The sequence below is a fragment of the Hyperoodon ampullatus genome, assembly GCF_949752795.1.
Source record: "Hyperoodon ampullatus genome assembly, chromosome: 13".
Taxonomy (NCBI): domain Eukaryota; kingdom Metazoa; phylum Chordata; class Mammalia; order Artiodactyla; family Ziphiidae; genus Hyperoodon; species Hyperoodon ampullatus.
Window position 1 is genome coordinate 47354526 of NC_136926.1, and position 121233 is coordinate 47475758.

The following is a 121233-nucleotide window of genomic DNA, read 5'->3' on the forward strand; positions in this document are numbered from 1 at the left end:
AAAACAAAGTCAAAGAATAATTCCTTTGGTGAGCAGCATCACTGAATAAGCAGTTTTCACTTGGTGTGTGTGTATTTTTTAATGAAAATCTGTTTGTAGATTAAGTCAACAAAGTAGTTTTCACATAGAAGAATATGCAATTCTGTTGTTGCTTTTTCTTTAGAAATTAAATTCTGAAATGTACAACCTTTATTGCCAAGTTTTTAAAATCCCAAATGACATGTGTTGTATCCTGTATGAAACAGTTTCCTTAAAGAGCAAATTATAATTCTTTTCTTAGTCTTTTTTTAAGTCTTTCATCTCTACCCTTCCAAAATAACATCTTCTTTTGATATTATCAAATTTTATGCTGTTCTAAATGAGCATGTCTTTGAGTTAGCTCCTTTTTAGAAGGTAAATATATTCGTGCCATGGTTTTAAAAACAAAAACAAAAAAACCCTGACAGTATTAGGGCACAGAACAGTTTCTTACCCTCTGAATATAAAAGTCCAGGATTAATTACTGTCTGGTTTGACCTGGGAAAAGTATCCAAGGCTTCCAGAGAGTCCTGGTCCAAGTATCCTCTATCGGGGATTGCTTTGCTTTAGGAGAACAGCATAGAATGTGTGCTCAGAAAAAAAAAAGAGAAAAATCCCTACGAGCTGAACTGATATTCCAGAGAAAGACGGAGATGCCAATGACTACCAAATTTATATCTACAGCCCAAACCTCTTTCCTGAACTCCAAATGTATTTCTCCAAATGCTTATTCAACAGCTCTTCTTAATATCCAGCAGACATCTCAAACTTAACGTCTTCAAACGGATTCCCTCTTTGGCCCCTTCACTCTGCCCCAAACCTACTATAGCCATAGTTTATCCCCATCACAGTAAATTGAAACTCCACACTTCAAGTCATTTGGACCAAAATTTTTGATATCTTTTACTCCTCTCTTTCTTTCATACCCCATATCCAAACTGTCTACAAATCCCTACTCTACTTTCAAAATTTATCCAGGACAACTTCCTGCCACCTCCATTGCTACAATACTAATACTGGCAACCAAGATCTTTTACCTGGGTTACTGTAATAGCCTTCTAGCTGGCATGACTGTTGCTCTTCTCCCTCTCTAAAGTCTATTTTCCACATTACAATGAGAGGAGTCCTTTGAAAATGGAAGTCAAATCACATCAATGCTCTCTTTAAAACCCTGTAGTATACAATATTATTAACTACAGTCACCAAGCTGTACATTACGTCCCCAGGACTTTAATAACTGGAAGTTTGTACTTGTACTTTTTGACCCCCTTCACTCATTTCAGAGCTACTATTTTTTACTTGGTATACGTTTTATTGTTTGAATTTTTGTAATAAAAACTAAAAAAGATATTTACAAAAAAAAAACCCCCAACCCAGCAGTATTTTTTCATATAACAGAGTAAAAGTTAAATTCCTTATGATGCTTTTAAGATGGCCCTACGTCATCTGTCCCACTCATTATCTCCTCCCCTTCAACTCTGTGTAAGGTATTTCTGCTTTAAGATATTTGCCTTGCATATTTCCTCCACCTGAGTTGTTCATCCTCCAGAAATCTGCATGGATAACTCCCTTTCCACCTTGAATTATGTGCTCAAAAATCATGTGCTCAGTAGGCTTATCCTCATCACCTGTGTAACAGTGGCAAATCCCCACTCTTAAATTTCTCTTCCCCGGTCTAATTTTTCCACAGCACTTAACACTTTCTTATGTGCCACATAATTTACTTATTATTTTGTTATACTTATCTTCTCCACCCACAAGACTGGAAGCTCCGATAACTCAGGGATTTTTTTGGACTATTTATTTATTTACTCCTGTATCCCAAATGCCTAAAATAGTGCCTAGCAGATGATAGGAAATGACAACTGTTTGCTGAATGAATAGACATGAAAATAACTACCCTTCCTCAAGCTCTAGCTTTCTAGACTGAATAAATACAGTTCATTACATTAAGCCTACTTTCCAACATGAATGATTTTTTATGATTCTCCTCCAGATTTTCTCCATGTTCTTAGAAGCTTACATGTTATGTATCCAAATGAAACTCAGCACTTCAATAAAGTCTGTACAGTCTGAGAGTAGAAGAATAATCACAATGAAATTCTCCAAGTACTCTTCCATATTTATCATGGAATTGCTACTTGATTTCTGATATTATTTTAAGAACTAGAAACAAATATTTCCTAGAGGAAGTAACAATAAACCTGAGCTCTTTATTCAATGACAAATATACCTGGCCTCTGATAACCATATGATTTTAATGGTAGATTATTTGTTCACTAGTATAATCTCTCCCTGACCTCCCTATACATTATTTCTACTGTATATGAAACCCTATGGCTCTATATACAATAAAACCTAGAGTAGTTATCTACCAGCTTCATATACCATTCCACAGTAGTGCCATTTGTGCTTCAAAAAGACATGTGACCCTTTCCTGTGTCCTTTTCTTGTCATCAACAAGAAACAGCTAGATTATTCTGGAAGATATACAAGGATCTTATTTGCTACTTGAGTGTAACTATGATCCAGTTGTGTCAGAGAACTGAATATGTCCAAGTTTCAGAGCTAATAAGAGCTAAGAAAATGCAGCCTTGAATCTAGCATGATTTTTACCTTGATACCACATTAATATCATTATCTATCAAAGTGGCAGGGTGATAGAGTTTTTGTTTTGATATTTTTGGTCTATTCATGTATTGTAGAGTATGATGTCTTGGCAGCAGGATTTGATGATAAATTTCTGTTTACTTGGCTAAAGGTACATACTAGTTTTCCCTGTTAAAATTTTACAAGAGATCCTCTCAGAGACAGCAGCTGGAGCCCAACTTCTTTTGCCCCATAGTCAGTTAACTCTCTTCACACTAGAGCCTGGGAGTCAATAGGGCATCCTGGAATCAACAAGGGCTTTATAGCCGCTTGGAATTTGGCTTGAATACCAGATGCGTCACTTCAGCAAACATTTATTGAGTATCCATTTTATGCCAATTCTGGTTTGGTTGCTGCGTATAAAATAGTTCAAAAAGAACACAAGTTTCCTGTTCTCGTGAAGCTTAAATCCTGCAATTTAAATCTCTTTGGTTAAACCTAGTGGTGTTACTCAGAGTTCAACTGAGATAACTTACCAAAATAACTTATGTCAAGTGCTTGGATGATATATGTCACCTTCTGGGGAGAATGGTATCCTCATATCTTACATAGTGATGTCTAATGACTGTTCAAAGCATTGCCAGTCTAGTGTTCACTCTTTGGGAATGTTATAAAAGGCCATGTTGATAGAATAAAGTATTGATCTTTATGACATCAGCTTCAAAGATTAGGGGCTTACAGACAGAGGTGGTTTGCCTGCAAAAAAAAAAAAACCTCATTATTAAATTGTTATTAATGAATTTGTTTAAACATTTTTTTAACAAGTTCAGTGTCTAGCCACACTTCATCTCCTGGGGGTAACTTTCTTCTGAATCGTTCTTTTGTATAATGTATAGAGCACTTGAAAGAGAGGAAACCTGGTATTCTCTCAAATTTTAGGGAGAAAATGAGTCAGTTATTTCACTTCTCTGGGTCTGCTTCTTCTAGAAGATGAGAGAGTAGGACTTGATCTAATGACATCAAAGGTCCTTACAGTTGCAAGATTTCCTGGCTCTAGTTTAATTGTCCAAACTTTATGCTTTTCATTTTATTTTTTTAACATCTTTATTGGAGTATATTGCTTTACAGTGGTGTGTTAGCTTCTGCTGCATAACAAAGTGAATCAGCTATACATATACATATATCCCCATATCCCCTCCCTCTTGCATCTCCCTCCCACCTTCCCTATCCCACCCCTCTAGGTGGTCACAGAGCACTGAGCTGATCTCCCTGTGCTTTGCAGCTGCTTCCCACTAGCTATTTATTTTACGTTTGGTAGTGTATATATGTCAATGTTACTCTCTCACTTCGTCCCAGCTTACCCTTCCCCCTCCCAGTGTCCTCAAGTCCATTCTCTGTGTCTGCATCTTTATTCCTGTCCTGCCCCTAGGTTCTTCAGAACCATTTCCTTTTCTTTTTCTTTTTTTTTTTTTTTCAGTACACGGGCCTCTCACTGTTGTGGCCTCTCCCATTGTGGAGCACAGGCTCCAGATGCGCAGGCTCAGCAGCCATGGCTCACGGGCCCAGCTGCTCCGCGGCATGTGGGATCTTCCCGGACCGGGGCACGAACCCGTGTCCTCTGCATCAGTGGACTCTCAACTACTGCGCCACCAGGGAAGCCCTCTTTTTTTTTTTTTTTTTTAGATTCCATATATATGTGTTAGCATACGATATTTGTTTTTCTCTTTCTGACTTACTTCACTCTGTATGACAGGCTCTAGGTCCATCCACCTCACTACAAATAACTCAATTTCATTTCTTTTTATGGCTGAGTAATATTCCATTGTACATATGTGCCACATCTTCTTTATCCATTCATCTGTTGATGGACACTTAGGTTGCTTCCATGTCCTGGCTATTGTAAATAGAGCTGCAGTGAACATTGTGGTACATGACTCTTTTTGAATTATGGCAAAACTTATGCTTTTTAAGCTGCAAAAGATAGTCTATATTTGAAATGCTATGTTCTTCATAAACAATGTTCATCCACATATTTTATAATCTTCCAGATTGAGATTATGTTTTTAAACTTTACCACTTCTAAATAAGTAAACAAAATTTTAAAGGGTTCCTAGTTTCCTCTTGTCTTAATTTCTTCTATCCTGTGTGTCTATGTACATACATGTGAGTGTGTATATATGTGTATGGCAGCAAGTGTAGGGTCAGTTGGAGCATTTTAAGGGAAATTTGTATAGCAAAAGCACAAGTCCTGAAAGCAAACTTTTTTCCTGTTCAAGCTGTGATCACAAGGAAAATTTCTGTCTCCTCATTACTGGCTGTCAATCTACAGTCTATCAGATTTCTGACTGTAATCTCCACCTTGAATTCCTAAACTTAATAGGTAGGAAAACTTTGGTTATGATACTCAAATTAGCTTAATGCAAATTTATTGGCTCATATAATACTAAAAGATCTAGGGGTTGATTTTACTTGGATCCAGGGACTCCAGTGACACCATCAATACTTGGTCAACGCCTTCTCTTCAGACCCTGCTCTTATGAGTTAACAGTCTAGTATGGAAGCAGACAGATTAACAGGAAATTACATAGCAGAATGTGATAGGTACAGGCATGCCTCATTTTATTGCACTTCACTATTATACTTCGCAGATACTGCATTTTCTACACAGTTGCAGTTTTTGGCAACCCCGAGTCAAACAAGCATATGGGCGCCATTTTTCCAACAGCATTTTCTCATTCCATGTCTCTGTGTCACATCTGGTAATTTTCACAATATTTCAAGCTTTTTCATTACTATTATTTTATTTGTTACTCTGATCTGTGTTGAGTGATCTTTGATGTTACTATTGTAATTGTTTTGGGGCACCATGAACCACGCCCATATAAGATGACAAACTTAATTGATAAAAGTTTTGTGTGGTTTGACTGCTCCACCAACTGCCGTTTTCTGTTTCTGTCCCTCTCCTAAGGCCTCCCTATTCCCTGAGACAAAACCAGTTAGACCAGTTAGACCAGTTAATAACCCTACAATGGCCTCTAACTCTTCAAGTTAAAGGAAGAGTGTCATGTCTCTCACTTTAAATCAAAAGCTAGAAATAAGCTTAGTGAGGAAGGCATGTCAAATCAAAAGCTGAGATAGGCCAAAAGCTAAGGCTTCTTGCCCCAAACAGTTAGCCAAGCTGTGAATGCAAAGGAAAAGTTCTTGAAGGAAATTAAAAGTGCCAGTCCAGTGAACACACAAATGATAAGAAAGCAAAACAGCCTTGCTGCTAATATGAAGAAAATTTAAGTGGTTTGGCTAGAAGATCAAACCAGTCATAACATTCCCTTAAGTTGAAGCCTGATCCAGAGCAAGGCCCTAACTCTCCTCACTTCTATGAAGGCTGAGAAAGGTGAGGAAGCTGCAGAAGAAAAATATGAAGCTAACAGAAGTTGGTTCTTGAAGTTTAAGGAAAGAAACCTTCTCCATAACATCAAAATACAAGGTGAAGAAGCAAGTGCTCATGTAGAACCTGCAGCAAGTTATCCAGAAGATCTAGCTAAGATAATGAATGAAGGTGGCTACACTAAACAACAGATTTTTAATGTAGATGAAACAGGCTTACATTGGAAGAAGATGCCATTTAGGACTTTCAAAGCTAGAGAGGAGATGTCAATGCCTGGCTTCCAAGCTTCAAAGGTCAGGATGACTGTCTTGTTAGGAGCTAAAGCAGTTGGTGACTTGAACTTGAAGCCAATGCTCATTTACCGTTCTGAAAATCTTAGGACCTTGAAAAATTATGCTAAATTCTCTCTGCCTGTGCTCTATAATACAACAACAAAGCCTGAATGAAAGCACACCTGTTTACAACACTTTACTGAATATGATAAGCCCACTCTTGAGACCTACTGCTCAGAAAAAAGGATTCCTTTCAACATATTACTGCTCATTGACGATGCACCTGATCACTTAAGAGCTCAGATGGAGATGTGACATGAGATTAATGTTGTTCTCATGCCTACTAAAACAACATTCATTCTACAGCCCATGGATAAAGGAGTAATTTCAACTTTCAAGTCTTATTATTGAAGAAATACATTTCATAAGGCTGCCATAGATAGTGGTTCCTCTAATGGATCCGGAAAAAGTCAATGGAAAACATTCTGAAAAGGATTCATTATTCTAGATGTCATTAAGAACATTCATGATTCATGGGAAGGGGTCAAAATATTAGCATTAACAGGAGATTGGAAGAAGTTGATTCCAACTCTCATGAATGACTTTGAGAGGTTCAAGACTTCATTGCAGGAAGTAACTGCAGATGTTGTGAGAATTAGAAGTGGAGCCTGAAAGTGTGGCTGAATTGTTGTAATCTCATGACAAAACTTTAATGGACAAAAAGTTGCTTTTTATGGATGAGCAAAGAAATTTGTACCCTGAAATGGAATCTACTCTTTGTGAAGATGCTATGAAGATTGCTGAAATGCCAACAAAGGATTTAGAATATTCCATACACTTAGTTGTTAAAGCAGTGACAGGGTTTGAGAAGATTGACTGCAATTTTGAAAGAAGTTCTACTGTGGGTAAAATGCCTTCAAATAGCATTGCATGCTACAGAGAAATCGTTCATGAAAGGAAGAGTCAGTGGATGAGGCAAACTTCATTTGTTGTCTTATTTTAAGAAATTGCCACGGCCACCCCAACTTTCAGCAACTACCACCCTGAGCAATCACCCTGAGCATCAACACTGAGGCAAGACCCTCCACCAGAAAAAAGATTATGACTCAATGAAGGCTCAGATGACAGTTAGTAAATTTTAGTATTTTTTCATTAAGGTAGGTACATTGTTTTTTTAGACATAATGCTATTGCACACTTAATAGACTATAGTATCACTATAGTGATAACCCTTTTATGCACCAAGAAACAAAAAAAGTTCCTTGAATCGCTTTATTGTATTTGCTTTATTGCTGTAGTCTGTAACCGAACCCCGGGATACACCTGTATTATAATAGAAATGATATTAGAACACACTAGTTCTTCCTAGGGAGTCAAGGAAGGTTGCAAAGAGGAGAAGCCATTTGAGATGCATTTTAAAAAATAAGAAATAATTTGTCAGACTGAGAAATGAGGCGAGGGCTGGGGGAAAGACATCCCAACAGGATGAAACTACATGAGCACAGTCATAGAGGAATGAAAGGGCTCAGCATTTGGAGAAAGGATATGTAGTTCAGTGGAGAACATGCTGGAAGCTGGAAGTGATGAGGGAAGAGAAGAAGATTTGGGTCAGATATGAAGACTTGAGATACCAAGTAAAGAATAATACTCTTCTAGCCAGTGACCTTCCCTGTTCACTGGTTTATAGAAATGCAACCTCGTAGAAGCACATGTACAGGGGCTGTCTAGGCAGCTCATTGGGTATTATACTAATGGTTAAGATTCCCAGTTGTCATTTTCCTCAGGATGGGACTGCAGACAACCCAGAAGAATTTTGGTGCAGTTTCCAGCACTAGCTCTGTTACATCGGGACCCTATGACTGTTTGCATAAAGAGCTGTCTTTCTCAGACAACCTATGTATTCTTCCTTATAGGAGATGTATGTGTTGGTATTTATTGACCTACAGAAGCTATATGAACTCCATTCAACTAACTTACCCCTTTAAATGACTGATCTAACAGGCTAAAGGACCTGAATACCCATACAGAAAGTACCTTTGCTGCACCTGTTTTGTTGGTTCTTCTTTCTAGCTGTTAGGAGAGGACCTCCTTTCCCTACAAAATCTATCCTGCACCCCAGCTATGTCTAGAACCCCCAGAATTCCCAAGATGTCTCATGCATGTTCATGAACGTGTCCACCTGAACATTCCATGACATCTACCATTTTCTTCCTCTGCTCGCTGGCCTCTTCCAGTGACATTTGCTCCAGGGGGCTACAGTGCTCAGAGATAAGCCACTTTTACATTATTATCATCACCTTCTGTGATATATCATTGTCTCCTCCTGGAATCCTCAAAATGTAGAAGCTACAATGGGTTCTGCAAAGAAGAGTTATTAGACTTTTCTTTCCTATTGGGAGCCATGTTTTAGTGTTGCCAGTAATTAGTGTTTATAGGTTTTACTGAAGATATCATTTCAGTTTTACATTCAAACCCTCCTTTTCCAATGGAATCAGGTATGCACTGAGGCCAAGAGACAGATTGATACATGAACAACATGGTATATTCATGATTGTTTCTACTTCTCAGACAACCAATGCTTTGTTTCCTAGACCAAACTTGTCTTCCTGACTCTCTTCACAGGTGAGAGTCTCTCCCAAGTAGTTCATCAGTCCCTCATGCATGCCTAAATTTCTGATGAGCCCGTCCATACATAATGAACCCAGAGGCACACAACTGGGTGGCAGGAAGGGAGCTTTCCTTGTACTTCAGTCCATGTCTCCCACATGTCAGCAGCCTTTGCCTTTGAGGAAGAGCCACAAAAGGGGAGAACACAGTTAATGTAGTTATATATTTATTCACTGAAATTACCAAATTCTAAAAGATCTTTCTATGAAAAAATGCTTTAAAAGCTCTAAAATGAAAAAAATGTATCATTTTATTTATCTCCCTTTAGCATCCTTTGAAACGTTTAAAAAATAATCAAGTGGAGTCATTTACAAAAGATACAGTGATAATCAACATGAGGTCAGGAGGAGAGACAGAGACTTCATGTACTGGAAGCAGACAAGCATAGTGTGGCCCAGGAGCAAAGCCTTGTCCTGGGAGAGTGAAGCACACTTGAGAACAGGACAGTGTGTGTCACTCAGAGTTCTTCCTGCCCTGCCCATGCCTGAGATTTAGGGAGACAGCGGTACAGAAACTTTCACTTTGAAAGATGCTACAATGCATCATTAATTAGATGTCCTTCCATAATAAAAGAGGGCGACATTCTCTTTTCCTCTCCCCAGACCATTGCATCATGGGATCCAAATCTTTTCAGTGGGAGAGGAGGCACTGTCTGGGCAAGGGCAGTGGTGCACTTGGCATCACCAGATCTGTTCATGAAGACTTTGATGAAATCCTCCAAGAAATCTTGGAAATGTTTGAGGGTTCAGAGGGGGGTCTATTTGTGATCGAGGGGCATGTATTAGTAGATAGGGACCCTGTCTGACAAAAGATCAATTACAATGAAAAGAACCAGAACTACTTATCTACACCTTTTCCCCACAGTCTGTTCTTTATTGCCTCTCTATCATTCATTTATCAGTTTTAGTATAACTATAACCTTTGGCATGTTTCTTGGGTGGTTCATTATCTCCTCAGAAAAGTCCCTGAACAGATTGTACTGAAAAGCACATCATTGCCTTTTGTGCTTCTTCAATTCACTACGAACGTTACAGTTGGACGAAGTTCCTTGTCAGCTACAGAAACCCAATTTTGGACTTTATGAATGCAGCAACAGCTTTTTGTTCTTATATATTGCCTCCAGTCCAAATTAGTTCAATTATCTCTTAACTGGCTTACAAGCATTGCCTAAAACACATCACCTTGAGTCATAAGGATTCTATCGACAGGATTCTTAACTCAACTGACTCCAACCTTTCCATCTCTTCCCTCAACTCCTTTCACCACTTCACCCCTTCCACATCTATCCCTCTATCATCTCCCATAAAGTGTGCAAGAGTGCCAGTCCCTCAGAACCACATCTCACGCCATGCAAGCGTTAGCTTACTTAAACGTTTTTTTTTTCTCCCTTCTCTCAACCTGCCTCCTTTCAAGAACCGAACATGTTTAATCTCAGCAGAGCCTCTCCACCCTTCCTACAGCCCAACCCAGAGTCTGAGCACAGGTTGCTGCATGCTCTGGGCTTCCCTTCCTCCACCCAGTTATACCTCTCCACCCACCGCCTCTGTCCCCCGCCCAGTCTATACCTGGATGAGATCCCTGCTCTCCCAAGCTACTTACGCCATTATCTTCACCACTCCCCATCCCAAGAGCCAATTTTACTGCTCGTTGTTCACTAGACAGGAAAAAAAAAGACTTAAACAGCACCCAAGTAACCTTTAGCAGTTGAGGAGGAATTCGGATGCTCTAGACAGCCACTTTCAATCCTTCAAGCATAACCCATCACAAAAAATATTTTATATACTGATCCAGTACATACACATATATACTGAAGAATATATAAATTAATACAATACACCAGAGGAAATAGCAGGATATACCAAGTCTATAATCATGCACAGAATTAACTTACATCGATTCAATCACACCTTTTAAAAAACTGGAAACTTACATGGCAGGTGTGTACTCTTTATTATATTCTGTACATTTCTGTGTTATAATGATGATAATTGACACTTATTCAGTATTTACTCTGTGCTTGGCATGTATATTAAATCATGAAATTCTTCTAACACTATGAGGTAGACCCTGGTATTAGCCCTACTTTACCAATAAGGAAACTGAGACACAGAGAAGTGAACTAACTTTCCCAGGGTCACAGGGATTGGAAATGACCAGACTAGGATTTGAAACCAGCCTGCCATACTCTGGGACAAGTGCCCTGCCCTCCTACATTAGACATGTGTAACTTTAAGTCACTACATAGGGTTATGTTCACAAAACAAAGTATATTGTTGTTGATGGATAATTTAAAGTTTTTTATAGTTTAACATTAATGTGATTCTGGTTCCATTCACTTACTTTACAATAATCTTACTCCCTGCAGGGTGAAATTCATAATGTAATAAATTGATGTTAATAATTAATATAATGTTTCTAGTTAAATATAAAGCACTTTTAATAAATTCCATTTCTAGATCTCGGGATTGATTGATATTATGAATAGAATGCAAAAGACTTTAAACAGTAATTTACTAGTGCATCTTTCTATTATTCTTTTAAACAAAAAGGGGAAAATACTTACATTAATGCCATCATTCTCAATTGAAAAACAACTAAAAAAACCCACCTCTACAAAGCCATAACTATGTGCTAGTGTCCAGGCAATCTTAAAATCATCAGCCTTGGAAAACTTAACAAAGACTAACTTCTTTCATTTAACAGAAAAAAAACCAATAACAAAGTTTTGTTATTTTATCAATAACAATTTTATCAATTATTAGCTAAAATTTTCATTCTTTTTATAATTGTGAAGATAACATAACTCTTTTGGTTCCTTTAATTCTAGGAATGCCTGAGTAGTATCTTTATCCATCATCCTGATTGTCATGATAGGTTGTAATAGTTTCAATCTTATAACTCAGTGGTATTTTTTTCTGTCTTAATAAAAATGGTTAAATTTATGATATCTTACATTGAGAGTCTACACCAGTGTAGAAAGAAAAGCACTAAAGGCGTCAAAGACATGAGCTGACCTTGGACAAGTCTGTTTTCCCATCTCAGGCCCTCACGTGTCTTTTGTGAACTGAAGTGGTAGACCAGGCAATAATTATGGTTGTTTGCAAAAATTTGATTATTCCAAAAATATATTGAGTTCATATTGTATGCTAAACACTCGGGTATAAAAAAGTAATAATTTATAATCACATAAGATAGAAAAGTTTACCACACAAAAAATTATCAGAGAATTATACATTATGATGAGAATTAACCTTGCAGTTTCACCTAATGCAATTCTAAAGTTCCCTTTCTCTTAAATTTACAAGAAAATGTAATTATAAAAATATTTATTTCCTAGAATCACAAACTGATAGAACTAGAAGGAGCCTCATTTCGTTTAATGTAACATAACATTTCCACTTCGTGGAAAAGAACTCTGCCAACCAGAAATATGTCACCCTTGCTCAAGGTATGATTTACTTTAAAATGAGTGGTAGGAGGGCTTAAAAAATAACAATTTTCCTCGAATATTGCCAAGGAAAACTCATGCTTAATATCACAAAATTTTAAATAGGACTTTTAAAATTCAGTTTGTCTTCTGTATGTTTCCATGCCTTTGAGGTATTTGAAATACTTTGTCTTCAAAACTAAGTTCTATGTGAGTAATTTAAGTTGGTACCGAGAATAACGAGTATGTCTGTGAAGTTATATTAATTGGTCACACCCACCAGAAAAAAAAGTTTAACATGTTCTTGCTGAGAACATAAATTTATTAGACTTATTATTTATTTATTTTTTTTGCGGTACACGGGCCTCTCACTGTTGTGGCCTCTCCTGTTGCGGAGCACAGGCTCCGGACGCACAGGCTCAGCGGCCATGGCTCACGGGCCCAGCCGCTCCACGGCATGTGGGATCTTCCCGGACCGGGGCACGAACCCACGTCCCCTGCATCGGCAGGCAGACTCTCAACCACTGCCCCACCAGGGAAGCCCTAGACTTATTAATTTAGCAAAATAATAATATTAATACAAAGCACCTGTGGCAGGTGGTAAGCTAAAAGACAGCAATGGACATGGGATAATGGTCAAATCCACAAGTGTGATTCCAGTTCAACATGTGTATCCACACAGGCTGAGTGTGAGATCACATTTACGGTTACGGTCAGAGCTGGGAGGTATCTCTGAAGGGACAAATATAGAGTTAGGCAGTAAAAGAAAGTCCATTCAGGTTCTAGTAGTGTCTCTAATTTCAAAATCATTTTGAAATCAAAGTACTATTTAAATCAAATATTCACCCCAACTTAGAGAATTCGATGACCATACACCACCACTTTGTCCCAATACTACTTTCAGGTGGGGGTCTGGGAAACTCTAGTGTGTATCTACCTCACAATTTATCAACTGTCAAAGTACAGGAAGGTCATTACCTGGCTAGATTCTGCAAATACTGTCTTGATGTATTAATAGCCCCTAGTAAGCAACAGGCTCTTAATTCAGTATCTACACAGTTAAGTTGCAAAGATGGATAAACTGTCACAATCTACTCATTTGCTCATTGCTATCAAGTATTGGCTGGTTGTAGACATAACCCAGACTACTGAAGCATCCACTTATCTTTCAGCAAGTTTTGATAATCTTTAATTTTAAGTGCCACAACATCCTGAAATTCAAAGACAATTAAATAAACTAAAAAAAAAACCCTCAAAAAACAAAAAAAAACTTGTATACAACTATTCATAGAAACATTATTCATAATAGTCAAAAAAGTTGAAGCAACCCACTGTTCATCAACTGATGAATAGATAAACACAATGTAGTATACCATATAATGGAATATTATTCAGCAATAAAAAAAGAATGATGGATGTTAACTAAACTTACTGTGGTGACCACTTCTTGATATATACAAATATTGAATCATGTTGTACACCTGAAACTAACAATATTATATGTCAATTATATCTCAATAAAAAATAGATAAATAAAGGAATGAAGTATAAATAAATAAAATAAAACACAAAGACAGTTAAATAAACTATATGTAAGATCCCTAAAAAGAAAGATGTCTTAAAAGATGGTGAACGGGGCCTCCCTGGTGGCGCAGTGGTTGAGAGTCCGCCTGCTGATGCAGGGGATACGAGTTCGTGCCCCGGTCTGGGAGGATCCCATATGCCGCGGAGCGGCTGGGCCCGTGAGCCATGGCCGCTGAGCCTGCGCATCCAGAGCCTGTGCTCCGCAACGGGAGAGGCCACAACAGTGAGAGGCCCGCGTACCGCAAAAAAAAAAAAAAAAAAAAAAGATGGTGAACGATTCATTTCATAATGTGTGCAAAAATAGTGAATGTTTCATTTAAAATACACTTTAAATTTAGGAGTTAAGGAGGTTTTCAAGTACTTTCATTAACTTTGAAAGTCTTTTGGTCTGCTACCTCTATTGCAGTAAAATGCATATGGCAGATAATCACACTACCAGAATTGGTTTTATATTCAGTTTTTATTTTCAGTGCTTATATTCTATTACTAATTGTAAATATAAAACAATATTTTTTTTTCTCTTGGCTGCATTGGGTCTTTGTTACTGCACACAGGCTTTATCTGGTTGTGGTGAGCAGGGCTACTCTTCCTTGCAGTGCGCGGCCTTCTCATTGCTGTGGCTTCTCTTGTTGCGGAGCACGAGCTCTAGACACATGGGCTCGGTAGTTGTGGCTCGCGGGCTCAGTAGTTGTGGCGTGTGGGCTTAGTTGCTCCTTGGCATGTGGGATCTTCCTGGACCAGGGCTTGAACCCATGTCTCCTGCACTGGCAGGAGGATTCTTAACCAATGCACCACCAGAGAAGTCCTAAAACAATATTACTAGTGATTATTTCAATAAATTTATTAATTTTTGAACTTTGGAAAGTTTAAAACTATTTAACATTTTTGCATCAAACATGTGGTTTAAGAGGGTAATTCAAGTATCAGGTCAAAAAGCAACTTCGAGGAAATCTAAGCATCTTTCCAGTTTTGCAATAAAGAAAAAAATTTTGCTGCATCCATTTTTTCCTGCATTCATACTTCAAGACCATATTATTTATCAGGGTCAATAACATTTTATTTGAAACATTAACAACTTTATGTAAATTAATGAGAAAAGTAAATTCATTGCAAAAAAGTAATTTATCAGTATATCTTCCTAAACGGTTAATCGCCCCAATATTTGTCAGGGTTTTATGCAATATTCTGTGCTAGATACAACATTGAGTACCTGGTTGTAGGCACTCAATAAATACTAGTGGAATAAATGAAAGAATAATATTAAATTCTCAAAGACTCTTGGAAAATTCCTTGCAGCTGAAAAAAAGAATATTAAGGAATTACTCATTATTTGTTTTAAAACAAACATGGCTTAGGCTTATGTTAACAGTTTAGTGGTCAGTGTTTCTTAGCAGTTTCTGTTTTTAAGGTATACAGCTCTCCTTTTAAATATTTATATATTTTGCATTTATATAAAAGCTTTTTACTGGAAAGTAATATTATTAATTAAATCTGTCAAGAAAATACTCAATTACTATAGTTACAGTTAATTAATTTTATTTGTATTTTATTAATTTTACAAATAGGATAATTTTCATAAATATGTGAACTATTTGATACATATTTGAAAATTCAAACTAATTTTTGGAATTATCACTGTTTAAATAATAAATGGGGCCTCCCTGGTGGCGCAGTGGTTGAGAGTCCGCCTGCCGATGCAGGGGATACGGGTTCGTGCCCCGGTCTGGCAGGATCCCATATGCCGCGGAGCGGCTGGGCCCGTGAGCCATGGCCGCTGAGCCTGCGCATCCGGAGCCTGTGCTCCGCAACGGGAGAGACCACAACAGTGAGAGGCCCGCGTACCGCAAAAAAAAAAAAAAAAAAAAAAAAAAAAAAAAATAATAATAATAATAATAATAATAATAAATGGATAATATATAAATTTGGATCTATCTATTTAGTCTACAGACAATGATGGGAAACTGTAAGATATCAGAGGCTCCTTGCAATAATTTCAGTCTGCCAAGTTCCTGGCTTACAGATTAGGCTAACTGACCTAAGGAAAATAGATAATATAAATATATTAATAAAACAATATTGTCATTTTCTCCACAAGGGCATCATGCTCTTTGAACTGTGACCTTCTTATGGATATGTTGGATCTCCAACACCTAGCATAGCATCTGATACATAATCAAAACACAATCCCAGTTTATTGCATGAATAAATAAATTATTGAATTTCATTAATTGGTGTCTATAAATTCATTATCCATCACTTTCCCAAAATATTCCACTGACAGAAATTTTTTTTGTTTGAATAGTTGATGGGTGTTCTTATACCAAGTATTTGTTAGGACCTGAGCATAGGTGGAAGAGGGGCATTTTGAGCCAGCAGGTGGAATGCCTGCTGGCTCATGGACCACACCACGCTGGGGATGTGGTCCTATTTGTACCCCCTGCCTCACAAAAAATAAGGCCTCTGAGAAATGCTCTCTTTAAAGAAGAACTAACTGCTGAAGTCAAACTGCTTTTTATGAAACATCTTGTCATGGAGGAACCCCAGCCCTAGCAGGCTTTATAAGTAAGGTCATATTCAGTGCCCAAAAGCCCCTGTTTCCGAAGAAAAGCCTGTGGAGATTTCACAATGGAATATCTAGCCCCATGAGACTTTTTCTAAATCTAAAAGTCTTCACAATAAACAAAAGACAATGAGAGAAGGAGAATCTTTAGTGTAGTGTGAGGAGTTTACAGCAAAGACATACACACCAACACACACACACACAGAGGCTGAGATCATCCATCCTCCAGAAGGAAGATACAAAACAGATAAACAACAGTAATAAATTGTTAAACACATATTTGGAGAGGAATATCCAGCATTTAAGAGAGTTGTTTTAGATTCTGGTTGTATAAATAAAATGGGCATGAAACTTTCCCATCCAGAGTCTCATCCTCGACTTGTGTTGAGGAGAAGCAACTTATCACAGCGCATCTTAAGATGCTTCACAGATTAGTAACTTAAACCAACTGTTGAACAAACACCAGAAAAGTAGTGCTTGGCCTTCAGAAAAATAATTCTGATGTGGGCTGATGTGAACAAGCAAGTGATGGTTGCAAAGACACCTGCCTTGGTGTGTCCCGATGAGGCAATGGTTGAGGGAAGGCCACGCCTGTGGGGACCTTTGCAACCCACTCTATAGCAGAAAAAGGAAGTTCACCCTTGTTTCCTCTTGGAGTAAAACAAAGCACAGCCAGTTACAGTAGAGCTATTCTGTCTCTTTCAACTCTCCAGGCTTTGGCTCATTGTGACTTTAGCATAATCTGTTCCCTCTAGGATGCTGCACTTCCCCCAACCCCACATCCCATCCCTCTCCATCTACAGACATCCTCCACATCCCATCAGGATTCATCTCAAATGCTGACTCCTTTATTAAGACCCCTTTCACTCTTTAAAGCAGATTAGTGTTTGCTCTTTACTCTTCTCCTAGAGAATTTTGTACAAACCTCTATTATAGAAGTTGTCATGTGACATTGTAATTCATTTTTACCTGCATATATTCTCCCAATAGACTGTGTTAGTTAACAGCACACAGACCTCACTTATCTTCGTATCTTCAGATCCTTGCCCAATGTGTGCTCAGTGAATACTGGTTGATGCTTCGGTGCCAGTGAGTATAACTCTCCCTGATCCCTGGCAGCCTCCACTGAGACTGCTCAAGTTATCACCAGCAACCCCTCCTGCTGGCGACCAGGTTAGCACTACCTCTTTTCCCTCCTGTGTTCTCAAGGCTTCTTGAAGCCGCGTCCTTATCACCTTCTTCAGAATTTTTAGATAGTGAGGCTTGGGTTAAATGGGGCCGAGATTATTCAAGGAGAGGGAAGAACTACCTGGGTATAATTAACAAAATAAAGACCAGGAAGCAACGTTCTGGAATTTGGAAAACTATCCATCGTCAGGTTCAAATGACTTCTTACAAGACCATTCATCACCTGGCTCCTGCTTATATTTCTGGTTTTATCCCTCACCAAGTCCCTTCACAGGCTTTGTTTCACCTCTATGGAACTGCTTAATTCACCATGATTTCTCATGCCTTCATTTAATTCCCATAAACTCTTGCCTATTTTACAAACATCATTATCTCCATTTTTCAAATGAGAACATTGAGACTCTTGGAAAGTGATTGATTTGGCCAAAGTCACACAGTGGAAGATCCAGGGTTTGATCTCAATTTGTCTGACTTCAAAGTTTGTCTTCTTTGCCTCTATGTCAAGCAATTTCTCTTTATTAACAGAAACCCTCAGATTGTTCTCCATTGCTGAAAATGTCAGAAACTGGCAATAACAACTTAAATCATAGAATACCCCCAGGATCATTGTGTCTGTACTCATTTGTGTAACAGTTGTGATATATGCACCAAGACAGTTTAGGAATATAATCTTGTTAGCTAATTTTCTATGTCAGAGGTTCTTGAACTTTAAGGTACATCTAATCCACTTTGGACACTAACTAAAAATATAATTGTCTGGCTCGCACTCTCTAGAAATATGGATTTAGTAAATATAAAATAAGGCCTGAGAATCAACATTTTAAGAACATTTTGAGACAGTTTTCTATATACTCTTTATTTAATTTGCAAGGAATCAAACTTAACACCTCTGAATGGACGTAAATATGTTTGATGGTAAAAACTTTCATAAGATCTTGTAGTTACTCCTTGATGTGATTAGTCCAAGATAAGAGTTCGTGATATAATATTGACACATGATTTCTGATAGAACTGGGCATTTCTCTTATTCTTAGTTCACAATCAATGCAGATTTTTCTGGGTGTTCTTCTCACTGACTCTTAAGTCCACAGTTCTGTGACTCATACTAGTTTCACTGCTTGGATGTGCAGTTCCAGGGGTTAGTCATCAGCATTTCATAGTAACTAGTTGATTATATAATGGAATTTTGATGATGTTTGCAGTTGCTTGAGTTGAAAAACCCTCCCAAGAACAAGACACATGTTTTAAAAACCTGTTCCCAGGTTTCTTGTTGTTAATTTTGTCATAATTGCCAAAAAATATGCACTGCTCAGAGACTGCAACAGCAAATTTATTCTGGAACTCCCCAACGGCATGAAAATGAAAAAAAAAATCACTGCTTGAGATCAAGTGATGAGAAAATGGATACAACAGATACTAATTTCTTTTCAAGATGTTGTGATGGAAGTAACTGTGAGATGAGTTTAGAAAAATGCTGTAAGAACTAGGGTGGCAGAATTTATTTAAAATAGGGCTTTAATTCAATTTAACTTAAAATGTTTATTGGGTATTTATGGGACCCCAGGCAACACTAAGGAAGCAGAGGGAAGAAGATATGCTCCCCAACTTTAAGAGATTTTAATTTCTTAAGAAACATGTACATAGTATCTAGAGTACAATTCATATCATCATAAACACCAGTTCTTATGCATGCCACACCCTAAGCCTTGTGAAATTGTTCCACTTCTAACATTTAAATTCTAGGAAAGTTTTAGGACCACAACTTATTATTCTTCCATAAATCTCATTCATTTGCTCCTAATACATATTTCTTTGATCTCATGAGACCTCCATACCCTTATATCCTGCATTTCTCCAAAATTAATCACTCATGTGATCTGTTCCTCATTCCCTTCTTCCCTTTCCAGAACATACTCCATAGTCTTTTTGGATTCTCTTGTCAATACCTGCCTTCACCTCTTGAATTCACCAATAATCATCTATTTTCAAATTTGCTGGCTGCTTCTTAGAATTTACCATTATCCTCGTAGATCTTTCAACAAAGTTTGAAACACACATTCTTTCTTCTTGAAAGTACCTTTTGCTTTCATTCATGTATTTATTAATTCAAAAATATTTATTGAGTACTTTTATGTGCTAGGTTCCAGGAATACAATTTTGACCAAAAAAAAAAAAAAAAAAAGGTTCCTAGTGGTGAGGACAGAGAGTAACAATCACACAAATACATGTAAACTTGCAACTATGAGACCTGTAAGAGAGAAGCTGTATAACAGCCCTGCAAACTCCTTGCGAATAGAATGTGGTAAAAGGTGAAACTGAAAAGTGGACAAGTGTCAGATAATCCAGGACCTTCTAGACTAAACTAAAAATTTGTGTTCCCTTTTATGCTAAAAGCCATTGAATGGTTTAAAAACATATTTATAGGCTTGGGTTTCTGCTCTTGAAAATGTCTTTTCCAGCACTCATGTATCAGTAGTAAACAGATTGGAGGCTGGCCGGAATAGACGCAGATCTGTTAGGAAGTTACAACAATAATAATCCAGGTGAGGGACCATAATAACTTGCCTAAGAAAGACAGTGATGGTCAAGATGGAGAGAAGGGAATGAATTTGAGAGATGTTTTAGATGTAAAATCAAAAGAATTTGGTGACAGATTGGAAATGGAAGGTTAAAAAGAAAAAGGTGTCAATAACATCTCTTGGGCTTCAGTCTTGAACAACTAGATAGAGATAGATGGTGGTCTTATTGCCTGGGAAGTGGACACTGGTCAATGTGAGAAAGAGAACATGAGTTTTCAACACGATGAGTTTGAGCTGCATTTGAAATTTCCAAGAGGAGACGTCAAGTAGGCTTTTGGATGTATAGGTCTGGAGTTCAGAGTAAAACAGGCCTGGACTCTGTAGATCTACCTGTAGGTTTTTATTGCATGAGGCCAATCTAGAGGCTCCAGATAGGGAAAAGGAATGTAGGACCAAGCCTCACAAAATAATGCATCGAATGGGCTGAATTCAGAGAATAGAAATTGTTGCATCAAAGTGCATGTATATTTAAATTTCTGTTAGCTATGGTCAAATCATCTTCCCAAAACATTTTACCAACTGGAACTTCCACTTTCAGTCAAGGAGATGATTTCCCATTTTCCTACTTCCTTCCCAGCAACGGGTATTATCTAATGTTTTTGTTATCAAATGTTTAATCTGATTGGTGACATATTTTTAATTGTTTTTGTTGTTGTTGCTATTATTTATATATCTAATAATGACTAAGATTGAGCAACTTCTGCCTATGAATCATTTTATGTCCTTTTAAGTGAAAGATCTACTTATGTCCTTTGCTGGTTTTTCTTTTGGGTTGTCAACTTTTTCTTACAGATTTGCAAGAGCTCACTACTTATTATGGGAACTGAACTTTGTTACACATGTAAACAAATTTTTTCTAGCTTATCCCTCTTTTTTTCTTTGCTTATGCTTATTTGCTATATTCATGTTTTAGTTTTTATGTTGCTAAAATTCATCAATCCTTAACTCTATGGGATTTAGATCAATATCCCCTACTTCAAGGTATATAAATTTTTACTCAGTTCTTTTCTTCTATGACTGGCTTCCTTTACATTTAAATCTTTTCTCCATCTGGAATTTTTTCTGGTATAAGGTGTAGGTTAATTTTGTTCTAAGTGGCTGGCCACCTGCCTCAATACCATCTTTTGAATGATGTACATTTTCTTAGTGGTCTGAGAAGCCATCTGTATTTCAGACCAGAGATCTTTCTTTAATTATACATTAAATCTATACCTGAAATTCTTAATCTATTTCATTGATCTTTTTATTCATTTTCCAGTTCCAAAATGTGTTAATTATTGTAGCATCATATTTAATACTTTGTAAGGCTTGACTTCTCTCATTACTATACTTTTCATATACTAGAATTTAAATTTCTATTCTTAATTATTTGTTACTTGATATGAATATGAAATCATTTTGTCAAATTCCACAAAAAAGAATTTTGGGGAGTCTTTTTCTCATATTGCTTTTCTGTACAAAAACAAGTATGTCTTTCTATTGGTTCATGTCCTCTCTATGTCCCTCAGGAAAACTTTAACATTTTCATCATGCAGATTCTACACATTTCTTCTCTGCTTCATTATGAGATAGTGCATTTATAGTTGCTACTATAAATTAGTGTATTTCGAAATAATTGTTTAGATTATTGAATTTTGTTATTAATTAGGTACTCAGCCACCTTAATAAATTTTTGTATTGTTTGCATTAATTTTTAATTGATTCCCTTGGAATTCCCATGTAGAAAAATGTATGTTTTATGAATAATCATAATTTTAACTCCCTTCCAATATTTATATTTGTCTATTACTTCCAGAAAATATTATATAATAGTGGGATCATTTTCCTGATTTAAAAATATGTGTTTACCATTTAACACTAAGCATAATGGCAGATTTTTGTATGATACATCATTTTTATAAAGTTAATGATCATTCCATTTCTTTATATTTCATTCCTTCATTTAAAAACAGCTGATGAATTACATCAAGCTTTATTAAGCACCTATGGAAGTTATTTTTTTTGAGTTGTTATGATGGTTAAATATTGTAATAGATGCTTCTAACTTTGAATCACCTTACTGTACTAGATAGAATTTCAATTGGTTGTGACTTATTTTTTTAATGTGCTCCCCAAATTCATATGTCAATATATTATTTCAAACTTCAGCAACTTTATCAGGGAATAATATTGTTCCATTTGGTGTCTCTATTTCTGCCTTGCATACCAGTTCATCAAGACAGAAACTTCTATTACCCATTTTTACCTCTCCAAAAAACTAGTACAGTCCCTAGTAGGGCTCAAGAATGTTGGTGGAACTGAATTTTTTAAACTGCAGTCAAATAACAGTTTCTGAAAATGATGAAGTAAATTTTTACCATCTCATAGGCTATATGGTCACCCCTAAATGGAAAATATTCTAGACAGCTATCAATGAATATATTACCCTGAAACATGACAGTATCATCATCATCATCATCAAAAGCAGAGTCTTCAAAAATGAAAGGCAATGGTGGAAAATCTTGAAATGTTAGAGGGTGATTGCATTTTGTTTGCACCAGATACAGTAAATAAGTTGGAGACATAAATTTGCCTCTGAGAGGTTGCAATATTAAGACGTTTTGATTTGGAAGGAAATATGATTACTGTAGTTACCCAAGAAGAGGCATGACATAAGGAAAGCAATGTTTCAGAAACAATATTCTGGAAGAGGAATACAAAACTAAAGAGAAGAACGCAGAGGCACAATTAGAGGTGTGGCCTGGCAATGTCAGGTGAAGAGGGCCAGGAGGGGATCTGTGACAGCAAAAATGAAGACAGAAAGGCACAGATACAAATTTAAAGTATATCAAGAGTTGATTTAGGTAAGCTACAAAGAAAAGAAGAAATCAAGCATTTTAGGGATCAATTCTATTGTATCATAAATGTGTAGGATTCCCAAAGCACCTTGTGCATGTTTCTATTCAGCAAGTTGGAAAAAAGTGTGTTTTCTTTCTCATCCCAGCTAGCTTGGAGCCACTTAAGGGCAAGGATCATGTTGCATCCATCTTTGTAACTCCCGTGCCTAGTATAGGCACAGAGAAGGCCACAGAAAAAAATATTGTAGAACTGAATTGATGACAATTTATTATAGGTAAAAGGGAGGACTGAACTTGCACATGAAATTCAAAGAGTACCCTGGGGTGGTAGCTGATACACATATGTATGTGAGTTGGACAGTCTTCCAGAAAGGAGTAGTAATACTTTTGTTTCAGGATGTTTGCAACTATGGTGTAATCTTTTTAAGAATAGGGTTCAAAATTATTTTGAACATTACATAGCACCAAGCATAGTACTGAGCATGCAGTGGATGTTCAATTAGAAATATTTTAAAATATTTTTTTAAACTGACAATAAAAACAAATCTCTTTCACCATCTTCATTTAATCATAAAATATTTAAGTAAGTCCAGTGCTTTCAAAATCACATAAGATTTTCCCCTGCTAATGAATATTCTTTCTATATAGAGAAAAACACATAAAGATGTGATGATATTGGACTCTCATTCTATAACTGACTAGAGAAAAATGAAAAAGTTTTCCTTATATCCGATTTAAAGGAAAGGAAGAAGAGTTAGACTATATATTATTCTAGTCAATTAAATAAAGTTTTTCTGAAAATATAAAACTAAAAATATAATTTGATTATCAAGATGTGTCTTTTCTTCAATAATTATTTGCTTCCTGATTTCTGTGCATGCTCTCTAGATCAATCTTCTGAATTCCCCTAAAATCAGCTAATGTACTAATGAATCATATTTTGTATTACAAACTATTCATTTGGTGCAGGAGTTAGCAAACTTTTTCTGTAAAGGGCAAGATAAGTAATTATTTTAGTCTTGGCAGGCTACTTGGTCTCTGTCATAACTACTCAGCTCTGCTGTTGTAAAGGGAAAGTAGCCACAGGCAATACATAAGCCAATGAGTATGGTTGTGTTCCAATAAAATAACAAAGAAGGCAGTGAGCCAGATTTGGCCCATGGCTATAATTTGCTAAAACCTACTTTAGTCCATTATTTTTAATTTTATTATGAAAATTCTCAAATATACAGAAAACAAAGAGAAAAACATATGCTATCATTTAGCTTTAACAGTTAACGTTTTGCCATATTTACTTCAGCTATTTTATTGCTGAATTACCATTAAAAATATTTCTGTCATCATGAGATTTTGTTCCTACATAATTTAGCATGTATCTTTAAAAATAAAGACATATCAATAAATATATTAATAAATAGAAATATAATTATAATTAGCTAATCATAATCAATTGTATAAGTTTATATAATTAAAAATAAATAAATATCATAAATATAAATTAATTGATACAATAAATGATATTAAGAAATTATTAATAAATAAATAGGACATAGTACTAATAAAATTTATAATAATTCCCCAACAGTCTATATTTAAATGTTCTCAAACACCTCCAAAGTTATTTCTACAGGTGTTTTGTTCAAGTCAGGTTAGTACTAATAAAAGTTATAATAATTTCCCAACAGTCTATATTTAAATTTTCCCAAACAGCCCCAAAGTTATTTTTCTCTTTTTTTTTAACATCTTTATTGGAGTATAATTGCTTTACAATGGTGTGTTAGTTTCTGCTTTATAACAAAGTGAATCAGATATACATATACATATATCCCCATATCTCTTCCCTCTTGTGTCTCCCACCCTCCCTATCCCACCCCTCTAGGTGGTGACAAAACACCGAGCTGATCTCCCTGTGTTATGTGGCTGCTTCCCACTAGCTATCTATTTTACCTTTGGTAGTGTATATATGTCCATGCCACTCTCTCACTTCGCCCCAGCTTACCCTTGCCCTCCCCATGTCCTCAAGTCCATTCTCTACGTTTGCGTCTTTATTCCTATCCTGCCCCTAGGTTCTTCAGAACCTTTTTTTTTTTTTTTAGATTCCATATATGTGTGTTAGCATACGGTATTTGTTTTTCTCTTTCTGACTTACTTCACTGTGTGTGACAGACTCTAGGTCCATCCACCTCACTACAAATAACTCAATTTCGTTTATTTATATGGCTAAGTAATATTCCATTTTATATATGTGCCACATCTTCTTTATCCAATCACCTGTCAATGGACACTTAGGTTGCTTCCATGTCCTGGCTATTGTAAATAGTGCTGCAGTGAACACTGTGGTACATGACCCTTTTTGAATTATGGTTTTCTCAGGGTATATGCCCAGTAGTGGGATTGCTGGGTCATATGGTAGTTCTATTTTTAGTTCCCAAAGTTATTTCTGTAGCTGTTTTGTTCAAATCAGGAATCCCATTAAGTATCAGACATTGCATTTGATTGTTATACATGAAGTCTCATTTAATCTAAAGCAGCCTCCATCCCCCAGACTTTTTTATGTGACTCATTGAGGAATAGTCTGACTTTAAACAATGTGAGCAAGACCTAGAATCAAGGGACTTCCTTGGTGGCACAGTGGTTAAGAATCCCTGCCAATGCAGGGGACGTGGGTTTGAACCCTGGTCCAGGAAGATCCCACATACTGCGGAGCAACTAAGCCCGTGTGCCACAACTACTGAGCTTGTGCTCTAGAGCCCGCAAGCCACAACTACTGAGCCCACATGCCACAACTACTGAAGCCCACACACCTACAGCCCACACTCAGCACAAAGAGAAGCCACCGCAATGAGAAGCCCACGCACCGCAATGAAGAGTAGCCCCTGCTCACTGCAACTAGAGAAAGCCCGTGTGCAGCAGCAAAGACCAAACACAGCCAAAAATTAAAAAAAAAAAATAAGTAAATTTATTTTTAAAAAAGACCTGGAATCAATACATCTCATAGGAACATTAATATAGAGGGAAATACAAAAGTTTCTGTTCCTATTATCCTTAACATTTATCTCAATTCTCCACTTTTAACATTTTTAAAAAATCTTTCACCTATTTTTTAAACAATTTCTAGAGCTGATTAAGGTAATTTAGATACATATACGACACCAGAGGCTCACATATAACATAAAAATATATTCTAAAGTTTTTCTTTGGAATATATGAGTCCATGCTATGGGTGCTGTGTAAATGAAGGGAGATAGAATAGTCACTTTAATAAAGCTTAAGAAATTCTAGATCAGTAGAATCCATCACCTCTTGTGAAAGATGCTGATTATTTTATCTTTCAAGAGGGTATTACAGTATTCCAAGCTGTGAAAAAATATAGAAATGTAGACACTTGTGTTGACATTCTAGGGTGTGCAGTGCCTTATGAGAGAGCAAAATATCTCCCAGGAGAATGTTGATCCTTGTGAGAAAATCTGTCAGCTTACCAGAAAACACCAGAAAAAAAAAAAAAGAAAACCAGAAAAATCACCCCAAATTTCATAAAATTCCCATAGAGTGAGAACTGTTGGTATGTAAGTGGAGGTGCACATAATGAACATTGTTCATACTAGAAATAGGGTACAGTGAGACCAGAGAGAAGAAGCAACCTTATACAGCACTTATGCCACAGTGGGGTATGAGGTTACAGATAAGGGGCCTGGAAGAAATACCTGAGAAAACATGACCATAGAAATGAGAGAGGTGTGTGCTGTTGCCTACCTATGTTTGTTTTTTTTTTTTTTTTTTTTTTTTTTTTTGCGGTACGCGGGCCTCTCACTGTTGTGGTCTCTCCCGTTGCGGAGCACAGGCTCCGGACGCGCAGGCTCAGCGGCCATGGCTCACGGGCCCAGCCGCTCCACGGCATGTGGGATCTTCCCGGACCGGGGCACGAACGCGTGTCCCCTGCATCGGGAGGCGGACTCTCAACCACTGCGCCACCAGGGAAGCCCGCCTACCTATCTTTTAAAGTTTCTCAATTCATTGGCATTAAGAAATAGGATCAGCAAGGAGTCAAAAATAAGAGACTTGGCAACTGAGATAACAAAAATGCATAAAGGAAAAGGAATCAAATGTGCTGACTGGAAAAGCAGAAAGCTAGAGTTCCCTCAACTGAGACAAAGAATACGGTAGTTTTAATTAGAAGGAGCTGACTTTATAAAGAACAGGAATTAAGGCTTAGAATAAGACAGAAGATAATAAAAGCAGAGATGCTCTAACCTCTCTGCACTGGGCAATATGGTAACCACTGGCCACATGTGGCTATTTAAATTTAATTTAAAGTTAAAAATTCAGTTCCTTAGTCCTATTAGTTACATTTCCAATGTTCAATAGCCACATATGGTTAGTGGCTACCATACTGGATGCACAGATAGAGAACATTTCCACATTTCAGGAAGTTGTCTATTGGACAATACTGTTCTAAGGACATTAAGATGAATAGGAAAGAAAAAGGCAGAGAAAGAGATGAAGGAGGAGGGATGGTGATTTATAAACTCCCTTCCCCACTTCTTGCTTAATGTCACTAGTTCTCATGTGACAATTAACATAGCCACTGCTCTGCAACATCGGAGTTCTGCCACACCTCCTCTCCAGAAAGCTGCTGGAGACTTTGCTGCCTTAGGATGCTCTAGTTAGTTGGTACCATGGAACAAGGCTTTGAGTTAAGGGTGGAGTCAGAATTGGGTGTGGGGAAGAGTCATTCCATGGATGAAGAGGCCCTGTGTACATCTTAGCACCATGCCCAGAATTCAAGGTGGATAAAACATTCACTGGCCAATGGGAAGCTTGCAGGAGTAAGTCCTTTCACCTCCAGTGCCCAGTGAGTCTTCAGTCATTCATGGTCAGATGGTCCTACTACTAATACATTACTCAGACTAAGTCATAGGTCGATACTTATGTTCTTACTTGATGAATAAGAAATTTGGCCTGATCATCTCCTTTTATTTTATTTTTTCACATCAACCAATCCCTATCATAGCATTCTTATGCACCGCAAGTAAATACAGGGAGCCTATCTCCTTCCTTCTAAACTCCATGATGAATAGCATGAAATTTCAAGTCAGTGTGGAGTAACCTTCTTTGCCACATACCTGCAGTGAAATGACAGCATTCTAGAGAACCTCGGACCCTCAGAGATGTCCTTCCTTTCTGGGACAATTTTTAACACCTTTTGACCATAATCAACATCTTATCAGATACATCTCTTTTTCCAGACTGCCATTTTGAGCTCCATAGACTTCCTGCCACTCACAATATTTATACGAGACATTGCCAGGTGAAGAGGAGGTTACCCCCAGAACACTTCCAAAGGCTTCCCTGTGAGAGTCATTATTTATTTTCACAGACTTCAGGGCTGCATTCAGTTTCCCATTTGCATGTGTGGGCAGCCTTTTCTCCAGTGTATTCCCTGTGCTCTAATTGGCTCACTATATAGATTCTTGGCTCTGGGCTTGGGAATCCTCATTGACTTTTAACCCACCTCACCTGAAGAACAGCTTTCTGTGTTTCCATTAGTATTTCAGGCTCTGATCCTCATCTTAAAAATTATCAACAGGATTTTAATTGGTGGTTTTGATTGTTTACTTTTAAGCTGACTTAGTGATATTTTAAATTTTGTTTTACTGCATTTGAAGGGGACAGAAACTTAAAAAGAGAAAAATAATTGGGGAAGGAAGATATTCATTTAGAGAGAAAACAGAGACTTCCCTGGACTTAGGCTGGTCACTTAAAAGGAATTGTGATTTATGCAAGGAACATTATAAGTATCTCAGTTTTGCTTGTATGAACTAATGCTTTAAAAAAAATCCTCACTTTTACATTAGCAAATTTTCTGTCTCTTAAAAAACAGCTTAGAGGGCTTCCCTGGTGGCGCGGTGGTTGGGAGTCCGCCTGCCGATGCAGGGGATACGGGTTCGTGCCCCGGTCCGGGAGGATCCCATATGCCGCGGAGCAACTGGGCCCGTGGGCTATGGCCGCTGGGCCTGCGCGTCCGGAGCCTGTGCTCCGCGATGGGAGAGGCCGCAACGGTGAGAGGCCCGCGTACCGCAAAAAAAAAAAAAAAAACCAGCTTAGAAAATGACTGTTTCCTAACGACCACTGAAATGGAAAGTTTATAATTTTCTACTGTGATCTGAAGATCTGGCAAGGAGCGTGGGCCAGATAATCCTCTTCCAGACTCCACTTGCCTTTTTAGCATGGGAAGAAGCTAAACAACCTGTAAATAAAGCATAGGGTGAAAAGCCCCTATCAGTTGTACAACTCTCCACACTTCTGATCATTTTAAATGCCTACCACTGGAAACCTTCAGTAAAGGAATGAATCTTCCATGCCTCACAAAGAGCTGCCTTTCAGCTAGAAGAGGGTGTGTCCCCAAGCTTTTACCTGCAGCAATGATGATTTTGTTAAGCACTGCAATGAGACCAGCCCAAGTTTTTAGGGTGGGGATCTTGACAGGTTATACGCACCTTCAGACCTGCTTCCAGAGAAGAAAGAAACACCTCAAAGCCTGCACATAAGAACATCTACTGAGAAATTATTTTAAGCAGACACCAGCTGAGTGGGGGTAGGAAAAAGAACAGAGAAGAACAAACAAAACTCCCTTGGCCTTGGATGTAAGAGAACACAGCAGCAATGAACGGGGCCTTCTTCAGAACAGCTGCAGTGCTGTTCATTTTCCTGGTAAGTGGATCCTGTTAAAAACTTTCCATCATCATTTCATTGTAAACAAGTGAGGACTTTAAATGTTTTTTTATGTTACTTCCAACCTAAACCCATTAAAGGTTTATGTTAATGATAAGGTGATTTTATGAACTAGCTTTTTTTTTTTTTTTTTTTATTATTATTATTATTTTGCGGTATGCGGGCCTCTCACTGTTGTGGCCTCTCCCGTTGTGGAGCACAGGCTCCGGACGCGCAGGCTCAGCGGCCATGGCTCACGGGCCCAACCACTCTGCGGCATGTGGGATCTTCCTGGACCGGGGCACGAACCCGTGTCCCCTGCATCGGCAGGCGGACTCTCAACCACTGCGCCACCAGGGAAGCCCTGAACTAGCTTTTTAAATAGTGTTTCTCTCCTTAATTGAAGACTCAAGATCATATTAATGCATCAGTGTCGACTCATCATATCACATCTCTGACATCGAAGTCGTTGCTAAGTCATGCCAGGAAAACACTGAATTTGGGAAAGTCATATCACTACTTAATAGCATTTTGTTGTTCAAATTCTCTTTTGCAGTTAGGCTTTGAAAACTAATCTCACAGGTGTATCTTGATTTTTAACCTAGACATTTTCCCATACTTTTGGTATCTTTGCTAGTAGATGCACTCTAATTTTTAAAACATAAAATTAGGATCCATACAAATTAAAATCATAGCTGTTTGTGACTGGCTTCACCATCCAAACAATCTCAACGATTCCATATGTGGTTGGGGGTCCATATCACTAATATCAGAAGCCCCACAGTGCTAAACTGTAACTTTATTTAAAACAACATTTTTTAATTTCAAAAAGAATGGCAGTACAGGAGATTTATAAATGATGTAGTAGGTGAAGGAATGGCTATAATAAAGGAGTAAGTATAATTATTATGATACTGGTTCTTACTACTGGAAAGTCAGTAATGACTGTGACATAAAAGTTGTACATTTTATGATCAGAGAAATGTAACAGAATGCTTTATCATTGCCCCCCTACATGTTACTAGTCTTCTCTTTAGAGATAATTCTAAGGGCAACACCAGTGTGTTGCCTCAATTTCACTTATGTTGAAAAATTGAAAATCGTAGTCTTTCTCACAATAAGGTTAATATAATCCAAAGAGGCGAGTGCCAGGTAAATTGTCCTCCAGTTTGGCAAAATGTAGTGCTGTGGTGCATATGCGTCTCTACTTGCTTAACTTTTGAAATGGATTGTTGGGTTTCTATAATAACAAGGTAGATCTTTGATTCAACATATGCTGGTTAACTTGAATTCACTTTTAATTGAGAGGCCATAGCCAGTGAATTTAGTTATAAATGAGCATCAGTGAGCTGTAGCTGTAGTTCCAAACTGCCCTTCAAACATTAGCCTTATTCCATGGACGTGATCCTGAGGATGAGACGATATCATAATTTGGGACACAGCAGGGATTAATGAGCACCACAGAGTACGTCATTTGAACATAGGAGCGCTTGTTAATTATGCAATAATAAAATACTTTTATTTTTAATTTCATATAAACTTGATCCAATTAAGGCCTATTATAGTGTCAGTTGATTAAAGTTTATTCAGTTGCTTATGTACTTTCATTGAATCTATAAGATGCCTTCTTTTACTATTTTTATGATTATTTCTAACTAATTACATCCTATAAAATTCCTTTAAACAGCCAATTGTAACTAGTTGTTCTGCAGTACAACATATCATTTTATCAAAATCATGTACCCTCACTGAACTTTCTTTGTAGAGAGATTTCTGGGCATTTGTACTTTATTTTCTGAGTCTGGATAGTTTTTGTTTGTTTATATGTACGTTGTTTGTTGCCATATTTTGCTTTGGATTCAATCATAAGTTTCTCATACACCTTACGAAAATTATTTCTCAAAGAACTTATTTTATAAAGAATTGAGATGTTTCATTTCATGTTATCATAACATTTTTTGTAAAACATTTCACTGTCTGAGGTTTAGAAATTCACAATTTATTTTTACTACTGATTTTACCAGATGATTTGGATAAATGTCCTTTGGAGTTATCCAATCTATTTTTGCTTTAAAATAATTTTTTTCTGAAAATTAACCATCACTATAGCAAACTCTTCCTCTTACTTTTCTGCTAGGCTTATTCTGAATGTTTGCTTTTACCAATTTAAAAAAAAAGAAAGAAATCTATGTAAAGTCTTTATATTCTTGTCTGCTCAAAGTTGGTAAGTGAAAATCGACATTAGGGAGCATATTTGGACAATTTTGAAGACCTTTAAGACATTTAAACTGGTAGTATCTTTAATGCAAACCCACTGAGAGCTGGGCAACCATGTATTTACAAGTATGTTGTGTAGTCTGCTCAATGTACCTTTAAGTTTTAGACCTTGTTCAAATTAATGGGTTAGATCAGGGAGAATAAAGCTGAAGAAACTGCTTTACAGAGACCAAGACTGTCATATGACTATTCCATTATTTAGACAAGTTGGCTGGACAGACAATACTCTGCAGCTGTTATAACACTGCAAGCCAAATAAATGTTGTTGATGCTACATTTATTTTTCTTTCTTTTTCGTTTCCATGAGATTAGTGTGTGTGGCTGGCAGGGGGCTGATGGGTGGTTAGAATGAATTCTAGACCAGAAAACAATGTTACCTTTGCATCAAATATAAGAAATCTCTGTGAATTGTTGTAACAGTGGTATAAGATATGGCATGGTGACTGTGGGAAAGCAAAGTAGAACCAGTAGAATTTTTGGTTTTTGTGGTACGCGGGCCTCTGACCTCTCCCGTTGCGGAGCACAGGCTCCGGACGCGCAGGCTCAGTGGCCATGGCTCACGGGCCCAGCCGCTGTGTGGCATGTGGGATCTTCCCGCCCGGGGTACGAACCCGTGTCCCCCACATCGGCAGGCGGACTCCCAACCACTGCACCACCAGGGAAGCCCCCAATAGAATTTTTATAGTTCTATTGATTTCTAAAACTTACTTGCAACTTTACCAGGTCCCATCAGTCACCTCAAATCAATACAAATCTCAAGGTGTCTTTTTCTATAAAAGCCAACTTCTGCAGCTTACACTCAAAGAACAAATAAACCTATCTTTATCTATTACCAGGATTGATCGGTTTTTCAGTTCATCATACCAGCCTAGTTTCTCTTCTTTCCAAGGTTAATACTTCCTTTAAAAAAAAAACCCTTCTGACCACCTGATAAACTAACTCCACAATTTGAACTTAGCTGAAATTATAACGATAAAGCAGGTGTTTTTAGAGTATTTCTCAGGACCAGGGCTAAAATACACAGAATGTAATATATACTTTATTACATAATTCATCAACTTAATGTGAACCAGTCATCTTAAATTTCCATAATTGTGTTAATTGATGCCTAAAGCAAGACAAGGACTAACAAACTAGCACAGACCAAACAGAAGAGAAGCAAAAGAAAGGATTCTTTATGCTTTCTTGTGCACATATTACAGTGATACATATTATAGACATTAGAACTTCAGTAAAATATTTTATAGAAAATGGAAGCAGCATTTCAGTTCACCTGTTAAGTTTATAAATTGTATTTAAGCATAATGATGATGCTCCTAAAAGCTTTGGAATTTCACAGCAGATTTAGGATCAGCATGTTCTTTCACTTTTATGAAAATAGAGAGTACAAATTTATCATCATTTAATTGGTTTGAGTTGCCACAAAGTAAAACATTTTGCTGTGTCTGATTTAGGTAATAGAAAAACCTAAAGAACTAGGAAATGCTAACTGGATAAATCTGAAGGCATGGCCCCTAAAGGACAAGATTTACCTACTTAACAAGGCTCATGAATCTAGAAAAATAACACTCTGTCTATACCCAGAGCACTTAATTTCTGATAACACTTTTCTCCACTACACATTCTTCAAGGACACTGTTGCTGAGGTTCCCTGTGTTCTAACAGGCATTGCCTAACACAGAAGCAGGATGCATGCTCAGCACTGCAGTTAGACTCACTATGCTTCCCTCAGTGAGGGAACAGCCTTACAGAACACTGGGTCATGTCACCCTTGCTGGCTATGCTTGGCATGCAAGGTCCTTTAATGGACTTAGGCAAGTCAAAGTGGTTTAAATGCCACTGGCTGCTGATCCATACTCTCAGTTGGTCTATGAGCACAGGGCACAACCTTGTCTAATGAAAAACCACATCTTCAGAAATTAATGGCTGCCTACTGCTCATAAAATGACTTGACTGTAAGTTATTGGAGGGCATGTTCTGTTCTGATTCACATTTGTATCCTTCACAGTGTCTTGCACCAGTGCAAGTTTGCTCGGTAGATGTCTAATTCACAAAGTAGAGGCATCAAAAGGGAATTTTGGGATAGTTTATCTTTTTCTCCCCCCACACACTCCAAAAAATCAAATCATCAGGGTATTAAACATGAAAATAATCATGCTGAATTTCCCTAACATGTATTTTTATGATGCACTATTACATTTACATTTAGTCTAAGGCTTACCATAATAGTTTTAGGACTTAAGCCCTTTGAAAGTCTTAATCCAGCCTTGGGTCCACACCCAAGTATGGATATACATTTGATATGTATTTGTCAAATAAATAAATAAACCAATAAACAAATATGAGGAATGAGCTATCAAGGTGTTGTCAACTCCAGACTGATAGCTATTGTCCAAGTAATACAAAGGAAAGACAAAACAGGAGGTTTTTTTAAAAGAAGCAAATTATTATATTTTAGGTTTATCTCAGGTTCATCCTTGTGATGTATATAACAGCTAAACACCTCAGAATTTGATGCTTACAAAACTGTCAAGAGACTGTGGAAGACTACCTTACAATTATTAAATGCAAGAGGTTTTCCTTATAAAAATCACTTACTACTTTCAAGACCATTTTTATTATAGGCAAAGAAATGTAAACCTCAATATCAAAAGAAATAACTAAAAATAAGTATAATTAGAGAGTCATTGAAATTAGCATGCACTTTTGTGTCTTGTGGCTTTTTAAAAAAATATGTGGATTGGCTCCTAAAATAATGATTCAGGGAGGACTCACTGAGGATGTGCTTTAAGTGAATTATGCACTGCTTTCTTATAATGTCTTAGTTGGAAAGGGCTTTAGTCTCATATACAGATGAGGAAACTGAGGCACCAAATGGCTAAGTGACTCACCACAACACCCATAGGCAGAGGTCAAGAGAGTTGAGAGGTACTCAGCTTGACAACGCTGTCTTCATCTCTAAGTGATTCTCTGTCACAGTCTCCACAGAACATATTCCCAACTCATTTCAGAATCCAAACTAGTCCCCTAATCGCCCCCAAATAACCTTATCTGTATTCTAGGGACAAGGTCTAGATCATTCAGGATAGTGTCCTTAAACTTCCCTCTCCAATCAAGTGATTTTCATCTCCATCCTCCTCTCTTCCCTACTCTCTGTCTTCAAAGTCCTTTCTTTCTGCCTATTCCCTCCCACTCTCCCCATCACGACATCTCCATCAAGGACTTTCATTCTGAACCTCTCCACTTTCAAACCAAAATTTCTTACTCTCCTCTTTCTCCTCCTTCAAAAACCCGTCTCCCTCTCCCAAAATATTTCCTTGGACACTACGTCTAATTCTACCATCACGTAATTCTGTTTTTTTTTAAATCACCAAACTTCTTAGAAAAGTGACTATCTTTATGCCCTCTTGGGAATTCCCTAACTGTCCAGTGGCTAGGACTCCATGCTTCCACTGCAGGGGCACAGGTTCGATCCCTAGTCAGGGAACTAAGATCCCACATGCCTCGCAGCACAGGCAAAAGAAAATAAAATGGTTTATGTCCTTTTCCCCTCCATCTTATTCCCCAGTTTCTTTCAGTCAGAAAGGGCCTGTTCCATCCAACTGAAAGCATCCTGTTCAAGGTCACAGAAAATCTCAGATTTCCTCAGGATTCACTCTGCTAACTATTTCATATCTGATACAGTTCACACCCATCTGTCTTTCACTTTTCCCTTCCTTTGACATCCTTGACATCCAATGGTATTTTCTTCCCAGTTTTTCAGCCACTTCTTCTTTTTTCTCTTTTTGTTTCTCGTTTCTTGTCATTGTTCCCAGTTATATAAATGTAGGGATTCCCCTAGTTTCATTCTCACCCACAGGCTGTTTCTTTGCTGTATTCTTGAGGGATTTCAAATTCTCCCATGATTTCAGCTAACCTACCTGCAAAGATATTCCTTCATATATTAGTCTTGGACCACCATTGTTCATGGTGCTAAGTCATATTTCAAACTGCTAAACATCTTTGCCCAGGCCTTTCTCTAGCATCTCAAACTTGATGTGTTCTAACCAGCTAAATTCTGCTATGACCTTGCTCCTCATCTGCCTATTTAAAATTGCCACCACCTGAGATTCTTCCCTCTCTTAACTCCCACATCCCATTGGTTCTCAAGCCCTGTCAATTTCAACCATGCACTATCTCTCCCTTGATCTTGCCCCCGTCTGTTCCCATGGCCACTGCTCCTGTTCAGCTCCTCATCTCTGGCCTGATTTCATGCAAAACACTCAGCTGCTGGTGGCCTGTAATCACTGACTCTTCCCACCACTCCCACCAATTGTTGACAGAGTAATCTTTTTTTTTTTTTTTTTTTTTTTTTGCGGTAGGCGGGCCTCTCACTGTTGTGGCCTCTCCCGTTGCGGAGCACAGGCTCCGGACGCGCAGGCTCAGCGGCCATGGCTCACAGGCCCAGCCGCTCCGCGGCATGTGGGACTTTCCCAGACCGGGGCACGAACCCGTATCCCCTGCATCGGCAGGCGGACTCTCAACCACTGCGCCACCAGGGAAGCCCGACAGAGTAATCTTTTAAACCCACAATTTTATCATGCCTTTACCGTGATCAAAAAACTTCCATATTTTCCTACTGCACACAGGGATTTGATGTCAGAATTGAAAAGGTAACTGTATATAATTTAGTCTACCCCCACCATTTCACAAATGAGAAAACTAAAGCTCAGAGAAACGAGGAAGTGCACTGAGAGTTTTCTGACTCTATCAAGTCCTCCTTTTATCTCATTGTTTTGCCTTTGAAAGTCCAAGAGTGACTTTGTTTCAGAGTTTTTTTTGGACTCTGAGCAAATCACAATAAGGTTATGTCAACAAAACACATTTTTAAGCAGACTCGGCAGTTTTTTAATTACTAATCCAGTTGAGAGCCAGACACTGTGGTGAAACCTGCTTGGTCTTCTGCCTAAGTTGCTACTCATGGGAAAAAGAATGACCCAGCTCCATAAAGTTGCAAGGTTTCTTGGTCATCTGGCATAGTTCTCCAAAACAAACAGCAGGCACTGACACTTCAGTGTGGTAAGGGAAGTACAAGACAGGTAACAGATGCATACACAACTCTGTAGCTATGAAGAAATGGCTTCCAAACAGACAAATTATATACACCCACACCTCAGTTGTCCCACTCCCACAAACAAGAGCAAAAAGTGTTCAAGAGTTCAGAGGTAGCAAGTAATAGACATTTGCATTAACATCATTTCAATTCTGTGCCCAAGAAGGACTCTACAATAACATTTCAGTTACTTGTCCAAAGTAACTTGGATAATTTGGGCCATTTATTTTTCTACCCCCTCCCCTACCCCATAGTATTAATATTATTGTTGTTGTTATTATTGTATATAAGCCTTCCTAATTCACAAGGATATTATGAGATTAGATTAAAATCAGAATTATTTTGAATTCTCAAAGTTGCAATAATGTCAATTCTTTGTAGTATATTTTACTTAGTAATTTACTTGGAATAGGCTCTTATACTTTATTGTAAAACCCACACCTCAAGAACAAATTTAGGCTGAATTGTGCTGGATTGTATTTAGCCCTAAATTAATAACCAAACCTCAATTTCTTCATCTGTAAAATGGAGAGAATTATAGTATTGACCACATGTACTAATGAAGATTGAATGCACGGATTTCTCTAAACACATTGTCTAGTACTTAGTTATCATTCAGTGAACTGTAATGATGATTAATGATAATGATTAACATTAAATAGATACCAGGAGTGTATAATTCCTATAATAAAGACATTATCTCTTTACACACTCATATTAACCATAAACACATATTTTCCTGAATTATCAATTATGGCAATTTTTTAAAATATGTACTTGGAGATTAAAATTTTATTTTTCTTTAATGGTGAGATTGAAACTAACTGTAAAAAGTAATTTACTATATTTTGAAATTACTATTATTAATATTTTTTTAAATACAAACTGTAATTTTCTTTTATCAACAGTCCAGATAAAGTCTAATGGTAATAACAGTTTTCATAATTAGCAATTCTGAAAAAAAAACAGATAAAGTTCAAAACTTCTTATTTAGGGAAAAATAAAAACTAAGAATTTACACTATATTTAATGATTCTAAATTAAATTTAATAAATGTAGACAAACCCTTCAAATCCACAATTAATTTTTAGATAGATATTTTACAATGTCTTAAGCATATTGATATATTAGACTTAATATATAAGTGTGTGTGTTTTTAGAAATGCCTTTGTTTTTAGAGAAAAATAATTTAAATTATATGTATGATTTTCACTAGAAATCATATGTAAAGATCAAGGCCAGAGTTGAAACTAGGCAGAGCTCTGTTTGACTAGATCACTTGTTTGACCGGGAAATTGTTTAATGCAGGAGAAAAGACGAATGAAATTTGCTTACACAGCAATTTGTCCCTACAGTCTTGTAATTTATTTTCATTGCTATGGAAGGATGCATTTATATCATCTGTTTTGTTTAGTGCCAACAATAAAATATCTAATATGAACTCATTTTTACATAAAGAAAATTGTTTTTATTTTAGAACTTTTTATTCTCATATTTCAAAGAAAATTAAAGATTTATCACCTTAAGATTTTCAGGAATACTAGAAAATCTTCCATCTAGAATTTGACAGTGAAAAAGCAAATATTCCAAAGCTTTCCTGATATTTTCTGCTTTATATCCTTTCTTTACTCCAAAAATTTTTTTTCTGTTTCCATCTATGGCTAGTCAGATCCCAAAACTATCATCAAATATTTTAGTATCATAACCATGCTGTTGAATCACTAAATAGCATCCGAGTATCTCCAGCACTTCAGGCACAAGATTTACTAAGAGGTCCTGAGTTCCCAACTCTCATTCTCCCTGGGTTCTAGCTTCAAATGTCTTAGCTCATATGATTACAAGTATATGCATAGGCTAAGAATGAAAAAGAGGTTAACAATAAAAATAATGAAAAGAAGAGCAAAATTGAAAGGTAAAAACCAAACATAAAGGAATCCTTAGCATCGTCATCAGAACTTGAGAAATAAAACCAGATTCACCTGCTAATGACCCACAAGACTATTGCTTATTTTTTTTAAGCAGTGAGATAGCATGAATTACAAAGTATTCAATTAAAAATTAATTATGGTTATCTTATTTTTTATAGGTGGTGCTGGAAGTTAACAGTGAGTTTCAAATCCAGGTAACATACAGCAAATAATTTTTTTCCAAATTAAAAATGAGAAAAATGGTTTGGGAGAAGCAACATATTTTCCAAAGAAAATTCATCCTTATAAGTAAAGTTAATGTTATGCTAAAATTAATAGATTATCAAAATTACCAATTTTCCCAATGAAACATCCTCTCTTTCTGACATTATAATTACCCCGCCCTCCAAAAGCTCCAGTGGAATGTGAATTATGAATAAAAGTTAATAGATACTATTACTTTATCCTGCCCACCCAAGGTCAGAGATTATAATACTAAAAATGGCACCATCAAGTGGCATTCCGTCAGGAGGCAAAAACGTGAGTGGATCAAGTTCGCTGCAGCCTGCCGTGAAGGTGAGGACAACTCAAAGAGGAACCCAATCGCCAAAGTAAGTATCAACCCCAAAGCATAAAATCAAAAATCAGAATGGATGGAGTTAAATTTTCAAAAGAACCTGTCTTTTAAATATTTTATGAACATATCTCACTGAGAAATTATGATGCAGAACAAAACTATAGCCATTCAGATTATGAAAATTGAAGCCATTAAAAGTATAAATTAAGAAATGTAGGCACTCGGGTAAACAGTTAAACATTGACTCACCACATTGGTGAAATTAATATACATGATCATATGCCACCCCAAACTCTAGATGAAAAAAATATAGTGATTTATACAATGAATTTAATGCTCAGCACATTCACAGGAACTATTTCAATGTGTGCTACTTCTGCCTCCTGATTTCTTAGAATTGAATTCCTACTTTTGGCTTTGTTATGAACATTCACAATGTACCCCGTTTCATGCTCTCTTTTCCTTTTATTTTCCCTTTTCTTCCTTTTGCACACACATACTCACACGCATGTGCACATGCACACACGGAAACATATCCCCACACACAGATTCACACATACAAACATATATACACGTATATACACAAATTTACACAGAGATTTCCCCATAAGATTGCTTACAGTCATACAATTTTTTATCTCCAAGAGAGCCCTGGTTTCACATCCTCCTCATTTTCAAAATTAAAATCTTCTACACAGTCAGATAACTCTTGTTGCCTACATAAATCTACTTTAAACTTTCTTCTAAAACTTTACATTTAAAAAAATTTTTAATCAAAAGATCAAGGTTATGTAATAATATTGGTAAACTCCTTAAGACTGCAAGGAGTTCTCTATTCTAGCCCCAACGTTAGCACAGAGACTAAAAATAATACGATCCATTGCAAATGTTTAATGAATGAATGCATGTAAGATGACTGCATAGATTTAGATTTATTATGGTGATATTTTACTTTTTTCTAATTTGGTAGAAACAGAAATTGAATTTCTTTTATTAAGTTGTCATTTACCATTGAAAATATAGAGCTGTTATTATTCCCCTTATCTAGGAAAATAATTCTCTATTTCCAGCATTTCTCAAAAGATAACAGATACTCACATTCAACAATTCTCAAGATAGTTGTCTTATATCAAACATAGCACTCTTGATTTGCTCCCTGTAATGTTTTCACCTGTGCTCTTTCTGCAGATTCACTCAGATTGTGCTGCAAACCAGCAAGTTACATACCGCATCTCTGGAGTAGGAATTGATCAACCACCTTACGGAGTCTTTGTTATTAATCAAAAAACTGGTGAAATTAATATAACATCCATAGTTGATCGAGAGGTCACCCCTTTTTTCATTGTAAGTGGGTGAATATGTATGTTCAGGCCTATATTATTTTTGGAGTATCTTAAGCTCAGATCATATTTGATTTGATTTCAAGAGTCTCAATATTATGCATTTTTGATTGTCCCTTATTTCATGAGCATCTTATGACCCAAAAGAAACAAAAGATTCAGAAAGGAGTGTTTGCTTAACTGCCTTAGTAAAAATGCTAACCTCTGGTCACCCCCCGGTGTCAAGCTAAAGTGTTTGTTTGGAAGGGCAAGCACCTAACTTCTTTTACTTTAATTCAGTTGAGAATACCTGTTCCTCTTAACTCCAATGCCAAATGATGATTCTGGAGCTCCTGATGGAGCTTTTCCTGAGTGAACATACTTTATGATAAAATCACATTGCTCAAGCTCACCTGAACTCAGAATGTGCCTTGGAGATACTTTAATTCACCCTTAACGAATCTCACTCTATTCTTTACAGTTGCTGTGACAAAACTTCAAACCCTCCACCTCATTTCCACTTTATGAAGCTGACCTGTGACCAACTTCATTAAAAAGTCTGAGGTCCTTCATCACAAACTCCCACAATTAATTCTCTCTCCTCCAGTTCAGAAATGTTCTGAATTAAATCCAAAAATGCGATCGATTTTCTTCTTTTTCTCAACTGCTTATCCCAAAAGCTATCTATTTTCCCATAATTACCTGTCCAAGAACCTTAATCAATCAGCTTTGTTTTTTCATCTTTCTTCTGCTTGCTCCATTGGCTGCTAATCCATTTCCATCTATCAGTAGGGTCAACACCTGTTAATACTTGAAAAATAAAAATAAAGACATTTTTAAAACTTTCTTTGATCTTGTAACCTCTTCTATTCAAACCCCATAATTTTCCAAAATGCCTTCAAATAGTAATCTATGCTTTCAGGCTTTCACTCATACTGCTTTTCTGTATGCCTCAAACTACTTTAATTCCTTAGTCTTCTGTTCCAAGTCTGTATTCCTGCCTTGTCTCCCACAATGTTTCCCTGAAAACTCTAAATCAACATGCCAGCATATTAGCTTTTCTTGATGCACAATGCATTTTTATATGAAATATATCACATAGGCAAAATAGTATACATTACACTTACATACACCAAATAATAATATAAACACCCACATAGCCACACCTATCCCATGAATGCTATATTTCTCTGAAGCCCCCATGTGACTCTCCTTTGTCACATTCTCAAGCCCCATACCCCCTATTCCTAATTCCAAACAGTGAGTTTTCACCACTCCATTTCCTTCCTCACGTGAATCCCTTTGCTTGAACACCCTGCCAATTCCCTGCTCCACCTGTTGAAATTTTCTTTGAAGATCTCTCAATCATTACATCCTCCTATGAAGTCACAGTAATTTTGTTCTTCCTTCGTGTAACTTATCGTGTTACCTTTTCTCAAATGGGATTTTGAGTTAGTGTTTGCCTCCCCTTACTGATTATAAGTACTACTTGTGTCTACCTTCAAGTAGGAAATAATATGTCTTACTGTGCTTTTAGTTTCCCACAATGCCTAACATAATGCTCAAAGAAAGCAAGAACTTAATAAGTATGTGTTGCACCATGTAATTATTCCTCTTTTCTCTCCTAGATCTATTGTCGTGCTGTGGATTCACTGGGCCAAGATTTAGAGAGAATTCTTGAGCTCAGAGTCAGGGTTTTGGATATAAATGACAACCCTCCGGTATTTTCTATGTCTACTTTTCTAGGACAAATAGAAGAAAATTCTAATTCCAGTAAGTAGTCTACTTTATTAAGTATTATTTGGCTTCCAGATCATTCTTAACAGCCAGACAACTAGAGGCTAAACTCTGTCAAGGTACTACATCACGAATGTAAAAGATAAGGTTGGAAAAGCATGTAGAACAGGAAGGCATTAAGAAATCTCCATAATGGCTTTCCCTTCAACTGTGGAAGCAGCTCCAACTGTCATACACAAGGAGCAATTCTAAAGTAATAGGAAGCATTTTCTCACACACAAGCTCTGTAGTAGATTCCTAAGGAAAAAATCCAAAAGTACTTTGCTCAATGGTGACAGAGTTACTGGGAGAATTTAGCCTCCCAACCTGACTACTTTGAAGGGGGATCTCATCCATTTCTATTCATACTGCGTTTTTTTCTTTGTTTGTTTGTTTTTAATTTTAACGACTCTAAAGTCACTCATAGAAATCACATCCAGACAAGCTATTTGGTAGCCATAATCTTAAAGAGCTTTTCTTTGACAACAAATAAATGCAAAGCAAACATTGTTGCCCCTTCTTATATATGATTTAATAAATATGGGTTTGGTTTGCTTTTACTCAAGTCACTGATAGTATGTATTTGAAATGTATTACAAACCTAATCCTCTTTGGTCCTCCATGTAAAATATATTTAAAGCCGACCATCTCAAGGAATGATAGTGGAGGGGCACCAGAAAACCTAGAAACTAGAACCAGTATTTACACAAGGGCTTTAAAAATCTAAACGTGCAATTGCTTCCTTATGGATTACTGTAAAAGGCAATATTTTAACTGTCAAATATTCAGTCACTTGGGCGGGATAGTATATTAACTGCTTTGTGTACCATTGAAGATTGTCCTAGATATATTAAAAACACAGCAGAGATAATGTCTCATTTGAATTCAAAACTTCAACTTACCATAGTTACTTTTAACTGTTAAGTGGTATAACTTCTTGTAAGTTCAAATAATTCTTACATTTTAATTCTATTCATTAAAATACTATACCTACAGTTTAAACTTTTAAAAATGCTCCTATAAGAATGATAAACCATTAGCCAGGCTCATCAAGAAATAAAGGGAGAAGACTCATATCATCAGAATTAGAAATGAAAAGGGAGAAGTAACAACTGACACTGCAGAAATACAAAGGACCATGAGAGATTACTACAAGCAACTATAGGTCAGTAAAATGGACAAACTGGAAGAAATGGACAAATTCTTAGAAAAGCACAACCTTCTGAGACTGAACCTGGAAGAAATAGAAAATATAAACAGACCAATCATAATATGAACAGACCATCAATTTCATGAAATTGAAATGATATAATATGAAAATATGAACAGACCATCAATTTCATGAAATTGAAACTGTGATTAAAAATCTTCCAACAAACAAAAGCCCAGGACCAGATGGCTTCACAGGCGAATTCTATCAAACATTTAAAGAAGAGTTAACACATATCCTTCTCAAACTCTTCCAAAATATAGCAGAGGGAGGAACACTCCCCAACTCATTCTACGAGGCCACCATCACCCTGATACCAAAACCAGACAAAAATGTCACAAAGAAAGAAAACTAGAGGCCAATATCACTGATGAACATAGATGCAAAAATTCTCAACAAAATACTAGCAAACAAAATCCAACAGCACATTAGAAGGATCATACACCATAATCAAGTGTAATTTATCCCAGGAATGCAAGAATCCTTCAATATATGCAAATCAGTCAATGTGATACACCATATTAACAAATTGAAGGAGAAAAACCATATGATCATCTCAATAGATGCAGAGAAAGCTTCTGACAAAATTCAACACCAATTTATGATAAAAGCTCTCCAGAAAGTAGGCATAGAGGGAACCTACCTCAATATAATTAAGGCCATATATGGCAAACTCATAGCCAGCATCGTTCTCAATGGTGAAAAACTGAAACCATTTCCTCTAAGATCAGACACAAGACAAGGCTGCCCACTCTCACCACTCTTATTCAACATAGTTTTGGAAGTTTTAGCCACAGCACTCAGAGAAGAAAAAGAAATAAAAGGAATCCAAATCAGAAAAGAAGAAGTAAAACTGTCACTGTTTGCAGATGACATGATACTATACATAGAGAATCCTAAAGATGCTACCAGAAAACTACTAGAGCTAATCAATGAATTTGGTAGAGTAGCAGGATACAAAATTAATGCACAGAAATCTCTTGCATTCCTATACACTAACAAGGAAAGATCAGAAAGAGAAATTAAGGAAACAATCTCATTGACCATTCCAACAAAAAGAATAAAATATCTAGGAATAAATTTACCTAAGGAGGCAAAAAGACCTGTATTCAGAAAACTATAAAACACTGATGAAAGAAATCAAAGATAACATAAACAGATGGAGCGATATACCATGCTGGATTAGAAGAATCACTATTGTGAAAATGACTATACTACCCAAAGCAATCTACAGATTCAATCCCTATCAAACTACCAATGGCATTTTTCACAGAACTAGAACAAAAAATTGCACAATTTGTATGGAAACACAAAAGACCTCGAATAGCCAAAACAATCTTGAGAACGAAAAATGGAGCTGGAGGAATCAGGCTCCCAGACTTCAGAATATACTACAAAGCTACAGTAATAAAGGCAGTATGGTACTGGCACCAAAACAGAAATATAGATCAATGGAACAGGATAGAAAGCCCAGAGATAAACCCACACACATATGATCACCTTATCTTTGATAAAGGAGGCAAGAATATACAGTGGAGAAAAGACAGCCTCTTCAATAAACGGTGCTGGGAAAACTGGACACCTACTTGGAAAAGAATGAAATTAGAACACTCCATTACACTATACACCATAATAAACTCAATGGATTAAACACCTAAATGTAAATCCAGACACTATAATACTCTTAGAAGAAAACATAGGCAGAACACTCTATGACATAAATCACCGCAAGATCCCTTTTGACCCACCTCCTAGAGAAATGGAAATTAAAACAAAAATAAACAAATGGGACCTAATGAAACTTCAAAGCTTTTGCACAGCAAAGGAAACCATAAACAAGACCAAAAGACAACCCTCAGAATGGGAGAAAATATTTGCAAATGGAGCAACTGACAGAGGATTAATCTCCAAAACATACAAGCAACTCATGCAGCTCAATATCAAAAAAACAAATAATCCAATCCAAAAATTGGCTGAAGACCTCAATAGACATTTCTCCAAAGAAGGTACACAGATTGCCAACAAACACATGAAAAGATATCCAACATCACTAATCATTAGAGAATTACGAATCAAAACTACAATGAGGTATCACCTCACACCAGTCAGAATGGCCATCATAAAAAATCTACAAATAATAAATGCTGAGAGGGTGTGGAGAAAATGGAACCCTCTTGCATTGTTGGTGGGAATGTAAACTGATACAGCCACTATGAAGAACAGTATGGAGTTCCTTAAAAAACAAACAATAAGACTACCATATGACCCAGCAATCCCACTACTGGGATATATCCTGAGAAAACCATAATTCAAAAAGAGTCATGTACCACAATGTTCATTGCAGCTCTATTTACAATAGCCAGGACATTGAAGCAACCTAAGTGTTCATCAACAGATGAATGGATAAAGAAGGTGTGGCACATGTATACAATGGAATATTACTCAACCATAAAAAGAAACAAAACAGTTATTTGTAGTGAGGTGGATGGACCTAGAGTCTGTCATACAGAGTGAAGTAAGAAAGAGAAAATCAAATACTGTATGCTAACACATATATACAGAATCTAAAAAAAAAAAAAAAAAAAAAAGGTTCTGATGAACCTAAGGGCAGAACAGGAATAAAGACACAGATGTAGAGAATGGACTTGAGGACATGGGCGGGGTAAGGGTAAGCTGGGACGAAGTGCGAGAGTAGCATTGACATATATACACTACCAAATGTAAATAGATAGCTAGTGGGAAGCAGCTGCATGGCACAGAGAGATCATCTCGGTGCTTTGCAACCACGGAGAGGGGTGGGATAAGGAGAATGGGAGAGAGACACAAGAGGGAGGGGATATGGGGATATACCTATGCACATAGCTGATTCACTTTGTTATACAGCAGAAACTAACACACTGTAAAGCAATTATACTCTGATAAAGATGTTCAAAAAAAAAGAATGTTTGTTGTAAAAATTCACAAAATATGAATAAAAACAGAATAGAAATGCATTCTTTGCTCTCCCTAGCACCGTTTTTCAGGGGCAAGTACCATCACTAGTTACTTAGGTACATACTCTCTATAATAATGTAAATATATATAAACGTGTTTCCAAAGAAGAAACAAATGTGACCATATTTTACATACTTATCCACAATGTGAGTTTTTATTGAAATATATTTTGAACACATTTTCATATTAGGAAATACATGTTTCTTCATTCCTTTTAACAATTTCATGAGATTTCATTGTATGAATGCACCATAATTAATGAATTAATTGCCTCTGAAAACATTTTAAAAAATGATGATGAAATGAATACACACACAGAGATTGAGAGAGAGAGAAATGGGGGTTGGTAGTTGGTGTCTACAGACAGTCCAATTGTGCTTGGAACAGAGTTGATTGTAGAGAAGTCTAGTTTATGAATGCTGGAAGCTTTTCACATTCTCCAGTGTTCTTCATCAAAACTGCTAATAAGTTTACTGGAAAAAATGAGGGATAGGACAAAGTATGTAATTAAACAAGCGTCTTTCTAAACCTACTAGTTACGTAGCATTTTACTAGAGACCACGCAAAATACAAGAATAATATATATTTATTGAATGTGCATTATTCAATAGGAACTTCACATAACTTTCTTCATATAGATGTTTAATTCTTTCATGAACTCAATGAGGACGGTACTATTATCATCCCTGTTTATAGATGTGGAAACTGAGGGCAAGATCACATAAAGTGCTATAGTTGGGAATGAGTTGGTCTGGACTTATATTATTTTGTTTCACCATAGCAGCCTTTTAAAAAAAGAATTATACTAGAATAAGAAATGGAAAGGCAGAAGAAAATATTTCTTTGTTTTCTAGCTATCAGTAATGTCTAAGGTTCCTGGTAAAATGTGATCTTTTCATCAAGACAAAAGTATAGAAAGGAGCTAAGATATTGGTATGTCGAAGCAGTAGAAAGGGAAAATGGTTGAGTGCCCATTATATGGACCAACTAACCCTAACACCTTATTGGAAAAACAATATATATTATACTACAACAAAAATGCAAACTGTCCATTTGCAATCAATTTCTCCTGATTTCTAGATACACTGGTGATGATACTCAATGCTGCTGATGCAGATGAACCAAATAATTTGAACTCAAAAATAGCCTTCAAGATCGTAAGACAAGAACCTTCTGATTCACCAATGTTTATTATCAACAGATACACTGCAGAAATTCGAACAATGAATACTTTTCTGGACAGAGAGGTAATTCTTTTTTCTTTGAGTGAGTTGTAGTCTCAAAGGAACTGATTCTAAAAGCAAGAGTTCTAAGGAAAAAAAGAAAACACTACTTTAAAATTTTAATTACATAACATTTTCACATAATGGTAATGACATAAATATCCGTGAGGTGAAAAAAACAGGAATCCCTCAAATAGATTTTATACTCATTTTTCATTTAATCCTACTTAGCATTTGTCTCAATTTAAGAAAACTACATTCTGAGAGTACATAAAAATACACACAAGGTAGATGCAAAAGCTCCTTTTTTTTTTAAAAGTATGTCCTATAATGAAATAAATTTAAGAAACAATTGCTATTATGTCTCCCATCTTGGTGAGTCATAATGCGTGTGAACACGGTAGAAGCTCCAAGAATTTTTACAGGCTAAGAGACTTGTTTATCTTTCTTTTTTTGTTTGTTTTGTCTATTTGTTTGTTTATCTTTCTTTAAGCCAGCATATCCTAGGCGCATTTAAGAGAACCCTTTATTTTTCTCTTCCTATATCTCACCTACTGGCAGCCCACTGAGTACTTTGGGAAATGAATCACAGAATCAGAATGATAGATAGGAATTAAGTAAAATCCAGACCAGTCTTTTCATTTACAAATAAACAAAATAATTACTGATTGTTACCCAATTAGAACCAGCATTGCATGGTTTCTATAATGCCATGTGGTCCCTTGTTTTAATTTTAAAATATCAACTTTTTCCATTATGTTTTTTAATGTGGATAGAATATAACTGATGTGCATATATTTTAGGGTTATAAATGAGTAAGTTTTATTTTCTATTTGATATTTAATTAAATTTCATTTTAAGTATTATAGTTATTTTAAAATATCTCCCTGCTAATGATTCCTAGATTTAGGATAAATCAGATTATTTTAACACTCTTTATTGATCCAAATGCCATCAGTTTCTAGGTTACTATTATGTCCTTTTTTACTTGTTTGAAAATTACCATAAGAAGAAATTGACTATTTAGGTATTTCTCTCTCAAACTTTCCTAAAGAGCCCAGTGGGTTTCCTTTAACATGAAAAGAGTTGTAATAGTGAAGAGTTCTAAAAAGTAAAGGAACTCTGCAATCACTGGCAAGCCACCAGAGCATATATTTTATTGTTTATAATTTTTATTTTTTATTGGATTATAGTTGATTAACAATGCTGTGTTAGTTTCAGGTGTGCAGCAAAGTGATTCAGTTATACGTATAAATGTACCTATTCTTTTTCAAATTCTCTTCCCATTTAGGTTATTACAGAATATTGAGCAGTGTTTCCTGTGCTATACAGTATGTTCTTGTTGGTTATCTATTTTATTTTTTTTATTATTTTTTTAACTTTTTATTTTTTATTGGAGTATAGTTATTAACAGTGTTGTGATAGCTTCAGGTATATAGCAAGGTGATTCAGTTATACATATACATGTATCTATTCTTTTTCAAATTCTTTTCCCATTTAGTTTGTTACATAATATTGAGCAGAGTTCCCTGTGCTATACAGTAGGTCCTTGTTGGTTATCTATTTTCAGCATAGCAGTGTGTACACGTCAGTCCCAAGCTCATAATCTATCCGTCCCCCCACCCTTCCCCCACTGGTAACCATAAGTTCATTCTCTAAGTCTGTGAGTCTGTTTCCACTTTGTAAATAAGTCCATTTGTATCATTTATTTTTTAGATTCTGCATATAAGTGATTTCATATGATATTGTCTTTGTCTGTCTGACTTACTTCACTTAGTATGATAATCTTCAGGTACATACATGTTCCTGCAACTGGCAGTATTTCATTCTTTTTAATGGTTAATATCCATTGTATGTATGTACCACATCTTCTTTATCCATTCATCTGTCGATGGACATTTAGGTTGCTTTCATCTATTGTAAACAGCACTGTAATGAACATTGGGGTGCATGTATGCTTTCGAACCATGTTTTTCTCCAGATATATGCCCAGAAGTGGGATTGCTGATCATATGGTAGCTCTATTTTTAGTTTCTAAAGGAACCTCCATACTTTTCTCCATAGTAGCTGTACCAATTTACATTCCCACCAACAGCATAGTAGGGTTCCCTTTACTCCACACCCTCTCCAGCATTTAGTTTGTAGATTTTTGATGATGGCCATTCTGGCTGGTGTGAGGTGATAACTCACTGTAGTTTTGATTTGCCTTTCTCTAATAATTAGCAATGTTGAGCATCTTTTCATGTGCCTTTTGGCAATCTGTATATCTTCTTTGGAGAAATGTCTATTGAGGTCTTCTGCCCATTTTTGGATTGGATTGTTTGTTTTTTTGATATTGAGCTGCATGAGTTGCTTGTATGTTTTGGAGATTAATCCTTTGTCAGTTGCTTCATTTGCAAATATTTTCTCCCATTCTGAGGGTTGTCTTTTGGTCTTGTTTATGGTTTCCTTTGCTGTGCAAAAGCTTTGAAGTTTCATTAGGTCCCATTTGTTTATTTTTGTTTTTATTTCCATTTCTCTAGGATGTGGTTCAAAAGGATCTTGCTGTGATTTATGTCATAGAGCATTCTGCCTATGTTTTCCTCTAAGAGTTTGATAGTGTCTGGCCTTACATTTAGGTCTTTAATCCATTTTGAGTTTATTTTTGTGTATGGTGTTAGGGAGTGTTCTAATTTCATTCTTTTACATGTAGCTGACCAGTTTTCCCAGCACCACTTACTGAAGAGGCTATCTTTTCTCCACTGTATATTCTTGCCTCCTTTATCAAAGATAAGGTGACCATATGTACGTGGGTTTATCTCTGGGCTTTCTATCCTGTTCCATTGATCTATCTTTCTGTTTTTGTGCCAGTACCACACTGTCTTGATTACTGTAGCTTTGTAGTATAGTCTGAAGTCAGGGAACCTGATTCCTCCAGCTCTGTTTTTCTTTCTCAAGATTGCTTTGGCTATTCGGGGTCTTTTGTGTTTCCATACACATTGTGAAATTTTTTGTTCTAGTTCTGTGGAAAATGCCAGTGGTAGTTTGATACGGATTGCATTGAATCTGTAGATTGCTTTGGGTAGTATACTCATTTTCACAGTGTTGATTGTTCCAATCCAAGAACATGGTATATCTCTCCATCTTTTTGTATCATCTTTAATTTCTTTCATCAGTGCCTTTTAATTTTCTGCATACAGGTCTTTTGTCTCCTTAGGTAGGTTTATTCCTAGATATTTTATTCTTTTTGTTGCAATGGTAAATGGGAGTGTTTTCTTAATTTCACTTTCAGATTTTTCATCATTAGTATATAGGAATGCAAGAGATTTCTGTGCATTAAATTTGTATCCTGCTACTCAACCAAATTCATTGATTAGCTCTAGTAGTTTTCTGGTAGCATCTTTAGGATTCTCTATGTATAGTATCATGTCATCTACAAACAGTGACGGATTTACTTCTCCTTTTCCAATTTGGATTCCTTTTATATCTTTTTATTCTCTGATTGACGTGGCTAAAACTTCCAAAACTCTGTTGAATAATAGTGGTGAGAGTGGGCAACTTTGTCTTGTTCCTCATCTTAGTGGAAATGGTTTCAGGTTTTCACCATTGAGAACGATGTTGGCTGTGGGTTTGTTATATATGGCCTTTATTATGTTGAGGTAGGTTCCCTCTATGCTCACTTTCTGGGGAGTTTTTATCATAAATGGATGTTGAGTTTTGCCAAAAGCTTTTTCTTCATCTATTAAGATGATCATATGGTTTTTATTCTTCAGTTTGTTGATGTGGTGTATCACACTGATTGATTTGCGGATATTGAAAAATCCTTGCCTCACTGGGACAAATCCCACTTGATCACGGTGTATGATCCTTTTAATGTATTGTTTGATTCTGTTTGTTAGTATTTTGTTGAGGATTTTTGCATCTATGTTCATCAGTGATATCAGCCTGTAGTTTTCTTTTTTTGTGGTATCTTTGTCTGATTTTGGTATCAGGGTGATGGTGGCCTCATAGAATGAGTTTGGGAGTATTCCTTCCTCTGCAATTTTTTGGAATAGTTTCAGAAGAAGAAATCCGTGTTAACTGTTCTCTAAATGTTTGATTGAACTTGCCTGCAAAGCCATCTTGTCCTAGACTTTTGTTCGTTGGGAGTTTTTAAATCAGTTTCAATTTTAGTATTTGTGATTGGTCTGTTCATATTTTCTATTTCTTCCTGGCCCAGTCTTGGGAGATTGCACCTTTCTAAGAATTTGTCCATTTCTTCCAGGTTGTCCATTTTATTGGCATACAGTTGCTTGGAGTTGTCTCTAATGATCCTTTGTATTTCTGTGGTGTCCTTTATAGCTTCTCCTTTTTCATTTCCAATCTTATTGATTTGAGCCATCTCCCTTTTTTTCAGAGCAGATATTCTTAACCTGGCATTTGTGGAGAGCCCTCAAGATGTCTCTAACTATGAATCCTCTAAAATTATGTCCACAACTTTGAGTGAGGATGCATATATGCATGTGTCTGGGAAAGGCTTCATGGCTTTTACCAGCTTCTAAAAATTTAAGTACCTTTGTGTACAATCAAGAAAACAGATCATTAATAACTGTACTTCCACTCCCAAAAAATGCAAACCATTTGCTATCTCTTTATTTTTCAGGGGTTGATAATTTGGGGTACAGAATTTTAATTCCATAAATTCTTAGTAAACCTTAATCTCTCCCCTCCTGATCATTTTGTTCTCCTTCACCCTTTATAAACTTTTTCAACAGATAATAAGGAATGATGTCTTTTAAAATTTTTGCTTGTTTTAAATGATGCTGGATAAGAATTTTGGGGAATAGAATTGGCAACTTCATATTGATTCATGTGAGATTTGCGAATTTTCAATATTCTGTGTTACCTTTATCTTCATCATAGATTTATGTAAATGTTGATCCAACATTTTAAAAGATCTTTGTATGAGACAAAATAAAAACTGTCTACATCAACTATGGTATTGTTTATATTTTTAGCAATATAGCCAGTACTCTCTAGTTGTAAGAGGCTCAGACCGCGATGGTGGGGCAGATGGTATGGCAGCAGAGTGTGAATGCAGCATTAAAATCCTCGATGTCAATGATAACATCCCATACATGGAACAGTCATCAGTAAGTATTAGTCCTTGAATTTAACAACAACTTTAGGTTCATTACCTTCTAAAATTTGTTCAAACAATTCTATTTATATATATACATGTTATCTTTAGTCACACACAACCCAAATGTACACAAATATTTCATCTCATGTTTGTTTATATAATACATATGTAAAAACCCCTATTTGAACAATGAAAAGTGATACCACAAACATAGATCTCTTTTCTATATCATGAATAACTATAAACATTCTATATAAAACTAATATAGTTCTATTTCTCACATAGTTTGTGCTAAATTTTTTTACTTCTTGTTTCAGTATTCCATAAGTATTGAAGAAAATGCTCTCAATTCAAATTTGCTGCAGATTAGAATAATTGATTTGGATGAGGAGTTCTCAGCTAACTGGATGGCAGTCATTTTCTTTATCTCTGGAAATGAGGGAAATTGGTTTGACATAGAAATGAATGAAAGAACAAATGTGGGAACTTTAAAGGTTATTAAGGTATGGAATAATTATCCTAAATATTTTGTTTTCTTGGTTATTTTCAAAGTGTTAATCTTAAAATGATGTTAACATTTCACAAACTTGAGTGGGTGAAAGAATAAAAATTACTGTGTTTTAGAATTATACATGATATAGAGCTTTTTATAGAGAGTTTTTCTGCTTATATAATTTCATAAAGACAGGCATTGAACTTTTTATTTGAAACTCTTTTCTATCAATACAATATTCCCTCACAGATCATACATTTTTAAAAACAAATCTTATTTTATGCTTACAACAAAGTACGATTAATCCTTAAGGTTTTGTTTTACACATTTGAAGAATATTTTTTGAAGCAGATTAAACATTGCCTAAAAAAACCTGTCCCTGTCAACACTGTACATCAATTATTATTCATTAATAACATTCATCACATAAATTAAAGTTGTTAGTTCATCCAGTGTGTTTTCACAGAATTAAAATTAAATTACTGTAATTGTAGGATTATCACATTCTCATCTCACTTCTGCAGCTGACTCAGGCTTATTACAGACATAAGTATACTAGAGACTTGGTCCAAGTCATAGAGATTTGGTCCAAGTCAACACAGTTCTCCTGTGTCCCCTCTACATTACTGATCCACCACATTTACCTGCAGTAGAATTTTCTCTGAGATTTGAGGGGGAAAAATGTCTGACTCCTAGGGAGCTGATAGTGAAGATTTCACCCTGTGCTACAAGACTTGTCAGTCTATTTTTTAAAATCTGCAATAGCTGTGCATGGATTGTACATGATGCATGCAATACGTATTCTTCATGGTAAAATGTAATCCCTTTTTAACTTTTTCTTCCTTCAGAATTGCTCTGGGAAATAAACTCCTATGGAATTCTGTCCCCATAGGAATGTGTGATCCTTTGTCTCATATGTCTTCATAAAGTGTCACCATGCCTACAGCTTCCATTCACTGAGTCAGTGGGCAGATGATTTAGTTTATTCTCTACAGCATCCCTGTAAAATAGGTTATATGCCCACATTACAAATAAATACATTGAGGTTCAGAGAGAGTTTGTAACCTGCTCAGTTCTCATCACTAGTAAGTGTGACAGCTGACATTCAAACCTAGGCTTCTCTAGCTATTAAGTTCACATTCTTTCCACTACACTATCTAGCTTTCCCTGCTGGGGAAACTGAGTCCTAATCTATTTCACCCCAAACTATGATATTACTTTAGAAAATTAATTGATCTATCTGGCCTCAATATCTTTGTCTGTAAAATGGGAATAATGTTGATTTTTCTCCCAGACATGATACCATATATTAATTCTTTTGTTAGGATTATATATATATGTAATACATGTGTGTGATGTATATGTATACATAATTTTATAGCCATTCTTAGAGTTGCAAATGAAGCTAATATTAGAGCAAAGACTGAAAATTTTAGCTAAGTAGAGAGCTCAGTTTGTGAATCGATGGTCATCTAAACTACTGTTATGTGAAAATTTTAAAAAATATAGTTGGTATTTATAGGCATAATGCATAGTTGTGGATTTTATGAGTAGTGGATTTTGACACCGTCTTTCATAATGAAAATGACTACTTGATAATTTTATAATATAAAGTGAATTTTTCCAGGATATGTTGAATACAATACGGATTTCTTTTTATTATTTATATACTACATTCTATTATTTGATTTATTGAAAGAAGTCACATATACAGAGTAAAATTTCTTGTAAATAGTTCTTTATGGATAAAATCAGTCAAATGATTGAACCTATGATATACTTGTCCCATTCTTCCTAATAAATAGAGCTATTTTCTGAGAAACCTGAAATGATAGCATCTAACATAAACTCTCTTTGCACTACAAAATGCATGGATTTGACCACGTATTATTTTAAGTTTTTTAGTTTGGTGGACAATTAGAACTCATACATTTTCAACTTTTTCAACAAAGGATCTAAGACAATTGGACTTTTTCTTACTGTATTTTCATGTGTTTGTATTGAATTGAATATAAAGTAAGAATAGAGTGTGTATTTATATGTATTTATATTTAATTAAAGAAAAAGATGTAAGAATTTTTTTGCCTATTATCAAAGAATTTCTCTTTCCTCTAGAATGTTTTTTCCCCTTATAGTAAAACTATTTCACTATGTATTTTCTAGCCCCTAGATTATGAAGCTATGAAGAATCTTCAACTTAGTCTTGGTGTTAGAAATAAAGCTGAATTTCATCAATCAATTATGTCTCAATATAAACTCACAGCGACTGCAGTCTCTGTGACTGTGTTAAATGTAGTTGAAGGCTCAGTGTTCCGTCCAGGTTCAAAGACATTCGTAGTAACTAGTGAGATGGGACAAAACCATCAATTGGGAGACTTTATAGCTACTGATCTGGACACAGGTCTACCTTCAACCAGTGTTAGGTAAGACTGACATTTTCCCACTAATTTTCACCACATATTGAACTTAAATATATATGTTCTTTTTAGAAATTTGAAGTATCTGAATTAAAATATTTGTCACTATTTTTGAAATTCAATCATAAAACGTACTAATTGGTGAATTGTTACCTAATTTAGACTGTTTAACTTAAGAAAATATAAAAATTTGCACAAAATGTAAGATTGAAAAATGTGAAGGTTTAAAATGTGAAAATATTGTATCTGGAAAGTTCGACGCTCCTGTGTTTATATATTTTATTGACCAGTTAGCTGATTACTACATATCATGGTTATTCCCCTTGGAAGATTTGATGGATTGATTTTACCATTGCAAATTTGCCCAGATTGAAATCAATTAGATTTAGTTAACGCATTTCAGTTACTTTCTCTCTTTAATCAGCATGTAATATTGGTCAACAATAACCTTGATATGAAAAATTGGTTACATTAAGGAAAAATTAAGCTGTGTAGTTTTTTTTTAACTCTACGTATCTGAGTGTTTCTACTTGATCAATAAAAATCTGTGTGTATATGTGCACACGTATTTTGCAAATGTGCTTGTGATCAGGAATAATGGTGGAGTGGAAAGACCTCACAAATGAGTTTTAAAAGTTCTTTCTCTGCGCTTCTCTCACTCCATGTGAGTATTTCAGTTATAGCTCTTATCACACTGCACCTCCATTACTGATAAGCTCTCTTGTACTCCACAGATGTGAGTTCACTGAGGGAAGACCACACCCCTATCTGACTGCTTTCCAAGTTCTATTTCCTGAGTTTAGCACAATGCCTGACACAGAGAGTTATCTAACCAATGTTTGTCTAATGAACATATAAATGAGAAGGAAAACTTCGAAGTCAAAGATGAGAAGAGAAAGAGAATAGGATAGAGGCACAAGACAAGGACAGAGTTTGGAATCCACAAGAAGTCCTGTATATTCACTGTGTATGTGGGGAGGGGAGTGGAAATAGGGAAGGGATGAAAGCCAAGCTGTTGAAGAAGTAACTTCTTTGGTAAGAGAATAGTTTAGAATTAGCAGCAGCCCAGGAAGTCCCAGCATCTGGGCTGTCCAGGACAGTTCTGATGCTACCAAAATCAAATGAAAATGAGACTGCAGGTATCAGAGGATTATTCGTACATCTAAGTGGGCTAGATGTCATAGACATTCCATCACAAATGGCTGCTCAGTAATTCTTTTTTCTTAAATTTAAATCTTCATCCATTTCTGAATGTCCTCAAACAGCTGAAACTGCCCCCCCCCCACCAAAATAAAGTGTCCAATAATTGAAAATTATATCCAGGAGTTACAACTACTGGCTGGAAACATGGTTTAAAATCAAAATCTCTCTTTCTCTCCCCCCTGCCTTTAGATAGTTAACATTAATTTGTACCATTGTCTTTCAAATACAGATATGTAATGGGAAGTAATCCAGCTGGCCTAATCGCTATTGACTCAAAAACGGGCATAATTATTTTGAGAAATAAAGTTACTGTTCAACAATATGAAATACTTAGGGGAAAATACCAAGGAACAATTCTATCTATAGATGGTAAGAAATCAATTTAATTTTTTCCCGTCTACTGGAAGTTATACATACATTCAGAAACTAAAATTTTAATTACTGTCTTTTGAAGTAATCCTTTTTCCAACAAAAGTTATCATATTGGGTATTATACAATCAAATCCTGAATGATACAAAAGGCATTATAATTTAGGGTTAAGACTGTGAGCTCTGGAATTAGACTGGATTGGTATCTCGTACCATCACTTACTAGCTCTAAGATTTTAGAGAAGTTATTTAACCCATCTATCCCTCAGTTTTCTCTTCCATAAAATGAGCCAATAACATTATGGATTTAGAAGTACTTAAGGAGTTACTACATGTAAAGCACTAGACGAGTGCTGACATTCAATAAATGTTAGTTCGTATTAATGTCAGTAATAGAAATTTTTTAATTGTACCGTAAAATTATTTTCAAACAGACCCAAAGCCAAGCTAACTTAACTTTACATGATCCTTGGAAAGCTGATGAACAATTTTGTGTAAACAATTTGGAATTAGCATCCTTATATTACTTTTCAAAACCAACAAAATTAAATTAGGCTAATCACTAGGAGGGAAGTTCCTCGAGGATTATTCTAAGCAATATTTTCTACTTCAGTTTCTCTTCCTCCCTTCTTCCTCCTTCTCTCCCTTTCTTCCTTTTTCTTTCAATTGTCCTAAGAAGGGATTGACAATTTCCACTTGCTTCACAAGTTTAAAAGAAATAAAACAGGGCTTCCCTGGTGGCGCAGTGGTTGAGAGTCCGCCTGCCGATGCAGGGGACACGGGTTCGTTCCCCGGTCCGGGAAGATCCCACATGCCGTGGAGCGGCTGGGCCCGTGAACCATGGCCGCTGAGCCTGCGCGTCCGGAGCCTGTGCTCCGCAAAGGGAGAGGCCACAACAGTGAGAGGCCCGCGTACCGCAAAAAAAAAAAAAAAAGAAAAGAAATAAAACAGTATTTCTTTAAAGTCATTCAACAATTCAGAATTTTTACCAAATTATGCTGGTCTTTTCCACAATCAGTCAAAATAAATATAGTTTTTAAAATGTTTATTACAAATCGAAATGTTTATTCCATCTACATATAAAGTTTATTTCAGTGCTGAAATTGTCTTAAGCAACTGCTAGTTTACTCCTTTTCTTACATCCAACATCAAGCTTAATTGGACACATGAAAGAGAAATTGGAGCTTTAATTTACTAAACTGTAGGCTGATGGCAAATAGGGAGCATTCTCTTTGCCATTAAAAAATACCACCTTCTGGGGATAAACATTAGATCCGATGACAATAATAAAAATAACAAAAACAGTAACAGTATAATAGAATTGTTGTATTCCAACAAAACAGTAACAATAGAATCAGCATAGCTGGGCTGAAAGGGCATGGGCTTTGATAGCAGATAGACTGTATGTAAACCTATCTCTGTTATGTACTTCCAGGGATATCTTTATTCATTTATCCAGAAACTAAGTATCGAATTCTAACCATACGTCAGCCATTGTGCCAGATTCTAGAGTGACATCGATGGACAAAGTCTGACAACAGCACTTACATCTATATAATAGAAATAATAATAACGATAATAGTAACTTGCTGAAGCCAACAGCAAGTGTGGAACCATTAAGTTGAAACAAATCACAGATGTCTCTCCTCCTGTGTTTAGTCAACAAACACAATAATTTACTGAAACTTTGAAGGATAAGAAAAAAGCAAATTTGGAATATCTGCTTGTGAAACAAAAGTGCTTCATTTTATTGATATGAAGATTCCCCTCCCCCAATAGTGCCAAATTCCCTCTCCTATGAGTTGTTTTAACTGTTGGTTGTGAGTTTGAGGATATGCTACTTTATCAGTAGGAGATTTTTATACAAATGACTGACCAATCTGCCCAAAGGCTGTTGATTTTGTCAGCCCATAAAAGGAAAAAAGACAAGAACTGGAGAAAGATGAAAGACTGTAAAACAGCAAACAAAATCTAGTCTAATACATGGAGAAGTGTGCAACACATGGTCTAGAAATGTCTCCACAGTGGCTTATGACACACTGCTGACCAATACATAATGTGGTGTTTACTGTGTATGTTTCTCAACACATAGGACAGTTTTTCTCAAGCACTAATATTTATTCATAATAGTTTGATTTAAAAACTGAGTCACAGACAAGAGACAATATGCAGAGTTACTGAATTGGTGGGAATAAAGACATTGAAATAAGTACTGATGCAAAGAGAAAATAATTTTGTACTGTCCAACAATTATTACGCTAAATGTATAAAATATTTCTTTCATTTTAAACCTTGTTACAGATGCTCTTCAAAGAACTTCTACTGGTACAATTATTATTAAACTTGAAGGTAGTCCCTGGAAAAATGTTCCATCGTCTAATAAAAGTAATACCAGTACTAGTGCAAATGGCCTTACTTCCTCAGATGTTACCACTGATACCCTCAAAAACGGTGACATGGTTAGCACAACTACTTTTGATGTAGGTCGCACCACTGCTTTTCAGATAATAAGCAAAGATAATGTATATTTTGGTCCTGCTGGCATTGGACTACTCATCATGGGATTCTTGGTTCTAGGATGTAAGTACTTTTACAGTCCTGTTTTTATGTGCCCCCTAAAAAATTGTGGAGAGGAAATAAGTTTTCTGATCCTTTGATGAAATATATTTTACAAATTCTTATTTTGTGCAATTATCAAGAAATTTCTATGTTTGGTGTTGGGTTTATGACATGAAAAAAAAAATCAAACAACTTGACCCCTTAGAGTGCAGTGGAGGATAAAAACTTTTTTGCTTTGAATCTCAATGTAATAGGAAAGTACCATAACAGACAGGTTCAAATTTCTATTTGAGTGAAGAAGACAGTCAGAAACAACTGACTGAAACAATCAGAAAAGGCTACATAGAGAAAGTAAACTCTGAGTTGGGTTTTAACAGATGAATAGGAGGTAGCCTAGTGGACAAGAAAAGGGGAACGCAATACAAGAAGAAAAAAAAATCCATGTGCAAAATCACAAAAGAATGAGAGTGCAAGTAACTGAAATAAAGGACTCCAGCATAGAAGAAATAAAGGATGTGCTTGAGAGCATGGTGAGAGTTGAGACTAGAAAGATAGACAGGGGCTAGACCTTGAAGGGATTTCATGCTGTGCCAAAGCTGCACAGCCTAAGGAAAGGAGAGCCAAATAGATGAAGAATTAAACTCCAGCTTCTAAATTCAATTGTCTGAGTCCTTCAAAGTTTACCCAAGCTTTCTGAGCCTTGCTTTTGCCATCTGTGAAATAACAAAACTTACTTCACAACAATAATTAGATAATGAAAAGGAAGTACCACGCATGGAAGCATTTAGAGATAGACCACATTGCATGGTCACTAGAGTGGACCTAGTCAAGGATCTAGACCTGAGGGTATAATATCCAATGGATTCTTCAGGTGGTCTTTAACATTGCCTTGGATGATGATAGAAATTAGAGTGGCGATGAGCCAGATACTATAGTCTCTGAGGAATATTTTTCCTTTAATATTTTCCTAAGTAATGACAGGGAAAAGACTCATCTGCTTTAATAGTATAATATGATCTGTAATCTGAATACTATATAACAAGTAAAAATTGATTTCAGTCTGACGCTCACGTTGATTTTGGTATCTCACCATTATTCAGCTTGTTTTCTGAAACTTTCATAATAATGTTAGAATCAAATGGATTTATATTAGGGGTTCAAATTTAATCATAAAATCAGGTTGCTTTGTTTTAATATGGTCCCACTGCTAATTGCAATATTCCTACCTTTTCACCATCAGTGGTCCCATTTTTGTTGATGTTTTGTGACTGTGGAGGTGTCCCTGGTTGTAGGGCCAGCTTTAAGCCTGTTCCCGAATGTTCGGATGGAGCAATTCATTCGTGGGCGGTGGAAGGACCGCAGCCCAAACTTGCGGTAAGTGCTCACTAACAGTCTAGGTTGTTCTTTGTTCTGGGATAGCCGATGGGGAAAAACGAAGAGAAACGTACATCAAAATTAGATGACAGTAACCAGGGAAACCTTTCTAAATGAGGTTCAGATTACTTTTAGCATCCTTTTAGAAAATCTGAGGTAATTTGAGAACAAACCCAGTGTATAATTATTGAAAGAAAAGAATCATTACAAATGGGAAAATGTTTCCTGTCCTTTAGGATTTGACCAATATCTGTGCACCACAAATACCACCCAATAATGCAGATATTATTGAGTACGTTGACAACTCAGGTAAGAAAAATTTTTTTTAAGTTTTCATAGTTCAAATGACTAACGAGGAACTCTATTCTCTGTCTTTGCATACCTTACCATTTCTTAATTGTCTTATCTTTGCAATTGTTCCCTTCATTCTTTTTTAAATGAATAATTTGCAACTAAAATGTTAAAGAAAAACCTACAATACTTATTATTCTTTTAGGTTTTTTTTTTTTTAATCTTCTTCAATCATCAGAGAGTACACAAGAGATGATCTGATTAGGATTTCTATAAATAGGAGAGAAGTACTGAATTGTAACCAGAAGTCAATTTTGGCTGAGTTTTTTTGTCTAATACAGCAATTGTTATTTATTAAAAACCACTAATTTGAATTAAAGTACAGCCCTATTAAATAGATGTATGCTCATGTATTGAGGCTAGCATCTGCCTCCACAATTCACAAAATCAGTCTAAGAAAAAGAGGAATAAATTTTAAAAACTCATATCTTTGAAAATAATTGTACTGTCTTGCCTTATTTCAAGGTAAATAAATATTATTGATTCTCTTATTTTCCATTCAGTCTTTTTCAAGCTTGTGATCATGACTTTTCCACTTTGAACTCTTCAAAATGTAAAAGACATAGGAATGTTTATGACTTATAGAACTGGACCACATTCAGATGCTAGTCTGTAAACTTATTTCTCCCCCTGAGGTGTCCATTATTGTTAATGGCCCCAACACCCTCCACCTCAAAAGCAGAAACTCATTTTTGACTCTCTTATCTCCCTATTCATTGACGCTCAGACAGTTCTCAAGACTTGTCAAATCCTCAAATCCACCAGGGTTTATTTATGCATTTATTCTCTCATTAAGTCTACAAACCTTGAACAAAGCACAGTGAGAGGCACCAGAGTAAGAAGTATGAAACACTGTACCTAAACTCAAGATCTTCAAAATATGAAAGCCATAGGACATCTACCCCATTGTCAACACTTTCACTGTTCATGGCACTTCCATAGTCTGGGCCATCCTTTTATCTCACCTGCCTGGAATTTTGTAACAGGCTTCTACTCACCCCTCACAAGCAAGTGCAAATCCCAGAGTCTTCATGCAAACCTATCCCCTCACCATAGCCATGGCCTCTTCTCTGAATGCCCTGGAGGCCCTGTGCTTCTAATAATACATTGAGTATTCTTATACTGTTTTTTTTTAAGTTTTAGAATTTGGGTATTTTCCCCCAATTTGAAATCAAACTCTCTAAGGCATAGATAGGGTTTTATAACCGCTGTGGAGCCCCCGATCCCAGCACAACATATAGTAGTATCTCAAATAATTACTGAATTAACAAATTGATTAATAATATTATTTTGAACTCAATATCATATTTGCATCTCCTTTCTTTATGTATTACCTTCATTTTTATTTATTTATTTATTTATTTATTTATTTTTGGCTGCATTGGGTCTTTGTTCCTGTGCGTGGGCTTTAGTTGTGGCGAGCAGGGGCTACTCTTTGTTGCGGTTCCCGGGCTTCTCATTTTGGTGGCTTCTCTTGCTGTGGAGCACAGGCTCTAGGCATGTGGGCTTCAGTAGTTGTGGTACGCGGGCTCAGTAGTTGTGGCGCACTGGCTTAGTTGCTCCTTCCTGGACCAGGGATCGAATCTGTGTCCCCTGAATTGGCAGGCAGATTCCTAATCACTGTGCCACGAGGGAAGTCCCGTATTACCTTCATTTTATTTCTTTGCTCACTCACAACTGCATACTTAAATGGAGAAACTATACATTACAGTAAGTTACTAATTTTTAGTTTACAATACACTAGAGAAAAAACAGCTAACAGGAGAAAGTAAAATTTAATTTGATCAACACTTTTAGGGGTTTACACAAATGAGTATCGTGACAGGAAAATGCAAGATCTTGGAGGAGGAGAAAGAACGACAGCATTGGAACTAGTGGATGGAGTTAAAACATCAGGAACACCTAAGATATGTCAAGAATATTCTGGAACATTAAGAAGAAGTTCTATGAGGGAATGTAGAGAAGGAGGGCTGAATATGAACTTCATTGAAAGTTACTTCTGCCAGGTAAGCTCTCTATCCCCATGCCTTCCTTTCCATCCTGCACCCATATCTCTACCCCAGGCTCCTGCTATTTCCCAACAGGGCTTTGGTGGGCGTTTCCTAACTAGGTTCCCAGCCTCTGGTCTTTATGCCTGACAATCTATATTCCTGCTGAATAGTATTTCTCAAACTCTGACTTGAGCACTTTCCTCCCCCACTTTAAAACAACCAGTGGCTCCCAGCTCTGTTTTGTCTGTGGTGTGAAGTCGAAACTCCTTCACAGAGCAAGTAACCAATTGACCTCTTCCCTCACACCCTCACACCTCCAATTACTCCCTACCAGCCACCCTGCTTGCCAAGCCCCTTTGCCTTATTCACACTGGTCTACTGCCCTCCATGTTTTTGCTTATGCTGTGCTCGCCCTGGAATGCTTATACCTGATCTTCTCTCTCACAAACTCACACTCATCTTTCTATCCAGCTCAAACACCCCTGCCTTTCTGAAGTTTTTACTGTGAATCCTCTCATCCAAAGTAGCGTTGATGTTTCTTTATGTGTATCTCTGTAGTACTTTGTTTGTACATTTTATAGAACATACCATTGCTAAAATCTGTTGGTTACATGTCCACCACCGTTTTCAGTGCCTCGTCTGCATGGGCTCTACATTATGTTGCCAGTACCTGGCTCAGTTCCAAGCACAGAGTAAACACGCAATAAGGGTGGGTCCAAGAACCATAGTACATTTCCAGGACATTCTAAGAACCAGAAAGAATTAATTTTGCCATCTTCAGGTAGAGACAGAATTGCCCGTGGTTATACCCCATATGATACTTAAACCTTCAGATATTTCCTATTTCTGATACTGTCTCTGATACATTTATGTCCTTCTACACACACCTAAAATACAGTCATTAACTCTCCTAATCAGACGGTGGCTGATATTTTGAACTGAAATACTAGTAAAAGCCTTCCAAATAGCAGCAAATAATAAGGGGCCAGTTGCTGAAATCCATAGGTATACTTCCTACCCATGTCCCTACAAATGAATATCATTTTCATGAAAAGTTCCATTTCTGCCTCACAACTTTTGCACTTGTATCTCCTTCTGCCCAGAACACTCTCTCTGCTTTACTGTCCCCGTGACTTCAGTCTCTGAACAACTATCACTTTATGAGATGCTGTCCCTGACCACTCTGTCTGAAAGAGCAACCCTATCCCTCTCTATTCCTTTACTCTGCACCTCCTAACAAATATGTTTATGTGTTGTCTGGCTCATCCTACTGAAATGTAAGCCCTGTGAGAGAGGGACTTTATCTGGTTTTGTTCATTACTTTATTGCCAACTTCCTAAGAGAGTGTCTGCCAAACAGTAAGGACTCAAAAACTATTTTTGAATTGAAATGGCACAATGAGTTGGTTTGCTAATAAAGGTGTTTCTGCTTAACCTGAAAGTTTGCAATCCAATATTACAAACAAAAGAGATGAAATAAAAGTACACATGTCTGTGAGCTTTCACTTTGAATTGGAGGAGATTCTATTTTTAAGAACTGTCTTTGGTCACCTTCAATTCTGAATCCAAAAGTGGCATAGACCCAGAGTCAAATTTTCCTGTTATTTTGCTTAAAAAGCCACTCTGAAATAAATCTTCATGGAACCACCATATTCACTTCATCTGAAGGAAGAAAAGCACAATTCTGAATGAACCCAAATCAACTATGAACCACCTAATTTAAACAAATCCAAAAAATACACAATTTTGGTATACTTTAAGTTCAATGTTTTTAAGTATACCTCCTTCTAACTTGGCTGCAAAATCATTCATGTGATTCTTTTTGTGCTTTTGTGTCCCAAGTGCACTAAGATGAAGAAGTCCATCTAAATAAATATCAAAATGTATTATCCAAATTACAGTTAAAATAATTCTTAACCAAATTCTTTCAAGTAATTATATAATAATTTCTAAAGAGTCTCTAGAAGATGTTAGAATTTTGTTTTATATATATATATTTTTTGGTAAAGCTCTGGAAAAAAATAATGATAAAGACCTCTATTACTGTTAATAATGTATTCATCATTTCATTTTCTCTTTCTTCTACAAATTCAGAAAGCACATTCTTATGCAGATGAAGACGAAGCACGCCCATCCAATGACTGTTTGCTCATATATGATATTGAAGGTGTAGGTTCCCCTGCAGGCTCTGTGGGTTGTTGTAGCTTCATTGGAGAAGACTTGGATGACAGCTTTTTGGATACACTGGGGCCTAAATTTAAGAAGTTGGCAGATATCAGCCTGGAAAAAGGAGTTGAACCATATCCAGACCCTGATCCCTCTTGGCCACCTGACAGCACTGAACCGATCTGCCCTCTGCAGGGAACAGAGCCCATTGGTAGTGGACACCCACACACCTCCCCACATTTTGGCACGACCACCATCATTTCTGAGAGTAACTACCCCTCGGGACCTGGGGTACAGCATCCTATTCCTGATCCTCTGGGCTATGGTAATGTCACTTTAACTGAGTCTTACACCACCATGGGCACTCTGAAGCCCTCTGTCCACATTCACGATAACCGACATGCATCAAACGTGGTGGTGACAGAGAGGGTGGTCGGCCCAATCTCTGGTGCCAATCTGCATGGGATGTTAGAGATGCCTGACTTGAGAGATGGGTCAAATGTTATAGTGACAGAAAGGGTAATAACACCCGGTTCAAACATGCCCTCCACTTTGACCATCCCTGATCCTAGAGAGTCTTCAAATGTAGTAGTGACAGAAAGAGTAATACGGCCAACTTCCGGCCTAGTGGGCAGTCTGAGTGTGCACCCCGATTTATCAAACACCCACAATGTGATTGTGACAGAGAAGGTAGTTTCAGGCTCTGGCATAGCTGGCATTAGTGGCCCAGCTGGGCTAGGTGGAGGCAGTGGCATAGGCAGCAGTGGCCTGGTGGGCAGTGGTGGTGGCATTGGGCTGAGCAGCCTGGGAGGGGGCGGGGGCCTGAGTAGCAGCATCAGGGGCACATCCACCATTGGTCACTTGAGGGGCTCCTCTGAGCATCACTTTAGCAATACCCTAGGATCTGCCTCCCCTATCACAGCCCGAAGTCCAGTCACAAAGTACGGTACAGGACAATACACCAAGTAGCCAGGACCCCAGCACGCTTTTTCTCAGTAATTGTGATTTAGGTTTAATTCCCACCACCCAAAAGCTAACAATGTGATTTATGATGCACAACCAGGTGCTAAGAAAATTGTGGAACAAGGTGAGACACCTCAGTGAGAAAAATAGATGGAAATAGTGCTGTTGGGCAAGAGCTCTCCTGAGCATTTTTAAACTTTTTTCTTATAGTCATACTAACAGAATCATGACCGTGAACTAAAACTTGAGACAGGGTCTTCTTTGTGCCTGGATGGCCTGTAGGGTCTTCTTGGCTTTTGTGTAGCCTGTAGTGTATCTCCAGTGCGTGGAATAAATAAAACTTGGTCATGTAAAAGCACTGGCCTTAAGATGGCAATTGGCATCGTTCTCCTTGCTCTGTTTTGAATTGCCATGTAGCTCAGGCAATATTTAAATAAAACTAAACGTGCAATATGTGCTCAAGTATGTGGGAAGAATTTGAAATATGCCCCAAATACCTTGGCAATTTCACAGATAATATAAATAAAAATACAATCACATATTTAGACCAGCGTTAACCATTAAAGAAAAAAAATGGCTACTCAGCCAAGTCCACAAGCCACCAAGCACTCCCACCTTAATAACTGCACTGGATGAAACAAACTTCAAATTAGGAAATGTTTCCTGGGAGGGAAATTCCGTAAGAGAGTGGCCACATAGTGAGATTGATTGGGAGTGAACTGGCATCGTCTGAGTCTAGATCTCAAGATGGGGCTTTAGCCATAATTCCTATGGAGTCAAGGACTTCTCTGATTCTAGTTTGTGTCTAGTGGTAGATGCAGTATTGACGTATATTGCATACTGGTGAAGTTGCAAGATATCACAGGCATTTTTCCCTTTACCACTGTGACTATGACTTAATAAAGGAAAACCTGCCAAGTATACTTCTCAGGCTGAAGCAAGTAACACCTGACATGGTAAATTACCTTCCAAAGAAGTAGACGGGAATTGCATTGTATTTTCAGATTGTGTTTTTAGTAAGTGTTATTCATTTATATACAGCTCTTTATTACACATCTCCTAAGATAAAATAATTGACTTAGACTGAGCTGTGAAAAAAAGCCTGCAGTATAGTTACACTTTGGGGAAATTTTTTAAGGGGATCTAAAAAAAAGTTTTTAGCACATGTAAAATATTTAATGGGGGAAGTTAGAATTGTTCAGTAAATAATACCGTACTATTAGTCTTAATTGAGTTTAATACTTTTTAAAATAACCCTCTACTGCTATTTTGAAGAGATCAGCTAGGAACTTTTAACAGAGTTTATAACATTGTGTTAATGGGAATGAAATTGTACTAGACAATCCAATTTCCTTACTCTATCCCACCTCCTAACCGAATTTTCTCACTAGCCTAAATTTTATATTCCTGATTTGATTTGTCAATAAGCTCTTAGATTATATATGCTCCAATTTATAGATAGTTTCTAAATTATATAGTATACTTTTCTAACTTCAAAATTTAATAATGTCCTATTTATGATGAGTCATTTCTGTGAATTTGCTACATAGTGTTACCTGGTTAAAATCTCTAAATAGAATCAAAGCATTCTTAGAGTTAAATTTACTATTATATGGTAGAGGAATTTTTTTCTCTTTTCTAAATTCAATGTTAATATTTGCTCACTAATGTGAAACTGGATATGGCAAAAATATTTTAAGGATTAGTCCCCCCAGTTACTCAAATTTCCCAGAGTGTTACAAGATCAAAGAATAGTTATTGGACTTCCAACACTTGTCAAAGGGGGATGGCGAGTGAATTATTTTACCCAGAGCTATTTCACTCTATGTTATAGCAGATGATATCAATATTTTCAAAGCCACAATACACATCTTATTTTAACTCTGTAGACTATGTAAAATTTTGATAGTCTGTAACATGCCAAAATGTAGAGGTATAAATAGAATCATTCACAGGGAGTCTTTTTTTTTAATTTCTTTCTCCCATTTGGAGGTTGCATTAATAACGGGTAATCTTTCCAGAAATAAAGTCAAAAGCTACTTATTGAAATATACTTGAGTATGCCTGGGTCCAGGAGTTTGAAGAAATAAAAATAATAATAATTATTATTATTATTATTTTTTTGGCAGTACGCGGCCCTCTCACTGTTGTGGCCTCTCCCGTTGCGGAGCACAGGCTCCGGACGCACAGGCTCAGTGGCCAGGGCTCATGGGCCCAGCCGCTCCGCGGCATGTGGGATCCTCCCGGACCGGGGCACGAACCCGTGTCCCCTGCATCGGCAGGCGGACTCTCAACCACTGCACCACCAGGGAAGCCCCAAAATAATTATTAATTAATTGTTAGTATTTGTCACTTTGATATGACATATCACCAGAAGTGTTTTCTTAAGACTCCTGATATCTTCCAGAAATGTTTTTAGAGTGTCTGACAAATGCCAGAGCAACCATCCTTAATAACTATTGTTATTAAGATCCATTAGTTACATAAAACCATGGGAGATACAAGGGAAAAAATGGCAGTATTAGTCATCAATCTTTCTAGGAAGATACTTTCAAATCAGCCTCTTTTTTTCATGTTTACCCATTGATGTTCTAACTCTTTATCCCTAAATTTTAAAATTACCTTTTTAAGGCAGCAACCAGTCTAACAGTCATTTAAAGGCATGTAATTTTTTTTAATGAACAGCCTTTAGGAAGAATTTAATCCTTCTCTTTAGATGCTTTACTCTAACTCACATACTTTATGTCATTCCATAGACGTAAAGATATCAAAATTATTTTATAAGTGAATAGTTATAATTCAAACCCATAATGCAAGCTGAGTCTCAGATCAACTTGCTCCTAACAAAAGAGAAGGAAAAAAGAGTGATTTAATTGTTATGTGTATATAGTTTGAAAACAAAGTGTTTAATATTTATAAAACATCTCACTTTCCAAAGAGGTAGTCCTTAGAGGCAAAAATTAGTGTATTATAAATACTTTATTATTTAATATCAACCAAAATACCATCTTGAGCTAATTTTGACATTGAATTCCAAATACATCTGCTACATATTATTAGCCTCTCTGTATGTTGCCTGATGTAAATGTATTTGCTCTGAAAAATTTACAGAAAACTATCTATTTCAGGTTATTTCTAGGGCTTCATCTGGACATCTGTTCTACATTTGTATATAAAGGTTTTTTAGCCTCATAATGTTCATTCAGTATATAATGTTCTGATGGAATTTTAATTACATAGCTTCAAAAATTACATATTCACTCCGACTGGATGTTTCTAGTTGTAGACACAATTCATTTCTGAATTTATACCAACATTTGAATGTCAGCCAGTGTATAACACATATGACAGTCTTTGACTTTAGCAGGAGTTTAAAGGTGCTATAATCTTGGCTAAAATGGCCCTGGCTTTTTCAGAAAGACATTTGAAGCCCAAAACAAACTTTTGAAAGTATTGCCACATTTCCCCATGCCTATTTAATCAATTCCAACATTTGAGGGGACTTCTGGTGTTTGTAAGACCTATTTCACATTGCACTAGAATACACCAGTCCATATAGATCATTAGTATCCATGAAACAGAATCTGTCTTCCAGTTCCAGATAATTCAATTCATGTTAGGACAAAAGCATAAATGGATCAACCTGTTCTCCATCAAATAATTTTAAAACAATGAATCATCTATTGTTTAGGTTTCTATATTCCTCCATCTAGTTATATTTGAATTACTAAACACTGTCATCAAGCTGTACTTAGTCTAATCTATTTTTCTTTTGCTATTTTATGAGTATTTTTAGACTTTAATCTTCATCCTGGGTGATGTTTACAACAAGGTGCTTTCCTTCAAGTTTCAGTATAAAAACTCTTGGATTATTTGGGTGCTAGTTCCTTTCTTGGTCATCTGTTGGCTATTTTAAGTTGGTCTGTAATTTCTAAAGAGTTATGTTTACAGCAATAAAATGCTTAATATGCCTTCATTATCTTTTCTGAATTGCAAGGTGGGGATGGGTCTTAGAATATAAGGAATAATTAGAGATTATCAAATCTAGTTATTATTTTCAGTCCATAGAAATCATTATTTTATTTTCACACTGTTAAGGTTTTTCATTTTCTGTTTCCTAAATCTTTTTTTCTCATGTTTACTGGGGAGGCTGCTCTCCAGAGTGCTGCTTGGTAATGTCACAACAAAGCCTTAAGCAGCCTCATGCAATAAGTAAATGATCAATGACGTGCATTTTAAGCTTTTATTTGATACTTTTAGCATCTTTATGCTTTCATATTTTTCTCTTTCATATTCTAATTTTTTTGTTTACACCAGCACTTTATTTCTTTTAAATGGCTTTTCTTCTTATTTGCTTTTAAAATCAAACACTTTCCTCTTTATTGGGGTGCATCTCCTTTTTGCTCACCAATGCCACCTTCAGAACATTATCATCTTCCTTGTGCACAAAACCTTCCCCTTTTCAGACACATGCCATCTGCTTATATCCCCCTCCCACTCTTCTCCTTGTGCCATTTCCTGACCTCTTAATAATGTCCACACTTTTACTAAAGACTCTTGTATTCTGGCTCACAGTCTTCTGTGGCCTCTCCAACTCCATGGACGAGGCACTCAGCATCCCATATTCTCAGCTCTTACGCCTCCATTCCCCCAGCCACCTCAGTCACTTGCTTCTTTGTCATAACCCAGCATGGAAGGACCTTGGATGCCTCAGTTTCACTTCCTCCTATCCTTCCAGCTCACTTGCTTATGAATTCCGATTGTTGCAATTCCTCCACTTCATCAAAGCTTCCATTCTTTGGACTCCCACCGCTTTCTCAGTATCTGTCAGCTTCACTTCCCTCCTTGTCTAATCAAACTTCATGAGTCCAACTGTCACCTCTTGGAACATACCTTCTACCTCCTTGCCCTGCGCCCCCTTTCATATTCCAAATCTTTTACCCCCGCATTTCTGTCTGCACACAAACAGCTAAACAAATGATTCAAGTGAGCTGACTTTTTTTTTAAATGCTCGATTTCAGATCTCAGTTTAAAGTCAAATGCTTCCCTAATCCTAGCTGATTCTGTGAGAGACTTCTCATCTCATTATACCAGATTACTATTCCATACTGTCTCTGTCCTCAACCCTCCCACACCTCCTCTTCCCTCCTTATTCTCAGTTGATGACCTAATCCTATTGTTCACCGAGAAAATAAAAGTCATCAATCTTGAATCCACTCAGCTTCTTCTGCCAAACCTGCACAGCCACCCGTTACACCCGTATTATCCCCCACCGTATTGCAATGGAGTTAGTGTCCTACTCATATAAAAAGACAATTCCCCATTTAAGCTCAAGGACTTTGCTCCTTCCTTAACACTCTCTTTCCTATTCTAGCTCTCTCTCTCTCTCCATCTCCCTCTCCCTCTCCCTCTGCCTCTGCCTATCTCTCTGTATCTCCCTCTCTCGCTCTCTCCCCTACCCTAGAACATTTCCATCAGCACCCTTCCCTGTGGCTACTGTCTCATTTTTTCTTTGTTTATTTCACCAAATTTCCTAAGACTCATGTACACTTGCTTTCCTTTCTTTACCATGTCCCATGAGACTACAATATCCACCCATCAGCCCATTAGATGGCCCATGTCAAATTTGTCTCAGACCTATACAACACCAAATACAAGGCCTACTTTTCTGTTCTGGCCTTTCTTATTTGTTGTAAAGAACCTGAAAACAGTAACTGCTCTCTCTTCCTTGAACCATTCTTCTTTCGTGGCTTTTATAACACCATCCTCTAGGGATATTGATTATATTTCATTGACCACTCTCTCTCTTATTATTTTTTGTTTATTCCCCAACTACCCAATCTTTAAATGGTAATGTTCCCCTAAAGTTTGTCCCAAGACCTCTCCTGCTAACACTCTACCTTATCTCTATGATAACTCATCTAAATCCCCTTTTAACTGTTTGGGATTAAAGCTTATAATTTATCCTCTAATATCCCTCATCCCAGTAAATATGACTACATTGACCCAGTGCTCAACCCAGAATCTAAGTAGTCCTTTGACTTTTATCCTTTCTCTCACCCCTCACATTTAACCCATTAGTAAGCCCTGTTGATTTTATAACCAGAATATATCTCAAGCCATCAAATAGTTTCCATCCCCATCTGCCACCCTACCACAACTGCCTCTTAAGTAGTCTCTCTACTTCCATACTGGACTCAGTTAAACAATTTTCTACAGATGAGCCTATGTGGCCTTCTAAAATATAAGTTAGATTAAGTCAATCCCCTATTTTAAGAATTTCAATGGATTTTCATTGCATGTCTTAGAACAGCCTACAGAGACCTGCTTGATCTGTCATAAAGGAAGGTGGTGGAAAGACGATAGTGGCTTGGACTATAATAGTTATAATAGAGAATGTGAGAGGAAACAGATTGAGGAAATACTTTGGCCTTTGCAACTGGTACTCACTCTGCATGGAACACTTCCCTCCTCATTTTCATATGTTTGCATCCTTTCATCATTTAGGTAGTAATTTAAGTATCATTTCCTCATAAATTCTTTCTTTGTCCAATTGTTCATTCATTGATTCATTCATTGATTCATTCCACAGATGGTTATTAAATGCCTAATAGTTTTGCCAAGCAGTGATGATATGGTAGTGAACAAAGCTCCTCATGGAGTTTACGTTCAAGATGTGGCGGGGTTTCTGACAATGAACAAATAAGTGTATAGTATGTTAGATGGCAATAAATGGTCAAGAGAAAAAGCAGGGCAACAGGCTAGGGAGTGCAGGGTGGGAGGGATACTCTTTTATATAAGGTAATTGAGGCAGAGTTAGTTATAAGGCAATATTTGAGCAGACACCTGAAGAACATTCAGGAACAAGCCATGTGGCTATCTGGGTACAGGACACTTCAGGCAGAGGGGACTACAAAACTGCAAAAATTCTGAGGTAGGCATATGCTTCGGGTATTCAAGGAAGAAGAAGGAGACCTGCATGTGGCAGTGAAAGAAGGAAAGCAATAAGAAATGAAGTCTGAGAAGTAACAAGGGATGAGATGGAGTTCTAAATTGAAAGTCATTGTAAGAATTCTGACATTCTCAGTGAAATGGAGAGCCACTGGAAAGCTTGGGCAGAGGAGTGCTCTGATCAGAATTGTATTTTTAAAAGATGACCAGTTGCTAGCTCTCTTATGAGAGAGTCCTATTACGTGGTTTGACCATACAGTTTGGTAGCAAAACAAGTGACAAAAATAAACCAAAAGTCCTAGATAGTTTAATAGCAACATGCAAAAAGAAATTGGAAAAAGGGCACTGAGCAATAGATTAAATTAAAATCTTACTATAGGGACTTCCCTGGCGGTCCAGTGGTTAAGACTTTGCCTTCCGATGCAGGGGGCGTGGGTTCGATCCCTGGTCAGGGGAACTAAGATCCCACATGCCACACGCTGTGGCCAAAAAATAAAACATAAAAGATCTCATTCTTTTTATAATCTATAAAAATCTCACTTGAAAGAACTCAAGCATAATAAATACAAATGGAGAATATTAAATTGACTAAAAAGTTTGAAGCAGATGCCAGTTTCTGGGCATGTACTTGTGTTCAAATAAGACAAACTCCAGCTGACTCTGGGACACTTACTTTTCCTAATTTTGCAAACAAAGCTTAATTATGCCAAACTTGGGATATCCCGGTCTGCTCTGTGCCTGTGTGGTCCCAGCCATCCTCCTTATATAAAACCTAGGGAGGAAAGCCCCTGCCTCAAGAACTTTCCCGCAATTGCTCAAAATATCAGGCTCCAATTCTTATCAAAGTTCATATCTGGTTGGACCCAGAATGTAACTGGTCACATTTTTCAAAGGAAAATACTTTGCTGCATTCAAATTGATAGATATCTCTTTCAAAATAACTGCCAGTTTCTGGTTGATAAATTACTGACCCAGGCTTCTCAGTTGGTTTTGATCGCATGTTCAGTTGGATTCACACAGAAATAAGCTCTGAGACAGGATGTGAGCGCAATCTGGGGGGAAAGGATGGAGGTGAAGAAACCACTGGTAGTAAATGGGGAGATGAAAGAGGGAAGGGGAAACAGCCATTAAAAGCCAGTGACCACCATGGACAACTGAAGCTCAGCCCTCCTAGGAAGGGAAAGCCCTTCCTAGGAGCTCGTATGGTACTTGCACCATAGAGCTAAATTGTCCCGGAAATGAAGGTGATTCTGTATTCAGACAACGGCTACCATCAGTTAGTAATTAAGGACCGCCCCTGGGCACAGAATTCCCTGTGCTTGCTGCACAGGTGGGTAAAGTGGCTATGGCGCCAACGAAATGAAGAAACACAGGAACTGGCAGTTAGAAATCGGGCATGTGGACACTGAAGTGATAAGGGCAAAATATGGAGACGGTACCGAAAGGATTTGTTACAACCCCTGGTATGCTCTACAGAGCATTCTCTGATGAAATATGTGATATGGAACCTCAGAATTTTCTGATTTGACAGGCCTTTCTTGAACATTCCACTGTAAATAAGATAGTTTGGATAACAAAACCCAATGGTATAAAATAAGAACATCTTCGGGTTCCCCTTGTCACTAATTTGTACCTTTATGATATTATATCATTTATGTTAATTAGATGCTTCTCCCTGTAAAGAGTTTAGACATATAATCATTCTCCTATAACACATGACTTAGCTTTACTGTTACACATTTAGGAGTGACCTTGATATATAATTGGGTTTGATGTCTATGTACTGCCAAAAAACAAGGGCTATGAGTCAAAGTCATCATTTTTTGTATACATAGCCCAAACACTTTAATAGCTTATTTCTAACAACAACAATACAGTTCACTCTGTTTCTAAGACATATTATTGCAAAAATTGAAAAAGGTACCTCAAAAATTCTATTGTCATGATTTGAATATGGAAGCAATTAAATAAAAATTTTTGAATTAATGTATGTTGCAGAGAGGTCAACATAGTGACAAGAAGAAACGGAAAAATTATTTGCTGGATACATGAATAAATGCAATCCATTCATGCCTCAGTTCTTCTAAAATCCATTCTTGCCTTGGCGTTCTATGTGAGAACTGAGCCCCTAGATTACATCATAGTGCTTCTCAAATTCCCACCATTCCCAATAGAACTTCTCTTTCGAAGTTATTCTTTGGCATAATGATGCCTCTTTAAAATGAGGGACAATATAATTTAATTTTCTTAGATTGTAAAATGTATCTTTACCAAATGTCTTAAAAAAGACTAGATATATAAAAATTTAGACCTTACTAGTATGTAGTTAGAATTAAATGGTTAAGTAAAGAAAAATAGTTTATTTCCAAATATAACTAAATATTTTTCAAATATTTGAAAAATGAGTCCAAAAATATTGGAATGAGAATGTAGCTTTCTTCAAATGACAACAATCATGGTAGCAATAGAAAAGTGCTTCCAGGACCCTATGAGATAAACAAATCATAACAACTATCACCTGATAGATGAAATCAAATATACATAAGTTCAGACCTTTTCACGTGCTGTTCTTTGAGAGAGTAATTAAAGATATTCCTACTCACAGGGGAAGAATATTTTACTAGACAGCCCTGCAGCTTAGATGAAGGGCATATCAAAATACCTATCCGAGCTTCCCTGGTGGCGCAATGGTTGAGAGTCCGCCTGCCGATACAGGGGACACGGGTTCATGTCCCCGGTCCGCGAAGATCCCACATGCCGCGGAGTGGCTGGGCCCGTGAGCCATGGCCGCTGAGCCTGCGCGTCCGGAGCCTGTGCTCCGCAACGGGAGAGGCCACAACAGTGAGAGACCCACGTACCGCAAAAAAAAAAAAAAAAAAAAAATCTTTGCTCTCTATTTATGATCAATAAACAATTTGGGGGTTGGTACCTTGCTGGCTAGGGCAAGTAGAGGGCATCTGGAGAGAAAATATTAACTTTACAGTTATCCCACCATGGAAAAATCCCCCCCACTGCAAACTCATAAATTAATACTTACTTTATAAATCATCTATAAACATGATTATTGAACATCAGTAACCAGGAAAACGTATCTGTTTTCAATATAAAGACAAAAATAAATGTGAGCCTAGAAAACTCAGATGTAAACCATGCAATGGGGAACTCAGGGCAAGTTAAGTAATTAATAGGTCCCATTTGGGTGACTAACTGGCTGGACTTCTGTTTGCAACACTCATCACTAACAACCCAAAAGCTTTCCTTCTAAAACATTCTTATTTGCAAAGTAAGGATAATAAGCCATATTTTTTAAGATATATAATATATTTTTTAAATTATTAAAATGAAAATGAGGATTAAATATCAATTAAATAGAATAAAATTTTAAACACAGATGCAAAATTGTCAGAAATTAATTTGTTATAAACTAGAGTAGCAAACAATAAGAAAATCATATTGAATGACTAACAGTAAAAGCTGAATACTAGTATATAGAAAAAATAACTTATATCTACACCTAATGCCAGAGGTTTAATAAATGGCAAGTCTGTTAAAGATATATACACTCTATAAATTATGAAAGAAGACTACTCAAAGAGAATGCAATGTGTGCTAGTTTTTTCTATTAAAATGTATCTAATTTAATGTCTCAAAATCGTCCAGGGAAGAAAATAGATAAGGAATTTGCTATTTACAGAGATAAATTAACTCACTCATGGAAACAAACCCAGTTAGTGAAATTCCTGGAATTTGAACCATATCTAAATCTTTATCCATTTCAATATGCCACACTGGCATAGCACATTGATCTTAACTGTAAATAGATAATTCTACATGCTTGACAAACAAGATGCTCTAATTAGAGATGACACCTTAAATAAATAAAATAAAAAGATATTTTAACTTCTATGCAATAAAAACTAACAAATGTGATAAAAATGAAGACAATGAAGATTTCCAATTAATGATAGTTGAGTCAAGATATTTTTACTCTACTCAACTTTATGAAATAAAATAACAATAAATAAAATAATAGTTGAACATAACAATCAACCTTCAAAAAGCAAACACACACACACACGCAATGTCTGCTAAGTACACTGAAATGTGGACCAAAACTAGGAAGTTCTAGAGGTAGTTAATATTCCTCCAGATCTCCTGTGGAGGGCAGATTTCTCTAAAAGTAAATGACACAGTCTTTCAAGATTCAGTGATGTAGGCAAGTTATAGAATTGTGAGAGAACACCCTTATAGGAAACCTGTTCCATATCACTGGTCAGTAGGTGAGTCAAAGCTGAAAGACAGACTCCTTAAAGATGTCATCTTTACTTCCTGACCCCATAGACATGAGAAAGGAAGAAAGAGAATACTATAGCACATTCAAGGTAACCCAGGGACCAATCCAACTAAATTTCATGAGTAAAAACCAGCAGAAACAACAGAATGCAGAAAAGCACCTTAAAACACTTCATATACTGAAATCATCAGGCATGTACTATCAAATAAAAATCCAATAAAATTCATATACCTAGTATACTATACTAGATCAAAACAAAAGGGAATGCACAAATTTAAAATATCAAGAATCCTTTAAAATAGGACTTAACTATAGATTCCACAGATATTAGGAAAATAATAAGAGACTATTATAAACAACACATTGCAAATCAATTAGAAGATTTAAATAAAATGGAGAAATTCATAGTAAAATGTACAATTTACTCAAACTGTCTTAAGAACCAAACACTCAAGGAGGAAATAATTTCAATCTAATACAACTCTTCTAGATAAGAGAATAAAACATCACAATCCTCAACTCATTTAAGAAGGCTAGCATAACTTTGACCAAAAAATTCAACAAGATTAGCTAAGACAGGAAAACTATATGCCAATTTCACTCATGAACATAGGTGGAAAATTCCTAAACAGAATATTCACAAACTGAATCTAGTACTATATCAAAATGATGATGACCAAATCTGGGTTTATAACTGAAAACACAAGGCTGGGTTAACATTAGAAAATTCAATCCATGTAATACACCACAGAAACAAATTAAGTGAGAAAAATTATATAATCTTCCCAATATATAGGACATGTTTATTAAAACATATGCTCGTAGTAAATTATGAGTAGAGAAGACTTTCTTAACTTTATACAGACTATCTATAAAATCCCCAAAATAAATATCATACTTAATGGTACAATATTAAATGCTTTCTCTATGAAATAGAGAAATAAAATAGTGATGTTCACTATCAAAGTTTTGTTTAATATTTTGCTGATGGTACAAAAGTAGGGGGGAAAGGTTATGGGGATTGGAAAAAAAGAAACAAAACTATCATTATTGTCAGATTAAATGACTGTGTAGTTAAAAATCCAAAAGACTCTTCGGATATATCATTCTGCCAGCGTTCAGTAGGTGTTCTGTAGGAGTTGTTCCACATGTAGATGTATTTCTGATGTGTTTGTGGGGAAGAAGGTAATCTCCACGTCTTACTTTTCCTTCATCTTTAAGCTCCTCTAGCATGTTTTTTACATTAAAAAAAAGGCACCGGATTTCAGCGGTGGTAAGGCGCAGCCTCTCCCTCTGCAAGGTGAAGCCTCTGCACAACGTACCAGTGCTTCCTTCCTGTCACTTTTTTGTACAACCACCACCCAGCCCAGCAGCTAGCTTGTGCCCCTGGCAAGAGGGGACTGTCCCCTTACTGAGGTGTCATGTAAAATATTAAACAGCAAAGTTTTAAGGTGATTCTAAACTCATGAATAATTGATTTCAAGGCCTCAAACCGTTCATTTCTAATGGTAGGATTTAGACTCTGGTACAGACCAGAGGGAAAGCAGCATGATGCAGTGGAGAAAGGACAGGTGGATTTAAAGTCATATTCAACAACTATTTAAGTCTTGGGCATGCCATTCACCTTCTTTGGGCCTTTTTTTAATTTTATTTTATTTATAAAAGAAAGAAGAGGTCAGATTATATCAGGTGATTTGAGATGGTGTTGGGCAGGCCCTGTGGGATTTCATGGAACCCACCAAGGTCCATAGCAGTTGAGGTGAGTGGGGAAGGGAGCTGTCAGGTCTCTGCTCCCACCCCACCCCTTCAAAGAGAGAATTTCCAATTTCATCACTTCTACATGTTGGGGTTGTATCTAGGATCTCACTTAAAAGGTCTGTCATTAACAATAATTTGAAAATTCCAATAGACAACACCTTAGTGCCTTCCTCCTGGTAACCTAAGTCCAGCTCTCTTCACCCAAGCTACATAAAATAAGTCTCTGAAGCTTAGAGCTATGTACACCTCTGTACCTGCTTCCATTCTAAGTTGATTAAATATCTTTCCTTAAATAAATAATGTTTTGCACATATCCCACCTCAGAGACAAAAGACTATAAATCAAATGCACAGTGATCTCCTTTAAAAATTCCAATTATTTAGAAATACAGCAATGAATCAGTGTTTTTCTCAGTTCATACCATAAGATCATCTTAGATCAGATGTCTCTAAGGCATTGTTGTTGTTCTTTGACTATTTTAAGAGAAGAGAAACTTATAATTTTCTATTTTTTCTTCTAATTTTAGAAAGCATATGCTTACACAGACAAAGATAAAGGCCGACCAGCAAATGATTGTTTGCTCATTTATGACCATGAGGGAGTAAGGTCTCCTGTGGGCACCATTGGTTGTTGCAGTTGGATCGTGGATGGTTTCAATGAAAAAGCTACATGGAAACTTTAGATTCAAAATCTAGGACTCTTGCTGAAATCTGCTTAGACACAGAAATTGAACCATTTCCTTCACAGCAGGCCTGTATTCCCATCAGTACTGACCTCCCTTTACTAGGACCAAATTACTTTGTTAATGAATCTTCAGGAATGACTCTCTTAGAGGCAGAATTCCAGGCAGAAATGGCCATACCTGAACCCACGATGCATGGGGATATTGTAGTGACTGAGACTTACAGAACTGCTGATCCATGTGTGCAACCCACTCCGATTGTTTTTGATCCTCAGCTTGCGCCCAACATCGTTGTAATGGAAACAGTAATGGCACCTATCTACGATGTCCAAAGGGGTATCTCTGTAGCCGCTGAGTTAGCCAACACACACAGTGTAATCTATGCTGAGAGAGTGCTGTCTAGTCCTGGTAGGCCTGGCATGAGCAGTAGCAGCATGACGGATAGTTGTAGGGGACCTGTGATGAGTGGCGGTATTTTGGTAGGATCAGAAATTCAAGTGATGCAAATGGTGAGTCCAGACATTCACATAAGCCAAACCATTGGTTCCCCATCCCCAATGACATCTCGACACACAGTAACACAGTATAGTAACATGTATTACTCCTAACAGTAAGTGCTTTATGGCCAGTATTCTCTGTGGAGAACTTGCACTTTGTAATAGCCACCATATCCATCAAAGATGTATAATGTACTATATATATTTAACATTTTAACAGTCAACAAACATTCGAAAGTTCTAAATTCAGTGAGACTCTTTGATTATATCTTTTGGGGGGTAAATATGGCTAAGCACTTTAGAAAAACCTTTTAAATTTTTTTCTGATTTTAAATAATGTACCAAAATACTTGAAGAAAATGTGTTACATCCTTTGATACAGTCTAATAAATAGCACGTAACTCATAAGGTGAATCTTAGAGGTCTTCAGGCCTGTAAAACTGGTCATATAAACCAAGATGCCCTTGTTCTCAAAGGTTGAAAAAGAAGTCTTGTGTGTATTCACCAGCCATATTAATCTTTAAAGACATATTTCTATTAAAAACTTTTGACTGAAAAAGTGAATGAAATGTACATTTTTGAAGTGAAACTGAAAAAGAAGATGGAACATCTATCAATAGAAATCTGAAGTCATTTGTCTCCTCAAATGGTTTCTCAAGATATGCAATTATTAGGGCATGCTTAATATCATACAGGGAAAAAGCTGCCTAGGTGAATATGTCACTGAAAATGGTTCATCAAAAGGAATTATATACCTATGTATAGACATGCATATATACATATCAATATGGATGAATTCTTATTGCACTGTATTGATTTATATCATCAACTGTAAATTAATTTAGAATAGCAAAAATAAAATTATGACAACACTACAATAGAAACAGTTCTTAAGGGAAGTGTTAGAGATTTTATCCCTTAGAGAAAAATTTTTCCCTGCTCTTATTAATTATGTCAGAAAACCGTATGAAATGTGGTTTAATCAGTTTCATTGACCTGAGTCATAGACCTTTCCTTTAGCAACCAGATATTCTCTAAAAGCACCACTGTAATTATGCATATGTTCAACAGTATTTACTTAGAAGCTACTCTGTGTTGAGTGCTGGTCTTGGCTCTGTGAATATATGGATGAAGACAACTGAATGTGAATGAATACAATGGAAACCCATGTACAAATTGTTTATTTTTAGTAGGCATAAAGCTGGCTTGAGAAAAAGAAATTCTAGCAAGATAGTATTATTTAATTCTATAAAATACGTCAACTATATAGTAGTAAGTATAACGTGACTAGTAAGATAATGAAAATGAAATAAATTTATTTTCAGGGCTTATTCCTTTTGGAAGGAAATAACTATAGTGCTTCTTGCTTAATTTTGTTTTTTTATAAGTAAAAGTATTGAAGAATTTAGGGCATTGTACAATCTCTTGCGCAGTTCTCTCATTTTATAGAAAGGGAATCTATAACTAGAGAGGTTAAATTACCACAACCAGCTAGTTGTGATACAAAACCTTGAACCCATTGCTCAGATACTCTGGCCTGTGTGCTTTTCAGCATTATAACTTCATCAGACATAGAGAGGATCCAATTTGGCCTTTTGCATGGTCTTTGCTATTTCCTAATTGGAATAAAAAGTACCTGTCAAGAAAAGAGAGTAGGTTTTGTGAAGTTTAAGTGCAGAATGGCTAAAACATCCTAATACTAGAAGGTTATTTACATGTTTTCTAATCTTTTCCAAGTTATGTGTATTGTCAGTTATTACAGCCATTCCTTACTTTAGTTATTCACAACCAAGACTTTGTTACCTTTCATTATCCTATAATTGGACGAAATCCATAAGACAGTCAAGGAGCATTGGTACCATGGTCATTTTAACACTCAACAAGAAGCCATGGTGTATCTTGTATGCATTCAGTCCTGTGGCATATCCTGAGGTGGATATTTCTTGAAGTTCACATTCTATTAGGCCAATGAGCCTAAGGGTTATGAAACAGTTAGTGAACAATTAAATGTAAGGTGCTAGTGGGGTTAAAACTGAAAATACTATGAGATTTAAGAAATGAAGAATAAAATAATAAGTGTTTAACGGATAGATTAAAATTTTGAAAAGAGGTGAAACCACTTGTGAGAAGAGTAAGAAAATTTTTCTGTGCTCTATCCCTCTATCAATATACAAAGATTTAATGGTGCTATGAAAAGAGAAACCGTACTGTCTGTGGAAACAAGACCAGAACCATTTCATTGTTTCTCTCAATATTTTCAGTGGAGAGGAGCTTCTCCATCATATAAGATGGTCAGTATCAATCATATATGACTCAAGCCTCTGAAACTGGCATATGCTAAAAACATCATTTCAAGCAAAATAGAAAGCATAAGACAAAATTTCCCCTTCACTACTTAAGAGTTAGGGTACTGATTTATCTAGGAGATAAAGATGATACAGCATTTATGTTAAGTTTGAAAATGAAACCAGAAGTCTAGGAAATGAGATTTAATAAACAAATAGTATATAGTTTGAGTCATATCTCCTGCCCCATGGAATTACTTGAGGAGATGGCATTATTAACTGAATAAATGCGTTGTCTTAGAAAAGTCTTATCGGGTGAAGGGAAAGGAAGACATTAAGACAGAGAATTTATAAACTTATTTCAGAAAAACATTATTTCTAAAAATTCCTTCTTTTAAATTAGATATTTCTGATTGCAGTGTATTACTGAATATAATAATGTTTTATATATGTCTTCAATAAAAAATATGTGATAAGAAAATATGTTTTATTTTCTCTTTGGTATATGTAGTATTCCATAAACAAATACACATTTGGAAAATCTTTTCCCATTTTGTTACTAGGTGATTAACATCTTTATCATTATGTGTATAAAACAAGGACATGAATTCACTTATAAATTGAAATTTCAGAATAATTTACTTACTAATGGTAGAATTTCTCAATATCATCATTATTTTATTAACAAATGCTCACTATAAACTAATAAATCTACTGAATAAACTCCTGAAACTGTTCTAGACATTGTATAATAATAAAATACCATCTCTTACTGGATTTAAATTTAGCAAAATTATTACTATTATTTCTGTATCAGAGGTACCAATTTCTGTTGAAATAAGAAAAGAATAATTAATTTCAATTATTTTTTAAAGACTCCTTGAAGATAGTGACATCTGAGGTGGGCCAAGTAGAATTTTACCTGCCAGTGGTTCCAAAAGTACAAAAGCCGGAAACACAGGATATATTCAGAGTATACTAATAGTCAAAATAAATATAACTTAAAATGTCTGACACAAAATGGGAATTATAAAATCCTCACATAGTCTGCCATTTCACATAATGCTTACTGTACTAATTACTCAAAAATATATCCTACTGAATTCTCAAAACAACACTATGTGGTATAACTTACACCTATGTCATAGATGAAGAAACTACAGCTAAGGAAATTGTTAGTTTTATGTGTGCTTAAGTAAACAGCAGAGTTAAAATTCAAACCTGGAACAGCTTAACTCCAAAGATCTTATTCTAACTCATCAAATTCTTCTGACTTAATCCTAGAAGAATACATGGGAGGCAGAGGATCTTGAATCCCATTAGGGTTTTGGATTTAACTTCGTAGAAAATGAGGGACCCAGTGAAATTTTTTGTGCTGGTGAAGGGCCGAGTCCTATTTTATGAGATGACACTGGGGCAGTCCTCAGGAGTCCTCATGATAGGTGGTGTGGTGTTGATAATTACAATACAGAGACACCCCGGTGGCCAGATCACTAAGGCAGAGAGCCTAGTATGGTGTCAGGATCTTCTGAAAAGCCAACATTCCGAGTTGAGCTTGCTGGCCCCAAAGCCTGGGAGATGCTCTGATCACCCCTTAGGTGAGCAGGTCCATGCTGTTTTATCTCAAACGACTCCTGTCAATCATTTTCTATGTTAATCAAAGGATTTGTACACGGCATGCCCCTGACCTATTTTATTACTTTAGAAGGGGCATATGAACTATTTCAGTTTCTAGAAGAGGGCATGCTTACTCATACCTCGGTCACTCTGCCCCACCCTGGCTCCTTAACTGGAAACCCTCTTCACTCCCCTCATCTACTTGGCTTTTTCCTCCTCGTGCCTCAACACTCACCTCCCTCAAGCATTGTCACTTCCTAGGAGCATTTCTTGATATCTCTGCCACTGCCCCAGCCTACTTGCTTGGCTAGCTCTCCTTCTTTACTCTCTTCAGCAGTTAAGATACTATTTTCCTATGTCTGCCAGGCTGTGAGCCCCTTGAGAACAAGGGCAACGCTTTTCTCATTTCTGCATCTCCAGTGTTAGTAGAATGTCTAGTTCAGCGCATGCAGTCCTTACTTTTGGAAGTGAAGGATAGAGTCAAATTCTCTCAAGAACCTAAAACAAAGTGTCTCCAGTTCAGCAGTGTTGCCTCTAGACAGCAGCCCTTCAAATGACCTTTGAAAGGTTTGTGTAAATGCCAGCAGGAAGCCGCAAGTAATAAACTCGTGAAGACACTTACATTTCAGGAGCAATTTACCATTGACAGGAAGAGTAATAAAGTCATTGAAAAAAACCTCACATGCTTTTTGAAAGAAGTTATGAGATAGCTGAATAACATAAATTCTAAAATGTTGCAGAGAAGGTGAATCTGGGAAATGTAGTTCCTCAAAGACCTTAAAAGTGGGTGATGGTGAAGCAAAGCTGAAAGCTGGCAGTAAGGTATCCAAAACAACTAGCTTTAAATCAATGATAGCAGATTTACTTTTTCTAGAGTTCATCAAAATAAAGGTATTAGAGTGGGAATTTAGCACCAAGACTCTGCTGTTGAATTTAAAATTTTTGTATTATACTCTTGTATAATTTCATTTCCCACGTTATCATGAACATCATTCTTTCAACATTTTGCATAATAGTCATAAATTGTACCACACATTTTTAACAATTCCGTTAGTCCCAGAGAATTAGATCTATTCCAGTTTTTGCTATTATTAACAATGCTACAATGGACATTTATATAAATCTATACACATATATACATACACAAGTACATAATCACAAGAGCACATAAACATGTTGAAATATTTCTATAGGACTGACTCTTAAAAAGGATGTTACCCTATCAATGGATACACGTAAATAATTTTTTATAGTTTTCCCAATTTCCCTCTCAAAAAGGTGTGTCAATTTACACTCCCACCAACAGTTCTTTTTTTTTTTTTTTGAATTTTATTTATTTTTTTATACAGCAGGTTCTTATTAGTCATCAATTTTATACAAATCAGTATACACATGTCAGTCCCAATCTCCCAATTCATCACACCACCACCACCACCACCATCCCGCTGCTATCCCCCCTTGGTGTCCATACATTTGTTCTCTACATCTGTGTCTCAATTTCTGCCTTGCAAACCGGTTCATCTGTACCATTTTTCTAGGTTCCACATATATGCGTTAATATACGATATTATTTTTCTCTTTCTGACTTACTTCACTCTGTATGACAGTCTCTAGATCAATCCACGTCTCAACAAATGACCCAATTTCGTTCCTTTTTATGGCTGAGTAATATTTCATTGTATATATGTACCACAAATTCTTTATCCATTCGTCTGTCGAGGGGCATTTAGATTGCTTCCATGACCTGGCTATTGTAAATAGTGCTGCAAGGAACACTGGGGTGCATGTGTCTTTTTGAATTATGGTTTTCTCTGGGTATATGCTCAGTAGTGGGATTGCTGGGTCATATGGTAATTCTATTTTTAGTTTTTAAAGGAACCTCCATACTGTTCTCCATAGTGACTCTATCAATTTACATTCCCACCAACAGTGCAAGAGGGTTCCCTTTTCTCCACACCCTCTCTAGCATTTGTTGTTTGTAGATTTTCTGATAATGTCCATTTTAACTGGTGTGAGGTGATACCTCATTATAGTTTTGATTTGCATTTCTCTAATAATTAGTGACAGTGAGCAGCTTTTCATGTGCTTCTTGGCTGTCTGCATTTCTTCTTGGGAGAAAAGTCTATTTAGGTCTTCTGCCCATTTTTGGATTAGGTTGTTTGTTTTCCTAATATTGAGCTGCATGTGCTGTTTATATATTTTGGAGATTAATTCTTTGTCCGTTGATTCATTTGCAAATATTTTCTCCAATTCCGAGGGTTGTCTTTTCATCTTGTTTATGGTTTCCTTTGCTATACAAAAGCTTTGAAGTTTCATTAGGTCCCATTTGTTTATTTTTGTTTTGATTTCCATTATGTTAAGAGGTGGATCAAAAAAGCTCTTCCTGTGATTTAAGTCAAACAGTGTTCTGCCTATGTTTTCCTCTAACAGTTTTATAGTATCTGGTCTTACATTTAGGTCTCTAATCCATTTTGAGTTTATTTCTGTGTATGGTGTTAGGGAGTGTTCTAATTTCATTCTTTTACATGTAGCTGTCCAGTTTTCCCAGCACCACTTATTGAAGAGACTGTCTTTTCTCCATTGTATATTCTTGCTGCCTTTGTCAAGATTAGTTGACCATAGGTGCATGGGTTTATCTCTGGGCTTTCTATATTGTTCCATTGATCTATGTTTCTGTTTTTGTGCCAGTACCATATTGTCTTGATTACTGTAGCTTTGTAGGATAGTCTGAAGTCAGGTAATCTGATTCCTCCAGCTCCGTTTTTTTCCCTCAAGACTGCTTTGGCTTTTCGGGGTCTTTTGTGTCTCCATACAAATTCTAAGATTTTTTGTTCTAATTCTGTAAAAACTGCCATTGGTAATTTGAAAAGGATGGCAATGAATCTCTAGATTGTTTTGTGTAGTACAGTAATTTTCACAATATTGATTCATCCAATCCAAGAGCGTGGTATATCTCTCCATCTGTTGGTATCATCTTTAATTTTTTTCATCAGTGTCTTATACTTTTCTGCCTACAGGTGTTTTGTCTCCCTAGGTAGGTTTATTCATAAGTATTTTACTCTTTTTGTTGCAATGGTAAATGGGAGAGTTGCCTTAATTTATGTTTCAGATTTTTCATCATTAATATATAGGAATGCAAGAGATTTCTGTGCATTAATTATGTATCCTGCTACTATACCAAATTCATTGATTAGCTCTAGTAGTTTTCTGGTGGCATCTTTAGGATTCTCTATGTAGAGTATCATGTCATCTGCAAACAGTGACAGTTTTACGTCTTCTTTTCCAATTTGCATTTCTTATATTTCTTTTTCTTCTCTGATTGCTGTGGCTAGGACTTCCAAAACTATGTAGAATAATAGTGGTGAGAGTGGACATCCTTGTCTTGCTCCTGATCTTAGAGGAAATGCGTTTGGTTTTTCACCATTGAGAATGATGTTTGCTGTGGGTTTGTTGTATGTGGCCTTTATTATGTTGAGGTAAGTTCCCTCTCTGCACACTTTCTGGAGCGTTTTTATCATAAAAGGGTGTTGAACTTTGTCAAAAGCTTTTTCTGCATCTATTGAGATGATCATATGGGTTTTATTCTTCACTGCGTTAATATGGTGTATCACATTGATTGGTTTCCATATGTTGAAGAATCCTTGCATCCCTATAGATAAATCCCACTTGATCATGGTGTATGATCTTTTTAATGTGTTGTTGGATTCTGTTTGCTAGTATTTGTTGAGGATTTTTGCATCTATATTCATCAGTGATATTAGTCCGTAATTTTCTTTTTTTGTAGTATCTTTGTCTAGTTTTGGTATCACAGTGATGGTGGCCTCATAGAATGAGCTTGGGAGTGTTCCTTCCTCCGCAATTTTTTGGAAGAGTTTCAGAAGGATGGGTGTTAGCTCTTCTCTAAATGTTTGATAGAATTCACCTGTAAGGCCATCTGGTCGTGCACTTTTGTTTGTTCGAAGATTTTTAATCACAGTTTCAATTTCATTACTTATGATTGGTCTATTCAGTTTTTCTATTTCTTCCTGGTTCAGTCTTGGAGGTTATACCTTTCTAAGAATGTGTCCATTTCTTCCAGGTTGTCCATTTTATTGGCATAAAGTTGCTTGTAGTAGTCTCTTAGGATGCTTTGTATTTCTGTGGTGTCTTTTTTAACTTCTCCTGCTTCATATCTAATTTTACTGATTTGAGTGCTCTCCCTTTTCTTCTTGATGAGTCTGGCTAATGGTTTATCAATTTTGTTTATTTTCTCAAAGAACCAGCTTTTAGTTTTATTGATCTTTGCTATTGTTTTCTTTGTTTCTATTTCATTTATTTCTGCTCTGATCTTTATGATCTCTTTCCTCCTGCTAACTTTGGGTTTTGTTTGTTCTTCTTTCTCTAGTTCCTTTAGGTGTAAGGTTAGATTGTTCATTTGAGAATTTTCTTTTCCTTGTAGTAGGCTTGTATAGCTATAAACTTCCCTCTTAGACCTGCTTTTACTGCATCCCATAGGTTTTGGATAATCGTGTTTTCATCGTCATTTCTCTCTAGGCATTTTATGATTTCCTCTTTGATTTATTCAGTGATCTCTTGGTTATTTAGTAACGTATTGTTTAGCCTACATGTGTTTGTGTTTTTTACGTTCTTTTCCCTGTAATTGATTTCTAATCTCATAGCGTTGTTGTCAGAAAAGATGCTTGATTTGATTTCAATTTTCTTAAAGTTACTGAGGCTTGATCTGTGACCCAAGATGTGATCTATCCTGGAGAATGTTCCATGTGCACTTGAGAAGAAAGTGTAATCTGCTGTTTTTGGATGGAATGTCCTATAAATATCAATTAAATCTATCTGGCCTGTTGTATCATTTAAAGCTTGTGTTTCCTTGTTAATTTTCTGTGTGGATGATCTGTCCATTGGTGTAAGTGAGGTGTTAAAGTCCCCCACTATTACTGTGTTACTGTCGATTTCCTCTTTTATAGCTCTTAGCAGTTGCCTATGTATTGATGTGCTCCTATGTCGGGTGCATATATGTTTATAATTGCTATATCTTCTTCTTGGATTGATCTCTTGATCATTATGTAGTGTCCTTCCTTGTCTCCTGTAACATTCTTTATTTTAAAGTCTATTTTATCTGATATGAGTATTGTTACTCCAGCTTTCCTTTGATTTCCATTTGCATGGAGTATCTTTTTCCATCCACTCACTTTCAGGCTGTATGTGTCCCTAGGTCTGAAGTGGGTCTCTTGTTGACAGTATATATATGGGTCTTCTTTTTGTGTGCATTCAGCAAGCCTGTTTCTTTTGGTTGGACCATTTAATCCATTCACGTTTAAGGTAATTATCGATATATATATTCCTATGACCATTTTCTTAATTGTTTTAGTTTTGTTTTTGTAGGTCCTTTCCTTCTCTTGTGTTTCCTACTTAGAGAAGTTCCTTAAGCATTTGTTGTAGAGCTGGTTTGGTGGTGCTGAATTCTCTTAGCTTTTGCTTGTCTGTAATGCTTTTGATTTCTCCATCGAATCTGAATGAGATCTTTGTCAAGTAGAGTACTCTTGGTTGTAGGTTCTTCCCTTTCATCACTTTAAGTATATCATGCCACTCCCTTCTGGCTTGTAGAGGTTATGCTGAGAAATCAGCTGTTAACCTTATGGGAATTCCCTTGTATGTTACTTGTTGTTTTTCCTTTGCTGCTTTCAATAATTTTTCTTTGTCTTTAATTTTTGGCAATTTAATTACTATGTGTCTCAGCGTGTTTCTCCTTGGGTTTATCCTGTATGGGACTCTTTGCTCTTCCTGGACTTGGGTGGCTATTTCCTTTCCCATGTTAGGGAAGTTTTCGACTATAATCTCTTCAAATATTTTCTCGGATCCTTTCTCTCTCTCTTCTCCTTCTGGGACCCATATAATGGGAATGTTGTTTCGTTTAATGTTGTCCCAGAGGTCTCTTAGTCTATCTTCATTTCTTTTCATTCTTTTTTCTTTATTCTGTTCTGTAGCAGTGAATTCCACCATTCTGTCTTCCAGGTCACTTATCTGTTCTTCTGCCTCAGTTATTCTGCTATTGATTCCTTCTAGTGTAGTTTTCATTTCAATTATTGTATTTTTCATCTCTGTTTGTTTGTTCTTTAATTCTTCTAAGTCTTTGTTAAACATTTCTTACATCCTCTCGATCTTCGCCTCCATTGTTTTTCCGAGATCTTGGATAATCTTCACTATCATTATTCTGAACTCTTTTTCTGGAAGATTGCCTATCTCCACTTCATTTAGTTGTTCTTCTGGGGTTTTATCTTGTTCCTTCATCTGGTACATAGCCCTCTGCCTTTTCATCATGTCTATCTTTCTGTGAATGTGGTTTTTGTTCCACAGGCTGCAGGATTGTAGTTCTTCTTGCTTCTGCTGTCTGCCCTCTGGTGAATGCGGCCATCTAAGAGGCTTGGGCAAGTTTCCTGATGGGAGGGACTGGTGGTGGGTAGAGCTGACTGTTGCTCTGGTGGACAGAGCTCAGTAAACTCTAGTCCGTTTGACTGCTGATGGTTGAGTCTGGGTTCCCTCCCTGTTGGTTATTTGGCCTGAGGCAACCCAACACTGGAGCCTACCTGGGCTCTTTGGTGAGGCTAAGGGCAGGCTCTGGGAGGGCTCACGCCAAGGAGTACTTCCCAGAACTCCTGCTGCCAGTGTCCTTGTCCCCACAGTGAGCCACAGCCACCTCCCACCTCTGCAGGGGACCCTCCAACACTAGCAAGTATGTCTGGTTCAGTCTCCCCTGGGGTCACTGCTCCTTCCCCCGGTTCCCGATGCACACACTACTTTGTGTGTGCCCTCCAGGAGTGGAGTCTCTGTTTCTCCAAGTCCTGAAATCGACTCACACTAGCCTTCAAAGTCTGATTCTCTAGGAATTCCTCCTCCCATTGCTGGACCCCCAGGTTGGGAAACCTGACATGGGTCTCAAAACTTCACTACAGTGAGTGGGTTTCTGTGTTATATGTGTTCTCTAGTCTCTGAGTTGCCCACCCAACAGTTATGGGATTTGATTTTACTGTGATTGTGCCCCTCTTACTGTCTTATTGTGGCTTCTCCTTTGTCTTTGGATGTGGGGTATCTTTTTTGGTGAGTTCCAGTGTCTTCCTGTCGATGATTGTCCAGCAGCTAGTTGTGATTCTGATGTTCTCACAAGAGGGAGTGGGAGCACATGCTTCTACTCCACCATCTTGGTTCAGGGCCACAAATTTTGTTTCTTCCTTAGTTTTTCCCACCAAAATTATCAGCTCTGTGAAGGCACCGTCAGTGGCTGCTTCTTTGTTGTATTTCCAGTGCCTTGCTCTGTGCAGTTCTGGAGAGGAGAGGGCCCCACACCATGCAGGGCTGCACAGGGAAATGGTGAGGGTCGTCTCCGGGCACAGAGAAAGAGGTAACTTATGGCTGAAGCCTTTACCGTGTTTTCCTTGGAAAGAAACAGGTGAGGCAGATTCCATCCAGAAGTCTTGATTGGCAAAGTGAATGAACTGAGCGCTCAACTGAGCAATCAATGAAAAGACCAACTAGGTCTCACATTGGTAGCACAGATGCTGGTACTCACAAATGGCTCTTCATCTGGGACACAGGGAGGGACACTTCCTCAACAGCTAAAGGCGAAGGGAAGCATCACAAAAATCAGACTCCACCATGACCTAACCCGACAGCCATGCCAGCTGCCAAGCCTCAGGTGAGCCCTTGTCTTTGCCTAGGACCGTGGGCACAGGGGTCGGGACCTGGAGGTCACCTGCAGAGCTGGGATCTACCTAGGTGGCCCCACACAAGCTTAGCCAGGCGAGTGCCTGCCACCAACAGTTCTTGATAGGACTTGCTTAAACACAAACTTAATAATAATTGATTTTAAAAATTCTTAAATTTTTAATAATCTAGTAAGAATTATGATTACCTGATGTATACCCATCATTTATGCAGATTCTGACAATCAATAAACATGTTGATTGAATAAAAGAATGAACCGGGCTTCCCTGGTGGCGCAGTGGTTGAGAGTCCGCCTGCCGATGCAGGGGACACGGGTTCGTGCCCCGGTCTGGGAGGATCCCACATGCCGCGGAGCGGCTTGGCCCATGAGCCATGGCCATTGAGCCTGCGTGTCCGGAGCCTGTGCTCCGCAACGGGAGAGGCCACAACAGTGAGAGGCCCACATACCGCAAAAAAAAAAAAAAAAAAAAAAAAAAAAAAAAAAAAAAAGAATGAACCATTAAATGATTATTATAAATTACCATATATGCTTGGATACATTTCTAGTCTCTCCTTTATTACACTGACATATTATTAAGTATGCTGATAATTCTGACTATTGTTACAGATGTACTACATTGTTTTTAGTCTGTTTTGATATTTGGTAAGTGCAGTCACCACCCATTACCTTTTTCTTAAATTATCTTTGCACTTCTGATACACTCAAGTTTAGAAAAAATAGCAAACTTGATGGAATTTTGATTAAAAATAAAATTAAATTGAATATATAAATGAATAACTTTGAGCCCTTCAAAAATAGCATTAATCTAATGCTTTGCCTTTTCTAGTGTAATTTTTTTTTTTTTTTTTTTGCCTTACGCGAGCCTCTCAATGTTGTGGCCTCTCCCGTTGCAGAACACAGGCTCTGGACGCGCAGGCTCAGCGGCCATGGCTCACAGGCCCAGCCACTCCGCGGCATGTGGGATCTTCCCAGACCGGGGCACAAACCCGTGTCCCCTGCATTGGCAGGAGAACTCTCAACGACTGCGCCACCAAGGAAGCCCTCCAGTGTGACATTTTACACCGGATTAAGAAAAATTTTGAAAATTCTGGAAATTTGAGACTGCTGATAAATACTTTTCATTATAACCATTTGCTGGTTGATAGTTTTTATTTTCTTTCAAAGCCATTTCCTCTATTCCTCATATATAAGCTCACTAACCAAAAAAATAACAAAAAACAAAAACACAGAAAATCGTACAGTAGAGGGCAAAATAAAGTTCCCAATAGTAAGATACAATTCATTTACTTTCCATCATAATATATTTCAAAAACAATGATGAAAACCAAATAAATGAATCCTAAATATTACACTTATTAAACATATTACATGGAAAAAATCCCATTCCCAAAAAACCAACAATTACTATCACTAAATATGATATAATTTTTTACTTTTTTCTTGAATGTTACCATGTGTCCATGTGTAAATGGTTGTTGCAATCTTTTAAACATGGACTAAATACTAAATACAGATAATAAAGATTAATTTATGAAAACTTCTTTAAATTCTATTTCAGCTTATTTGAAATAAAAGTAAGTGAAAAAATGGAGTTCATACTAGGAAAGAATTCTGTTGGAGATTTGCCAGTGCTTTTGTGAATTGTTAAGAAAGTGAATAAGCAAAAGATTGTGTCTTATCATTTTTAAAAATAATAAAATTAAGAGAAATTGAGTGCAGAAAAAAATAAAGGAAAAGGCAATAAAACCATTCTAATAATTATACGAATAAATCCTTTTCTGCAGCTAAAGATGGTGATTGGTACTGAACTATTGGCAGGGGGGTATCACGTGCTGGCACAAAGTGCTTGTTCATTAGCTCATATGCAGTTTGAATTGTGCATAAGAAAGGTAATGCAGGGGTACCAATATACAATGTGGAAAAAGTGAGTTGAGGGGAAAAAATGAAATTTGAGGGCTATCTGTATTTACTGTCGTTGGCATAAAGGATCAACCTTAAGTATTGAAAATTTTTTTCTTAAGAAGACCACACCTTGGTTAGAAATCCATAGAGCTGAGTTTCCCTGTGATGAGTAAGATGATTGAGTTAAGGTAACAGAGATGGTGAATGTGTGTTTAATAGGAGGCAGTGAGTATGTGTGGTGAGTGATGATGAGGTGTTAGTACAAAAGTCACAGTGTTTGCATGTGATCAGCATAAATATTGCTTGACTGGGGAGTCTTATCTATTTAACAAGGAGGCACTGATGGGGTGGAGACTTTTGTACCAGTGAGGCATGAGCCACTAGTTGTGGGGAAACTGAAACTAGATAGGAGCTGTAAAAAAAAAAGAGTGAAAATATAAATATTTATTATCATGCACCAAGCATTATGCTAATTACTTTTCAAATATTTTCTCATTCAAACCACCCTATGATCTTCCTTTTAAAGATGAAGAAAAGTGGGAAAAAAATATGATGTGGGAACCACTGTGACTTCGTTTCAATGCTCATTCATTCATTCATTCATTAAAAATGTTTTTAGTATTTCACTATTACCTGTGAGCTGAGTGCTGGGAACAGAGAGGTTGAGTTAAGGTCCTTGCCATCAAGAACCTCACAGTCAGATGCAGGAAGAAGTAAGAGTTAAAATACAGTATGACAAGTGTTTCATAAGGGGTGTGAATGAGAGGGCTATGGGAGAAGAGAGGGGTGCCCAGCTGAGTGGAGTTGAGAAAGGCTTCTCTGAAGAAGTGACCTTTCAGCTGAGTCTGGCAGGACCGCAGGAAATAGCCAAATGATGAAGTAGGAATGGCATTCCAGGTCAGTAGAACAGAATGGGGGAGAGACACAGAGAGAGAGAGAGAGAGAGGGAAACTAGCTAATCTCTTAGCATAGTAAGGCTGGGGAATGAAGGAAGATGGTTCCATAAACAAGAAGTCTGAGGCCTAAATATTATGAAATGCTAAGGATATTTTAACTTTAACCTGGAAGGTAAAGAGAACCAGGAGAACAGTGACTTCAAAATCACTTGTGAAGTTTGCTCTGGAGTAGATAGGAGGAGGATGAGGCTGTTGGTGAGGAGATCAGAGGAAATTCTTTCAATGAAACAAAGCAGTGAGGGACTGCTTTGAGTTTCATCTACACGTCCTGATCCCTGGGCTAACTGAATAATTAACTGCCCACGTCACAAAATCATATTTGAATTGTGCATTTCACATCATCAACAAATGGTGGCAACAAGTTATGCCAGCTATGTCCCAAAGATGGCACTCTAACCTAAAAACACCAAGCCAGTAAATGCGCTTAAAACTGGATGACCTTCCCTGGAAGACCATCTGCTGAAGGAGCAGAACATGAACACTAAGACTCAGGCTTTCACCTCAAGAATAATATGCTTTCTCCTTTTACAAGGAATAGAAATGAAATCAACAGAAAAATCAGTGTTAGGATTTTAAGACTTTTTTTGCTGTCGGTGCACCACTGATTATATTCCTAGCATAAAATTAACGTGTGGGGCTTCCCTGGTGGCGCAGTGGTTGAGAGTCTGCCTGCCAATGCAGGGGACACAGGTTCATGCCCTGGTCCAGGAAGATCCCACATGCCACGGAGCGGCTAGGCCCATGAGCCATGGCTGCTGAGCCTGCACGTCCAGAGCCTGTGCCCACAACATGAGAGGCCCATGTACCACAAAAAAAAAAAAAAAAAAAAAAAAATTAATGTGTGCTTACTGTAGAAAATTTAGAAAATATAAAAACATAAAGAGAGGCAAGTCTCTTAGATAGCCTCATTCACAAGAGGACAGACAGCAGAAGCAAGAAGAACTACAATCCTGCAGCATGTGAAACAAAAACCACATTCACAGAAAGATAGACAAGATGAACAGGCAGAGGGCTATGTACCAGATGAAGGAACAAGATAAAACCCCAGAAAAACAACTAAATGAAGAAGAGATAGGCAATCTTCCAGAAAAAGAATTCAGAATAATGATAGTGAAGATGATCCAGGATCTCAGAAAAAGAATGGAGGCAAAGATCGAGAAGATGCAAGAAATGTTTAACAAAGACTTAGAAGAATTAAAGAACAAACAAACAGAGATGAACAATACACTAACTGAAATGAAAAATACACTAGAGGGAATCAATAGCATAGTAACTGTGGCAGAAGAACGGATAAGTGACGTGGAAGATAGAATGGTGGAATTCACTTCTACAGAACAGAATAAAGAAAAAACAATGAAAAGAAAAGAAGATAGCCTAAGAGACCTCTGGGACAATATTAAATTCAATCACATTCACATTATAGGGGTCCCAGAAGAAGAGAGAGAGAAAGGACCCAAGAAAATATTTGAAGAGATTATAGGCAAAAACTTCCCTAACATGTGAAAGGAAATAGCCACCCAAGTCCAGGAAGTGCAGAGAGTCCCATGCAAGATAAACCCAAGGAGAAACACGTTGAGACACATAGTAATCAAATTGCCAAAAATTAAAGAAGAATTATTGAAAGCAGCAAGGAAAAAATGACAAATAATATACAAGGGAACTTCCATAAGGTTAACAGCTGATTTCTCAGCAAAACCTCCACAAGCCAGAGGGAGTGCCATGATATAATTAAAGTGATGAAAGGGAAGAACCTACAACCAAGATTATTCTACCTGACAAGGATCTCATTCAGATTCGATGGGGAAATCAAAAGCTTTACAGACAAGCAAAAGCTAAGAGAATTCAGCACCACCAAACCAGCTCTACAACAAAGGCTAAAGGAACCTCTCTAAGCAGGAAACACAAGAGAAGGAAAAGACCTACAAAAACAAACTGAAAACAATTAAGAAAATGGTAATGGGAACATACGTATTGATAATTACCTTAAACGTGAATGGATTAAATGCTCCAACCAAAAGACACAGGCTCACTAAATGGATACAAAAACAAGACCTATATATATGCTATTATAAGAGACCCACTTCAGACCTAGGGACACAAACAGACCGAAAGTGAGGGGGTGCAAAAAGATATTCCACACAAATGACAATCAAAAGAAAGCTGGAGTAGCAATACTCATATTGATAAAATAGGCTTTAAAATAAAGAATGTTACAAGAGAAAAGAAAGAAGACTACATAATGATCAAGGAGTCAATCCAAGATGCACCCAACATAGAAGCACCTCAATACCTAAGGCAACTGCTAACAGCTGTACAAGAGGAAATCGACAGTAACGCATTAATAGTGGGGGACATTAACACCTCACTTACACCAATTGACAGATCATCCAAACAGAAAATTGATAAGGAACACAAACTTTAAATGACAAAATAGACAAGATAGATTTAATTGATATTTACAGGACATTCTATCCAAAAACAGCAGATTACACTTTCTTCTCAAGTGAGCACAGAACATTCCCCAGGACAGATCACATCTTGGGTCACAAATCAAGCCTCAGTAAATTTAAGAAAATTGAAATCAGATCAAGTGTCTTTTCAGACCACAACGCTATGAGATTAGACATGAATTACAGGGGAAAAAATGTAAAAAACAGAAACACATTGATGCTAAAGAATATACTACTAAATAACCAAGAGATCACTGAAGAAATCAAAGAGGAAATCAAAAAATACCTAGAGAGAAATGACAATGAAAACACGATGATCTAAAACCTATGGGATGCAGCAAAAGCAGTTCTAAGAGGGAAGTTTATAGCTATACAAGCCTCCCTCAAGAAACAAGAAAAATCTCAAATAAACAATCTAATCTTACAATGAAAGGAACTAGAGGAAGAAGAATGAACAAAACCCAAAGTTAGCAGAAGGAAAGAAATCATAAAGATCAGAGCAGAAATAAATGAAATAGAAACAAAGAAAACAATAGCAAAGATCCATAAAACTAAAAGCTGGTTCTTTGAGAAAATAAACAAAATAGATAAACCATTAGCAAGACTCATCAAGAAAAAGAGGGAGAGGGCTTCCCTGGTGGCGCAGTGGTTGACAGTCTGCCTGCCGATGCAGGGGACACGGGTTTGTGCCCCAGTCCAGGAAGATCCCACATGCCGCGGATTGGCTAAGCCCATGAGCCATGGCCACTGAGCCTGTGCGTCCAGAGCCTGTGCTCTGCAATGGGAGAGGCCACAACAGTGAGAGGCACGTGTAATGCAAAAAAAAAAAAAAAAGTAAAAAGAAAAAAAAAAGAAAAAGAGGGAGAGGACTCAAATCATTAAAATTAGAAATGAAAATGGAGAAGTTGCAGCAGACAACACAGAATTATAAAACATCCTAAGAGACTACTACAAGCAACTCTATGCCAATAAAATCGACAACCTGGAAGTAATGGACAAATTCTTAGAAAGGTATAACCTTTCAAGACTGAACCAGGAAGAAACAGAAAATGTGAACAGACAAATCACAAGTAATGAAATTGAAGCTGTGATTTAAAATCTTCCAACAAACAAAAGTCCAGGACCAGATGGCTTCACAGGTGAATTCAATCAAACATTCAGAGACGAGTTAACACCCATCCTTCTAAAACTCTTCCAAAAAATTGCAGAGGAAAGAACACTCCAAAACTCATTCTATGAGGCCACCATCACCCTGATACCAAAACCAGACAAAGATACTACAAAAAAAGAAAATTACAGATCAATATCACTGATGAATATAGTCGCAAAAATCCTCAACAAAATACTAGTAAACAGAATCCAACAACACATTAAAAGGATCATACACCATGCTCAAGTGGGATTTATCCCATGGATGCAAGGATTCTTTAATATACATAACTCAATCAATGTGATACACCACATTAACAAATTGAGGAATAAAACCCATATGATCATCTGAAGAGATGCAGAAAAAGCTTTTGACAAAATTCAACACTCAGTTATGATAAAAACTCTCCAGAAAGTGGGCATGGAGGGAACCTACCTCCACATAATAAAGGCCATATACAAAAAACCGACAGCAAACATCATTCTCAATGGTGAAAAACCGAAAGCATTTCCTCTAAGATCAGGAGCAAGACAAGGATGTCCACTCTCACCACTATTATTCAACATAGTTTTGGAAGTCCTACTCATGGCAATCAGGGAAGAAAAAGAAATAAAAGGAATGCAAATTGGAAAAGAAGACATAAAACTGTCACTGTTTGCAGATGATATGATACTCTACATAGAGAATCCTAAAGATGCCACCAGAAAACTACTAAAGCTAATCAATGAATTTGGTAAAGTTGCAGGATACAAAATTAATGCACAGAAATACTTTGCATTTCTGTACACTAATGAGGAAAAATCTGAAAGAGAAATTAAGGAAACACTCCCATTTACCATTGCAACAAAAAGAATAAAATACCTAGCCATAAACCCACCTAGGGAGACAAAAGACCTGTATGCAGAAAACTATAAGACACTGATGAAAGTAATTAAAGATGATACTAACAGTTGGAGAGATATATCATATTCTTGGATTGGAAGAATCAATATTGTGAAAATGACTATACTACACAAAGCAATCCACAGATTCAGTGTAATCCCCATCAAATTATGAATGGCATTTTTTACAGAAGTAGAACAAAAAACCTTAAAATTTGTATGGAGACACAAAAGACCCTGAATAGCCAAAGCAGTCTTGAGGGAAATAAACGGAGCTGGAGGAATCAGACTCCATGACTTCAGACTATACTACGAAGCTACAGTAATCAAGGCAATATGGTACAGGCACAAAAACAGAAACATAGATCAATGGAACAGGATAGAAACCCAGAGATAGACCCACAGACCTATGGTCAACTAATCTATGACAAAGGAGGCAAGGATATACAATAGAGAAAAGACAGTCTCTTCAATAAGTGCTGCTGGGAAAACTGGACAGCTACATGCAAAAGAATGAAATTAGAACACTCCCTAATACCATACACAAAAATAAACTCAAAATGGATTAGAGATCTAAATGTAAGACTGGACACTATAAAACTCTTAGAGGAAAACTTAGGAAGAACACTGTTTGACATAAATCACAGCAAGATCTTTTTTGATCCACCTCCTAAAGTAATGGAAATCAAAACAAAAATAAACAAATGGGATTTAATGAAACTTAAAAGCTTTTACACAGCATAGGAAACTACAAACAAGATGAAAAGACAACCCTCAGAATGGGAGAAAATATTTGCAAACGAATCAACAAAGACTTAATCTCCCAAATATATAAACAGCTCATGCAGGTCAATATTAAAAAAACAAACAACCCAATCTAAAAATGGACTGAAGACCTAAATAGACATTTCTCCAAATGTCCAAAGAAGGCATACAGATTGTTAAGAAGCACATTAAAAGGTGCTCAACATCACTAATTATTAGAGAAATGCAAATCAATACTACAGTGAGGTATCACCTCACACCAGTTAAAATGGGCATCATCAGAAAATCTACAAACAACAAATGCTGGATAGGGTGTGGAGAAAAGGGAACCCTCTTGCACTGTTGGTGGGAATGTAAACTGATACAGCCACTATGGAGAACAGTACAGATGTTCCTTAAAAAACTAAAAATAGAATTACCATATGATCCAGCAATCCCACTACTGGGCATTTATCCAGAGAAAACCATAGTTCATAAAGACATGAACCCTAATGTTCCTTGCATCACTTTTTACAATAGCCAGGTCATGGAAGCAACCGAAATGCCCATCGACAGACAAATGGATAAAGAAGTTGTGGTACATATATAGAATGGAATATTACTCAGCCATAAAAAGGAACGAAATTGGGTCCTTTGTAGAGACGTGGATGGATCTACAGAGTGTCATTCAGAGTGAAGTAAGTCAGAAAGAGAAAAATAAATATCATATATTAACGTATATTTGTGGAACCTAGAAAAATGGTACCGATGACCAGTTTGCAGGGCAGAAATTGAGACACAGATGTAGAGAACAAATGTATGGACACCAAGAGTGGAAAATGGCAGGGGGTTGGGGGTGGTGGTGTGATGAATTGGGAGATTGGGATTGACATGTATACACTGATGTGTATAAAATTGATGACTAATAAGAACCTGCTGTTTAAAAAAAATAATTAAATAAAATTCAAAAAAAAAATGAAAAGAAAATGGAAATCATGTTCCATTACCCAGAGACATCTACTGCTCACACCATGATAGTTTTCCTTTCAGTTAATGCTATCATAGCTCTATTCTTTGGCTGACAGGTAATGCCTAAGAAAACCAAATCTGTAGTTAGTACTTAGTCTCTACACCCTTTCTCTACAAACTTATTCATTGCATATAATTTTAAAGTTGAGATTATTATAAACAAAAGTTTGTGCCTGCTTTTTATATTTAAAATTCTTTAAAAGTGTTTTAAGGGATATTTCATTCCATGAATGAACATTGAGGTTTCTTCCACTTCTTTTATATTGTAAATAGTGACATGATTAATATCTTCATGTGTATAGCTTTGCATGCACTTTGCATTATTTCCTTTTGAATTGAAATTTCTGGGTCAAAGACTATGCACATATTTAAAAATCTGTATACTACACCACATTATTAACAAGGTAGTCCAAGATGTTAGTGAAAACACCTTATACACTACAGTGCAATAATCATAGCTATATTTTTTACATTTCTGGAGTTCCAGTTTCCCTTCCAGTTCCGAGATTGAGTCCAAGTATCCAATAGATGTTTCCTATTACTATGAAGTTCATATTCGTTTTTATGGATGCCAGCACTCTAGAGGAATATTTAGATAGATATCCCATGCTATCAAGGCTTAAGTTGTCACAGGTTACTTTTGATGGCCATAAAACTTACTCAGTTTTTAGACTGAAGACAATACAGGCTCTGCTGTCTTTGTATAATGTGTTCAGCCCTGATCTATGTAGGTATAATCCTAGAACCAAAGTATTGAGCTATAATTTTCTTTTAAAATACCAAATTATCATCTAACAATTTAAGCCCTGAAAAGCATCTCTCCCCCCAAAAAGTCATGAGAAAGTCTGAACCACAATGCCACACTGGCACACCCAGGTACCACCTGTGTCCTCACTGATAGAACTAGGTTAACCATCCAACAGAAAAAATCCTTAGATTTAAATATGTGCTTTAGAGGGAAAAAAATATTCCCAGCAAAAATAGGACATGATCTGACATGATGATGGTAAATCCCATCCTGGGATGGCACTTATTACTTACCTGTGGTCTTAATTTCAAAAAATTTGAGATTTTTACTGCGTCCAGAATACAGTAAACCCTGACTAATCTTTCACAATTGGTGGATTTCAATCAAGGTCTAGCCTGTTCTTTGTTAGTTTACATTTCCACAGTTTGAAACCAATGTTTCCACCCCTCACCCAGCCTCCCTTAACTTAGAGAATTTACATCTTCTGCTTCACCTGCACTGAGATATTGGGAGGAGAGAAGATACTGTGACAAATGACACTGAAAAATTAAGATTAAATGTTCAACTCTTGAATGGAGAGGACGGAAGACCTGGATCCATCAGGGAAATTTGACTTATACACTCATCCTTTTCACAACAATTACAAGCTGGAGTGCAAACCCTAAACAAATATTACAAGCTAACAAGATTCATTAACTGTTTCTGATGGCTGTTATCTATTCATACAGAGTATAATCTTCACAGAATGGTTAGAATCAAGATGCTTCCAACTAACTACTGACATCAACTAGTACTTTTGGACCAAATCACACAGCAAGCACTAAAACAGTTAACTGGAACCTTAACACTTTTCCACCCATTCCAATTTCATAAAATTTATCAGTGAAAACCAACTGATTACCTAAAGAAATGAAAAAGAAAAAAGAAAGTTAAATCCTTTACCATATTCTGGTAATCAACTATTTTAGGGAGTTAATGCCTTCCTCCCTCAATCTTCGGATTTTCTGATGGGAGGCTCAGGGGAGCCTCATTTTCTGCTGAGAGGAAGCAAGCATGAGAATCTGAAAGAGAAGCTATTCTCTACCAGAACAAGAGGGAACACGACACCTACCCTCCATTAACTCTGGCCTCTCCCAGTCTGTCTCCAAGTCAACAGTTCCCTTCTGCCCTGCACCACAGGCTACCTCGGAAAGGAGTACCCAGCAGCAGGTCAGGAGGACACCAGACTCCTCCCTCCACACTTTTCCCTCCCCTAGAGAGAGAAGAAGGAAGGGGAGAAAAGACCACAGAAAATTCCACTGGCTTAGCAATTTTGGTTTCCCTAGAATCAAAAGGGATGTCCTTTCTCTGAAGGTAAAGGTGTGTTCAGCTCACTGCATGTTTTGGCAAAGTACTTGTGAAGTATCCTCAGCTAAGACAGAAAAACATGTAGCTTAGCAGGAAAAAAGGGTTGAGAAATGATACCTGAAATTAAAACCACTAAGCTCTTTGATAGACTGATTAGCAGTGATTACTTAGAAAACATCCATCACGTTGTCAACTGGGAAATCTGTGCAAAATGAAAATTGGTTTATAAGGAGTTTTGAAATCTGGAACGACTGTTGATTTTAAGTGTCAGGTACAATAATTAGTAGTAAGCATACCTCCTGGATTTCCAGGATAGGTTCACACTGATCACCAGCTCTTTCAGTCTTAACTTAAAATCATCTATTTGTTATCCCCTTATGTACTCATTCTTGTTAGACTAAGTTGAGTTTTAGAAAATACAGTCACCCTTGTAGGCATCCATTAAATATCTGTCAATCTCATATGACCCGTTAGTCATCTAAAATCTTTCATAGCATGAATTGAATTAGTTCATTTCTTTCCATGCCTATGGATACACCTTGATCCAAGACTCTACCACTGTCTCATTCATCTTTGTGTCTCAAGATCGCCAAAACGCACATGAAAAGCTGCTCAACATCACTAATTATTAGAGAAATGCAAATCAAAACTACAATGAGGTATCACCTCACACCAGTTAGAATGGGCATCATCAGAATATCTACAAACAACAAATGCTGGAGAGGGTGTGGAGAAAAGGGAACCCTCTTGCACTGTTGGTGGGAATGTAAATTGATACAGCCATTATGGAGAACAGTATGGAGGTTCGTTAAAAAACTAAAAAGAGAATTACCATATGACCCAGCAATCCCACTCCTAGGCATATATCTGGAGAAAATCAGAATTCGAAATGCACCCCGATGTTCATTGCAGCACTATTTACAATAGCCAGGTCATGGAAGCAACCTAAATGTCCGTTGACAGAGGAATAGATAAAGAAGATGTGATACATATATACAATGGAATATTACTCAGCCATAAAAAGGAATGACATTGGGTCCTTTGTAGAGACGTGGATGGATCTAGAGATTGTCATATGGAGTGAAGTAAGTCAGAAAGAGAAAAACAAGTATTGCATATTAACACACATATGTGGAATCTAGAAAAATGGTACAGATGAACCAGTTTGCAAGGCAGAAATTGAGACGCAGATGTAGAGAACAAACTTATGGACACCAAGGGGGAAAGTGGGTGGGAGGTTGTGGGATGATTTGGGAGACTGGAGTTGACATATATACACTAATATGTATTAAATAAATAACTAATAAGAACGTGCTGTATAAAAGTGAATAAATAAAATTAAATTTTAAAAAATTAACTTTTATAATCTGAATAAATAAATAAATAAATATATTCCGTATACATGGGAAATATACTTGATTGAATTACACTGACTCAATCAATTCTTTTTTTATTTTATTTTTATTTAATTTAATTAATTTATTTATTTTATTAGTTTCTGCTTTATAACAAGGTGAATCAGTCATACCTATACATCTGTTCCCACATCCCTTCCCTCTTGCGTCTCCCTCCCTCCCACCCTCCCTATCCCACCCCTACAGGCGGTCACAAAGCACGGAGCTGATCTCCCTGTGTTATGCGGCTGCTTCCCACTATCTATCTACTTTATGTTTGGTACTGTATATATGTCCATGCCTCTCTTTCACTTTGTTTCAGCTTACCCTTCCCCCTCCCCATATCCTCAAGTCCATTCTCTAGTAGGTCTGTGTCTTTATTCCTGTTTTACCCCTCGGTTCTTCATGACATTTTTTTTTCTTAAATTCCATATATATGTGTTAGAATATGGTATTTGTCTTTCTCTTTCTGACTTACTTCACTCTGTATGACAGACTCTAGGTCTATCCACCTCATTACAAATAGCTCAGTTTCGTTTCTTTTTATGGCTGAGTAATATTCCATTGTATATATGTGCCACATCTTCTTTATCCATTCATCCGATGATAGACACTTAGGTTGTTTCCATATCCGGGCTATTGTGAATAGAGCTGCAATGAACATTTTGGTACATGTCTTTTTTTGAATTATGGTTTTCTCAGGGTATATGCCTAGTAGTGGGATTGCTGGGTCATATGGTAGTTCTATTTTTAGTTTTTTAAGGAACCTCCATACTGTTCTCCATAGTGGCTGTACCAATTCACATTCCCACCAGAAGTGCAAGAGTGTTCCCTTTTCTCCACACCCTCTCCAGCATTTATTGTTTCTAGATTTCTTGATGATGGCCATTCTGACTGGTGTGAGATGATATCTCATTGTAGTTTTGATTTGCATTTCTCTAATGATTAATGATGCTGAGCATTCTTTCATGTGTTTGTTGGCAGTCTCTATATCTTCTTTGGAGAAATGCCTATTTAAGTCTTCTGCCCATTTTTGGATTGGGTTGTTTGTTTTTTTGTTATTGAGCTGCATGAGCTGCCTATAAATTTTGGAGATTAATCCTCTGTCAGTTGCTTCATTTGCAAATATTTTCTCCCATTCTGAGGGTTGTCTTTTTGTCTTGTTTATGGTTTCCTTTGCTGTGCAAAAGCTTTGAAGTTTCATTAGGTCCCATTTGTTTATTTTTGTTTTAATTTCCATTTCTCTAGGAGGTGGGTCAAAAAGGATCTTGCAGTGATTTATGTCATAAAGTGTTCTGCCTATGTTTTCTTCTAAGAGTATTGTAGTGTCTGGATTTACATTTAGGTGTTTAATCCATTTTGAGTTTATTATGGTGTATGGTGTAATGGAGTGTTCTAATTTCATTCTTCTCCAAGTAGCTGTCCAGTTTTCCCAGCACCATTTATTGAAGAGGCTGTCTTTTCTCCACTGTATATTCTTGCCTCCTTTATCAAAGATAAGGTGATCATGTGTGTATGGGTTTATACTTGATTGAATTACCCTGACTCAATCAATTCTTACATTGTTATCAAAATTGTCTCTTCTAGTAGCTGTAGATTATGGGAGGATCTATGCTTCTAAAAGAAAAATCATGAAGAGATATTATTAAACATCTACTTTCCAAGGCTTGCAGCTCTGCATAACTAGATTAAGAATTCTATTCATATTTGGGTTCAATTCTTAGACAAGTCACTTAAGTTTCTTCACTGTACTTTGCTTATTTGTGAAATTAGAGAATTGAATTAAATCAATGTTTTTATACTGTGGGTCACATCCCCCAATAATGAGTCATGAAGTCAATTTAGCAAGCCTATATAGGGAAATATTTTTAATGGAATTAGGTAGAATATAAAAGAAAAGGAAATAGCAGAGTATATCACACATACTAAGAGTATGCGTTTGTATATGTGTGTATAGGTTGTTGACATAACTATATTTTTGACCATGGTTAAAAAAAGTTTGAACACTTCTAGACTAGGTCATCTTAAGTTTCCTCAGAGTCTCAAATGCTTGAATTTTAGGAATAAGTTGAAAGAGGAATAGGCAGGCCTTTAGTGGTAGGAATGGGAAGTTAGAGTGACAGAGGACAGTGTCTCTTGGAGCAGAGCAAAAGCTGTGCAGGTAAGAGATAATTCAGTGCCTTTAATATTATCCACATCATATGAAGATAAGCAGTCAGTAAATCTTTTATACAGAATACCTCTTCCTGGAGAGCACTGGGAAAATAAGGAAGTTATCAAATACCTGGAGGACTATAGAAGAGTTTGTAAAAATTAGTACACAGTGATCCTCATTTACCAAAGGCCTATTATAATTGTTACTAAGGGAAGACCGTTTATGTATATGGAGGAAAAGGAGGCTCCATGTAGGTTATAGGTATATCCTATCTTCATTCATTTAAATTGAACTTAGCAAAGCCCACCTCTGACTCTCTTTGCTTTGATCTTCAACTTCTGGAATATGAGATAGCTTGTACTTTGTAGATGACAAGACACGTGCCCATAATTCCTGCCCAGTAGTGACTTGTCATCCTAAGCTGGACACCGGGGATGGGACTGGTGCCCAGTCTCCACCATAGACGAACCATGCAGTGATAGACAAGTCCCATACCTCTTTGGGCTTCACAAGCATCCCCTTCAAAATGTGAGTTTCTTGGACAACATATGTCTCTGTGTATGAAATTGCCCAGATCTCATCTGCTCTCACTATATCAAGTCTCTCCTAAAATGAGAATGACCTGAGGCATTCCAGGCATTTTGTTCAAGAAGAAACCAGTTTCAGAGGATCCCCTTTGGGAGTAAAACCCCAGGTATGCAATTTCCAGGATATTTTATGGTCAACTGAGAAAATTAGGAATGAAGCTTCATGGAGAGAAATGAACTGTTGTTCCCTGAGGGATAAGTTTTCTGAAAGAAACTTCAGAATTACTTGACATTTTGTGTTGCCCCGCCCCTTTCTGTGTGCCGCCCTTCTTAATGGACTCGAGAGGGGGCATCAGACTGAGTGAGTCCACTCCCACACGTTCAATCCCCTCCCCCCCATACACACAGTAGCTTGCTTTTCTTCAAGCTCTAGCAGAATGGGTTTTAATTAAGTCTAAATGAATACCAAGCAATTTTATTAGTTGGATCTTCTTTAAGAGTGAAAAAAAGTTTGGAAGAGGGGGCATTTACATTTTCTAGTGAAAATACAGAGCGTAAAATTTCCTCTGATAAATAGAGTAATACAAATTTCAGATCTACATTCTGCCCACAGGTAGTGTGGAAAAGGGAAAACTAATAGAAAGAAAAGACAGAATGGATGGAGGTGGTGAGGACGGTTTTCCTCCTGAAGCGGCAGGAAGAAAAGTGTTGAGAGGGAGGGAGAGGGACTAGGAATCAGGAATGGAGAGAGCAAGCTGCATCCAGACAGCAGACTGGAAGAGGGGTGCACCCTGAAAGGCAAGCAGGAGCCAGTGCTGTGCTCACTAGCCCCAAGGAGCCTGCCACTCTGGAACCAGTCACACTGGCCCAACCTGATCTCTGACCTCACCAGGAAGCCTGCACAAGACAAAGCAGAGATATTCCTGGTTCTAGGATAGACAGTCATTTCCTGGTTTGGAGCTTGTTAAACTGACTAGTTGCCTGTTCTGATTCTTGTTCCTAATATGCACTCCATTCCCATTTTAGTCGTTGTTGTTTTTCTCATACGAGTCCTAAATGCCAAACTCTTGACTTTTATTCTGACTGCTTCTCCCTTAGATCTGACTTGGATTTCTGAGTGCTTGCACAACAAGAACTTTTCCAGATACTGAAAGATGCCCGCATCCTACAGTCTGACCTGGTAGCTCTGACCCTAATGTTAGACTTTCTCCCAGGATTCCCAGATCTGTTCTTTCAATGGACCACTCAGCGGCATGATTCCTAACCCACATTTTGTTCACACTTTCAATCCACTGACTTCATTTCATTTCAAAAATATTTATTGAGTATCTGACATGAACAGGCGAGGCACTGGGGCTACAAAGAGGAACCGGACACAGTCCCACCCTTGGGGATGCTACAGACTAGTAAGAGGGATCAACTCTTAAAGCAAACATTTCAGGATAATCTTTAAGAAATCTCTACCTATGTGCTATGTATGGACATGCAGACCCAGAGCACAGGCTAGTTTGGGAGATCAGAGATGGTATCTGGAGAGGATGAATCCTCAGTTCATTGTTAGGGAAGCATGTAGCAAGGTGGTGATCACCAGGTGGTGGAATGGGGGTGGGGCAACCACCAGCAGTGTGCAGCCTGGTGTGACACAGGCATAAAGAGCATCAAGTACATGTGGTAAATGGTGGCCATGAGACCTAGATGTCCATTGGAACAAATCATGGAAAACCCTGTGTCCACGGTAAAGGGCTGGCAGTTTATCTTACAGCAGTTGAGGAGACACTGAAGGATTTCAGCAAGGAAAGCAAACGCTCAGATTTGTATTTCACACGTGTCTTTTCAGGGCCTCTGTGGTGCTAAATTTGTGGAGAGTAAACCTTGATGAAGGGAAGGAATTGGGCTGATTCTGCTTTCAGTTCTGCACCTCCCAGCCCACCTCATCCTGTGACAGTCTGTGACCAACTGAGCACAGCTGGAGGCAGATTCACAAGCAAACTGCTTTGTCCTTTGACATTGAAGCGTATTGCTAATTAGCCAGTTTAATATCTAATACATATGTATTTTTTAATTGAAGTATAGTTGATGTACAATATTATATGTTACCAATGTACAGTAGTAACTCACGATTTTTAAAGGTTATACTTACTCCATTTATAGTTATTATAAAATATTGGCTCTATTCCCTGTGTTGTACAATATATCCTTTTAGCTTATTTTATACCTAGTAGTTTGTACCTCTTAATCCCCTACCCCTATATTGCCCCTCCCCACTTCCCTCTCCCCACTGGTAACCACAAGTGTGAGTCTGTTTCATTATGTTCACTAGTTTGTTGTAGTGTTTAGATTCCACATATAGGTGATATCATAGAGTATCTGTCTTCTCTGTTTGACTTATTTCATTTCTCATGATACCCCAAGTCCGGGCTTCCCTGCTGGTGCAGTGGTTAAGAATCCACCCACCAATGCAGGGGACACGGGTTGGAACACTGGTCCAGGAAGACCCCACATACTATAGAGCAACTAAGCCCGTGCACCACAACTACTGAGCCTGCACGCCTAGCGCCCATGCTCTGCAATAAAAGAAGCCACTGCAATGAGAAGCCTGTGCACCGTAAGGAAGAGTTGCCCCCACTCGCCGCAACTAGAGAAAGCCTGCACGGAGCAACAGAGACCCAATACAGCCAAGAAAATAAAAAATAAATAAATTTATTGAAATAAAATACCCCCAAGTCCATCCATGTTGTTGCAAATGGCAAATTTTCATTCTTTTTTATGGCTCAGTAGTAATCTATTTTATATATATTATATATATATATACCATATATATATATATATATATACCACTCTTCTTTGTCCATTCATTTGTTAATGGACACTTGGGTTGCTTCCATATGTTAGCAATTGTAAATAATGTTGCTATGACCATCAGGGTGCATGTATCTTTTTGAAGTAGTGTTTTTGGTTTTTTTCAGACAAATACCCAGGAGTAGAATTTCTGGGTCATATAGTAGCTCTATTTTTAGTTTTTTGAGAAACCTCCATACTGTTTTCCACAGTGACTGTACCAATTTACATTCCCATCAACAGTGTATGCAGGTTCCCTTTTCTCCACATCCTCACCAACATTTGTTATTTGTGTTCTTTTTGATGACAGCCATTCTGACACCTGTGAGGTGATATCTCGTTATAGTTTTGATTTGCATTTCCATGATTATTAGTGATGTTGAGCATCTTTTCATGTGCCTGTTGGCCATCTGCCTGTTCTCTTTGTAAAAATGTCTGTTCAGGTCTTCTGCCCATTTTTCAATTGAGTTGTTTGCTTTTTAGGTGTTGAGTTGTATGAGCTGTTATATTTTTAGATATTAACCCCTTATCAGTCATATCATTAGCAAATATTTTCTCCCATTCAGTAGGTTGTCTTTTTGTTTTGTTAATGGTTTCCTTTGCTGTGCAAAAGCTTTTAAGTCTAACTAGATCCCATTTGTTTATTTTTTATTTTATTTCCTTTGCTTTAGGAGACAGATCCAAAAAAATATTGCTACGATTTATGTCCAAGAGTGTTCTGTCTATGTTTTCTTCTAGGAGATTTACAGTTTCTGGTCTTACATTTAGGTCTTTAATCCATTTTGAGTTTTTTGGGGTTTTTTTGTATATGGTATGAGGAAATGTTCTGATTTCATTTTTTCACATGTAGCTGTCCAGTTTTCCCACAATATTCTTCTTAATCATTTTTAATTACAGTAAGCCCCATACACGCGAACCTTCAAGTTGCGAACTTTCAAAGATGTGAATGTGCATTCCATCCACGTCAGGTATGAGTCAAATTGCAGCCTGCCCTCCATCTCCTATTGCTGATGATCCTTCAGCTCTACCATCTCCCACCTCCTCTCCCTCCTCCAGTCAGTAACTCTTCTTGCTTGTTCACTTGATGCCAGCCCCTGTATGCCAGCTGTTGTCCTGTACTATTGTACTTTTCAAAGTACTGTACTGTAAAATTAAAAATGTTTAGCTTTTGTTGTTTTATAAATGTATTATTTATGTGAAAATATTATAAACCTATTACAGTACAGTATTACATAGCTGATTCTGTTAGTTGGGTACCTAGGCTAAGTTTGTTGAACTTATGAATGTGCTCTCAGAACGGAACTCATTCGTAAGCAGGTGACTTACTATAGCTGCTGGGGGCATATTTTTCTTCCAAACAGACTTTAAGATATTTTTATCCTCTACCTTCGTCCTTCATATAGGCTATGGGTCAAGTCTGAGACTGCACTGAGAATTTGTCTTTGAGGAGCTGACATAGTAATTCATTTCATCCAGGAATACATTAATATCTTTCTATTTTCTTAGATCTTTTTTAACATCCTTCATTAATAGTCTTCAAACTATTCTTAAGAAAATTACTTCCAAATATTTACTGTTTTTACCTGAGACTATGAATGAATTCTTTTTCTCATTTCACTTTCTAGACTCTTATTACTAGGGTAAAAAAATTACTGATTTATTATATAAAAGTCCACCTTAACATTTGTAAGAAAAGTGCTACATGCAAATGTGTGATAATAAATTTGAAAACTCTAGAAGATATGGATAATTTCTTTGCAAAATATAAATTATCAAAATGTAGCCCCCAAAATGGAAAGCCTCAACAGAACAACTGACCATTGAGGAGCTTCATATAGTGGAACTTGTAGTAACTGGAGATAAATTTCATAAGCTCAAAACACTTCCTTAAAACTCAGGCTGACTTACCCAAATTAGTATAAACTGCATCACTTCAAAGTCTAAAGGAATAAAAAGGTGTCTTGAGAATTTGTCAATCCTGACTTCACATGGAGAATTGAAGATTAACATTAAGTCAGCATGTTGAACAAGTTAATCAACATGCGCAAACATCCATAAAATTAGCCGTGTGTCTAAGGCATCAAAAATGAAACCCAAACTGACTCATGAACATGCTGTACGAACAAGGGAGACTAGAGGTGGAGTTTTCTCTACCTTTAATCTCTCTTTAGGTGTATCCTTCCAGAAAAAGACCAAATATGCTGCAGCTGTGCCGGCACTGGATCAAAAAAATAAAATCATACTGTAAAGATGTGCTTTAAGAAACGTTCAGCCTAAATGAATCCAGAGAAATCTTCAGAAGTTTCAATAAAGAAAAGTAAATTGAAATGATGCTCAAAAAAGTTAATGTGAAATAATATAGAACAAAATTCTATAAGCTAAACATTTTGTTGTAAGACATGGATTTATTCCCTATTCAGGTAGGTAATGAATTCTGATCGTCTTCTTAATGTCAGCAAATAGAATAAGGGTGTTTATTCAAAGGAAGGCCAATTAGACATGTCCAAAACTGTAGAAGAAACACGTTCATATGTTTGAACGGGAAGTTCAGTGCCTTCCTAAGTACTATGTGAATACAAAACATATCCACATGATACAGGAGTTACTGTGCCCCTGAAAAACAAAAGCAAGAAAATACACTTGAAATTTGTTTCCTCTCATTAATCTTTTCAGGAGGCTTTGTAGCTCCTAGTCAGTACCCCAATGGTAAAATGCCGAGGACAATAAGTTGTGCAAGTTTTACCAGTTTGAAACTTACTTGCAACTTACTAATCATAAAAGTATCAGCGTATGATGCCTCATGAGTCTTTGGTAGAAAAGATTAAACACATCAGTCTTTGACCCAGAAGAATAAAGAATGACAGATGGCTCATTTTTCAGAAGCATCCTTCCTTTCCATGCTAGAGCTAGGAGTTCTTAACCACAAATACGCCTGTAATCCTTGGAGATCATTTTTTTAAATGTTCTATGCTGTTTTCAGATCTCATCTACAGATTGGTGTCTAAGGCAGATCAGGGAGCATAGATGCTGTTGTGTACGATGCAGTGTATCCATTCCACTGGCAGCCACGCCTCATGATGTGTGGTTTTCTGCCCATGGGTGGAGTGGTGGGTTGAGATTTAAATTTTTTAAATTATAAAAAGATTTGTTTTCTTTCCTTAGGAATTACCTATAATAATACTGGTACAATTTGACTACTAGGAAAACGTAAGTCATGGCTCCCATGATACTTAAAAATATTCAAGGACTTCTGTGAATTGTGCTCTTTATCATCAAAAGGAATATATATATACAAATAAAGGGATGTAACAAGAACTAGAGAGTATAGGAAATTAATATTTGACTTTGCATATTTGATTGTCTTATCTTTTCAAATCTTTTTTTAAAATTTTTTTCACTGTTTTCAAGTTTGACATGTCATTTATTAACCAACGTAATGCCTTTTTTTAAACATTTTTTTAATTCAAACAGGAAGTCACAAAAATTATAATCATCCTCATCAGTTCATTCAGTCCCATGTAATTAATTTTTTTTCACCTTGATCTTTTGTTAGCACTTTTATGAATTCATCAGTTTTCCATTAGAGTTCTAAAAATGCTTATTCATTCAGTTCATCAGTATAGTCAGTTACCAGAAACCTGTACTTGTCAGAGTCTTTTCCATGAATTCCTTGAAGATGAAACCCTTTTATAGGAACATTTTTGCAAAAGCATCAGAGTACACCCAGAACTGTCTGTAAATGACAAAAGACTTAAAAACGACCACGGTTAAAGATTTGATGAAAGTTCATAATAATGCAACTGACAAGGAAATTTAGTTATTTCTGAGATATACATTTTAAAGTAATAACTAGAATTATGACTTATAACATTATACCAGAACATATAAGATTTTTAGGAGTTTCATGTAATGTCTGAACATTTATATTAACATATTTCCAGGCAAATAACCCAAAGAAAGTTTAGTATTAGTTTTTTTTGTTTTGTATTGTTTTGTTTTGTTTTATACAGCAGGTTCTTATTAGTCATAAATTTTATACACATCAGTGTGTCCATGTCAATCCCAATCGCCCAATTCAGCATACTACAATCCCCACCCCCCCGCGGTTTTTCCCCCTTGGTATCCATATGTTTGTTCTCTACATCTGTGTCTCAAATTCTGCCCTGCAAAACGGCTCAACTGTACGATTTTCCTAGGTTCCACATACATGTGTTAATATACGATATTTGTCTCTTTCTGACTTACTTCATTCTGTATGACAGTCTCTTGATCCATCCACATCTCAACAAATGATTCAATTTTGTTCCTTTTTATTGTTGAGTAATATTCCATTGTATATATGTACCACATCTTCTTTGTCCATTCGTCTGTCGATGGGCATTTAGGTTGATTCCATGACCTGGCTATTGTAAATAGTGCTGCAAGGAACACTGGGGTGCATGTGTCTTTTTGAATTATGGTTTTCTCTGGGTATATGTCAGTAGTGGGATTGCTGGATCATATGGTAATTCTCTTTTTAGTTTTTTAAGAAACTCTATACTGTTCTCCATAGTGGCTGTATCAATTTACATTCCCACCAACAGTGCAAGAGGGTTCCCTTTTCTCCACACCCTCTCCAGCATTTGTTGTTTGTAGATTTTCTGATGATGCCCATTCTAAATGGTGTTAGGTGATACCTCATTGTAGTTTTGATTTGCATTTCTCTAATAATTAGTGATGTTGAGCAGCTTTTCATGTGCTTCTTGGCCATTTGTATGTCTTCTTTGGGGAAATGTCTATTTAGGTCTTCTGCCAGTTTTGGATTGGGTTGTTTGTTTCTTTAATACTGAGCTGCATGAGCTGTTTATATATTTTGCAGATTAATTCTTTGTCCATTGATTCATTTGCAAATATTTTCTCCAATTCTGAGGGTTGTCTTTTTGTCTTGTTTATGGTTTCCCTTGCTGTGCAAAAGCTTTGAAGTTTCATTAGGTCCCATTTGTTTATTTTTGTTTTGATTTCCATTACTCTAGGAGGTGGAGCAAAAAAGATCTTGCTATGATTTATGTCAAAGAGTGTTCTTTCTATCTATTCCTCTAAGAATTTTATAGTGTCCGGTCTTACATTTAGGTCTTGAATCCATTTTGAGTTTATTTTTGTGTATGGTGTTAGGGAGTGTTCTAATTTCATTCTTTTATAAGTAGGTGTCCAGTTTTCCCAGCACCACTTATTGAAGAGACTGTTTTCTCCATTTTATATCCTTGCCTCCTTTGTCATAGATTAGTTGGCCATAAGTGCGTGGGTTTACCTCTGGGCTTTCTATCTTTTCCCACTGATCTATGTTTCTGTCTTTGTGCCAGTACCATATTGTCTTGATTACTGTACCATTGTAGTATAGTCTAAAGTCAGGGAGTCTGATTCCTCCAGCTCCATTTTTTTCCCTCATGACTGCTTTGGCTATTCGGGGTCTTTTGTGTCTCCATACAATTTTAAGATTTTTTTTTATAGTTCCATAAAAAATGCCATTGGCAATTTGATAGGGATTGCATGGAATCTGTAATTGCTTTGTGTAGTATAGTCATTTTCACAATATTGATTCTTCCAATCCAAGAATATGATATATCTCTCCAACTGTTAGTATCATCTTTAATTTCTTTCATCAATGTCTTATAGTTTTCTGCATAAAAGTGTTTTGTCACCCTAGGTAGGTTTATACCTAGGTATTTTATTCTTTTTGTTGCAATGGTAAATGGGAATGTTTCCTTAATTTCTCTTTCAGATTATTCATTATCAGTGTAAAGGAATGCAAGAGATTTCTGTGCATTAATTTTGTATCCTGCAGCTTTACCAAATTCATTGATTAGCTCTAGTAGTTTTCTGGTGGCATCTTTAGGATTCCCTATGTAGAGTATCATGTCATCTGCAAACAGCGACAGTTTTACTTCTTTTCCAATTTGGATTCCTTTTATTTCTTTTTCTTCTCTGATTGCTGTGGCTAGGACTTCCAAAACTATGTTGAATAATAGTGGTGAGAGTGGACATCCTTGTCTTGTTCCTGATCTTAGAGGAAATGCTCTCTGTTTTTCACCATTGAGATTGATGTTTTCTGTGGGTTTGTCATATATGGCCTTTATTATGTTGAGGTAGGTTCCCTCTATGCCCACTTTCTGGAGAGTTTTTATCATAAATGGGTGTTGAATTTTGTCAAAAGCTTTTTCTGCATCTATAGAGATGATTATATGGTTTTTCTTCTTCAATTTTTTAATATGGTGTATCACAATGATTGATTTGCATATATTGAAGAATCCTTGCATTCCTGGAATAAACCCCACTTGATCATGGTGTATGATCCTTTTAATGTGTTGTTGGATTCTGTTTGCTAGTATTTTGTTGAGGATTTTGGCATCTATATTCATCAGTGATATTGGTCTGTAATTTTCTTTTTTTGTAGTATCTTTGTCTAGTTTTGGTATCACAGTGATGGTGGCCTCATGGAATGAGTTTGGGAGTGTTCCTTCCTCTGTAATTTTTGGAAGAGTTTGAGAAAGAAGGGTGGGTGTTAGCTCTTCTTTAAAGTTTTGATAGAATTCACCTGTGAAGCCATCTGGTCCTGGACTTTTGTTTGTTGGAAGATTTTTAATCACAGTTTCAATTTCATTACTTGTGATTGGTCTGTTCATATTTTCTATTTCTTCCTGGTTCAGTCTTGGAGGTTATAGCTTTCTAAGAATTTGTCCATTTCTTCCAGGTTGTCCATTTTATTGGCATAGAGTTGCTTGTAGTAGTCTCTTAGGATGCTTTGTATTTCTGCGGTGTCTGTTGTAACTTCTCCTTTTTCATTTCTAATTTTATTGATTTGAGTCCTCTCCCTCTTTTTCTTGATGTGTCTGACTAATGGTTTATCAATTTTGTTTATTTTCTCAAAGAACCAGCTTTTAGTTTTATTGACCTTTGCTATTGTTTTCTTTGTTTCTATTTCATTTACTTCTGCTCTGATCTTTATGATTTCTTTCCTTCTGCTAACTTTGGGTTTTGTTTGTTCTTCTTTCTCTAGTTCCTTTAGGTGTAAGGTTAGATTGTTCATTTGAGAATTTTCTTTTCCTTGTAGTAGGCTTGTATAGCTATAAACTTCCCTCTTAGACCTGCTTTTACTGCATCCCATAGGTTTTGGATCATCGTGTTTTTATTGTCATTTGTCTCTAGGTATTTTTTGATTTCCTCTTTGATTTCTTCAGAGATCTCTTGGTTACTTAGTAATGTATTGTTTAGCCTCCATGTGTTTGTGTTTCTTACTTTTTTTCCCTGTAGTTCATTTCTACTCTCATAGCGTTGTGGTCAGAAAAGATGCTTGTTATGATTTCAATTTTCTTAAATTTACTGAGGCTTGATTTGTCACCCATGATGTGATCTCTCCTAGAGAATGTTCTGTGCACACTTGAGAAGAAAGTGTAATCTGCTGTTTTTGGATGAAATGTCCTATAAATATCAATTAAATCTATCTGGTCCATTGTGTCATTTAAAGCTTCTGTTTCCTTATGTATTTTCATTTTGGATGTTCTGTCCATTGGTGTAAGTGAGGTGTTAAAGTCCCCCACTATTATTGTGTTACTGTCGATTTCCTCTTTTATAGCTGCTAGCAGTTGCCTTATGTATTGAGGTGCTCCTATGTTGGGTGCATATATATTTATAATTGTTATTTCTTCTTCTTGGATTGATCCCTTGATCATTATGCAGTGTCCTTCCTTGTCTCTTGTAACATTCTTTATTTTAAAGTCTATTTTATCTGATATGAATATTGCTACTTCAGCTTTCTTTTGATTTCCATTTGCATGGAGTATCTTTTTCCATCCACTCACTTTCAGACTGTATGTGTCCCTAGGTCTGAAGTGTGTCTCTTGTAGACAGCATATATATGCGTCTTGTTTTTGTATCCATTCAGTGAGCCTGTGTCTTTTGGTTGGGCCATTTAATCCATTCACATTTAGGTAATTATTGATATGTATGTTCCTATGACCATTTTCTTAATTGTTTTGGGTTTGTTTTTGTAGGTCCTTTTCCTCTCTTTTGATTCCCACTTACAGAAGTTCCGTTAGCATTTGTTGTAGAGCTGGTTTGGTGGTGCTGAATTCTCTTAGCCTTTGCTTGTCTATAAAGCTTTTGATTTCTCCATTGAATCTGAATGAGATCTTTGCTGGGTGGAGTACTCTTTGTTGAGTACTTTCATCACTTTAAGTATATCATGCCATCACTTTAAGTATAAAATGCCACTCCCTTCTGGCTTGTAGAGTTTCTGCTGAGAAATCAGCTGTTAACCTTATGGGAGTTCCCTTTTATGTTACTTGCCGTTTTTCCCTTGCTGCTTTCAATAATTTTTCTTTGTCTGTAATTTTTGCCAATTTGATTACTATGTGTCTCAGCATGTTTCTCCTTGGGTTTATCCTGTATGGGACTCGCTGAGCTTCCTGGACTTGGGTGGCTATTTCCTTTCACATGTTAGAGAAGTCTTCAACTATAATCTCTTAAATATTTTCTCTGGTCCTTTCTCTCTCTCTTCTCCTTCTGGGACCCCTATAATGCAAATGTTGCTGCGTTTAATGTTGTGCCAGAGGTCTCTTAGGCTGTCTTCATTTCTTTTCATTCTTTTTTTTTTTTTTTATTCTGTTCTGCAGCAGTGAATTCCACCATTCTGTCTTCCAGGTCTCTTATCCATTCTTCTGCCTCAGTTATTCTGCTATTGATTCCTTCCAGTGTAGTTTTCATTTCAGTTATTGTATTGTTCATCTCTGTTTGTTAGTTCTTTAATTCTTCTAGGTCTTTGTTAAACATTTCTTACATCTTCTCAATCTTTCCCTTCATTCTTTTTCCGAGATCCTGGATCATCTTCACTATCATTATTCTGAATTTTTTTTGGAAGATTGCCTGTCTCCACTTCATTTAGTTGTTTTTCTGGGGTTTTACCTTGTTCCTTCATCTAGTACATAGCCCTCTGCCTTTTCATCTTGTCTATCTTTCTGTGAATGTGGTTTTTGTTCCACAGGCTGCAGGATTGTAGTTCTTCTTGCTTCTGCTGTCTGCTCTCTGGTGCATGAGGCTATCTAAGAGGCTTGTGGAAGTTTCCTGATGGGAGGGACTGGTGGTGGGTAGAGCTGACTGTTGCTCTGGTGGGCAGAGCTCAGTAAAACTGTAATACACTTGATTGTTGATGGGTGGGGCTGGGTTCCCTCCCTGTTGGTTGTTTGTCCTGAGGCAACCCAACAGTGGCGCCTACCTGGGCTCTTTGGTGGGGCTAATGACAGACTCTGGGAGGGCTCATGCCAAGGAGTAATTCCCAGAACTTCTGCTGCCTGTGTCCTTGTCCCCATGGTGAGCCACAGCCACCTCCCACCTCTGCAGGGGACTCTCCAACACTAGCAGGTAGGTCTGGTTCAGTCTCCCCTGAGGTAACTGCTCCTTCCCCTGGGTCCCGATATGCACACTACTTTGTGTGTGCCCTCCAAGAGTGCAGTCTCTGTTTCCCCCAGTCCTGTCGAAGTCCTGCAATCAATTCCCACTATGCTTCAAAGTCTGGTTCTCTAGGAATTCCTCCTCCCATTGCCGGACTCCCAGGTTGGGAAGCCTGATGTGGGGTTCAGAACCTTCACTCCAGCGGGTGGACTTCTGTTGTATAAGTGTTCTCCAGTCTGTGAGTCAGCCACCCATCACTTATGGAATTTTATTTTACTGTAATTGCGCCCCTCCTATTGCCTCATTGTGGCTTCTCCTTTGTCTTTGGATGTTGGGTATCTTTTTTGGTGAGTTCCAGTGTCTTCCTGTCGATGATTGTCCAGCAGCTTGTTGTGATTCTGGTGTTGTTGCAAGAGGGAGTGACAGCACATCCTTCTACTCAGCAATCTTGGTTCCTCTCTCTCAAATCTTATTATTATATCACCTGAGATGGTGAAAAGGCCAGGATGAGGTTAGATCCAGGAGGGATGCTAGGTTTTTTGGATCTAACCAAGAACCAGAAGTTACTTATTTCTGGGTCCAGTTTCTTAGATTGCTATGCTCAGAATCTTAACTTTATTTCCATTTATTATAATCTGATAAATTATTAACATTTAAATGAACATTTAAATCTCTTAGTAGAACTAAAATATATTTTTTATACTAGTACTT

General features: G+C 36.8%; 2 protein-coding genes across 2 annotated transcripts; both read left to right on the plus strand.

Annotated features, from left to right (window-relative positions):
- Positions 1-29768: 29768 nt before the first annotated feature.
- Positions 29769-67183, plus strand: DSG1 (desmoglein 1; the record flags this gene model as incomplete). The annotated part of the gene is made up of 15 exons (XM_079717950.1): positions 29769-29816; positions 39272-39307; positions 39572-39703; positions 40858-41013; positions 42617-42761; positions 48049-48215; positions 53168-53302; positions 53610-53795; positions 55949-56208; positions 57635-57774; positions 60076-60354; positions 61574-61707; positions 61944-62016; positions 63856-64064; positions 66143-67183. 15 exons carry the CDS (start codon positions 29769-29771, stop codon positions 67181-67183), a joined length of 3141 nt encoding a protein of 1046 aa, XP_079574076.1.
- Positions 67184-75126: 7943 nt separating this feature from the next.
- LOC307062459 (desmoglein-4-like) lies at positions 75127-81470 on the plus strand (the record flags this gene model as incomplete). The annotated part of the gene is given in 3 exon segments (XM_079718172.1): positions 75127-75333; positions 80707-80841; positions 80844-81470. Coding segments are annotated over 3 exon segments (969 nt in total).
- Between the last annotated feature and the right edge of the window lie 39763 nt (positions 81471-121233).